This window comes from Pecten maximus, chromosome 3, assembly GCF_902652985.1.
Source record: "Pecten maximus chromosome 3, xPecMax1.1, whole genome shotgun sequence".
In the NCBI taxonomy this organism is placed as follows: Eukaryota; Metazoa; Mollusca; class Bivalvia; order Pectinida; family Pectinidae; genus Pecten; species Pecten maximus.
Window position 1 is genome coordinate 17883475 of NC_047017.1, and position 109187 is coordinate 17992661.

Sequence of the window (109187 nt, forward strand, 5' to 3'; positions counted from 1 at the left end):
TCTGGTGTCCGATACTACCAGTGCCTGTACATTGTATCCCCAGGGCTCGATCAGGTGAGTCTTTTCCTACACACCTTTCTGGGACAAACATGGGTGCTGCAAAGTGGTCCCTCTTGGTCCTGTGTCGAACACCATTTGAAGTAGCAAACCAAAAATGTCTAGTTTTGAAAAGCTGATCTTCAGTATATTATTTAGATTCCTCTTCTAGATATTTCTGTACATGTGATAGATTTTTCTGTACATAAAATCACAGAATCACAGCCTCAGTGTCGTTGAAGCTTGGTTTAAGCTTATTGATGACACTTATTCATCATTTCTTTAAGTAGTAATGGTGACATCTCCATGCATGATGACACACCGGTTACGCATTGGTTAATGAGTTTTTCCAATCATTATTTTGCAATAATAATTTTACACCTTCTGGCTGTGGCATATACATGTATATAAATGCTATATATATATATACATACACAAACAAATTGTTCTCTTTAGAATTATGAATAGTCCATAAATAAGTTTGTCCCATGACATAGTAGATAAAATTGTGGATAAAACCTGTTATATATCATCAGCTTTCTTAGCGAAAAGACATTCTTTAGTCAATGAAGAAGTGATGTTTTCAGATGGTCTTTCCAGAGCTTATTAAGTCAATACTTCTGTACATAATAAAAAAAAGTCAAACAACACATTACTTTAAATGATACTTCTTTTATATGCAGACTATTCTCAAATATTATATACAACGGTGAAACATGAAAAATGTCTCCAAACTGTTTCAAACAGCATAACATATATGTGCCTCATATACAAAACATTGTACACTTAATTACCTACAATTAGTTCATCAATAAATAACATTAGTCTCTTAATTATAAAATTAAACCAGGATTGGACATTTCCTTCACGAAGTTTGCCATAATATCAATTTTATGAATAGAAAATAAAAAATCTGGAAAAGTTGGCCATATAATGTACAATACTTCGTCAGCTGTACAAAATACATGTGGTTTTCAATTTCTTTTTATTTCCTTAAATAATACAGTATCAATTGTTGCTTGTCAACATAAATTTGTATATAATTACTCAATGTCTATTTATGGTGACATGTGATTATAAACATCTGAATATACACGTATATTTGATGTTTTAGAACAGTTGACAAAGAAACAAAAGTTTACAGTAAAACTGACAAAATATTAAACTCTTGGGTTCTGTAGTTACAGAATGGAAGATATTGCTTTTTTTCTTTAAGTTCACATCTAAAAGGTGATATTTTGTTGGAAATATAAATGCAAAAATGTAAGCCTTCTTCAAAAGCAGCACCATTTCACAGTTGGTTTGCAACTTAGATATGTATGAGAATATACACTTTGAATTTTAGTCGTTTGCAAATAGGACAGAATGTTGATATATATAGATCTATATATATATATGCAACAGGCTTGATAACAGTAATGAGATACAAAAATGAAATTTAAATTCTGCATGGCACAAATGTTTATTGTTCTTTTTAAAAATAACTTTGCAGAATGTGTACATTTACAGTGAGGTGACCTTGCCCTGTTCTAGAATGCCATAGCTAGCACTATGATTGTGCTGGCAAATTTCATATTGGAAATGCTGACAAAATACAATATTGATGAACTGGAATTGTGTCATCTGACCAACAAGAAATATTTTGATCACACAGAATGTTGGTTCAGATGTACTGATGAGTTTACATCATAGGGTAAATGTAGGTACAACACCTGACCTTGTAACTATAGTGAGGTCAGAGGTCAAGGTCATACAAAATATCAGTGACCTGATTTTAATACTGAGCACACCACATTTGAAATACCATCAGGTCAAAATTCCATGTATGTTTTTATCTTTCAAACAATTATGACCAGATTTATTTAATGCTGTTATTAGAAAAATACATTTCTTTAAAAAAACAGTCCAAGACATTTTGTTAATTTACATAAACAAACGGTAGGATAATTTTGAAATATCAAATAATTTTGTTGAAAAATCTGTTAGGCATACTGCATGAAGACAAAGCTATAGTGGTCATGATGATTTTCTAACTGATGTAATGAGATGCGTACATACCTAGAAATCCATCTACCAGTACTAATGATAATGGAGGATATAGAGCACCGACAGAGGGGCGCAATCTATCCAATGGTTAGGTGATTTGTACAATGAAGTAATGCCGACACTAATGCACAAGATTAATGCTAGAGTACTTCCATTCTAATTTGTCCTACAACGGATTCTCCGGGTCATTACAACAAACGTTTCACAACAACAGTACTTCCTTCAATCTTTGAAATCCAACTTGTGTCTCTTTGGTATAAACCTTTCCCCATCCTATTTACTGAAAAATCTTATCTCGATTCTATTTGAAATAACTATTAGTCTTTCTCTATATCATAGGACAAATATTCTAATTTCCTTCTTATCCTTGAAGTGTACATACATAACATAGGGGGATTCCATTTGTAAAATTGTTGCCCTTTATAGAAGCATATCATAACTATCTGTACCTATCACAGGTCAATTCCAACAGCTGAATTCAGTCCCAATGGATGTCTGCCTCAAAAAGGGGTACATGTCCATGTCCATGCTCCACATACAGGGAAATATGCTTGAAAGCTTTTCCTATTCTAACCATGCAAATCTTTCCACTTGTCTTCCTGAATTTACATACAGGGAAATCCAACCCAAGTGTCTTTCTGTCCTACATAGGAAATCGGATCTTCCCTGCACAACATACAGGGACATTTCACTTAATATTTTTTCTGTCCTAAAACAAGGACAATCTGAATGCAAGTGACTCTCAGTCACAATTTTATAAAGTTTCATAATTTATTTAATCTAGGATGACAACAGATAAGTATATCCTATACAGCATAACAATTAATGTTATAACAATGCATGTCCCTTTCTTATCATCAAAAACATACATCATATAACTACACATACAAAAGATGAAATGGACAGATTTCAAAAAACATGAGAATGTGATGGGATGTGGTATCTATACAGCCGGACCTAGAAATAATTTTCTTTGCAAAGGGCAGTCATAACAAAGGTCGAAGTTCAAGGATCATGGTACTAAGTGACAGGGTATGAGGTACAAAGTGACCGGTGTGAGATACTAAGTGTGAGTTAGGCCAAAATGGGGTCTGCAGGAATACTAATATAAAGCTGATACACATAAATTTAAAGCACAGAAAATATAAAACAGGACATGTGTTCCCAACTGTAGCTAAAAACAAACTATGGTGATAAAATGATGATGAAACCTAAAGCTGAAAAAGCTCTGCAAGGGAATGTCCTTAGTAATACGTAACTAACAGGCCCACCATCCTTGTATACAATGGTAGTGTTGTCATTAACACTGTGATAAAGATACTGACCCACATCAAGTCCCTTGGAAGTCAGTACCACAAGTAACTTCAATAAAGTCTGCTTCTGATGTCATCTAACGCCAAGTCCATCTATGACTGATGTTGTTTTGTCTGGTGTCACCTTATACCAAGTGTGTGTGATGTCACCAAATACCAAGTGTGTGTGGTGTCACCTAATACCAAGTGTGTGTGATGTCACCAAATACCAAATGTGTGTGGTGTCACCAAATACCAAGTGTGTGTGGTGTCACCAAATACCAAGTGTGTGTGGTGTCACCAAATAGCAAGTGTGTGGTGTCACCAAATAGCAAGTGTGTGTGGCGTCACCAAATACCAAGTGTGTGGTGTCACCAAATACCAAGTGTGTGTGGTGTCACCTAATACCAAGTGTGTGTGATGTCACCAAATACCAAGTGTGTGTGGTGTCACCAAATACCAAGTGTGTGTGGTGTCACCAAATACCAAGTGTATATGACGTCACCTAATACCAAGTGTGTGGTGTCACCAAATACCAAGTGTGTGTGATGTCACCTAATACCAAGTGTGTGTGGTGTCACCAAATACCAAGTGTGTATGGTGTCACCAAATACCAAGTGTGTGTGGTGTCACCAAATACCAAGTGTGTAGTGTCACCTTATACCAAGTGTGTGTGGTGTCACCAAATAGCAAGTGTGTGTGGTGTCACCAAATAGCAAGTGTGTGTGGTGTCACCAAATAGCAAGTGTGTGGTGTCACCAAATAGCAAGTGTGTGTGGCGTCACCAAATACCAAGTGTGTGGTGTCACCAAATACCAAGTGTGTGTGGTGTCACCTAATACCAAGTGTGTGTGATGTCACCAAATACCAAGTGTGTGTGGTGTCACCAAATACCAAGTGTGTGTGGTGTCACCAAATACCAAGTGTATATGACGTCACCTAATACCAAGTGTGTGGTGTCACCAAATACCAAGTGTGTGTGATGTCACCTAATACCAAGTGTGTGTGGTGTCACCAAATACCAAGTGTGTATGGTGTCACCAAATACCAAGTGTGTGTGGTGTCACCAAATACCAAGTGTGTAGTGTCACCTTATACCAAGTGTGTGTGGTGTCACCAAATAGCAAGTGTGTGTGATGTCACCTAAAGAAAAGTCAATGTAGTGTCACCTTATACCAAGTGTGTGTGATGTCACCTAAAGAAAAGTCAATGTAGTGTCACCTAATACCAAGTGTGTGATGTCACCAAATACCAAGTGTGTGGTGTCACCTAATACCAAGTCTATGTGGTGTCCCCTAATACCAAGTGTGTGGTGTCACATAATACCAAGTGTGTAGTGTCACCTTATACCAAGTGTGTGTGATGTCACCAAATACCAAGTGTGTGTAGTGTCACCTAATGCCAAGTCTTTGTGGTGTCCCCTAATACCAAGTGTGTGTGGTGTCACCTAATAACAAGTCTATGTGGTGTCCCCTAATACCAAATGTGTGTGTGTGGTGTCACCTAATACCAAGTGTGTGGTGTCACCTAATACCAAGTGTGTGTGATGTCCCCTAATACCAAGTATATGTGGTGTCACCTAATACCAAGTGTGTGGTGTCAACTTATACCAAGTGTGTGCGATGTCACCTAAAGAAAAGTCAATGTAGTGTCACCTTATACCAAGTGTGTGTGGTGTCACCTTATACCAAGTCTGAGTGATATGTCATCTTGTACCGTATAATTTTATATCAAGCCTGTGTGATATCATCCGATACCAATTAGTCTGTTTTTGTATGGTATCATCTAGTGGTGATGTAGTCCGAGTCTGATGTCATTAAACAATGAGTAGAACAAAGATATATTAGAGATGTGACCAGTTGTCCTGATATACATTTCATTGCTCAAACAAAAATAGATTTAATTTACAAAATGATTTTATCCAATATAAGTAATGGTTCTATACCAAAGGTTAACCCTAAGCTATAAAACACATGAACTAGTACACACATACAATGTAATAAAATGTCTGTAGCATTTTGCAAAACAAAATCATTACAGGGGGAGATAAGTCTTACAAAATGTAAATCACAGATCAATACTAGAGCTACTGCCACTGAAATGTCAGTTTTAACACCATAGCTTATGAGGAAACTATCACACCCTCAAATGTTAGGCTACATATGGCGGCCATAACAATCATCTATGAATAACCACACCTTATACTCACAAGTGTGACAAGTCGTCATGGAAACAAAAAGAGTAAAATATACTTTGTCATGATAACATAAAAGCATATTACAATACATTTCAGAATGACAAGGTAATGGTGATAATTTGCTGTATTACAGAAGATTTGCCCGCGGATGACAGTCCTCCCACAGGAACAGATGTGTCAGGATGTAAATGAGTGATTACATTGTTGGTGGTGCTGAGTGTAAGAATCCAGACTGGTAGCACCGGCTGATCTAGCATGTCATTATAGTTCACCAGAAGGTGGCCACTGGCTGAAGCAAAGTGACCGCTGGCTATCTATTATCAGGCCTAATCAGGGCCAGTTGATAAAGGTGGTCAGCCACTGTTGTAAAGATGGTCAGCCACTGTTATAGCTAGGGAGTCCCTACACTGACTATACTGTCTAGAGCTGTGAAGATCAATCAATGAAGGGATGTGGCTAAGCAAGAGTCCACTTTATAGTGGACACTAGTCATAATGGTCACTGGTCTCGGTCTTCTGCACTTATGTTATCCGAGCTGGCCACACGGCTGATCTCCTGAACCAACTCGGCATGTTCATCAAGCATCTTCTCCAGGTCCTTCTTACGCTGTTCTGCGTTCTCCTGCAACGATAATGAACATGTCCATATTATAACATAAATCTCCCAAAAATGGCAATACTGACATTATAACACCAATTCTCTTATAATGACAATACTGACATTATAACACCAATTCTCTTATAATGGCAATACTGACATTACAACACCAATTCTCTTACAAATGGCAATACTGACATTATAACACCATTCTCTTATAATGCCAATACTGACATTATAACACCATTTCTATAATGACATACTGACATTATAACACCAATTCTCTTACAATGGCAATACTGACATTATAACACCAATTCTCTTACAATGGCAATACTGACATTACAACACCAATTCTCTTATAATGGCAATACTGACATTACAACACCAATTCTCTTATAATGACAATACTGACATTATAACACCAATTCTCTTATAATGACAATACTGACATTATAACACAATTCTCTTACAATGGCAATACTGACATTATAACACCAATTCTCTTATAATGACAATACTGACATTATAACACCAATTCTCTTATAATGGCAATACTGACATTATAACACCAATTCTCTTATAATGAAAATACTGACATTATAACACCAATTCTCTTATAACGAAAATGACGACATAATATCACTAATCTTTATGGGACTGTATATATACATGTATAAAGACTATTTTTTACTATATGACTTCCCTCATTTCCACATTGCAAATCAACATATCAAAATTCATAATGTGATTTTTATGATTCTCTTAAAAGCTTTCAAATTCTGATGCATCTTAATTCAAGATATTGCTATATCCTTGTAAAAAATGTTACAAATGTCAATGATGAAATATGTAAACGAAACAAATATTGATAAATATGGATCTTTAAGAACCATTCATTATATTTTTTTCAGCTTTATCATGCTACATTAGCCATGAAATTTATAATTGAACCTGATACATTTGTATATACAGTACTTTGAAATACTGAAATTGCATGTCACCAATATGGAAACATCTAAGGCAATCTAGAGATAATTGTCCTGCTGAGAAAAGATTGACATCAGCATGCAATATACAGTTTTTCTGAATAACTAGTGGTAGTATCAACAGTATATCCTACAGCGACAAGACACGGCATATCATCACAATGTATACAGACACCAAACAGTCTATATCATGCAAGCATTGATTAAACCTCTACACAATTTATATATAGGCATGTAAGCTATGCTGGAAAAAAAACATGTATTACTGATGTACACTGTCATACAAGCAGCTTAGGTATACAGTATATGAATACTGAATAAATGGCATCGGTCAATCACATGACATTGGTCATTCATTGCTTTTAAAACCACCACCTCTAAGTATGCCATCTCCCTCCCTCACTCCCAAATCCTTATACATCCAGCCCCGTAACCTATTCTTATATTCCTAATCTCCTATTATCTTATGTTTTTATTTTCATTTTATCGTGTTGATTAACCAGTAGCCCCCATTTACAGATTTTGTATTTTTTATTTCTATATTAGCAGTTTTAAGCATACTGTTACTTGTGTTTTACACCTCATTTGTCACTGGTAAATTCATCAAGACAAACAGGGACCGGTAACACACCTGTGTCACACCTGTATTCCATGTGTACACACCCATATCACACCTGTGTCACACCTGTATTCCATGTGTATACACCCATATCAAACCTAACTGTGTCACACCCATATCACACCTGTGTCACACCTGTATTCCATGTGTACACACCTGTGTCAGACCTGTATTACATGTGTACACACCTGTGTCAGACTTGTTTTACATGTGTAAACACCTGTGTCACACCTGTATTACATGTGTACACACTCATATCACACCTGTATTACATGTGTACACACCCATATCACACCTGTGTCACACCTGTATTACATGTGTACACACCCATACAAAAAAATGTACCACACCTGTATTACATGTGTACACACCCATACCACACCTGTGTCACACCTGTATTACATGTGTTCACACCCATATCACACTTTTAATCTGTACAATGATTGTATCTAATTTTCCATCTTTAACTAATAAAGATATTGACTAAAAAAAAAACAATTCAAATTTTGATTGAACACAGATTCAAATGATCCTATGAAAACAAAAGATGCAGGGAAAAATCACAATTTCATGCATTGCAGATTTTCTTGATAAAACAAAAAAAAGAAAAAAAAAAGAAATGCTGTTTGAGTTTAGAAAAGACTTGTTATACACTATCCAGAGTATATCCTGTTTGTGTACACCTGCTTCTTACAACTGTTTGTTTGTACCTCTCTCTGACGTCTGTACAATGTATCTCAATTGTCGGCCATTAAACTCTTTATATTCTTCCCTTTTTACAGCACCAGAGACTATTAATAACAATTTGGTAAGATGCGGCTGCCTGTATTTGGTGCCTGCTAAGTTTCAGACAGCTGGTCAATACTGTGTGACGTCTAAGGTCACCCTACCGAAAATAACTTTTAATCTGTAAATATATATAGGTATAGATACCATTCCCATGTAAATGTCAATGTACACTACCAGCCTAAGGCTCCAATGTTCTCCCTCAACACACAAACATCCAGCAATTTTAATAATTCACAAAAACTTGATGAGTGCTATATATATATCTAACTATGTTAAAGTTGAAAGCCAGGTAAAAAGTCTCCAGTTTAATGAAGTAATGCCAGCTGAACCCAAATCTAAAAAGAAAAATTGAAAATACTGTACAATGAAGATATTTTCTTTGTACCGTATTTGTTTGATCTGATAATTACTCAGTTAAGGGTTTAGATATCAGAGGATGGCCACAGCCGAGTTTATCAAATTATTGTTTAGTAAGTGATGACGTAGGGTACAATGTTGGAATTCTGTTGTCTAAGGATTCTTCCCAGCAGGTACCTCTTCTCACTTATACATCTACGTAGGCAATGCTCACATCAAATGAAAGTGTTTTTCCAAATCGAATTGTTGGCCAGTGATAGATTACATAGGTCATGCTACAGGTGTAAATTCTGATGTACAACAAATAAAATCTATCACACCTGTGCCAAATATATACATTTTTGTATAAAGGGTACTAGCTCTCAAGTATGAGGTTTGGATGTGACTTCAGAATACTCAAAAACATCATCAAGACCAATTAGGGTTTGATCTTTCTGCTGAAATATCACAAAGTAAAGACATGATTGCTTTCTACAATAACTTTCTAAAACTGTCTTTTGCAGGGAAATATATAGTCACGCAGCCACACTATAAGATACAACGTTTCAGGGGACATGCATCAGTTAATTAAGTCTGTAATACATCTTGCCATGCTATACAGTACAATCCAGTAGCAGTATATATTGTACAGGTCTGTTCCAGGGACATAATAATATCTCCACAGAAGTTCAGCTTATCTCTACAGTACAACACACATGTATCTCATCTAGTGACATAGTCTAATATCTCTGTAGTACAATGCATCTCTCCCTGGGACATAGTCTAATATATCTGTAGTACAATGCATCTCTCCCAGGGACATAGTCTAATATATCTGTAGTACAATGCATCTCTCCCAGGGACATAATCTAATATATCTGTAGTACAATGCATCTCTCCCTGGGACATAGTCTAATATATCTGTAGTACAATGCATCTCTCCCAGGGACATAGTCTAATATATCTGTAGTACAATGCATCTCTCCCTGGGACATAGTCTAATATATCTGTAGTACAATGCATCTCTCCCAGGGACATAGTCTAATATCTCTGTAGTACAATGCATCTCTCCCAGGGACATAGTCTAATATATCTGTAGTACAATGCATCTCTCCCAGGGACATAGTCTAATATATCTGTAGTACAATGCATCTCTCCCTGGGACATAGTCTAATATATCTGCAGTGTAACATTGCATCTCTCCCAGGGACATAGTCTAATATCTCTGTAGTACAATGCATCTCTCCCTGGGACATAGTCTAATATCTCTATAGTACAACGCATCTCTCCCAGGGACATAGTCTAATATATCTGTAGTACAATGCATCTCTCCCAGGGACATAATCTAATATATCTGTAGTACAATGTATCTCTCCCAGGGACATAGTCTAATATATCTGTAGTACAATGCATCTCTCCCAGGAACATAGTCTAATATATCTGTAGTACAATGCATCTCTCCCTGGGACATAGTATGATATCTCTGTAGTACAATGCATCTCTCCCAGGGACATAGTATGATATCTCTGTAGTACAATGCATCTCTCCCTGGGACATAGTCTAATATCTCTGTAGTACAATGCATCTCTCCCAGGGACATAGTCTGATATCTCTGTAGTACAATGCATCTCTCCCTGGGACATAGTCTAATATAATTATCTTCAGTACAAAGCATCTCTCCCAGGGACATAGTCTAATATCTCTGCAGTGTAACAATGCATCTCTCCCAGGTACATAGTCTAATATCTCTGTAGTACAATGCATCTCTCCCAGGGACATAGTCTGATATCTCTGTAGTACAATGCATCTCTCCCAGGGACATAGTCTAATATCTCTGTAGTACAATGCATCTCTCCCAGGGACATAGTCTAATATATCTTCGGTACAATGCATCTCTCCCAGGGACATAATCTAATATATCTTTGGTACAATGCATCTCTCCCAGGGACATAGTCTAATATCTCTGTAGTACAATGCATCTCTCCTATGGAAATAGTCTAAGATGTCTACAAAACAGTCTAGTATTCTAGAATATCTGGGTACAACATCTTTTCTAAAGGCCATAATTCTACTAAGTTCTTGACTGTGTTATACACAGCTTATCTCAAAATTCCAAATCTAAATAAAGGGCACATATTTAGAAATATAAAATGTTGTGCACTATTCCACATCTATTTCCATTTAATAGGATCTGTTAAACTGACATGTTAATTAAGCATATATATATGTATGTAGAGATGTACGAGTTTCCTGTAAATTTTTGTTCTGCCTCTGAAAATGCACCAAGTACACCAGGCCATCACAGTACAGTATTTAAAAAAAAAAAAAAAAGTAAATTCATCAGTCTAACCAGACTTTAAACCCATGGCCTCCCTCCCATCTAGCCCCTCCCAGGTCTCCTACTGAGTTCAATAAAACCCCACTTACCAATTCCAACCTGGGGTCTGATAAGCATGTTATATTGTTTCAGGAGTGTGTAGTTAAACACTTGGATAGAGGCGATATGTTACAGTTCTAACACTTCAGTATGGAGATACAGCAGGTCGACTCTATAAAAAAATCTGTCCACCTTATCACTCCCCGTGTCCCTCAAATCTCTTTTTTGACGCTTTATGACTAAATATGATGTCAATCAGCAAATTTCTGACAGTTTTGTTAAGGTTGAATGACTCTTTTATGAGTTGAAGAAATATGGGGTCAGCTTTGTTAATGGTTAAATGGAAGTGATGGATTTCAGATGTTAATACGGGCAAAAATGCACTTGCAGCATACATCATATTGTACATATTTATGACTGCATATCAATCTTCTGCAAGACCAAGTATCCCTTGCAGTGCATAACATTTTTGTGTTGTTTAATTCTTGCTACACCCCTCTTTAAAGCATTAATCTGCCCTATCCATGTCCCCTTATACCAATGTATGATAGTTTTTTATGTCCAACCTAAGTTAATCTGTTTTAGGTCCAACAAAGTCAATTTACTTTAGGTCAAATTAAGTCAATTTGTAATAGATTTTATCCTTTTTATGTCAAGCTAAGCCCATGTACAACAATTTTTGTCCATTCTAGGTCCGGTTATTATATAACAGTTTTTGTCCATTCTAAGTCAAAATAAGCCAATGTATAACAGTTCTTGTCCATTCTAAATCAAAATAAGCCAATGTATAACAGTTTTTGTCCATTCTAAATCAAAATAAGCCCATGTTTAACAGTTTTTGTCCATTCTAAATCAAAATAAGCCAATGTATAACAGTTTTTGTCCATTCTTAGTCAAAATAAGTCCATGTTTAACAGTTTTTGTCCATGCTAGGTCCAGTTATCATATAACAGTTTTTGTCTAGCCATTTTAGATTATGAATATGTAAAACTATTTATTTCCATTATTGCAGATCAGAAAATGTCAGAGGACATTATAAGCAATCACTACCCATCAACCTATCGGACCAATCGCTGCAGGGAGACCAACCATTATAATCCAGCGACTACTGGTCGTGACATTTTCTTGCCCAGGAAGCATACCTTTACCAGGATGGGTGGGCTTAATTGGGCTTTAATCGGATGAGCTAGTTATTAGCTACAAATCTACTGAACCACTTCATCGGAAGATTTGGTATGCCATAACTCTATGGTATGTTGGTCGATTCAGCTTAGTGTTGGTAGGTCTGAGAAAAGTTTTTTCTCAGAAGGAAGTTTATAGATATATATTTTTCATGATATATGTGCTGTTGTATTGATCTGCACCTACTGTTTTGGAAAGGGATCAATCATACACATTATTTTATCAACATTATTTTTTTTTTCTATATCATCATTTTCAGCCTTAGTTTAAAACATAAATACTCGTTCATTCTAATATCTCTATATTTGAGAACAAATTGACTTCAGATACAGCAGTAGGATTTCGACAGATTCCTCAATAACTCTGCTTAAAAGTGCATCCTTTGAAAGATACGGAATAATGAAGCACACATTTTTTGAAAAAGGCTCCTAGCTAGAAGAAGGCAAAGGACTTCTAAACATTCCATAGTAACAAACTAATTGGTAGTGATTTATTTCCCCAAAATGCACAGGGACCTGACACCACATCCCTATCAATGGTCGATAAATATGTGCAGTATATGTATCAAAGTATATAGGGACATTGGGTGGGGATGAAGTGCCAATTCAAGTCCTTGTGCCTAAATGTTATAAGAAAATATCTTGATAGGGAAATACACTAAAAGAATTCTTAATGAACTGTTTGGCTTATATCTAACTTTCACTTCAATTTAGAATACATGTATTTCATTCTGCGGATTTTAGCACAAGGAAATTGGGTGACAAGAGTAGCCTATACCACCTCTTTGCTTCTAACTTTGCAACATAGCAATGCAAGTTATAATCAGATCACAATTATCTAACATCTATGCCCAAATTTTCTGTTTCATTTACTGAGAATGGAGGTAAAAATATAGGCCTTGCATATACTTATAGTGTATAATACTTACATACCTAAAATATTGTTATCTTTCATATTTTTAGTCTGAATTAGCAGATTTACATAACAGAGCTTCATCAGGTCCACTTAGAGTTCAATAGCTGAAGCTCCTGTTGAGCTTATTGAAAATGTGTTTAATTTGAAACCCTCAAATTTTAGTGCAAAACCTAATTAAAACAGATTAACATAATTAAAACAGATTAGCGGAATGATGAATTAGCACACCAACAATGATTGTCATAGAAACTAAAGTAGATAAACTACCATTAGTGCAATCTGAAAAATGCTAAAATAAGATAACTGCTGAAAGATATACGCTTATATAGTAACCGATACAGAAAAATAAGGCTTTCTGCCAGGTTATATCAAAGTCTATTTTTAGCATTAGTCTGTCATTAATAAAGCTACCACAGAAAAAAATCTCAGCACCTTGTACCTAAATAATCAATACCAGTCCAGCATGAAAAAATACATATTGTCTGTTGTCAATTTCATTGAATGATGGCTGAAGACCAATAGGTGCTTGTTTGTGTTTCATATGCCTGATCAGACAAACTCATTGCTGCAAAGCCATGTAAGGTGTTGATATGACCAAAAAACACCAATGACCACACATGTCAAAGTTATATACTATCAGATTTAGAATACACATCTTGATTGTCATAGAATTATGGAGAACCTCCATTCAAGTGCTTTATAAGCCAAGTCTGGCCATGTACACGTATATTTGATTGATTCTTACCCTTATAAGGGCAGTCATGAGGACATGATTGACAGGTACAGGAAACCCTATTTTCACACTGATTGACAATGATTGTTACATTAGACCCCCGCTGACCAGGACTATAATCTAATGGTGACTTGCTCCACCAACCCGACACATACAATCTGCTTCACTGGCTCTTTTTAAGATATTATTGATAAACGAATAAGCAAATCTGTAAAATTTCACCACAATCTTGTCAATTATTCATGCTTAATGTGAATTGTGTCACTGCAATTAGCTTAACTGCCTTATATACAACCAAGATTTTAATACCACAGCTTTCTTTTTGGAGACCAAATTCATGATGAAAATGGACAACAAAAATCACTACATGGGCTCTGATTATCGTAAATCCATTTATCGTACCAGATCTTGTCACTTGCCTTATATTGCCATGGTTACCATGACAGTCAATGGCAATTTGGATGGTTCAGGAATATGTACTAGTTAAAAATAGCCATTCCAGATCTGGGAAACTTTTCTGGGGAAAGACCACTGAATTCTGATCTGAGTGGTCAATGCTGGTATTAGGTATTAACTGACCAGTACCTAAACTGATGGACACGATAATTTACCACTCTGACCAACAGACTGATAGATATAACCCAAAATTTTAGAAAAGTACTTAGTAGATGTAAATATTTTATTGCCCCATCACTTGCTTGAATGATCAGTTCACCATTAAGGATTTATTAACCGTAGAATTACACTACACAAGTACAAAATGGTGATGTATTTTACATAACTTGAAATTTGACCAGTTATCGCAGACCTTCTGGCCATGCCTGACCATAGTAACCTCCCTTTTTCACAGTATATACATGAAGTGGTAGCCCTGTTCTGCTTTCAGGAGCCTTGACCTTAAGAACTTTGACCCTTACAGCATTATGGATCTAAATATAACATCTTATCATCATGTGATACACCAAAAATTAGACTTCCTTGATATCCTTTATGTTCACATGGGAATACTGTGTTCTAAAAGAAAAGTTGACAGATGACAAACAGACAACAGACAGACAGATATAAAGGAGCTATATCTTATGAAACATGGAGACATGCATATAACATCATTGATGAAAGGAAAACGTCACAATCTTTTCCTTATGCATCATGATAATGACATTGCAAATTACAGTGCACATGCAAACCTGCTTACAGGTAAGTAATTAAAACATGCTGTAAAAGCATGTTACCGAGTTAATAGGGTATTGTTGTTCAGGCTAATTACCTCGGAGAAACTGATGGTTTAATCTTCGTCTATACTTAAGTTAGCAGACCCATGGGAAGATGATCACTCACTTTCTCATTCAATCCTGCACAATATTTTTTTATTGCGACTGAATGTTGCTGAGAATTAAAACTAGCTTTGTTTACCAGCGACCTTGATGTATGCTCATCACAGCCATTGTCTTTTTATCCAAAATATTTTATCTTGTGATTGGTTCATGATTAATAGCATGCTCATGTAGATATAAAAAAAACAGTCCTTTGTCTGCGATACATAAAATGTCTGTTACAATTTCATACAAAAATGTTGATTGGACTTCATTAAAAAATAATGAGAATCTGTAGGAGAATTTTCATGCTCACACCAGAATTATGTCATACTGATTCATTTTAACCAAAGTTAAGTCATTTCTGAATGATGTGAAATCCGGATGATTTATGCAAAAAGTATTTCACATTTTAGAAGTAATTGAATTTTTTACTGGCTTATTTCTATTTGTTTTCAAAATTTACCATTGATTTATTGGTAAAAAAAGATAAGGAGATATTATAACTGGTCTGTATGACAGGAAAGATACATATATATCATAATAATTGATAACAAAACATATCTACATTATAACATATAACCAGACATATATACATATACATTTACGATAATCAATGATATCAAATTGCTTGTTGGAGAGTTTTTTTTACATTATTAGATTTTACTGTATTAGTTTTTAACAACAATGTTAATTTAACGTGTTAGTGATTATAAATATATGATGTATATATATATATATATAAATCTAAGAAAGAGTTAGTTAAAGCAGAAATTTTAGTCTTCAAATTAGTGGGGAATCATAGCATGTTTAAAACACAGCCACTTATCTATATGAACTGTTATACAACATCAAACACAATATTGTGTAAGAAATCACACGGAAAATTAATACAAGTACCTACAAAGGTTTTTAATCTCCTAAAATCTATTTAAGAATGATGTAGATTTTCTATGAATGATGATATGATCAATGCAGTAATGCTTTATTAAAGACTCAATTCTGTGTGAAATGTTCCTCAGATGCCGCGCGAGAGTGAACTGCAACGTTTCAAAATTGAAATTTTTGTAGCATCAACAACAAAGCTATAAGAACTGATATAAACTGAAAGATGAAAAACACACATATGACAGAAATAGATTGCTGGGTCTAAAATAGAAATGGAAATTATTCTGTGAGGCCATTTGTATCGGATCACTAGAAGGAATGTTCTGGCAACGTCAGAGGATTACTTGTATGGTGTACGAAGAACTACCTCAGATAACATCTGTACACTAGCTTATAACTGGACTATCTTATCAAAAATACAAATTCATGACCATGCGCATTGGTTTTCTATTCATCTGTATTTCACATAATGATCCTCAAGGAAATTCAAGAAAAAACATTCATTACGAGAAGACAAACAGGTGTCTTCAATGAAAATCCAAAATTTTACTTGTTGTTGTGCTTATGCAGTTCCAAAATATATGAACTTCAACATTTAACTAAATACTGCTGAAGAATTTGAGATATAAAAGTACAAATATATTTCCACCTGGTGGATGAAATGTACAACACATATAAATATAAAGTTTGTGTCCATGCTTTGTTAGATAGGGGAGGTTGTTAGACAACAAAAATGGCGGGAAACGATGGGATGTGCAGACGGCGACTACACCATAACATGCTACAGAAGATAGTGTCGGTGACTTTCGGTTTACCTTTATACTCTCTATGTAGGCCTGAGATACTCGGGACTTCTCTACCTTTTCACTAATGGAAGCTTTACGAACATTTCCTTTTAGAGCAGCTACAAATAAAATGTCAAATCATGTTGTAAATTTGTTAAAATGTTAATGTCATAAACACATCATACAAACACAATTATAGTTACGATATGTCAAAAAACAAGTCCTGTTATTTTCCTTGGGTAATCCACTGGTTATTTGTCTGCAAATACAAGTACAATGCCACTATATGGCACACTATTCATGCATTAGATTTCTTTCCAACTAAGAGTTATCTGTGTTTAAAAGAAGATCTTTAGTTATATCAGAACACACATCAACTTTGATCAGTGGTGTTATTATTCCATCACACCTGCATGTTTTGCAGTTTAAAACAAAAGGCTTAAAGAGCCTGTATAAGTATCACAGCAAATTATTTTCCATCAGCAGTAATATTGCAAATATTTTCCCTATTAAATAAAGCTGAAAGCATCAATGATAAGGAAACTCCCATGCTTATGTATCATATTTATTTATGAAACCCTGGTTCCTGAATAACGCTTCATAATTATCACGCCATGTCAAAAAATGATCAACGATTATGGACAAATTTCTCTTTGCTTCAAACTCTTTTGGGCATAAGCTCTCAGAAAAGCTTTTTCTAAATAATTTCTTTACACAATCGATCTCCTGATCCAAAAAATGATTTATAGCAAGTGTTGTTGAAATATGATTAATTGTTCTGAAGGAATATGCTTATTAATCATTACATATTAACCAATTTGATATCTTTTTGGCAAAGCCCTCAGAAAAGCTCTCTTTAAATTCTTTCTTTATACACACCAATTAATTCCCATGTCCATTAGGACTAAGGGTGCTTAGTGAAATCTATATATTTACTGTGTGATATGTGTGTTATATGGTATGGATATCAATAGTTTCCATGTTATGATCTATACGCTCCAGATCTAATCCTCATAAATAGTGTGACTGTGTGTGGAATTCCTCCACTTATGATTTGCAAATACATAAATGTTTGCAGAGTTGGAATCTGAACCTTTCCAAATTGATGACCCATACACTATATGTTCCCTTAGGCTGATAGAACCGCAGAGGCAATCATGGTAGCATGATTGTGCATATATTTATACCCATCAATTGGACATAATACATATGATTATTGGGTTGGATTCAGGATTACATCAAGGTACTCATTCAAGATGAATCAATTCTGTAAGGTACCAGCAGGCCAAATATTACAACTCTGGAATTCAATAGCCAGTGTTAAATGCAGCTGTCCTGTTACATACTTGGTGTCCGACACTGGCCAAATTTGACCTTTTGACCTTAAAAACAGGTCAATGTATTAAGATAAATTCATTAGACTTACAACTTTTGAAGACTTAATCCTGGTTACTTATTCACCAAAATGTCATGACCCTGGGTCTTTTGAAGAAGTTGTTCAAAGGAATATGATATCGGAGTGGTTTATCACTTAAAGCATGACAATCTGGGCGAGATACAAAATGTGATCTGATTTGTATGACTTCACATCACGTTACTGAGCTCTGCCACATAGAAACAGGATTGTGTGATTTCAAAATACAATAAATTTGTAAAAATAAGACCTGTCAGTAAGTAGATCTGATGATACCCTTGTTGGGGCTAAAATGTTACCACACTGATTAAGATGACAATGTGTAATATGATGACAAACAAAAAACTGAGTATACTCTCGAACCAAAGCTATTTTTGAGGGACTGCAGTGATCTTACTTCTGTCTGTTAATGATTTAGAAGGCAGATTAAGGGAAACATTGGTTTGCACAAAGAATCTCCATCAGTTAGACTAGCAAAAAAAAATCCAGTATATGTATATTTAAACTCTTATCTTTAAGAAAAATATTCCCCAACAAGTCTGATCTGAAAATGTTCCATCTCACGATTTGTTTAAGTTTTTCATGTACATGTAACATTGGTCCCTTAATTCTTCACAAAGAGTCTAAGCCTGTATGAGAGACAGCATAATTGAACAGTTAAATATTGTAGAAAGCAGCTTTTAACTTTCCACACATTTAGCATTTCGTTTGAAATCCACTGTTCCTTCCAATTTAAATGCATATAGCACTAGTCTAGGCATCCAGCTGTGAAAATGCTGATTTCACTTCTGAAAGCAACAAATAATCAAATATATTCCAGCCAGAAATTTCAATTACAAAACAAATGCTTCTGCTAAATACAATTTTCCTTTTGAGATGTAAATAATTTGTCTTGTTGTATTGATGACCTAATGGATGCCCAAAGATAAAAGCCAGTCTGCAGATTTTTACAAAGCTGACACATCAATGCTGTAAAACTGAGCACACTAGCTCTGCATGCTATTCTATCATTTTGTAATGACAAATGAAAAATCTGTCTGGTTTATAAATATCCTAACAACAGAGTTCAGCACACAATGAATTCATCACATCTGCAGATCAGCTCTCTGCTCCGCTAAGGTTTCCATCAACCCTTGTAATGCAGGCAAATGTCTTTAACACAAAAATGTTGATGGTTGTCAATGGATTAAATACTTTTTAAACACACCAAAGGTGTGATGGAATTTTACTTGTACTGGGTCAATCGGGAATGGTTTCGGATGCTGTGTGGAATGATAAATGGTTCTGTAACCTTCAAACAACCTCAGCTTCCAGGTGTTTTTTCTAAATTCAGAGAAGAAGCAAAAATATGATGAAGATAGAATGATATCTAGAAGATCTCTGCATTAATATTAAGGCTTCCTTCCTTAGATATAGCTATTTAGAATATTTGCAGTAATCTTAGAATAAGATACACTGGCATAATGCTATACCTTTCTTTGTTGTAGTTAAGATACTTTGGCAATAAACCTGGCTATCTTTTGCAGTTTATTTTATCAATTTAGCATGGCTATCTTTTGTGGTTTATTCTGGCAAAAGAAAATGGCTATCTTTTGTAGCTTACTCAGGCAATAGAACTTGAATATATTTTATATTTTACTCTGGCAATAGAACATGGCTATCTATTGTAGTTTACTCTGGCAATAGAACATGGCTATTGTTTGTATTTTACTAGTTTAGTCTGACAATTGAACATTGCTTTCTTTTGTAGTTTATTCTGCAACAGAATATGACTTTCTTTTGTACTTTACCCTGGCAACAGAACTTGGCTATATTATATAGTTTACTCAGGGAATAGAACTTGACTTTCTTTTGTACTTTACTCTGGCAATATAATATGGCTAGCTATTGTACTTTATTCTGGTAATAGAACATTATTACCCTTTGTATTGACATGACCAGAGAAACTGGCTATTTGTAGTAAAGGTACCTTAGTAACAGAGAACATGGTTCCTTGTAGTTAAAGATATTCTAAGTGAACTGATTGAGATTAATGGTAAAGTTCCAGGAAATCCATGACCCTGTCAGAACACATTAAATTTATTTTAAGCCATTGGGTCCTGAGATAAACATGTGTAGTCATCCAAACCTAATTTTATGACAGGTGAATTGGAAAACTAATCAAGAACAAATAAAGTGGATTGGGAATCGATGAAAGCCAATGATTATACATGTACATCTCTAACTGACATACAGGAGAGTAAAGATACAGTTTTGAGTATATGGAGTGAGTACCAAGCTGAGTGTCACACTGAGTAGACCAGAGCTCAGTACGGATCTGAGTACGGAGCTTGAGTACAGAAGATTGGAGTACGTAGTTTGAGTACATATCTAAGTACAGAGCCTGATTACAGATCTGAGTACGGAGCTTGAGTACAGATCTGAGTACAGAGCCAGATTACAGATCTGAGTACGGAGCCAGATTACAGATCTGAGTACAGATTTGAGTACGGAGCTTGAGTAAAGATCTAAGTACAGCGTTTTATTACAGATCTGAATACGGACTTGAGTACAGATCCAAGTACAGCGCTTGATTACAGATCTGAATACGGAACTTGAGTACAGAAGATTGGAGTACGGAGCTTGAGTAAAGATCTGAGTACGGAGCTTGAGTACAGATCCGAGTACAGCGCTAGATTACAGATCTGAGTACGGAACTTGAGTACAAGTCTGAGTATATTGCAGTATAACTGGAACAGAAAACTGGACTAATACAGCAAATCCAAAGTACAACTCCGAAACTTTCAAGTTACTGTATTATACAGGATATCTATATAGAGTACTCAAGGTAAATATTAAAACAATTCTGGTATTAAGTAGGTTTAGTGTGCTATAGGTATGCATGGCTAAATATCGAGGAATGACTTAACAGAGAAATCAATTGATGAGTCAATTTCTCGAAGAGTTGTACCAGATAAGATAGCTATAGAGTCACATTAAAGTGGGAGTCGAGATACTTATAGATAGCACATCACCAAAATGGCTGGTGCTGATTGGAGTGTAATGCTGTCTTATTGATTCCAGTGAGAGAAGGACTGACGACATCTAACAATCCACAGTCTGATGTATGATGTTCATTGGAATGATAAGGATCAAGCTAAGACCTTCTCCTCCTCTGAACCTAATCAAGGAACAGACGCCAACACACTAAAGCGTATCCTGAGCCGTTTTTGTGTATTTAACTTTAAATTTAGGAAAATTGATTACCTTAATCCCATGTATAGTACCCATTCACTTGATGCAGGAGAGGCATTTTAATTTAGTGTATGTGATCCTTAAAAGTACACCTAACTCTCGAAACAAACGTACGAAGACATCGCAAAGATAATACTGTTCAACACCATAATATAACCACTAGGAAACACTGGTCAAAGTGGCCCCACTTACTGTACAGGAAACACTGGTCAAAGTGGCCCCACTAACTGTACAGGAAACACTGGTCAAATTGTCCCCACTAACTGTACAGGAAACACTGGTCAAAGTGACCCCACTAACTGTACAGGAAACACTGGTCAAAGTGGCCCACTTACTGTACAAGAAACACTGGTCAAAGTATCCCCACTAACTGTACAGGAAACACTGGTCAAAGTGACCCCACTAATTGTACAGGAAACACTGGTCAAGGTGACCCCACTAACTGTACAGGAAACACTGGTCAAAGTGTCCCCACTAACTGTACAGGAAACACTGGTCAAATTGTCCCCACTAACTGTACAGGAAACACTGGTCAAAGTGACCCCACTAACTGTACAGGAAACACTGGTCAAAGTGGCCCCACTTACTGTACAAGAAACACTGGTCAAAGTGTCCCCACTAACTGTACAGGAAACACTGGTCAAAGTGACCCCACTAATTGTACAGGAAACACTGGTAAAGGTGACCCCACTAACTGTACAGGAAACACTGGTCAAAGTGGCCCCACTTACTGTACAGGAAACACTGGTCACAGTGTCCTCACTAACTGTACAGGAAACACTGGTCAAAGTGTCCCACTAACTGTACAAGAAACACTGGTCAAAGTGTCCCCACTAACTGTACAGGAAACACTGGTCAAAGTGGCCTCACTAACTGTACAGGAAACACTGGTCAAAGTGGCCCCACTAATTGTACAGGAAACATTGGTCAAATTATCCCACTAACTGTACAGGAAACACTGGTCACAGTGTCCCACTAACTGTACAGGAAACACTGGTCAAAGTGGCCCCACTTACTGTACAAGAAACACTGGTCAAAGTGTCCCCACTAATTGTACAGGAAACACTGGTCAAAGTGACCCCACTAATTGTACAGGAAACACTGGTCAAGGTGACCCCACTAACTGTACAGGAAACACTGGTCAAAGTGTCCCCACTAACTGTACAGGAAACATTGGTCAAATTATCCCACTAACTGTACAGGAAACACTGGTCAAAGTGTCCCCACTAACTGTACAGGAACCACTGGTCAAAGTGGCCCCACTAACTGTACAGGAAACATTGGTCAAATTATCCCACTAACTGTACAGGAAACACTGGTCAAAGTGTCCCACTAACTGTACAAGAAACACTGGTCAAAGTGTCCCCACTAACTGTACAGGAAACACTGGTCAAAGTGGCCTCACTAACTGTACAGGAAACACTGGTCAAAGTGGCCCCACTAACTGTACAGGAAACATTGGTCAAATTATCCCACTAACTGTACAGGAAACACTGGTCAAAGTGGCCCAACTAACTGTACAGGAAACACTGGTCAAAGTGTCCCACAAACTGTACAGGAAACACTGGTTAAAATGACCCCACAAACTGTACAGGAAACACTGGTCAAAGTGACCCCACTAACTGTACATGACACTGGTCAAAGTGACCCCACCTACCGTACAGGAAACACTGGTCAAGGTGACCCCACTAACTGTACAGGAAACACTGGTCAAATTGTCCCACAAACTGTACAGGAAACACTGGTTAAAATGACCCCACAAACTGTACAGGAAACACTGGTCAAAGTGACCCCACTAACTGTTCATGACACTGGTCAAAGTGACCCCACTAACTGTACAGGAAACACTGGTCAAAGTGTCCCACAACCTGTACAGGAAACACTGGTCAAAGTGTCCCACTAACTGTACAGGAAACACTGGTCCCAGTGACCCCACTAACTGTACATGACACTGGTCAAAGTGACCCCACTAACTGTACAGGAAACACTGGTCAAAAGTGTCCCACTAACTGTACAGGAAACACTGGTCCCAGTGACCCCACTAACTGTACATGACACTGGTCAAAGTGACCCCACCTACCGTACAGGAAACACTTGTCAAAGTGTCCCACAAACTGTACAGGAAACACTGGTCAAAGTGTCCCACAAACTGTACAGGAAACACTGGTCAAAGTGTCCCACAAACTGTACAGGAAACACTGGTCAAAGTGACCCCACTAACTGTACATGACACTGGTCAAAGTGACCCCACCTACCGTACAGGAAACACTGGTCAAAGTGACCCACAAACTGTACAGGAAACACTGGTTAAAATGACCCCACAAACTGTACAGGAAACACTGGTCAAAGTGACCCCACTAACTGTTCATGACACTGGTCAAAGTGACCCCACTAACTGTACAGGAAACACTGGTCAAAGTGACCCCACTAACTGTACAGGAAACACTGGTCAAAGTGTCCCACAACCTGTACAGGAAACACTGGTCAAAGTGTCCCACTAACTGTACAGGAAACACTGGTCCCAGTGACCCCACTAACTGTACATGACACTGGTCAAAGTGACCCCACTAACTGTACAGGAAACACTGGTCAAAGTGTCCCACTAACTGTACAGGAAACACTGGTCCCAGTGACCCCACTAACTGTACATGACACTGGTCAAAGTGACCCCACCTACCGTACAGGAAACACTGGTCAAAGTGTCCCACAAACTGTACAGGAAACACTGGTCAAAGTGTCCAACTAACTGTACAGGAAACACTGGTCCCAGTGACCCCACTAACTGTACATGACACTGGTCAAAGTGACCCCACCTACCGTACAGGAAACACTGGTCAAAGTGTCCCCACTAACTGTACAGGAAACACTGGTCAAAGTGGCCCCACTAATTGTACAGGAAACACTGGTCCCAGTGACCCCACTAACTGTACAGGAAACACTGGTCAAAGTGTCCCACAACCTGTACAGGAAACACTGGTCAGAGTGACTGCATTAGTTCCTTTATACAAATATACCTTGATAGAATTATTTATTTTTGCATTCATTCTGTTGATATTCCTTAAGAGAATTCATGAGACATGTTTGATAATAATTTAAAATTTGAGTACAATGTTACCTTGTTCAGCATCCTCCTGGTCCGCTGTATCTATTTCCACTTCTCCCTGTTTACCATGCTCGTCTGCTACTCCAAACACAAACTCATCTCCCTTTCTGTTGGCAGCCTTCTGCTCTGCAGACAAATTTGAATTGTCAATTGTGTCCATGTTTGCTACGTTTTCTGAGGTAGTATTTATCTCCCCTTGTTGTGTGCCGTCAGCACCACTTGAGGGCTCTGTTGAGTCCCTTTCTGTTGTTCGTATAGATGCAGAAATTATTTCCTGCTTATTCTCCTCGCTGTCCTCAGGTAAGTGAGAAGAAACTTCCTCTTTAGTGGTTTCTGGTTTTTCTGATCCTTCACCTTTGGTATCCTTGACCTCTGCACTTTGACCTTCGGGTATGATTGGTTGCTCGGCAGAGTTAACAGTCATGGACCTTTGAACCTGGCGTCCTGATAAATAGGTATCTGGAAACAAAAAAAAGAATGAATTTAAACAAAATATAAGAAGAAAAAAAATCCTATTGGATATCAATAATTTCCAAAATCTGAAAACTAAATCCTTTCTTTTTTGTTTTTGTTTTTTGTTTTGTGTGTAAAGTCCAAGAAATTGACCCGAGCTATGACAATATCCTGCAGATCCAGTACCTTGGCAGTAACAGATGGACTTCAGGTGACTTCCTGTAAAGAAACACTGGAGTTATATGCTTTAAAGCCCCACTTTGTTTATGGATAGTATCCAATGAAATCAATGTGTGTGTTTGCTTTGCGTGGCTACAGAGTATTTATAGAGGAAGTTCTCTGTATTTCAATAGCTTAATCTTTATGTGGTTCTATGTTTATGACACCAGCTCTCTCCAAAAGTAGGTAGAACAGTGACTTAAATGGCCATATACACCACTAGCTCAATGTCACATCTTGTTCCCAGTCTCCATTGATTTTTAGCCCTGCGTTTCCTTATTGTACACTCCTCTGATGTGCCAATGTTAAACCTAGGGTGCTGGGCTAAAATCGTCCAGAAAACAACATCCAAATCACCCATTCCACAAATTTAAAGGTAAACACAAAAAAAAATCCATTGCAGGTCCTTCAAACCAAATTGCTATTATGTGAATTCAACAAACAGCAGACTTGTGACTGGAAACGGGCAATGTCTAAATACATACTTCCCTCCACCTGCTGGGCCTGCCCAGATTACACATAGCCACTCTATATACTGTTGTCAGACTGGCATCAAGTCAATCTCAAATTCAATGAGATTCAAATTGCTATTCTATCATAGATTAAAGATAACGAAATTTACACCCTTAATAAAGTCAATGAGGGAGTAAGTATTGTTAAACACCCGACATATAGAGGTAAGTATATGTACATGTTGTTAGCCAAAGGCGAGTGTGATGGGCTTTACATATATACTCACTGATAATCAAATGGTTATTGGCAGCTGTAAAGATATCAAGGACTATATATACGATTAAACAGAGGAGACAAATTGCCTATTTAAGACCCCATACAGGTCATTAATGAGTCCTTATTGCTTGAATACACAAATAAAATCCTAATTATACATCTCTGGGGTCCTATATGCTAAATGTGAATTCCAAATTGTTGCCTACATTAAAAATTTAAAAAACAGTTTGATTAAGAATGATTGCAACAGTGATGCTGTGAAATTGAAATAGAATTTTAATTAAAGAACACCTGTACATACGTTGACAAATATCCAAGACACAGGTGTGCATTGTGTGTGACAACTCTATTATACTGTAAGTACAATCGGATTCTACAGGGTGTGTCCACATCATACTTATACCGAGTCTGATGTATCACACAACAGGCTTACATTCCAATACTCTACCAGACATATATCACTGGTACTTTTGAGGATAATTTTATGCTTATTGATCTACATGACAAGATATTTTTTTTAATTTTCGAAGGCTGTAGTTGTTCACTACATGTAAAATGGTATCCTGTGTGCATTGGAAATTGTAATGCTACATGCTAAAAACATGCAGTGCCTCTTAGATAACATTTCAGGAACAAAAGGTCAAATGGGCCTGGGTTTTACAAGATATGATTCACTGAATTCAGTTATCATAATATATACTCATTCAGACTTACTGTTTATAGAGTGAAACTGATATATTCCAGGTAAACGAATATCACTTATTTCAAAGAGATTAGCATTTATCACAGAATACATCTTGACTTATAACTACATATAATATTTCTATACAGTTTTATTTATTCATTTATTTACTTATTTTTAACCCTTTTCTATTTTTTATTCTATTTGTTAAAAAAATATAATATATTTTTCAGTTTATTAATTTTGGGTTCTTTAAAAAAAAAGTTCAATTTTTATCAGTGTTATTTGTATTTTCAATAAAACATCAGTGACTACAAAAGCTGAAAACAGATGTCATTGACAGGTATCATACAGTGCAGTTTTTACATCTCTATGATACTGTAAAAGCAGGTCCTGTTGATTTGTTCTTCAACAGAAAAAAAAAGTATTGACCATGTGAAACCAAAGCTCCACTCTCTACATTGTAGGGTATGGGTGTTTTACGTGCCAGACTTAAATACAGACAGGCTAATGCTGTAGGTCAATAAAGTCGACATTGGAGAAGTTTGGTGTGGAAACACAGAAACCATTCTCACCGAAACCATCAAACAGAGTTGTACTTGTTCTATGCAGTTCAAATATTTTTCAATTATAAAAACAAATTTGCCCGCTTTTTGTATAGTGTAATGCCTCTATGAGAACTATTAATAGTGTAAGATTCAAGATCGGTTTGGTCTATGACCACACTCCAGAGTTATCTTTAGACTGACTGGAAGGTGGAGTGGCAGCGGGCTTTACACAGGCTGCTTGTGTCTAAAAGTAGAACATAATTGATTATGTGATGTGTATTAAGATAATTTGTCATTTATTACAGCTATTTCAAGTATGAGGATGAAAACAGATTTTACTCCATCATAGGAAGCAGCACTTTGTGTTATTCCATCAATTTCTATTTGTTTTCCTCTCCATTTTAACAATTTTGATAATCCACTAATCAGATCTTATAAATCAAACAATGGTTTTCCTCTTGTTTGTATGAATATTAACAGATGTTGGTACATGTTTGTGGTAAAATTTCTTTACAGTAATGCTAGGTACAAGTGATATATCTCCGTATAGTTAACCTTTCTAGAAATAAATGTTCTATACCTTATTTACTTCAAACTTTGCCATACCTGTGTAAAGTGGATGCCTGTTTAAAGTGAACACCTATCTTAAGTGGCATATGTCTACAGTAAGCATGTCTACAATGCCTATCCCCTATCTACTTTACATCTTGCAATAATATTTATATCTGTGTAAAGTGAACACCTATCTAAAGGGAACATCTGTCTATAGTAAACCTATCTACAATGAGTCTCCCCCATATACATTTCACACTTTGCCATACCTGTGTAAAGTGGATACCTGTGTAAAGTGAACACCTATCTAAAGTGGACATCTGTCTATAGTAAACCTATCTACAATGAGTCTCCCCCATATACATTTCACACTTTGCCATACCTGTGTAAAGTGGATACCTGTGTAAAGTGAACACCTATCTTAAGTGGACATATGTCTATAATAAACATAACATCTTGTAATACCTGTGTAAAGTGAACACCTATCTAAAGTGGACATCTGTCTATAGTAAGCATATCTACAATGGTTCTCCCCCATATCTACTTTACATCTTGCAATACCTGTGTAAAGTGAACACCTATCTAAAGTGGACATCTGTCTATAGTAAGCATATCTACAATGGTTCTCCCCCATATCTACTTTACATCTTGCAATACCTGTGTAAAGTGAACACCTATCTAAAGTGGACATCTGTCTATAGTAAGCATATCTACAATGGTTCTCCACCCCCTATCTACTTTACATCTTGCAATACCTGTGTAAAGTGAACACCTATGTTAAGTAATCACCTGTCTATTGTAAACATATCTTAAAAGTTTTATATAAACCATATTCACCTTGAACTGTATCAGATTAGAATCACCTTACCACAGATATACACACAAATACCACCATGGATGTGAACACATGTTTAGTGAATGGTGAATTTCTGTATATAGTGAACACCTCTGTATAGTGAACTCTGCATAATGACCACCTCGATCCTCCATGTAGTAAATTTCTCTTTATAGGGAGCATGTCTACTTAGTGAATAAATCCTTATAATGCATACCTTTGTATAATTAATTCCTTATAACAGTTAATATCTTTGTATAGTGATTTCCTCAGTATTGTGAATACCTCTGTATAGTGAATTCCTCAGTATTGTGAATATCTCTGTATAGTGAATTCCTCAGTATTGTGAATATCTCTGTATAGTGAATTCCTCAGTATTGTGAATATCTCTGTATAGTGAATTCCTCAGTATTGTGAATATCTCTGTAAAGTGAATTCCTCAGTATTGTGAATACCTCTGTATAGTGACTACTTAATTTCAAAGCATACCTCTGTATAGTGAATTATAACCTCTGTAATGAAAATAATAACATTTGTAAAATGAATAACCTTTGTAACCTGACTATCTTTGTATAGTGAATTATAACCTCTGTAAAGAGAACTATAACATTTGTAAAATGAATAACCTCTGTAATCTGAATACCTTTGTATAGTGAATACCTCCATACAACGAACAACTTGACCACAATCCTGATCCAGAAGGGTAACAGGGACAGCGTTCTCGTTCATCCAAGGTTAACTGTTGTCTGTCTCAGACCACTTATTACAATACAGTGTCATAAAAGGAAACCAAATGGTATAAACCCAATCATGAGGAAACACTGATGTACACAGGCTGGGCACACACAACCAGACTAATCTCTTGTTTTTATGCAGATAGCTTGACTTTTCTGACTCCCTGTGGCATAAGATCTGGCCAGAGAGCCGACAATTTGTTTGCCACATACAGCAATGTATTTATTGGACAGATTGACAGGCGATACTGGGGGCGAGACCCTGGCCCCTGGATACAGTAGAAGTGACAGTGGTGTCATGTCACATGTATACTGATGAGCCAATAAGTTCACAAAGGTCAGCTTTAATGGTCAGCTTATATATCCCATCACTGACTGAGACAATAGTTTATTATAATGCAGCACAAGACAATGCCTGGGAAACGGTTTCTTTTTGTCACTTCCTAGATCTCTCATCATAGAGAAGCATGTGCTGTCTCCACCAATGACTTATGCTTTGTAGATCTATCTCAGACAGAAGTATTACACAACTGTTAGGTCTATCTAGATTCAATCATAAAGTTATACACAGTAAAACTTGTCTATAATGAATCCCATGGGACCATGAGGAGAAAGTTTACATCTGAAATTCCTTATATGGCTTTAAAAAATCTAAGGTTGATCCAAATTCAGGATTTTGATTTTTTTCATAATAAGCAGAAATATTTTTTTGTCTCAAGCCTGTTCATCTTAGTGTTTTACCACATATACATTTCAGAAATAGAAACGTACCTCAATCCTTCAACAACTTTCCATCTTGTACAACATTTTATATACAAAATTATTTTTTTTAAATTCCAAAACATTTTGAGCTCTATTTTGAATAAAGATTTGAAAAATCAACTTATTATCTTAGTTCAGCCCTAGTATCTAATGCACTGGAATATCGTAGGCATATTTAAAGATATATTTCATTCTGTTGCTAGTAACAACATGTATTCAAATTGTCATAGTGATGCAGAATCTAAAGCTACTGCATCTGAAAGCTGTCCAACACAGAATGGTTGATTTATACTTTTGATTGATGTTGTAAGCTCGTCAGATCGACATTTACTGCAGACACAATATCAAGTTTGATATATGAGTCGTTTTCAACCATTAAGGCTGATGATGCCGAATTGACAGGGCAATTAATCTGTTGAGTTTATAGATAAAAGAACAGAACATTTTCTTATCTAAAAAAGCTGAAACAAATACAAAATTCTTGATAAATCTCAAGATTTTTTGGGGGAATTTTTCAACTCATAGACTGGAAAGGTTAATAAGGTCATCTTCACACCTTAAAATCTCTGATTAGATAAACTGAGCTGCTTTTCACCTTGAAAAGATGACAAATCAATGTTCAAAGACATTCAAGGTCATTGATATCTAAAGTAACAAAGATTATCAAGAAAGAAATATTTCCTTTTAGATATGCTCAAGGACATCCAAGGTCAACCACATATGCCTAAATCAGCATTTCCTTAATAAATAAGAAATCAACCAATCATGTGTATATATTTGTTTTCCCCCATTAAACCTTCTCAGAGGCTATCAGAATGTTGAAGGGCAGCAAAGATTTTATTTGTAGTTTAAATTCTATATATAAATTTCCCCTTCAGCTATAGGAAATCATGACTTGGTAACAAGAGACAGTGTTACCTGCATAAGGGCTAAATGCATATAGCATTTATCAGACACTGACAGTAAAAACTATTTGATAAACAAAACTGAACTATTAATTTCAAATGATATGAGATCAGATCAAGAAGCACAAAGCACTATTTGTTGTTACCAGATGAATCATGTTTGTTTACTTGGCTCTGAGCCGACTGGTCAGTTCCCATGTAAATCATGGCCTTCTGGCATTTGAAAATTCTTGGTCTGCAACATTTTTTCAGGTACATGTACCTCTCCCTATTAACAAGATTTATCTCCCTTAGGATATGCCCTTATATATATACTGTCTTTATGCTTATATCTATTGCATGGTTAAAAAAAAAATATCTCTAAAAAATTCCAAAACAAGTGAAAATTTAGAAAACAAATGAATCAACTAAATACCCCAATTATATATCAAAGTGACCATTTTTTTAAAATGTTGTACAAAATTTCAGGTTTTATATGTTTTTGTCTGAAAATTGAATCACAGTAATCTGGATCTCTTTTTTGTCATTTTTTTTGTTCATCCTCTATTTTGCACCTACACATATATTAACCTTTGGTTTCAATAAGTACTTAAATATAATACTTTCAGATGACACTTGGCTAAAAGTAATTTCAACGTTGGCGTGGATGCCAACACCTAAGCCAATGCTGATGGAAAGGTAAAGGTCTTGCTTCCGTTTTCATCATGGGAGACAATTATACCAAAGGAATTGACAGTTCATTCACGGATCTCATTTTATGCCAGTTTTACACAGTTGCCCTAGACATAGTAAAACCATAAAAATTGATAACCATAGTTATATTTTTTTGCTATAAAACCGAGAATATTTAAAATACACTTATATCAATTGGACTTGGCATAGGTTTATTACTTGGATATATATTTCCTCCTCCAGATTCAATCAAAGCTGCTGATCACGATGATGTTAACTGTTATAACATACTTTGAATCTGATGGCCAACAAATAAAACAGACAGCACAGGGAATTGGCTATAAGTCTGAAAGCTTTTGTCTGGACGGCTCTTTATTTTTGTTTCCACTATTAACAAGTCTTCGGTCAATTGTTGACTGACAAGGGCAATCACTTTTGTTTACTTGGCTCTGGGCCGACTGGTCAGTTCCCAAGCCGGCTGACCAGGATGTTCTAGGCCTAGCTGTAATGATTTTTCAGGTGTATTTTGATCTCCTAATCAATTTATCAAATAATATAACAGATCCATTCTCTAATGTCTGCAGGCTGTTGACCGGAAATCTATAAATATGTCAGACTAAACACCAAAACGATCTACTTCTGATACCACAGACCAATATCAACCTACTAGAGCATGTGTATGTTTTACATCAAGGTGTTAAACATGGAAAATTGGAATCGGTGGTGTTTCATGGAGGTTGGTACTAGTAGGGACTCATGAAAGAGTTTACCACAAATTGAGTACTGCAGGGCAGAACTCTTGTACCAAATGCATAAAATATGGGGAAAAAGTAAGAACAATATCTTTGAATAAAATTTCTGCTGAAGAAGCTACAACTACAGTTAATGTGAACAAATTCTACCAAGTTTCATTGAAAAAAAAAATGTATAAATGACCAGCAAAGTGTAAAATTGGAGAGTGCATGCTTTCTATTCAGTCCCTATAATAAGAGGCCAAAGAGGTGCACAAGCCCCTGAGCAGCAGGGAAATTTTTCATTAGTCTTTTCAAGTGTACTTAACTTTTCAACTTCCTCTCCAAGAGTATTTTTCACTGTCATTCCTTTTGAATTTTTCTATTATTCTTTCCATGGGAATTTTTCATTAATCTTTTCTATGATATTGTAGATTTTCATTACATAAACTACATGATGCATGCCATTATTATTCAAAATTTAGTAAAATTCTGTTAAATGAGAGAAAGTGATCTGAACTGCATAAAGAACATTAGTCTTTTTAGATCTTTCATGTTGTTACAGCATAATTTTGTCCGTTTTTTTCAATGTCAACCTAACCAAATTGTCCAGCGATTCAGTATTGGACAGAAAATAGTAATACACAGACAGGAAGGAGAGCAGACAGCTCACTGGCCATAGGCATATCACATATATATGTAACACAGCAAGTCCCCTGTTAAAACGTATACAGTAGTTAACACCAACGAAGACTCACAAAACCATCTCCCCCTGTATTGCTGCGGTATATACCACAACTATGTGCACACTTCAAACTAAACAATGATTAAAAATCTGTTACTTCACAAACAAAAACAACAAACATGTCAACAGAAGTGGATTTTGAGAACCACCACCTGGTGCAATGAGCCATTAATTTATCATCATGACAACAAAACCCGAAAAATCTCCCAAGAATACTACAGAAAGTGTGCTCAATGTGTCACCAGTCACCCGTGTCAGTATATACCATACGGCTGGGTAGTTGTCTCCCCTAAATCTGCGCCAGGATTTGCTCTGGGACTGGAGGTGAGACTCGGCACTGACCGCAACTGCTGCAGACTCAGGCGCAACTCTTGAAAATAAAGTCACTATGCACGATATAATTAACATAGACTCATATATACACATATCTATAGAAACCCTTAATATGATGAACAGACAGTAACATCTCACAGCAGAGTATACGTATTTTATTTGACCAAGATGAAGGAAAGAGATAACAAGACGAAATAGTCAAATATAAATGGACATGAAATGACATACTTCCATGGAGGAAGAATAAGACTACAGATATCTCTAACACAAGACAAGGTTAAGACTACAGATATCCCTAACACCAGACAAGGTTAAGATTACAGATATCTCTAACACAAGACAAGGTTAAGACTACAGATATCCCCCAACACCAGACCAGAGTAAGACTACAGATATCCCCAACACCAGACCAGAGTAAGACTACAGATATCCCCAACACCAGACCAGAGTAAAACTACAGATATCCCACAACACCAGACAAGATGAAGACTACAGATATCCCTAATACAAGACAAAGTTAAGACTACAGTTATCCCACACAAAAGACCTGAATAAGACTACAGATATTCCACAACACCAGACCAGAGTAAGACTACAGATATCCCACAACACCAGACCAGAGTAAGACTACAGATATCCACAACACCAGACCAGAGTAAGACTACAGATATCCCCCAATACCAGACCAGAGTAAGACTACATATATCCCCAACACCAGACCAAAGTAAGGCTACAGATATCCCCAACATCAATCCAATATAAGACTACAGATATACCTCAACACCAGACATGTATAAGACTACAGATATCCCGAACACCAGACCAGAGTAAGACTACAGATATCCCCCAACACCAGACCACAGTAAGGCTAGATATCCCTCAACACCAGACCAGAGTAGGACTACAGATATCCCCCAACACCAGACCAGAGTAAGACTACAGATATCCCCAACACCAGACCAGAATGAGACTACAGATATCTCCCAACACCAGACCAGAGTAAGACTACAGATATCCCCCAACATCAGACCAGAGTAAGACTAGATATCCCCCAGCACCAGACCAGAGTAAGACTACAGATATCCCAAACACCAGACCAGAGTAAGACTACAGATATACCCCAACACCAGACATAAATAGGACTACAGATATCCCCCAACACCAGACATAAATAAGACTACAGATATCCCTCAACACCAGACCAGAGTAAGACTAAAGATATCCCCAACACCAGACCAGAGTAAAACTACAGATATCTCTAACACCAGACCAGAGTAAGACTACAGATATCCTCAACATCAGACCTGAGTAAGACTACAGATATCCCCCAACATCAGACATGTGTAAGACTGATATCCCCCAACACCAGACCAGAGTTAGACTACAGATATCCCCAACACCAGACCAGAGTAAGACTGCAGATAACCTCCAACACCAGACCAGAGTAAGACTTCATATATCCCTCAACATCTGACAGTGTGTAAGACTACAGATATCCCCCAATACCAGACCAGAGTAAGACTACAGATATTTCCAACACCAGACCAGAGTAAGACTACAGATATCCCCAACATCAGACCAGAGTAAGACTACAGATATCCCCAACACCAGACCAGAGTAAGACTACAGATATCCACAACACCAGACCAAACCAGAGTAAGACTACAGATATCCCAAACACCAGACCAGAGTAAGACTACAGATATCCACAACACCAGACCAGAGTAAGACTACAGATATCCCCTAACACCAGACCAGAGTAAGACTACAGATATCCCCTAACACCAGACCAAACTAAGACTACAGATATCCCTAACACAAGACCTAAATAAGACTACAGATATCCCCAACACCAGACCAGAGTAAGACTACAGATATCCCCCAATACCAGACCAGAGTAAGACTACAGATATCCCTCAACACCAGACCAGAGTAAGACAACAGATATCCCTAACACAAGACCTGAGAAAACTACAGATATCCCCAACACCAGACCAGAGTAAGACTACAGATATCCCCAACACAAGACCTGAGAAAACTACAGATATCCCCAACACCAGAACAAAATAAGACCACAGGTATCCCCAACACCAGACCAGAGTAAAACTACAGATATCCCCCCAACACCAGACCAAAGTAAGGCTACAGATATCCCTCAACACCAGAGCAGAGTAAGACTACAGATATCCCTCAACACCAGAGCAGAGTAAGACTACAGATATCCCTCAACACCAGACCAGAGTAAGACTACAGATATCCCTCAACACCAGACCAGAGTAAGACTACAGATATCCCTAACACAAGACCTGAGAAAACTACAGATATCCTCCAACATCAGACCAAACTAAGACTACAGATATCCCCAACACCAGACCAGAGTAAGACTACAGATACCCCTCAACACCAGACCTGAGAAAACTACAGATATCCTCCAACATCAGACCAAACTAAGACTACACATACCCCCTTAACCAGGCCAGACAGTGTACAGCTATCCACTCAGTACAACATGTATACAGGTGACTATCAGTAATTGCCTAACATCTAATCATCTGCCATAAGTGATTACATCCTCCTCTATTATTAATCACCATTTGAGGCTATCAGGTCTGGAGTGTAATCTCTATCATAGGTTGAACCAAGTCAATGAAGTACCTTACTTTCTGTACAGTAAAATTCATACAATTGCTAATTTTGGAGAAGAAAAAAGTACCAGAATATGGAGCAAGGCAACGCTAAGAGCGACCTAGATATAGACAGATGTATTGATTAAAAAGCTTCTTCTGAGAAAACAAACTGGTGGGTCCACAGTGACGTAATCACTCCCCATGCTGTAATACCTATCATGGAGCTGTAATGCCGATACATAACACTGATGTACAGACCAATAATCGTAGTGAACTTTCCCATTCGATCACAATGTATTTTCAGCATAAAGGCCTGTAGGTTACATGTCTGTGTATATATATCCGACCCTGGTGATATGTCTCCATACTGAGAATCACAACATGTACAGTTCCATTTATTTCTAATGTAAAAACCCCACGTACAATGGTCAAAGCACACATTAATATGGCAAACATGTTTACAAACCTCCACACATTGATCCATACACAAAGATAGACAATATATCCATAAACAATGTCTGAAAAAAACCCCAAAATGTTCTTAACCCTTAATGTTTTTTATTTGTAGGTTAAGCTGATAGGAAATATTAATTTAGAAATGACGGAAAATGTAGTATTTTAATCTTACAAGACCAATTTTCAGAATTTCTTAAAAAAGTTAGTTTTTACCAAAATCCAATTATCTAGTCTTTGTCTTCATTAGCTGTAGAAGCTAGAACAAATGTGATAAATCTTCAAAGTGGAAAAGGAAATCGAATATGGCAGAAATATATATTCCATGTATTCACTTTCCAGAAAATGAAAAAAAGATATGTAAATTATGTCAAAAACATCAATTCTGATAAAAAAAATAATAACATTTTTCAACTGAAACATATGATACTAAAGAAAATGTACTATAAATCTGAGAATCCATATTTTTTCATCAGAGTTTAGATAGTAAATCAGGTCCTACATATCAAACACAGACAGTGTGTCATATATATCAGGATTTTTTCATTTGTTGGGGATATTGGGCCTATTTCATTTCATTTTGGGAAGGAAATTGGTGAATTGGAAATAAAATCTTAAAGATTAAACTACAAATTTGAGGAATTTCGCTTCAATATATGAAATTATTTCAATTGTGAATAGGGGTTTTTTTTGTGAATAGTTTCGGTCTGAGAAAGCCATCAGAAAAAGCCCTGTAAAAAATTGCTATCTTTTTCATAATTTCAGAGAATTGATTTTGTGATACATGTACCTAGAGAAGGAAAGAACACCTTTCTTCATTCTACAAATTCCAAATAGAAGAGGAAGAGAGAAGTTTAAATGATATCAGATTTTTACACCTATGATAGTGTATGGAAATGCAGTGAAGAGACTCCCATCCAAGAAACCTTGTAGCTATCCTAGACCTGAGAAATTCTCCTGGAGTGACAACTACCTATATTAGTGGAATCATACACACCATTCTCATACCAGGGCTCTATGTCTGAAAGAGAAGCGATTGGTTTTAACTCCAGCTGGCTTTACAAGGAGCCAGGCCTGTAGTGAAGGGGCCACATGGCCACCATGTGGCTACATATTCTACCCAAACCATACTCTCAAATGAAACCGACAGAATCTTAATAATCAATTGTTTTGTGTTCGTTCTGAAAATTTAGGACCATAATGAGAAATCTTGTGCATTACATGCATTAAACATACAATAGAGATATTCCTTTTACTAGCTGGCACGTCCAACATATACGTACAGATTGCTGTTTGAGGCTCGATCTAGATACTCATTATGCAGAGCAATACATGTAATATCGTTATCTGGATAAATTCATTACTTAACTGTACAAAACCACGGTCATATTACTAATGTATAACAAAATATCGAGGAGTAGAATACAGTGTATTATCTGAGATATATTCATTAGCACTATAGTGATGCCGTCTTTCAGTGGTGAATGAACTACCCTGATAAAATAGCAATACATAACAACATGCTCGTACAATAAATTCAGCATCTGATCAGGGTCAGTTTTCTGATACGTACCTGTTTGTTACCCATGAAGACAGAAGCCAGTGACAGAATCCACGACTAATTCCACAAAAAACATTATCAGTATTGCTATATATAAGGCCGAGCAGACAATAAAGCGGTGTTTTGTAGCTGTTTGTTAGTGCTACTGTCGAGAGAACGTATCTGAGTGGTAATTAATTGTTATGCGGTGGACAGAGAAAGCCCTCCAGCTCTCTAATCCAAGTGTGACGCAATGCTTCTTTTTACATGGCCACCAGCAAATCTATACAACTCCACCTCATGTGGAAATGTTTTACATCAGTTTTAAATTACAAATTTCTTCAGGGTATTCCTGTTTCTTTCATTTTCACTGATTTCAACATTTAAAGATTTATAAGTGTCCTCAACACTTACATTTTTAATCACCTTAAACATTAAAAAGAATTTATCTACTGGTAACCATAACAGTATACCAATGAGTAAGATATATCCAGGGGCTATATGATAAGTATATAGACATTGAGATATTTTTGGGAGTCATTTTTTATCCTGTAAAAAGGGCAGGGGGAAACAAATAAGCTTTGAATCAAAGCAGTAAACATCAGCTTATTGCAGCTGATTTAAATAGCTTTTGTTAGGCTTATTACTGAGCTGTAACATAAAATAGGATGGGCTTATTACCAAGTACTGGCTTATTGTCTGAAACATATAGTATATATCAAGTAAATTGTAGAATTCTTCTTACATTGGTATATAGTACTTATATCAAGCTATAATATTTTCATTAAGGAGAGACAATTATATACTACAGTAGCTATTACTTATATTCCCTTACAGATCATGACTCAAATTATCTATAACCATACGTCATTTCGCCTGAGGGACAGGCAATTCATGTCTAGTTGGGACTATATTTAAGGTGAGATGCTAAACATAGTATTTCTGTTCGCCAAATGATTAAATTATATCCATATATATAATATATACTAACATTATCAATTGGATGCACAGCCCACTGCTCCCAGTGGTAAACCTGTTACATGTATTTCAAAATATGAAAACACAGTTTTTCTTTATAAAACCTTCTGATTATTCAAACCAACGCAGAAAAACACACTCAAATTAAATCTAATACTCGATTAAATAGGATGTTAAGATAAAAAAAATAATGAAATCTAAACAAAATATGAAAATTCAAAGAAACTTTATTTCAAAATCAGTATGAATCGTGCCCAGAGATAAAATCCTCGTTATACCGCTGGGTAGGTTAATAAAGTGTTCAGTGTGTATCAGCTATTTATTAACAAGCATCCTCCTAACAAAATAGGTCATCCATCTGCAAGCTATATTTGAATCTAGAAATATATGTTTTTTATTTATTTTTAAATAAAAACAATACAATCCTGAACTAGATTTCTGGCATCTTTTGATATACTCAATTAATCACGGGAGACAAAATCTCAATTTACACAAATTGGAGTATCTGTGTTTTTGTTTCAATGCCTGCAGGGAGAGGATAAAACATCTGTACCCGATAGCTTTAAGGCATCTGTGATTTTGATATAAGGATCTAAGGAAAACTTAGACTGGCTACAAGCCCCTAGTTTTTGTAAAGAATTGACCAGCTTAGTTCTTATCTCCCCTTGTTTGAATCTTAGGATCTAGTTTGGTTTATTTTAACGTCCTATTAACAGCCAGGGTCATTTAAAGATGTGCCAAATATTGGAGGTGGAGGAAAGCCGAATACCAGGAGATAAACCACAGGCCTACGGTCAATACCAGGCAACTGCCCCGCACGGGTTTCAAACTCGCAACCCAGAGGTGGAGGGCTAGTGATAAAGTGTCATGACACCTTAACCACTTGGCTTAGATCAAAATATATCTAAGACACTAAAACTACAAGGCTTAATAATCTATATATTCTGGAGGCAATTAATAAAGTTGCTTCTTTTTCTTTGAATTATTTTTTTTTTAAATAAGCATTTGTTAAAATTGGCTTGGTGCAAAAATGTCTTTGACACCAATCATAGACTGAGATGGCCATTTTGGATTTCAAATCACCTTCAGAAATAGGAACGTGTCATATATGATGACAATTTGCTCAAATTTTGATTACATGTGCTAGGCCTAAATAGAATCAGAGAAGTAACTTGTTTAGTTTTGTTTATCCATAGTATATAACATGCAGAGCCATTCCTATTATAATCTTATAATGGAATATACAACATTTAAGTTCCTTTTATCATTTCATTCTAAATATGGTTCAAAATTACTCCTCCTGAACTCAGAAATTAATGTAACGTCCTCTCCACCCACCTTTGTCCAACTCTATTCCTCATTGGGCCCCAACACCCCTCTGATTTGTGGAGGCCATGGATTTACTTTCATATGAAAGACATTGATATTATTTGGTCCAGAGATGCACCATGATAAATGAGGTTGAAATCTCTTCTCCAGAAGGGACTCTAAATTGACTGTAAATTAAAAACAAATTCAGACTAGTTTAACTGACTATGGTGAAGTTAGGACTGTTTCACTTTCACACAAGAGACTAACATAGCGATGTCAGCTCGTAGATTCCTATAAATCTGGCAACACTGATTATCTAACAAAACAATTAAGGAAAACAAGAAATCTAATTAAGTTGGAGTGTTTGATCACAGGAAGGCAATATGTCACTAGTGTAATAGCTATATGGAAACACTTGAAATCAGCCGTAAACATATAGAGATAAACGAACGTACCTGTGAGTGTGGGTCGAGGGATGTCAGGTGTAAGGTATACACTTACCCAGACAATAAAATTGTAAGCACCAGGATGTGCATATTGCTTAACAGTTCACATTAACCTGCTTCAAAATATTTATGTTTCATACAAAAGCCTGCATGTAATAAAACACATAGTTAAGAAGCAGCAGGAAGTGAAATGCCCCGTCAGCTATAGACTATAGTCATTACACACCGAACGAGTCATTTCTGCGGAATTCCCAGTAATTAGAACTCTTATTTTTAATTATTCATTTTGAAAAAAAAAATATCGTGAAATTGAAATCATAATTTAAGCTACTATGAGCATTTTTTCAGTTGCAACAAAGAAAATATTTGTAACAGATATCATAATTATAATTTACTTTAGAAACATAAACATATCATGGTTCTTTCAGTGGTATACGTGCTGTGACAGCTCAGTTGATGAGAGTGCCGCCTTGTAAGATCTGAGGTGAATGGTTCAACTCGAACTACCCAACACAGTTTGTGTTTCTCGGAAAGCTGAGAAACCAGCCGGTCTGTGCTGTCTTGATTGTGTCCTTGGGCAAGATACTTTAAACATAGCTGTTCTGGATGGTATGTGACAGGCCTCCCGTATATTGTTCAGTAAGGTAGTCACCAACTACTATAAGGAAACTCGCCTCAAAATGACCCTTTTAAAAACATTGTTTCAGAAGCACACGCTAAACTTTGTTTATTTTACAAGTAACAATTGGGAAACAAATCATACAAACTGATCTTAATGACTCTTGTTGAATTGGCCCGGGTGGAAGCACATGAGGAGTCTTTCTTACAGTGGGACAAAACCAGAGTACAGTACCCTGAGAAAACCCAAGTGGTCAGGCAGACCTTTTCATGTCTGATTAGTTGACCATAATGGAACAGGTGAAAGACGAGTGTGTTACCACTGTGCCACCTAAAGGTGAAAGACGAGTGTGTTACCACTGTGCTACCTAAAGGTGAAAGACGAGTGTGTTACCACTGTGCCACCTAAAGGTGAAAGACGAGTGTGTTTACCACTGTGCCACCTAAAGGTGAAAGACGAGTGTGTTAGGTACCACTGTGCCACCTAAAGGTGAAAGACGAGTGTGTTACCACTGTGCCACCTAAAGGTGAAAGACGAGTGTGTGTTACCACTGTGCCACCTAAAGGTGAAAGACGAGTTTGTTAGGTACCACTGTGCCACCTAAAGGTGAAAGACGAGTGTGTTACCACTGTGCCACCTAAAGGTGAAAGACGAGTTTGTTAGGTACCACTGTGCCACCTAAAGGTGAAAGACGAGTGTGTTACCACTGTGCCACCTAAAGGTGAAAGACGAGTGTGTGTTACCACTGTGCCACCTAAAGGTGAAAGACGAGTGTGTTACCACTGTGCCACCTAAAGGTGAAAGACGAGTGTGTTACCACTGTGCCACCTAAAGGTGAAAGACGAGTGTGTTACCACTTTGCCACCTAAAGGTGAAAGACGAGTGTGTTACCACTGTGCCACCTAAAGGTGAAAGACGAGTGTGTTTACCACTGTGCCACCTAAAGGTGAAAGACGAGTGTGTTAGGTACCACTGTGCCACCTAAAGGTGAAAGACGAGTGTGTTACCACTGTGCCACCTAAAGGTGAAAGACGAGTGTGTTTACCACTGTGCCATCTAACCACAAGGACAAGTTTAACACTTAATGACATACAAGACTATTGATGGCTTGATGTTATAACTTAGACGTGGGGGACTTTTTTAATTGGTCACCAAGAAAGTGTCAGACAATTACTACTTCCTCTAGGTACACACAGAAGCCTATTTTCCAAAACTCAAAGACATCGTTAAAAAAAAAAAAAAAAGTACTTTGCTTACCAAATGTGACAGGAATAAAACCGAAGTGTTTTTATTGCAAAAACTTCAAAAGAAGAAAATAAAATAGGGAGAAGACTAATATCCCTTTCTAGATAGACTCAGGAATATCCTACAGGAAATAGGAAATAAAGCACCAAAAACACCACTATAACAATACACAACAGGCTATAAATTTGTAATTATGTACAGCAGAGGAGAATTTCAAGCATCCATCAACGATACGAATGCTTGATGTTCCAGGGCTATTTGCACCATGGTGCAGGGTAGACAGGAACATTGAATGCTGGGCAGATATTCAAATTAGATCTATAATTTGTAAAACCTGACCACCACAAGCAGTTATGTTTACAACAAACCCTGCATTAACTGTCTGGAACCTGTAGGTAGATTTGTCCAGACTGACATTATGTGGAACTTACTTACATGGAAATTGCCAGACTCTGAACAGAGTGGGTTATTCATGAACTTTTAGGGATTTTCAGGACTTTTGTGTATCAGACGGCATTAGGGGCTTTGTGCAATCTTCCTAGATGAAGGACATGTGTGGATCTTGATGGATCTAATAATGTTGATATCAGTTTGATGCTAGTATCTACAAAATGCTTCTCAATGACCCTGGTGACCCACGTTTTTGTATTGATATACAAATGTAGAAGAGAAAAAAAAACAAAAACAAAACATTTTTATTCCTTTTTTCTTCTTCTGCATTCTCCTGCCTATCTGTATATCCAAATTATTCATTCATATATGCAGCCCTTTGCTATTACTAGTACTGTTTGTACCTCGCTTGAAGCTATCGTCCAACTAATTTAGTTCCATTGAAACTATATATCATACATATTAATATTTGAATATTGGATTACCAATGACCTGAGCTCTTTGGAATGAAGCTATTATCTAGCTGTTGTCTACTTTATTAAAGCTATGATCATGCTGATGTACCCTCAGTTCAACCTCTGATGCTATGGACATACAACCTGTCAAATTCTTTGATTATATTAGCTATGAAGGTATACACTAATCAGACACATTGATGTAGAGTAGATATACAATCTGGTGATAAACCACTACCTCTGCTGTGATAGATATCTCCTTCAGGCTTATCACTGGTGTATCTTTGTGTGAGGCTCACATCTTCTCTATGAATCCAAGACAATGCTTGGAGAACATGCCTGGCAACACTGGCAGATGGATGATACCAGTACCTAGAGTGTTACTCTACGAAAGATAGTATTGAAACCCAAGGAGACAGTTGTTCTGGTCAACAAATGATACCTAACGATACACCTGTAGTTACAATACCTAATGATACACCTGTAGTTACAATACCTAATGATACACCTGTAGTTACAATACCTAATGATACACCTGTAGTTACAATACCTAATGATACACCTGTAGTTACAATACCTAACGGTACACCTGTAGTTACAATACCTAATGATACACCTGTAGTTACAATACCTATTAATACACCTGTAGTTACAATAACTAATGATACACCTGTAGGTACAATACCTAATGATACACCTGTAGGTACAATACCTAATGATACACCTGTAGGTACAATACCTAATGATACACCTGTAGATCACAATACCTAATGGTACACCTGTAGATCACAATACCTAATGGTACACCTGTAGATCACAATACCTAATGGTACACCTGTAGTTACAATACCTAATGGTACACCTGTAGATCACAATACCTAATGGTACACCTGTAGATCACAATACTTAATTGTACACCTGTAGATCACAATACCTAATGGTACACCTGTAGATCTCAATACCTAATGGTACACCTGTAGTTACAATACCTAATGGTACACCTGTAGATCACAATACCTAATGGTACACCTGTAGATCACAATACTTAATTGTACACCTGCAGATCACAATACCTAATGCCATCATGCACAAGGTATAGGTGGTATAATATGTAGTTTATCCTTACAAACAGGGACCTACACAGGTATATACCTGTAGACAGGTACAGACACGACTTCTAAGCCATGCAAGGCTACTTTTTTAATGAGTATATATATAGATGACATTGGACATCATAGATATATATATGTGTAAATAAAAAAATGACCTCTTAAGTCAAAAGTGTTAAACTTTACCTTAAGAGAGTGTGTAGATCATATACTGCATACAAATGTCGACATTTATAGTTAAATAACAAGCATTTCATTTTAGTGAAAATGGATTTATTAATCAAGCATGATTGATGTGCTCAATTAAAAAGACATAAAATTATCATTAACTGCCATCTTTAAGTAAATCAGCATGGAAATGTTTCTTTGTGCGCAGTACTATACTTAATAGTTCATAGATATTCTACTGAATATGCAAATATTTTAGTACTCAAAAAACATTACTAGTATCACATGTACATAGTTAAACACCATCACAATGACATGTACACATCTCAGTCAAACAACATCACAGTGACATGTACATATCTCAAACAAACAACATCACAATGACATGTACATATCTCAGTCAAACAACATCACAATGACATGTACATATCTCAAACAAACAACATTACAATGACATGTACATATCTCAAACAACATCACAATGACATGTACATATCTCAAACAAACAACATCACAATGACATGTACATATCTCAAACAACATCACAGTGACATGTACATATCTTTGTCAAACAACATCACAATGACATGTACATATCTCAGTCAAACAACATCACAGTGACATGTACATATCTCAGACAAACAACATCACAATGACATGTACATATCTCAAACAACATCACAATGACATGTACATATCTCAAACAACATCACAATGACATATACATATCTCAGTTAAATAACATCACAGTGACATGTACATATCTCAAACAAACAACATCACTGTGACATGTACATATCTTAGACAAACAACATCACAGTGACATGTACATATCTCAAACAACATCACAATGACATGTACATATCTCAGACAAACAACATCACAGTGACATGTACATATCTCAGTCAAACAACATCGCAGTGATATATAAATACCTCAGTAAAACAACATCACAATGACATGTACATATCTCTGTAAAACAACATCACAATGACATGTACATATCTCAGTCAAACAACATCACAATGACATGTACATATCTCAGTCAAACAACATCACGATGACATGTACATATCTCAGTCAAACAACATCACAGTGACATGTACATATCTCAGTCAAACAACATCACAATGACATGTACATATCTCAAACAACATCACAATGACATGTACATATCTCAGTCAAACAAGATCGCAGTGACATGTACATATCTCAAACAAACAACATCACAATGACATGTACATATCTCGGTCAAACAACATCACAATGACATGTACATATCTCGGTCAAACAACATCACAATGACATGTACATATCTCAAACAACATCACAATGACATGTACATATCTCAAACAACATCACAGTGACATGTACATATCTCAAACAACATCGCAGTGACATGTACATATCTCAGTCAAACAACATCACAATGACATGTACATATCTCAGTCAAACAACATCACTGTGACATGTACATATCTCAGTCAAACAACATCACAATGACATGTACATATCTCAGTCAAACAACATCACAGTGACATGTACATATCTCAAACAACATCACAATGACATATACATATCTCAGTCAAACAACATCGCAGTGACATGTACATATCTCAAACAAACAACATCACAATGACATGTACATATCTCGGTCAAACAACATCACAATGACATGTACATATCTCGGTCAAACAACATCACAATGACATGTACATATCTCAAACAACATCACAATGACATGTACATATCTCAAACAACATCACAGTGACATGTACATATCTCAAACAACATCGCAGTGACATGTACATATCTCGGTCAAACAACATCACAATGTCATGTACATATCTCGGTCAAACAACATCACAATGACATGTACATATCTCAGTCAAACAACATCACAGTGACATGTACATATCTCAGACAAACAACATCACAGTGACATGTACATATCTCAAACAAACAACATCACAGTGACATGTACATACATTTTGTATCTCAGGAAAACAACATTTAAATACATACCTATTTCAGAACTCACACCACTCTGATGTCCTTATTTTAATCTGGAGTCTCTTAATTTCACAAACACACACTAATCTGAGGACCCAACATAAGTGACAGAACCACCATCCTCCTCTCAGTGTACATAAATCATAGCATCATTATGAAGACAAGCATGTCTTCAGTGATAAAACTGCTTACTCTATGTATATAAGCTCCTGGGAGGACAGACATAGGGTGGAACTGACGCCAATGGCTACAAAGGAGACAGAGAATTTTGTCCCCGAGTTGAGAGACAATATGATTCTGTAACATTCTAGTTTTGGTACCTACCTTGTAACTAGTATGACATCCCTCGCTGTCTCACTACCTGTACTAGGCAGTTATCAGATAAGCCGATATAGCCCCTGATTTGCCAGTACCATCTTCACCGAGTGCAACAAATATGGGGAATCACAGCTACATCGATTTGTAGTCTTTATATATAGGTGTATATATAGGTGTATATCTATTCTGACAGAACAGATTGGCTTGATGTGTATCATCACCATTACTAATTAAATTCCAATACTTATTTTTACTGATGGGCACACATACACACACTCACATTACACACATTTTACATTTACACTGTAGTCCTCAATCAGAAAACCCAGTGAAAATCTACACATTTATATATCTCTATTTACCAGCTTCTCTAATGAAAGACGACACTGTCAATAATGAACGGCAGACATAAAAATAACCTACCATGATATCGCTCACCATTGACAGTCCTCGGCAGGCACAGTACTGTTCAGTCTCTGAAGGAATGACTTAATGTCCAGTCCACACGTCACTTATTACAGGTATATTAGGACAAAACAATTAATTCCCAAAACTTTACACTGCCAACATAAGGTGGTGTGGAGCCGATTTAGCAGGCCTCAGAAGTGGTTCAATCTATGTATAACCTATGGTTTTTACACATTAGCACTGGGGTTTCTTGTTAATGCATTGACGTCATAAGCAGAAGATTTCATTGTCGGCAGTGGTTACTTTAGGCCAGGCTGGCTGGCTGTGGTAAGCGACAGACCAATAGTTAAAGCTGATATCACCTCCTGTGCACTAAAGAGAATCCCTAGGGGACTAGATAAGGGGCTGGCCGTGTAGAGTACCACCTAAAGAAGGCAGTAGAATTGTAAGGGACTCCCTTATATGAAGGGATAAAAAGGTTGAAATGTAAGGGACTCCTTAATATATGAACCAGATAAAAAAGGTCTCCATGTACCACAGACATTTTCTATAGGAATATTCAAGGGATCAAATATAGGGACAGGCTAATTTTACTATGAGAAAAGGATCACGGATAACTACCTTTTTTTTAATTTTCCAAGGGAATTGTGGGATGCTAAAAAAATAAGGGGTAAGATAATGGGTACAGGTATCTCACCCAAAAGGGCCTCAACAGAACCCCTAAAAAGATCTGAATTATCAGGGGTGAAACCGAGGTGATCATACTTTAAATGCCAGAGGTCATACTTATGGACTGCTTTATATGCTACTGTCGGCCATATGTTGTATGTATACACTCAAATAAGACTGGAGAGTAAAGAGATGTAGCCAAATATACATATATATATATACATATAGGTTTGATATCTACTGTATTAATCATATGCCAAATCATGAGCTTAGAGCCCCAGTTTAATTAACCCAAAACTCTTTAAGAGCTTAGCAGTTTAATAGTAGGTAATCGGTGTTTATAATAACCATTTAACTCTCCATTCAAATATCATTTTCTGAAAGGCCTTGGAGGAGAGGGGAACTGAAGGGGTGACATGAGGAGAGGGAAAGGGAGAAAAAGGGGTAGGGAAAAAGGAGGGAAGAAGGGGAGGGGAAAGGATAGGGAAAGGAGAAGACCGGGAGGGGAGGGGAGGGGAGGGGGGGGGGGGGGGGGAAGGACGGGGAAGGGATTGGATATGATCAGAGAGTTACATTGTATATCGCACACATGTAGATATCAGTACACCTGATAGCTTACCATAGCCGAAATCAGAGGGAAACATGATAAAAGACTTCATTTTAAACAAAAGATCGTATCTACATCCAAGTTACCATAGACCACAATACATTTGAGTCCTGTAATTACAAACATATGATTTAAACTGAATCACCAGTATCTGGATAGTTATATTGACAGTTCAGTGTTGGCAAACAGATAAGTAGTGACCAATGAATGGGGAAATAGATCTGTGGGAAGGACGGGGAAGGGATTGGATATGATCAGAGAGTTACATTGTATATCGCACACATGTAGATATCAGTACACCTGATAGCTTACCATAGCCGAAATCAGAGGGAAACATGATAAAAGACTTCATTTTAAACAAAAGATCGTATCTACATCCAAGTTACCATAGACCACAATACATTTGAGTCCTGTAATTACAAACATATGATTTAAACTGAATCACCAGTATCTGGATAGTTATATTGACAGTTCAGTGTTGGCAAACAGATAAGTAGTGACCAATGAATGGGGAAATAGATCTGTGGTGGCTAATTAATGGCACAAAGAGATTAGAGGTGGTCAATTAATGATACAAAGACAAGTGGTGGCCATTAATGGGGCACAGATAAATGGTGGTCTTTAATGGGGCACAGATAAGTGGTGGTCAATTAATTGGGCACAGATTAGTGGTGGGCAATTAATGGGGCACAGATTAATGGTGGTCAATTAATGGGGCACAGATTAGTGGTGGTCAATTAATTGGGCACAGATTAGTGGTGGTCAATTAATGGGGCACAGATTAATGGTGGTCAATTAATGGGGCACAGATAAGTGGTGGTCAATTAATTGGGCACAGATTAGTGGTGGTCAATTAATGGGGCACAGATTAATGGTGGTCAATTAATGGGGCACATATTAGTGGTGGTCAATTTATGGGGCACAGATTAATGGTGGCCAATTACTGGGACACAGATTAGTGGATGCCAATTACTGGGACACAAATTAGTGGATGCCAATTACTGGGACACAGATTAGTGATGGCCAATTACTGGGACACAGATTAGTGGATGCCAATTACTGGGACACACATTAGTGATGGCTAATTACTGGGACACACATTAGTGGATGCCAATTACTGGGACACAGATTAGTGGATGCCAATTACTGGGACACAGATTAGTGATGGCCAATTACTGGGACACACATTAGTGATGGCCAATTACTGGGACACACATTAGTGGATGCCAATTACTGGGACACAAATAAGTGGTGGCCAATTACTGGGACACATTTTAGTGATGGCCAATTACTGGGACACAGATTAGTGGTGGCCAATTACTGGTACACATATTAGTGGTAGCTGGATAATGGGGTAAACAGATTTGTGTAGTGGAACTAGAAAATGAGGTAGGTCGGAAGAAGGATATCTTATCAAGCATGGCTGGATTGTGGAACTTTTACCATTCATGCAATATGGATGCAAATTAGAAACATCAATCATGAAACTTTAGTGGTGCTTCATATTAATTAAATAAGGATATTAAGGATTTATGTTCATATGGTATGAATGTTCCAATTCCTCTCTTCAATGTGTGTGGCTTATAAAGTGCACAAACTTAAACATTATACATTTTTCCTTGGACAAATTTTACCATAATGCTCTTATTTGTGTCTGTCACATGAAAACTAAAACAGCTAACACATGTACTTAATTAAAACAGTGCATTAGAAACCTCAAAAACTAGTTCCCAGAGAAATAAAATACATTTTACTCTAAAAAAAAATTTTAAAAAGGAAGAAAGAAAGAGAATACAACAACATCAAATGGCAAATGTTGGTGTAACAAATCACACGGATTACAAATTAGTTTGTAAAACTAATTAATATTTTGATAGAATAGATGATAATCCCTTTGTCAGCAGAAATTAGATATCAGCCCTAGTTGGTTAGAAAAAGTAATTACAGGCTAGTGATATAATTTGTGGACTGCCTCACCATAGCCTCTACTTGTTACAATTATTTTCAGTTTAAATATGAATGCAGTTCTCAAATTAAAACACAGCTTTTCAATGAGCTTGTTAATATGCTATCAAAAAGGCTGAAAAAAATAATTTAATAAGCTAAATCAGTAATTTAAAAAGGAAAAAAAAAAAAATACTGAACGAATCAAAAGACTTGCCACAAATAGCTCTTATAATTACAATTCTGTGAGGTAAATTTTTTTTTTTTTAAACCTTGAAATTATTCACACTTTTAGAAACATACAGTAAATATATTCATAAATTAACAGCTATATGTAAATAAAAGCACAGCTTGAAAAAAAAAAGTTTGATAGAAATTAACTAAACAAGAGTTAATTAAAAAATGAAATCTATGAAAAAGTGTGGAAAAAAAAGAAGATTTCTGTTTGTGCATTTTTTGGGGGTTGCATTTCAAAATATTTTGTTAATGCACGTTTAATTATTTCAAGGTGCTAATGTTGATTCTACTTTCATATGATATGCAGCAAGATTAATATCAACTTCAGCAGGATCTATCAAATCATATTACAAAACATTTTTCTATATACATGTAGCTTCATTAGACAGCTTCCTAATAGAGAGATATCAATAAGTTCATCAGGAAATATTACACGAATGTTTTCCTGGTGACTATGTTGACCATATTGTATGTAATTCTTTCATTCCACACAAGAAAAAGAAGTTTCAACAGTGATGGTAATATAAAGTTTCCCATCAATTTTTTCTCTTTTCTAATATGTCACCAGCTCTGTTTTGATAGACAGCGGTAAAAGGGGCAAAGTTTTATTTTCTAAAATTAGAATTTAATACGAAATGAAAATGTTCATTACAGAACTGATTTCCACTCATATACGCATTAAGAAAGCCACAAGGTTTCCTGTCAGTTGGGTTGATTTGAAGACAACTTAACAATAGACATTGTTATTCGTATGACGTACATGGGCGTGTGGAGCCGTATTCAGGTTTCCCGTACCTGTATGCCTCCTTAGAGCAATGGTGTAAAATGTCTGGTGATGTCTCTGACCTCTTCATACAAATAAGAGGCAGTGTTTATTTTTTACCCATAAAATAAACCGTATCTTGATCTCCCAAGCTCTATGACTTGGCTCCTTGCTTTTCATGCTTTTCACTTACAATTTCAATTAACATGTTATCTACGAATTATTTATTATCATACGCAAATAAAACGTAATTGAATGCAAAAAAATCAAACCTAACCTTATTCATCTCATTTAGTAAGTTTAAATCTTATGCCTATTTAATTTCAAAGTGATTTGTTAATGAGCTTGGTTTTGACAGCAACAGGATAACATAACAACACTTTGAATAGGTTACTCCGGTAACATACTCCCATCCCCTACTGTAGGGTAGATTACCAAGGTAACATATCTCACCCCTACTGTAGGGTATATTACCAAGGTAACATATCTCACCCCTACTGTAGGGTATATTACCAAGGTAACACATCTCAACCCCTACTGTAGGATAGTTTACCAGGCTAACATATCTCACCCCTACTGTAAGGTAGATTACCAGGGTAACATATCTCACCCCTACTGTAGGGTAGATTACCAAGGTAACATATCTCACCCCTACTGTATGGTAGATTACCAAGGTAACATATCTCACCCCTACTGTAGGGTAGATTACCAGGCTAACATATCTCACCCCTACTGTAGGGTAGATTACCAAGGTAACATATCTCACCCCTACTGTAGGGTAGATTACCAGGGTAACATTTCTCACCCCCTACTGTAGGGTAGATTACCAAGGTAACATATCTCAACCCCTACTGTAGGGTAGATTACCAGGGTAACATTTCTCACCCCCTACTGTAGGGTAGATTACCAGGGTAACATATCTCACCCCCTACTGTAGGGTAGATTACCAGGGTAACATATCTCACCCCTATTGTAGGGTAGATTACCAAGGTAACATATCTCAACCCCTACTGTAGGGTAGATTACCAGGGTAACATATCTCAACCCCTACTGTAGGGTAGATTACCAGGGTAACATTTCTCACCCCCTACTGTAGGGTAGATTACCAGGGTAACATATCTCACCCCCTACTGTAGGGTAGATTAACAGGGTAACATATCTCACCCCTATTGTAGGGTAGATTACCAAGGTAACATATCTCAACCCCTACTGTAGGGTAGATTACCAGGGTAACATATCTCACCCCTATTGTAGGGTAGATTACCAAGGTAACATATCTCACCCCCTACTGTAGGGTAGATTACCAGGGTAACATATCTCACCCCTATTGTAGGGTAGATTACCGAGGTAACATATCTCACCCCTACTGTAGGGTAGATTACCAGGGTAACATATCTCACCCCCTACTGTAGGGTAGATTACCAGGGTAACATATCTCACCCCTATTGTAGGGTAGATTACCAGGGTAACATATCTCACCCCTACTGTAGGGTAGATTACCAGGGTAACATATCTCACCCCTACTGTAGGGTAGATTACCAAGGTAACATATCTCACCCCTACTGTAGTGTAGATTACCAAGGTGACACATCTCACCCCTACTGTAGGGTAGATTACCAAGGTAACATATCTCACCCCTACTGTAGGGTAGATTACCAAGGTAACATATCTCACCCCTACTGTAGGGTAGATTACCAGGGTAACATATCTCACCCCTACTGTAGGGTAGATTACCAGGGTAACATACCTCAACCCCTACTGTAGGGTAGATTACCAGGGTAACATATCTCACCCCTACTGTATGGTAGATTACCAGGGTAACATATCTCACCCCTACTGTAGGGTAGATTACCAGGGTAACATATCTCACCCCTACTGTATGGTAGATTACCAGGGTAACATATCTCACCCCTACTGTAGGGTAGATTACCAGGGTAACATATCTCACCCCCTACTGTAGGGTAGATTACCAGGGTAACATATCTCACCCCCTACTGTAGGGTAGATTACCAGGGTAACATATCTCACCCCTATTGTAGGGTAGATTACCAAGGTAACATATCTCACCCCTACTGTAGGGTAGATTACCAGGGTAACATATCTCACCCCTATTGTAGGGTAGATTACCAAGGTAACATATCTCACCCCCTACTGTAGGGTAGATTACCAGGGTAACATATCTCACCCCTACTGTAGGGTAGATTACCAGGGTAACATATCTCACCCCTACTGTAGGGTAGATTACCAGGGTAACATATCTCACCCCTACTGTAGGGTAGATTACCAGGGTAACATATCTCACCCCTATTGTAGGGTAGATTACCAGGGTAACATATCTCACCCCTACTGTAGGGTAGATTACCAGGGTAACATATCTCACCCCTACTGTAGGGTAGATTACCAAGGGTAACATATCTCACCCCTACTGTAGGGTAGATTACCAGGGTAACATATCTCACCCCTACTGTAGGGTAGATTACCAAGGTAACATATCTCACCCCTACTGTAGGGTAGATTACCAAGGTAACATATCTCACCCCTACTGTAGGGTAGATTACCAGGGTAACATATCTCACCCCTACTGTAGGGTAGATTACCAGGGTAACATACCTCAACCCCTACTGTAGGGTAGATTACCAGGGTAACATATCTCACCCCTACTGTAGGGTAGATTACCAGGGTAACATATCTCACCCCTACTGTAGGGTAGATTACCAGGGTAACATATCTCACCCCTACTGTATGGTAGATTACCAGGGTAACATATCTCACCCCTACTGTAGGGTAGATTACCAGGGTAACATATCTCACCCCCTACTGTAGGGTAGATTACCAGGGTAACATATCTCACCCCTTCTGTAGGGTAGATTACCAGGGTAACATATCTCACCCCTACTGTAGGGTAGTTTACCAGGGTAACATATCTCACCCCTACTGTAGGGTAGATGACCAGGGTAACATATCTCACCCCTACTGTAGGGTAGTTTACCAGGGTAACATATCTCAACCCCGACTGTACGTTAGATTACCACGGTAACATATTCTTAACCCTACTGCATGACATTCATCAGAACTGTGAACACTCTAAAGACAGTGTACATGACATTCATCAGAACTGTGAACACTCTGAAGACATTGTACATGACATTCATCTGAGCCATAAACACTCTGAAGACAATGTACATGACATTCATCTGTTCTGTGAACACTCTGAAGACAGTGTACATGACATTTATCAGAACTGTGAACACTCTTAAGACAGTGTACATGACATTCATCAGAACTGTGAACACTCTGAAGACAGTGTACATGACATTCATCTGAACTGTGAACACTCTGAAGACATTGTACATGACATTCATCTGAGCCATAAACACTCTGAAGACAATGTACATGACATTCATCTGAACTGTGAACACTCTGAAGACATTGTACATGACATTCATCTGAGCCATACACACTCTGAAGACATTGTACATGACATTCATCAGAACTGTGAATACTCTGAAGACAGTGTACATGACATTCATCAGAACTGTAAACACTCTGAAGACAATGTACATGACATTCATCAGAACTGTGAACACTCTGAAGACAGTGTACATGACATTCATCTGAACTGTGAACACTCTGAAGACAGTGTACATGACATTCATCTGAACAGTGAACAGTCCGAAGACATTGTACATGACATTCATCTGAGCCATAAACACTCTGAAGACAATGTACATGACATTCATCAGAACTGTGAACACTCTGAAGACAGTGTACATGACATTCATCTGTACTGTGAACACTCTTAAGACAGTGTACATGGCATTCATCTGTACTGTGAACACTCTGAAGACAGTGTACATGACATTCATCAGAACTGTGAACACTCTAAAGACAGTGTACATGGCAGTCATCTGTACTGTGAACACTCTAAAGACAGTGTACATGACATTCATCTGTTCTGTGAACACTCTAAAGACAGTGTACATGACATTCATCAGAACTGTGAACACTCTAAAGACAGTGTACATGACATTCATCAGAACTGTGAACACTCTAAAGACAGTGTACATGACATTCATCAGAACTGTGAACACTCTAAAGACAGTGTACATGACATTCATCAGAACTGTGAACACTCTAAAGACAGTGTACATGACATTCATCAGAACTGTGAACACTCTAAAGACAGTGTACATGACATTCATCAGAACTGTGAACACTCTAAAGACAGTGTACATGACATTCATCAGAACTGTGAACACTCTAAAGACAGTGTACATGACATTCATCAGAACTGTGAACACTCTAAAGACAGTGTACATGACATTCATCTGTTCTGTGAACACTCTAAAGACAGTGTACATGACATTCATCTGAACTTCAAACACTCTGAAGACAGTGTACATGACATTCATCAGAACTGTTAACACTCTGAAGACAGTGTACATGACATTCATCAGAACTGTGAACACTCTGAAGACAATGTACATGACATTCATCAGAACTGTGAACAGTCTGAAGACAGTGTACATGACATTCATCTGAACTGTGAACACTCTGAAGACAATGTACATGACATTCATCAGAACTGTGAACACTCTAAAGACAGTGTACATGACATTCATCTGAACTGTTAACACTCTGAAGACAGTGTACATGACATTCATCAGAACTGTGAACACTCTGAAGACAATGTACATGACATTCATCAGAACTGTGAACACTCTAAAAACAGTGTACATGACATTCATCTGTACTGTGAACACTCTGAAGACAGTGTACATGACATTCATCTGAACAGTGAACAGTCTGAAGACAGTGTACATGACATTCATTAGAACTGTAAACACTCTGAAGACAGTGTACATGACATTCATCTGTACTGTGAACACTCTAAAGACAGTGTACATGACATTCATCAGAACTGTGAACACTCTGAAGACAGTGTACATGACATTCATCAGAACTGTTAACACTCTAAAGACAGTGTACATGACATTCATCTGAACTTCAAACACTCTGAAGACAGTGTACATGACATTCATCAGAACTGTTAACACTCTGAAGACAGTGTACATGACATTCATCAGAACTGTGAACACTCTGAAGACAGTGTACATGACATTCATCAGAACTGTGAACACTCTGAAGACAATGTACATGACATTCATCTGAACTGTGAACACTCTAAAGACAGTGTACATGACATTCATCAGAACTGTGAACTCTGAAGACAGTGTACATGACATTCATCAGAACTGTGAACACTCTGAAGACAATGTACATGACATTCATCAGAACTGTGAACACTCTGAAGACAGTGTACATGGCATTCATCTGTACTGTGAACACTCTGAAGACAGTGTACATGACATTCATCTGAACAGTGAACAGTCTGAAGACAGTGTACATGACATTCATTAGAACTGTGAACACTCTGAAGACAGTGTACATGGCATTCATCTGTACTGTGAACGCTCTTAAGACAATGTACATGACATTCATCTGAACTTCAAACACTCTGAAGACAGTGTACATGACATTCATCTGAACTGTGAACACTCTAAAGACAGTGTACATGACATTCATTAGAACTGTGAACACTCTGAAGACAGTATATATGACATTTATCTGAACTTCAAATAGTCTGAAGACAGCAGTATACATGACATTCATCTGAACTGTACAACTACATATGACATTTATCTGCAATACAATATTGCAAGGCATCAAAAACATATACCCTATACGTATTCTTCCTGGCTATATATTGTTATAAAAGGCTTGTATATGCTTATTCAAGAAGGAAAAAGAAATACATGATAAAATGCAATAAATTCCTCCACAAGTTAGTTTTTCCTGACAAAGATGTTTATGACCTATCATCACAATATTGCTTGATGTGGATTTAAGGTAGCATTGATGAATCAAATTTTCCCAGTACATGACATTCATCTGATTGTCAACACTCTAAAGATGAATGTTCACAATTCAGATGAATGTCACTTTTACTTCCTATTTGTAGAATTATCTGGTATAGCTAATTGAGGGAGAGGTCAAAACATTTAAAACAAAGAAGAGGTTACAAAAAATGATTAACTTAATCTTTTTGTGTACTATATTTCATAATTGTAGAATACAATTTGGTGACAGTTTGCCTGAAAATTTATAAAGAAATACAATTGTGTTATTTCGTTGGGACTAGATTTTCAACTGAGAAGTCAACACAAAAGTAGCATGTGTACACACAAACCTACTATGTTTCTTAATGGTTAGAAACTTGACACAATTTAAAACATGTGAGTATTAATAACATTAAACATGAAATAATAATTAAGAATAAAAGAATTAAATACTGATGTATAAATCTAAAGGAAAATCAAAAAAATATTTTCAAATGGGTTATCAAAGTCTCAAATAGTCTTGAATTACAGGTGCTCAGAAAACTCCCAGCTGATGCAGAATTAACACAATAGATGTCAAAAGTTGTAAAACAATGTCAGTGTGAAAAGAAATCACTACTACACAACAATTGTATCAGTAGTATGATGTTATGATTTAAATAGTCCACAATATGAATTAATATAGCTCTCAAACTTGCTTTGTAGGATTATATACGTAGTAATGAATTTTTCTTGTACTACAGCTTCGTAAGGATGTGTTATTCTATAAACACTAAATAACCAAACCAGACTAACAAGGTTTTATCACAGTATATACACTGCATAACAAAGGAAGATTCTGACTTACCTCTGATGTCTGTATCATCGTCTATGTGTTCTGATGGGGTACCCTATAAACGAGAAAAATACACCTTATCATATACCAGTGATTAGTTGTGTGGGAACATATACCTCACAGTAATAACTATCTAAGTAGAGAAAATCAATATTGTACCTTATTTACAAAGGCTTACCAAATTGTCAACATACAGTTGTAAAAATAGATATTTTGATAACGGTTTATTTCTAATATTGTATACATGTTGTATATTTTGTTATTCTTGAGGGTAGATAATTGAAAGATGCCTTCGTGACCACAAAATATCAAATGATATCCATATGATATTGATATGGTAATCTTTAATTTGTACTAGTTTCTCCTCTCACCATGGTACATTATTATTAGGAGTGAAAAATGTGGCATTCTTTGTTATTCTGGTGACAAATGACAGGTCTGTACTTAATTACAAAGCTGTAGTGCACATGTTACCATGACAACCATACAAAACCATATTTAGTGCAATGCCATACGCAATTAGCTATATATAACCACATTGCAAGAGATCTGTTCCATTGTTCTTTTTACAATCCATCGATTTATGAGGAATCAAGATTCATACAGTGGACAAAGGGCATGACATCACAATTTACTGTTGAGGTAGTCTACCGCGTCTGTTTATAGATCCAAGAAATGAGGAAAAAAAATGACATAATGTGCCACAAGGTACATATCTGCTCTAAAAACTGTTGTGAAAAATTTGATAAAATCACAAAATAATCTTTGTTTTTGCTGATTACTTTTTATATATCTGAGATACATATCTCTACATTGTCAATGTTTATAAATAGCCACCACAATCTAGAAAGATTAAATTTGCATAAAAAGTCTGACTGTATCAATCATTTGCTTTGATTGAATCCAGTTAATTAATTTCAGAAGACACATAAGAGCCATATAGAAAACTCAGGACAAATATAGTAATTTTTGATGAAAATATAGAAAACACAAAGACATTGATAACACTTGACTACCAACTACACAAAGAAACGGTCTACTTAAAACACACTTTATAATGCATCATGTTTTAAATTGACCAAGCTTAATTCAAATTTTACAACTGTAGTTAATCGACAATTAGATTAATTTATATAAGACTCATTGTCGCTTCTGCCCTTAAAAAGCCCATCATACCGCCCCTATATAACACTGCAAGACATCCCTTTTAACAATATCTTACAGGTCTAAATGTTAATTTACTAATATCAAGCTGTAATAACTCAATCTATTTTCATACATTTTATGTTTTACTTACAAACTTAATGGCTTCTTACACAGTGAATACCAAAATATATTTGTCTCAATACCACAGAAAAGTATCAAGATTTTGAAATGGGTCTGATTAGTTTCTGGTATCGACACAGTAAAATGCTACTCTTATCTAAAAGTAATAACACCCAATCACTACTTCTTTAAATTTTGCAACGTGGGAACAGAACTGTTTCAAAATGTGGTATTTTGATGTTAGGTTATAAAGAGAAAAGCCATAATGAAATCATATTGAAGTTGCCATGGTGACTTCTTAAGATAGATAGGATTAGTCATAGCAACCTGCACACACCTGATACCTACAGAACTTATTAGAATGTATTTCCAATATCTGGCACGTACAGGTAAACATATACAATGTACCATGAATAATCAATGTCACGTAAATAATCAATTAACTTCCTTTTGGTAAATAATGATTATTGCAGTAGCAGGGATATAGTAAATTGTAAATATTATTTATTTTGTTGTTTGTTTTCGTTGAACAGTCCAGGAATATGTTAATGTTATTTCAGAGTATGACATACAGGAAGACACAGTGGTAGAGAAGACGAGAAAAATCTGAATTTTTACATGTTAAAAGAAACCAAAACCATTTACACAAAGTTATATCTAAATCTACCTTTTAATCTAGGTCAAACACCCAAGTTCCATTCATAAAAAATATACCAGTACCATATTGGAATGATAAAATTAAGTTTAAAACAGGGAAACATGTTTTTATTCTTTTATCTAAAAGAAAATCAAAATTTTTAAAATGTAGGATTAACTGATAGTCAGAAATCAATTTAAAAAGATAGACAACACACATCAACATTGTCTCCTATAATTCAGTAGAAACACAATTCTATTAGTTTTAGAAGTCAAAGATCATAATTCAGGAAAGCAAGCATTTATAAAACTTAATTGTCATGCAGAAACAAACTATATAAAAACAAAAGTATGTATACCGCAGGATGAGTCTGAAATCAGAATAAAATATCGTTTTGAATATCAAAGATTGGATACGCTCATCAGGAAAGCACAGAATCAAAATAAGAAGCTGTATCACTGAAGATATTAAGTTGAAATTTTAAGTTGTCATGAATCTGCCAAGTCAAAATGTGACAGATCCCAGAGATTAGGACACCCAAAATCATAAGAACTTTATTGGTTCTAAATTCCATGAGTTCTCTTCCCGAGCCTAAATTAACTGTGAAATGATGAATATTGACAAATATAATTTCTATTCTTGATATTTTTTTTTATCTTTCCCAAAATTTAACAAATACAATCAAACACAAAGAGGAACAAACAATGTAATGTGGGAACAATCCACGCAGTACTTTCTGATAATTATTGATAACAAGCTTTAACTATCCAAATCCAAGATGGCCACCTGTCAGCCATCTTGCTTTCTGAACTCTAGTTTCAAAAGTAAATATGCACAAATAAGGGAAACTACATGATTATGAAATCTGAGAAAGAATCATGCAGTTATTCCTAAGAAATGGTGATAAAAATCTTTATCTGTCAAAATCCAAGAAGGCTGCCTGATTGCCATTTCGTTTTTTTTAACCAGCCTAAAACTAAGCATTAACAAAATAGCGCCCACGGGAAACCTACACTCAAAATTTGAGAAAGACCCTTTTTGAAGTAGCCACAAGGCATCAGAGACAATACTAATCCCTTCATGACAGGAAATAATCAGGAATGAATTGATTTTATGTGTGAAGTTTCATGAGTATTAGATAGAAAATAAAGAGAAAAAATGTTGAAAAATTTCATCTTTGATAACAATATATAACCTCAATTTTGACCCCCAGACAGTAGATACATCAACTCATACAAGAGGTGATGGTTTTGAACAAGTGTGTGAAGTTTCATGGCGATTGATATTCAAAATGATGACGGTAGAGTAAGGCCATCAACATTCTATCTACCAGGTAATTAGTAATGTTGACCTCATTTTTATACACATCAAGTTGGTATACAAAATTGTAGAAGAGGTGATAGTTGTGTTCATTTAAAGAAGGCGAGGGAAGAGAACAAAGATAAGATAATTGTTTCAAAACAAGTGTTTCATGACATAATATGGCAACAATATTTCAATACTAACAACAGTTAACTTTATCTATTACAATCTTAAAAATTTTAAAGTATGAAATAATGACAAAGGCAATTTATTGCTTAGATCACATCCTTCACATGCTTTTTCTTCTTTAGACATTGCATCAAACTTTGACACCTTGATTTCTTGAACTTTTAAGAGGCCCAGAAGGCCTGTATTACTCAACTGGATATTGCAGTGAATATGTGGAAACACTACAATTTGCTATCTTTCCCCAATTGGGGCCACCCCTTCAGGCCCCTGGTGGGCTAGACCCAATGTTTATACAACATATGTTGCCCTTCACCTAAGGATGGCTGGTCAAAATCTGTTCAGTGGTTCATGACTAGTAGCAATATTTAGGAAAAGTTGAGAGATGCCAGACACTGCACCATATTGTTAACTCACCAGCCCTTTGACCAGGTGAGCCTAGCTAAAAACGTTTAGATAGACTGTGGTAATATTCATCAAACAGCAAATAATTTTTTTAAGGTCAATGAAAGAAATAATACCCTGAAAACTAAAACTTTTCAAAAACTGCCCTATTTTTGGAGACCATAGAAAATAGATCATCACCAGAAAACTGTGTCTAATTTTGGTCTAGAAAATACAGCCCTCAGAACATCTAGGCCTTCTCACCAATCAGTAAGCTTGTTACAAATGGCAAATATCCAATTAAGACTGTATATTAGATCTTACATGAAGTTTTGTGTGTAGCTTAAGATCACCCTCACTCCAGGCAGCAGATCTGGACTTGAGTGAACGCGACAGCAAACCAGCGCCGGGGGCAGCTATTATCTTGGAAGTTCCGTTCAGTGTGGAAAATTGGTCTGTGTAAAAAATATCATATATAGGGTTAACTTGACTGAATGTTCCACTGACAATAGCACTGGACTAGAAAATGAGATCATTGGACAGTTAGCTCCTAGAGTCAGTGTGGGTCTTATTCCTTTGTTAACTGGACCATCATATTTATAATGAAAGTGCGTCACATTGGGAATGGCAAATTAATAAATTCTATGGTCTACAAAAAAAAGATACAAAATATTCTCACAAAATCATATAATAAAGAATATGTCAATACATTTTATTAATATATTCATTACTAGGAAACATTGTCATTATAATACGGTATATACTTTGTACAACATATCATGGAGGTTTTAGCTATCTATGGTTGAAAATAAAACAACATCTCATTTCAAATATGTATATGCTATATACATGTAGATAGATATCAAAGTATTAGCAATGTTTGTTAGCAATTTCTTTCTTTCCTTTTCTCTGTGAATTGTGAAAGGCTGGAAACATAAAAGGGATTATCTTTCTGATAAAAACAGGACTAGTTCACAAGATTTGCATATTAAATACAAGGTACTGTAGATCAATATGTTACAAAATAGGCCAGTATAGGCGATTTCATCAGATAAAAGTTCATAAACACGGAATCTTGAAATAACTTATCTCATAAAGGCCTGGAAGTGTAAGCAACAACATAAAAGTAGCAAAATTTAATTAAGATTTTTTGCCCTGGCTGCTTGGTAAAAAATACCATATATATATATAATCAACTCAAAAATAAAGGAAGGCAGGAACAATATTTTGGCAATGATGAAGAATGATTAAAGACTCAACTTGTTTCAATATTAAAGCAGGAGTACCAAGGGACGGAACATAATATATACCAGTACAATGCCATATAGCGGTACATATTATTGTGAAAATCAATAAGATTGGCATCACATTTAGATTGGTCAGGTGGCATGCTATAACCCTCACCTTTCACTATATGTACAAAGTCAATGTTTAATTTCCTTACAGTTTAAGAAGTAATCACAGATAAGACTCCAACTCGTTCTCATTAAACACAAGTACATATTGTGATTACAAAGCCTAACAAGTTTCAAAGAAATTGGTAGAAAATTGTGCGAGGAAATCTCCAGACAAGATTCAAGTTCTAGAAATAAACAACACAACCATTTCACAAATTACTGTATGACGTTTCTCTGTGAATGTCACCTTCATCAGACAAATGACGTCTAAAGTGTATGTTTAGGAAAGTGTAAAGAAAAATATGTAACAACCAGCAAATTGACAAGATAACATTGTTTTTTTTGTTTTTTTTTTATATACCACTATGTACACTTAATCTAGAAGTTTTACCAAATTACTTTGAAATTTTTCTGCTACATTTTGATGGCAATTTTTTTTCCATTGCTCACGACCTAAGAGTGTATTCAGTTTTAATGTGTTTTTATCATAGACAGGAAGAAAAGACCTAATATTGATAATGATGTAGTCTGAGAAAAGGGGTGTGGTTTAACCTACTCTCAAACTGTGAGGCCGTGGAGGGCTTCTCTCTGTCTGCTTCCTTGCCCTTGTTGTAGGGGCCGTTGTAGTATTTGAAGAAGTACGGACTAGGCACCATTGGTCTGTTAGCAGGTACTGTGCGAGGTCTTCGGGACATGTTGTTGAAATCTGCCATGATCTCCGCTCGGTTGGGATTTCTGTAACTTCTGTCAAGGAAGTATAAAAAGCAATTATGTTCTGGCCATTTCCATTAATTAAATCTCTCTGGGACACATCATTATCCAGGACAGAGATTAGACAACAAAATGGTTGTACTTCAATGTAGAATTACCAACACTGATAGGAATTCTCAGGGGTCCAGTCAGTGTTATTACAGTGGGGGATTTATTACAGTAAATGTGTTTGTAGCAATTTATATATCTAAATATAAAAATGACTGGTTTTGATCAAAGCAGTATCATTGACATATCTGGTCGGGATCGGTACCACCCTGACACACAATTGGGATCAGCACCACCTTCACAAACAGCTGAGATATGTACCACCCTCACACACAGCATGGGTCAACACCACCCTCAAACCCAGCTGGGGTCAGCATCACCCTCACGCACAGCTGGGGTCAGCACCACCCTCACACACAGCTGGGGTCAGCACCACCCTCACACAGAGCTGGAGTCAGCACCACCCTCACACAGAGCTGGGGTCAACATCACCCTCACACACAGCCGGGGTCAGCACTACCCTCACACACAGCCGGGGTCAGCACCACCCTCACACAGCTGGGGTCAGCATCACCCTCACACACAGCATGGGTCAGCACCACACTCAAACCCACCTGGGGTCAGCACCATCCTCACACACAGCTGGGGTCAGCACCACCCTCACACACAGCTGGGGTCATCGTCACCACGTTCATACACAGCTAGGGTCATCATCACCACCCTCATACACAGCTGGGGTTAGCACTACCCTCACACACAGCATGGGTCAGCACCACCACCCTCAAACCCAGCTGGGGTCAGCATCACCCTCACACACAGCTGGGGTCAGCATCACCCTCACACACAGCTGGGGTCAGCACCACCCTCATACACAGCTGGGGCCAGCACTACCCTCACACACAGCATGGGTCAGCACCACCACCCTCACTCACAGCTGGGGTCAGCACCACCCTCACACACAGCTGGGATCAGCACCACCCTCATACACAGCTGGGGCCAGCACTACCCTCACACACAGCTGCCATCATCACCACCCTCATACACAGCTGGGGTCAGCACCACCCTCACACACAGCTGGGGTCAGCATCACCCTCATACACAGCTGGGGCCAGCACTACCCTCACACACAGCATGGGTCAGCACCACCACCCTCAAACCCAGCTGGGGTCAGCATCACCCTCACACACAGCATGGGTCAGCACCACCACCCTCACACACAGCTGGGGTCAGCATCACCCTCATACACAGCTGGGGTCAGCATCACCCTCACACGCAGCTGGGGTCAGCATCACCCTCACACACAGCTGGGGTCAGCACCACCCTCACACACAGCTGGGGTCATCATCACCCTCACACACAGCTGGGGTCAGCACCACCCTCACACACAGCTGGGGTCAGCATCACCACCCTCACACACAGCTGGGGTCAGCATCACCCTCACACACAGCTGTCAGTACCATCCTTACCCACAGCTGGGGTTAATATCACTGATGTGTACCCACCTGACTTGGAAGCCTGTGCTATACTGCTCCCTCTGGTTCTGTTTACGGTAAGGCAGTAAACTGTATATTGACTCAACATTACCCTGAAAACAAACAAATACAGACTTCAAACACTGACAGATAAAAAGAGTGCTAAATTCAACAACAATTATCTAAGCTCTTAATTGAAACATCCCACACACAGTAACTGGTTTATAACAAAGACTTTGTCAGCTGCCCATCCGGAGATTACCTACCTCAACGTGGTTCATGGCTAAGTCATTATAGTATTGAGGTCTAATTAACTTCCATTATATCTCTATAAATTGTCAATCATTGTGTGGTTACTTTCGATGCTGAGACTGCATACTTATACCCAGTTATAATTAAGATAAATATGAAGTTTAAAATAAAGATATACTGCAGTTAAGTCTGCGTATCTTTTTTTCATTGAGACTACTTTTATCATTAATATTGCAGATAAAAAGCTTACATGGTACTGGATTATCTACAGGGAGCATTAATACTACAAATAAAACGGTAGCTCGGTGGTAGGAATTAAGTTACCCAGACCCGACCCATCCGGGACAGATAAGTGTGAGTGATCTGGATAGTGGCATACTGTTTATTCTTACTGCCACCAAACCCAGACTGTACCCATCACTCTGAAGGTGTTACACTGTTCTTCTAAACCTCCAATTTATTGTAGCTACTTAATTACCGGAAATCTAGCAAGGTAGAGATCACTTTCCTTTGAAAGATTTTGTGGAATGAGGGAAAGGTTTGGGGAAACTGACAGATTTTCAGGTCATTTTAGTCTAAGAAAGAAATGCTTTTTGAAGAAATGTTTTTACTGCCATAAAAACTATCTGTTGTGACAGAAAAATGTCTAGTTGATATTTTGGATAACATATGGGATATATTTGTTATTTCTTAAGGTAAAAAGTGCCATTGCAAGACACCGAAGATGAGGAATCAAATCAGGAGTTTACCAGCAAATAAAGAGTTACTTCCCTTGTCAACATATTCATCTTTCATTTTGATGCTGTGCATTTATGATTCCTGAGTTATAGGCACCATTACTAAAATGTATGATTAACTGTTGATACATTTTAAGTTCAACCCTTGTACTTAAATTAATTTCTCTCTTTTTTTTTTTTTAATTTCTTAATCAAACGTACAGCATTTAAGAGAGAAGGAGAATGTATTATACAATGTCAATACGATGAAATCCACTTTTAATTGGTGGCATTTTCTTTATTAGATCTTCGTAATTAAGCATTTGAAATTCATTCTTATAATCCCAAATGTTTATAAATAATGAAAAAACTGTTATAAAGCAAAAGCTTTCTTTGTCTTAATCATTTGACAAAGATGAAGACTGTGAAATGTTGAAGCACTTTTTTCAATTAGTATAATACTTATATTGCTTAGTAATAAACCACGATAACCTTGAACAAATAATTTCAGTTAACAATTCATAGTCAATGTGAATACCAACCGAAAATGTCCAATTAAATTGAATGTCTGTAGCCATGTATTGATTGAGGGTTGATTACATACCTTGCACACTTTTTTAAAGCATTCCTCCAGTCCCGTGACATCTTCATCGTCCCTCGTAGAGATTCGGTGTACCTCATCTGCAAGCATTTCTGGCCATGCTACCTTTGTTTCATCTCCATTTACAGCAAAACTCATAAGACCTGACAAATTCTCGGACCGAGTCACACCATTATTGACCACTACTGTGTAGTTCCTGGGGTTTGTCCTGTGGAAAATGTTCATTAGGGATATTAGAATAAATATCTATAAAACATACAAATACATACATATCATGACTTAAAAAAAAAAACGCAAAAAAAAAAAAAAATGGCTTTTGTCACAATGCAAAAGGGAAAAAAACAAAAATTCTCACTCTCACAAGGACTGCCACTATAGTAACCAAAACAAGAATCAGGGTACACTTTGATAAGACTTGTAACAATTTTGAAAACATGCAATTAACAACTTGACCTTGATCATATGGCCTTTTAAAATATGTTATACAGCTGATGTATTTTGGAAATTGCCATTCTCTGGAGTTGGGAAAAGTAATATACCATTGGTGAAGCGCTAGCTGTTACATGATATTAATGTCTTACATAATCTTACCATCTTACCAGATCACAAGGTACAATGTTCTTTATTAGGTGGGGGTGGGGGTGGGGGGACAGATATATAATATGTTTTTCTAAGGATTGGTGCAGGAAACAAAAACCAATATTCTTACATTTCATCCAGCCATGTTTCCTGAACATAATTGTCTGTCCGCGAATTTTAACACTTATTAGACTGGCAATCCTTTCTCAACATTAAATCTCAAGATTTTTTTTTCTGGCTATCTGTAGGACTGAATTTCAGCCAAAAATAAAACAGCATGAAAATTCTTGTGAGTCTATCTGCATGTTGTTGTTTCCAGTGTTAAGTAAAAGCATACTGGGAGTTCTGAATGATGTGTGGTGTAATGTAGTCAGGTTTCAATTGGACCACTTAAGTACACTTGTATACCTCTCAGACCTACCAGCTGTTCCTTAACAGAAACATACACACATAACCTGACCATAGTCTAAACACCAATCTCACAAACATACATAACCTGGTCATAGTCTAAATACCAATCTCACAAACATACACATAACCTGGTCATAGTCTAAATACCAATCTCACAAACACACACATAACCTGGTCATAGTCTAAACACCAATCTCACAAACACACACATAACCTGGTCATAGTCTAAACACCAATCTCACAAACATACATACATAACCTGGTCATAGTCTAAACACCAATCTCACAAACATACACACATAACCTGGTCATAGTCTAAATACCAATCTCACAAACATACACATAACCTGGTCATAGTCTAAACACCAATCTCACAAACACATACACATAACCTGGTCATAGTCTAAATACCAATCTCACAAACATACACATAACCTGGTCATAGTCTAAACACCAATCTCACAAACATACACATAACCTGGTCATAGTCTAAATACCAATCTCACAAACATACACATAACCTGGTCATAGTCTAAACACCAATCTCACAAACATACACACATAACCTGGTCATAGTCTAAATACCAATCTCACAAACATACACATAACCTGGTCATAGTCTAAACACCAATCTCACAAACATACATAACCTGGTCATAGTCTAAATACCAATCTCACAAACATACACATAACCTGGTCATAGTCTAAACACCAATCTCACAAACATACACATAACCTGGTCATAGTCTAAACACCAATCTCACAAACATACATAACCTGACCATAGTCTAAACACCAATCTCACAAACATACACACATAACCTGGTCATAGTCTAGATACCAATCTCACAAACATACACACATAACCTGGTCATAGTCTAAATACCAATCCCACAAACATACACACATAACCTGACCATAGTGTAAACACCAATCTCACAAACACACACATAACCTGGTCATAGTCTAAATACCAATCTCACAAACATACACATAACCTGGTCATAGTCTAAACACCAATCTCACAAACACACATAACCTGACCATAGTCTAAATACCAATCTCACAAACATACACATAACCTGACCACAGTCTAAACACCAATCTCACAAACATACATAACCTGGTCATAGTCTAAACACCAATCTCACAAACACACACATAACCTGGTCATAGTCTAAACACCAATCTCAGAAACATACATACATAACCTGGTCATAGTCTAAACACCAATCTCACAAACATACATAACCTGGTCATAGTCTAAACACCAATCTCACAAACATACATACATAACCTGGTCATAGTCTAAACACCAATCTCACAAACATACACACATAACCTGGTCATAGTCTAAACACCAATCTCAGAAACATACATAACCTGGTCATAGTCTAAACACCAATCTCACAAACACATACATAACCTGGTCATAGTCTAAACACCAATCTCACAAACACATACATAACCTGGTCATAGTCTAAACACCAATCTCACAAACATACACATAACCTGGTCATAGTCTAAACACCAATCTCACATACATACATAACCTGGTCATAGTCTAAACACCAATCCCACAAACACACATAACCTGGTCATAGTCTAAACACCAATCCCACAAACATATACATAACCTGGTCATAGTCTAAACACCAATCTCACAAACATACACATAACCTGGTCATAGTCTAAACACAAATCTCACAAACATACATAACCTGGTCATAGTCTAGATACCAATCTCACAAACATACACATAACCTGGTCATAGTCTAAACACCAATCTCACAAACACACATAACCTGGTCATAGTCTAAACACCAATCTCACAAACATACACACATAACCTGGTCATAGTCTAAACACCAATCTCACAAACACACACATAACCTGGTCATAGTCTAAACACCAATCTCACAAACATACATAACCTGGTCATAGTCTCAACACCAATCTCACAAACATACACACATAACCTGGTCATAGTCTAAACACCAATCTCACAAACATACACACATAACCTGGTCATAGTCTAAACACCAATCTCACAAACATACACACATAACCTGACCATAGTCTAAACACCAATCTCACAAACACACATAACCTGGTCATAGTCTAAACACCAATCCCACAAACATACATAACCTGGTCATAGTCTCAACACCAATCTCACAAACATACACACATAACCTGGTCATAGTCTAAACACCAATCTCACAAACATACACATAACCTGGTCATAGTCTAAACACCAACCTCACAAACATACACACATAACCTGGTCATAGTCTAAACACCAATCTCAGAAACATACATAACCTGGTCATAGTCTCAACACCAATCTCACAAACATACACACATAACCTGGTCATAGTCTAAACACCAATCTCACAAACATACACACATAACCTGGTCATAGTCTAAACACCAATCTCACAAACATACATAACCTGGTCATAGTCTCAACACCAATCTCACAAACATACACACATAACCTGGTCATAGTCTAAATACCAATCTCACAAACATACATAACCTGGTCATAGTCTAAACACCAATCTCACAAACATACACACATAACCTGACCATAGTCTAAACACTAATCTCACAAACACACACATAACCTGGTCATAGTCTAGATACCAATCTCACAAACATACACACATAACCTGGTCATAGTCTAAATACCAATCTCACAAACACACACATAACCTGGTCATAGTCTAAATACCAATCCCACAAACACATATAACCTGGTCATAGTCTAAACACCAATCTCACAAACATACACATAACCTGGTCATAGTCTAAACACCAATCTCACAAACATACACACATAACCTGGTCATAGTCTAAATACCAATCTCACAAACACATACACATAACCTGGTCATAGTCTAAACACCAATCTCACAAACACACACATAACCTGGTCATAGTCTAAACACAAATCTCACAAACATACACATAACCTGGTCATAGTCTAAACACCAATCTCACAAACATACACACATAACCTGGTCATAGTCTAAATACCAATCTCACAACATACACATAACCTGGTCATAGTCTAAACACCAATCTCACAAACATACACATAACCTGGTCATAGTCTAAACACCAATCTCACAAACATACACATAACCTGGTCATAGTCTCAACACCAATCTCACAAACATACACATAACCTGGTCATAGTCTAAACACCAATCTCACAAACATACATAACCTGGTCATAGTCTAAACACTAATCTCACAAACACACACATAACCTGGTCATAGTCTAAACACCAATCTCACAAACATACATACATAACCTGGTCATAGTCTCAACACCAATCTCACAAACACACACATAACCTGGTCATAGTCTAAACACCAATCTCACAAACATACATAACCTGGTCATAGTCTAAACACCAATCTCACAAACATACACATAACCTGGTCATAGTCTAAACACCAATCTCACAAACATACATAACCTGGTCATAGTCTAAACACCAATCTCACAAACATACATAACCTGGTCATAGTCTAAACACCAATCTCACAAACACACATAACCTGGTCATAGTCTAAACACCAATCTCACAAACATACATAACCTGGTCATAGTCTAAACACCAATCTCACAAACATACACACATAACCTGGTCATAGCCTAAACACCAATCTCACAAACATACACACATCACCTGGTCATAGTCTAAACACAAATCTCACAAACATACACATAACCTGGTCATAGTCTAAACACCAATCTCACAAACATACACACATAACCTGGTCATAGTCTAAATACCAATCCCACAAACACATATAACCTGGTCATAGTCTAAACACCAATCTCACAAACATACACATAACCTGGTCATAGTCTAAACACCAATCTCACAAACATACACACATAACCTGGTCATAGTCTAAACACTAATCTCACAAACACACACATAACCTGGTCATAGTCTAAACACCAATCTCACAAACATACATACATAACCTGGTCATAGTCTCAACACCAATCTCACAAACATACATAACCTGGTCATAGTCTAAACACCAATCTCACAAACATACACACATAACCTGGTCATAGTCTAAACACCAATCTCACAAACATACATAACCTGGTCATAGTCTAAACACCAATCTCACAAACACACATAACCTGGTCATAGTCTAAACACCAATCTCACAAACATACACATAACCTGGTCATAGTCTAAACACCAATCTCACAAACATACACACATAACCTGGTCATAGTCTAAACACCAATCTCACAAACATACACACATAACCTGGTCATAGTCTCAACACCAATCTCACAAACATACACACATAACCTGGTCATAGTCTAAACACCAATCTCACAAACATACATAACCTGGTCATAGTCTAAATACCAATCCCACAAACATATACATAACCTGGTCATAGTCTAAACACCAATCTCACAAACATACACACATAACCTGGTCATAGTCTAGATACCAATCTCACAAACATACACATAACCTGGTCATAGTCTAAACACCAATCTCACAAACACACACATAACCTGGTCATAGTCTAAACACCAATCTCACAAACATACACACATAACCTGGTCATAGTCTCAACACCAATCTCACAAACATACACACATAACCTGGTCATAGTCTAAACACCAATCTCACAAACATACACACATAACCTGGTCATAGTCTAAACACCAATCTCACAAACATACACATAACCTGGTCATAGTCTAAACACCAATCTCACAAACATACATAACCTGGTCATAGTCTAAACACTAATCTCACAAACACACACATAACCTGGTCATAGTCTAAACACCAATCTCACAAACATACACATAACCTGGTCATAGTCTCAACACCAATCTCACAAACATACATAACCTGGTCATAGTCTAAACACCAATCTCACAAACATACATACATAACCTGGTCATAGTCTCAACACCAATCTCACAAACACATACATAACCTGGTCATAGTCTAAACACCAATCTCACAAACACACATAACCTGGTCATAGTCTAAACACCAATCTCACAAACATACATACATAACCTGGTCATAGTCTCAACACCAATCTCACAAACATACATAACCTGGTCATAGTCTAAACACCAATCTCACAAACATACACACATAACCTGGTCATAGTCTAAACACCAATCTCACAAACATACACACATAACCTGGTCATAGTCTAAACACCAATCTCACAAACACACACATAACCTGGTCATAGTCTAAACACCAATCTCACAAACATACACATAACCTGGTCATAGTCTAAACACCAATCTCACAAACATACATAACCTGGTCATAGTCTAAATACCAATCTCACAAACATACACATAACCTGGTCATAGTCTAAATACCAATCTCACAAACATACACATAACCTGGTCATAGCCTAAACACCAATCTCACAAACACACACATAACCTGGTCATAGTCTAAACACCAATCTCACAAACATACACACATAACCTGGTCATAGTCTAAACACCAATCTCACAAACACACACATAACCTGGTCATAGTCTAAACACCAATCTCACAAACATACACACATAACCTGGTCATAGTCTAAACACCAATCTCACAAACATACATAACCTGGTCATAGTCTAAACACCAATCTCACAAACACACACATAACCTGGTCATAGTCTAAACACCAATCTCACAAACACACATAACCTGGTCATAGTCTAAACACCAATCTCACAAACACATACATAACCTGGTCATAGTCTAAACACCAATCTCACAAACATACACACATCACCTGGTCATAGTCTAAACACCAATCTCACAAACATACACATAACCTGGTCATAGTCTAAATACCAATCCCACAAACAAACACACATAACCTGGTCATAGTCTAAACACCAATCTCACAAACATACACATAACCTGGTCATAGTCTAAACACAAATCTCACAAACATACACACATAACCTGGTCATAGTCTAAACACCAATCTCACAAACATACATAACCTGGTCATAGTCTAAACACCAATCTCACAAACATACACACATAACCTGGTCATAGTCTAAACACCAATCTCACAAACATACATAACCTGGTCATAGTCTAGATACCAATCTCACAAACATACACATAACCTGGTCATAGTCTAAACACCAATCTCACAAACATACACATAACCTGGTCATAGTCTAAACACCAATCTCACAAACATACACACATAACCTGGTCATAGTCTAAACACCAATCTCACAAACATACATACATAACCTGGTCATAGTCTCAACACCAATCTCACAAACATACACACATAACCTGGTCATAGTCTAAACACCAATCTCACAAACATACACACATAACCTGGTCATAGTCTAAACACCAATCTCACAAACATACATAACCTGGTCATAGTCTAGATACCAATCTCAGAAACATACATAACCTGGTCATAGTCTAGATACCAATCTCACAAACACATACATAACCTGGTCATAGCCTAAACACCAATCCCACAAACACACACATAACCTGGTCATAGTCTAAACACCAATCTCACAAACATACATAACCTGGTCATAGTCTAAACACCAATCTCACAAACATACACATAACCTGACCATAGTCTAAACACCAATCTCACAAACATACACATAACCTGACCATAGTCTAAACACCAATCTCACAAACATATACATAACCTGGTCATAGTCTAAATACCAATCTCACAAACACACACATAACCTGGTCATAGTCTAAACACCAATCTCACAAACATACACATAACCTGGTCATAGTCTAAACACCAATCTCACAAACATACACATAACCTGGTCATAGTCTAAATACCAATCTCACAAACACACACATAACCTGGTCATAGTCTAAACACCAATCTCAGAAACATACATAACCTGGTCATAGTCTAAATACCAATCTCACAAACACATACATAACCTGGTCATAGTCTAAATACCAATATCACAAACATACACATAACCTGGTCATAGCCTAAACACCAATCTCACAAACATACACACATAACCTGGTCATAGTCTAAATACCAATATCACAAACATACACATAACCTGGTCATAGTCTAAATACCAATATCACAAACATACACATAACCTGGTCATAGCCTAAACACCAATCTCACAAACACATACATAACCTGGTCATAGTCTAAATACCAATATCACAAACATACACATAACCTGGTCATAGTCTAAATACCAATATCACAAACATACACATAACCTGGTCATAGTCTAAACACCAATCTCACAAACATACACACATAACCTGGTCATAGTCTAAACACCAATCTCACAAACACACACATAACCTGGTCATAGCCTAAATACCAATCTCACAAACACACACATAACCTGGTCATAGTCTAAACACCAATCTCACAAACACATGCAAACAAAAGACAAATATTGCAAATCATTCATTATCCCCTTTCTTTGGTCATGCATTGTAGCATTAGAAACAATCAAAGGGCAACAACTCTATTTATAACTGGGCAATAGATGCAGTTACAGTATGATAAAGAAAATTTGGCAATTATAATTAACATTTCATAGAAGATTTGGCTCAAAGTGACACACATTCGTAACATCTAGGGGAGGCAATCCTTAAAAATCAACTTCCTCGAATGACAGTCACAACATCTTTAGGAAAATTTCCATCAATCCTGAGGCTCAACTCAACATGGAGTTTATTTCCATGGATTGCTGGGAATTTCTCCATTATTACAACTGAGTGACACAAAGTGAACAAAGACCTATAACTCCATATATTGGCATGATAGATTGAATTTTAGTATGCTATGATCAGATGTACCTACAGGCAAATTTTGGTAATTTTATTTGGTAGAATATACAAAACTTGCTCCTAACAATTAAAATTGCATGGTGAACAAAAGGCCATTACACAGTATAGTGGGTTATTGGAGATCAGAATTGAGAACTTGAAAATCTAAGAATTTAGTACTCAACAATCCGCCAGTACAACAGGTATTGACATGCAAAAATTAGGCACATGCTTAACACCATGAATACCTAATAATAATTAATATATATATGAGGACTGACTATGCCCCAGGCGAGGTAACAAACACACTGATGACTGGATAACAAAGTGACATGAAAGACTCGAGAACTGGCAGGCTGACAACGTGATGGGTTGATTATAAACTTACAAATAGAAAGTCTGGTAATATGGTAGGCTACTAATGACATAACCTTCACTCTCACAAACACTTCATGTCAACATTCAAAGTACTGATTCCCTGTCAGAAAATTTCATTCAAGTTGTTAAAAGACAAATATAGAAACTTTGATTAGATGATGTTCCTGTGTTAGAATGATACTGGATAGGTTTTGCCAGCTATGGACCAATTAGGAAGTTTTTAACACATCCTCTTTTGTCAAGTACCGTTCTTACATAACACAAAAGATACTTGATAAAAGCAGTTCTAAGTACAGAAAGGTAACAGAGGTGTCAAAAAATCCTTCGAGTGATGCACAATGTCGTATTTTAAGATTTCGTTTTAGTTGTTTGCCAGACGCAGAAAACCTACATCCTTTTCACTAAAGCTTACAGAATATACTAATCTAGAAATACATGTACATGCATTTGTATTATAAGAGATTAAATCTTAGAAAGAGCAACGTGAAAAAATTAAACCAATACCATAATTGAATCTCATAGAAAATCTCGGGCATATATTGATAATATCTTTAGTTTTGTTTTGAAATAAAAATCTTCGGATATCAAACAATTAAATAATTGGAGGTTTAGATTGAGTGGATGATACTGGGCAGGCAGGTGTAGACTTAACCAAAGAGGGAGCAGTCCATACCACAGAAAGGCTGCCCATGATGAGGTGAAGGTGAAGTTGTCTATTAGAGAACAGCTTATCAGAACATTTTAATAATGAACTTCAGCTGCAAGAGTTGATCTCATATATCCTGATAAAGGTTATCTGACGGACATCTCTCCCTGCCAGGGGTATCCAGGGCTGCTACATACACCACAGGAAAAGCATTGTTTTTTTTCTCCGATGTGGTGAAAATGACAAAATTTTGAAAAAATCTAAAGATGTGGTGAAAATGACAAAATTTTGAAAAAATTTAACAACAGGGCTTAATCATTTAGCATTAAAATGTGATTTTTTGAAATAAATGAAATTTGTTTTTAAAGTTTGAGAGAAAAAGAGAAAAAAATCATACACATATGGTTTTTAATTCAGTTGAAACATGCAAAATACAATGTAAAGTGCTCGTTACTGTTGAGAATCTTCATGGTTACAGTGATTGTCAAACTGCAGATTTTGATACCAGATTGACCAACTTAAATCTATACACACCACATTTTTCAATAAGTAAGACACCCTGATATTCTACCATACACACCAGATATCTACACACAAGGTATTTCTACTAGACACTAAAGGAATACAACAATCACAACAAACTATACTTAGGGACTGGTCCTGACGAACCCAAATGTTCAGGCAAAGGGCAAAATTGATAGACCAAACCAGGTCAAGAAAACCAGTCCCTAGTTTGTCGCGAATGATGTACAAAAATGTACTCCTTAAAATTTTCCCTTACTCTCTGATCGTCCTGCATACCTTATATATTAGTTTACTCAAACTAAGGACACCAAGACTAACCCATCCCCACTAGTCATCCCAGCATTGGCTCTATACCCTAGGACTATACCAAGACACCGGTACATGCACATTTTATTTTATTTTTCTCCATGAACCACAAAAAGTGTAAAATTACACACTGAGGAATATTGAAAATAGCCAACGTCAAAATTGTTCACAAGGAGTACTGGATCATAAATACCTAATAAGGTCAAAGAACTCTGTTCGGTCAGCATGCTTGGCTGGCCCCCATTGCTTGGCGCGTGGTGAGGTCAAAGATTGCGTCTGTGAAGGCTGTTGGTGGAAAGGTTCTGGGAAGTCCGGACTTATAACAGTGTTCTTGCGCTAAAAAAAAAAAATCTATTTAATTTGGTGAAATGATCATTACACACCGGAAAAGTAATACAGAAAGTAAATTTCATTAGCTGAAATGGTAGTATTTTTTTATGGATTTTTTGGAAATACATGTACAATACTATTTTTATCATTATTTGGTGAAACTAAGTGTGAACACTAAAATTGTATACAGTAAGACATCCACAGTTAAAAAGAGGTTTTATTGCACCCGACAATCTAGCATGGGAAATAAAAGAAACTAGTGTAATATCAATGGAGGCAATTTTTGAAAAAGCTTTTTTTTTTAAGAATTGGTATGTTTAGAGATTAACATGTAATGCCCTGACAATATATTTAATATGTATTTCAATCATGCAATTTGCCAAAATATGTCATAATATTCTACCTGAGAAATTTCACCAATTAATTCTTAGCTGTATTTAAGAAATGATAAATTTGTTCATATCTATCTTTCTTGATAAATTCATATTCATCAAAATTTATTTATATCTTTTATCTAAAAAAGAAAAAAAAAAAGTAATCCACAGGGAAGGAAAAAATTGCCCTCCTTTTTTAAAAATAAAAGACGTTCATAATAACTGCTCCAGTATTGAAACACTTTTTTAAACACAAAAAAATGAATTGACGTCATCCATACTGATGGATGGATGAAACGAAAGTTATCCTGAAAGTAATCTTAGCTATGTAGCTCTATTGAAACACAGAAGTCCACTTAGGCTCCTGTGTTACAAAAACATCATGATGATATCTATAACCCTCTTCAACCCTCCCCATTACTAGTAGGATTTAAAAGGTGTAACCCTACCAGAAGGATTCCTTTTTTATATTGTTATAAAATCTATCATAAGCATCATCAGAATTTAATTCTAACTAAAAAAAAAAAAAAAAAAAATCTCACACATTGCACTTGTGCGTCATGGTACATGTATATGACAGATTTATCTCCCTTAGAAAGCTTGTGTTTAGCATTCTCAGATCAAATGATCACGAGACCTTATTTTGCTCAAAAAACATGACATAATTGAATCTGTGACCAATTTTTTTGACTATATATCAGATTCAATTTAATACGGTTCTCAGATATATGACAGAGTGAAACTCTTTAGGAAAAGAGACACACTGATAATTATTGAAGGTTGCATACAGCCTTAAGTAAAAACTGTATATGATGATTTTAACAGAATATCAAATGATTCAATGGAAATAATGAGTGATGTAACTTGTATCATGGTAATTAACTGTACAAATAAAGGGAGGTAACTATGGTATTACATGGGTTAATGTAATTCAGCTGCCGAGGCACATGTACCTGCATAATGAAAAGAATTTCTAGAATTTGAAAACAAAATGGAAAATCAAACATAGCTGGGTGTGCCAATCTCTATGAGAAATTGTCGTTCATTTCACTCACTGATGTAAAACACCTCTGCCAATGGACTTACAGATCATCACTCTCCTTTCTACCTCCCTTAAATTCACACCTGTCACTCCAAACTATATCCCTTTCCCCATTTTCCTATCTTTTCTCATCCACTAAATGGCTGAAAGGCAATAACAGCAGATACTAAACCCCTTAATTATTATAATAGATGCCAATTAGGCAAGTGATTTAATGCTAAAACTATCAATTTATTGAGCATTTTGTTCATATGATAAATCAAATAAAGAAATTCTTATTTCTCCCAAACATATCACTGTAAGACAATTTTCAATATAACCAAGGATAATTAAAGATTTGTGAGCGTCCTATGAAATGTATCAATGGTATCTTGTAAGCATTATAAGTAAAACAACATTGTTAGCATACCTTCAGTTCGAATGCTAATTAAAGAATGCTATAACACCAGGGGTGATGTATTGAGGTCAATAATAATTAAATTAATACCAGCTCATCTTGCCCACATTCAGTTTGGTGACACAAAGCTTATAATCACTTTTTAGCATGTGGACTATTTTTAGCCAAAGACAGAGGTGTTTGTGGCGAGGTGAGTACGAATTTATCTAAAAATCTACCAGCATAAGGGAGACAACCGTAATAAAAAAATTATACCAATTTAGGCTTTTGGTATTCTAGATTTGTGATATGCTGTCCATGCAGAACATTAAAATTTCTGAGAATACATTATAGAATATATGTATATATATATATGTCTATAATATGTAACCATTTCACAAGATGTATTTTGTTTTACCTAAGATGCATGTAAAAAATTCTTGATAATTTAAAATAAAATCTCTCAATGCATAATAACACATGTATGTTTTGTGAATGGGTAAGATTTGTTCTATTCATAATATTAGATTTTAATAATAATTCAGATTTGGTTAATTCCCAATTTACAGAAATTTTGTTCACACAATTGTGGGAATTTAAAATTCTCTCTCATGCATCGGCTGATAGTTATTGATTACAATTACATTAAAAACAAGACTTATAAATCATTCCATGCAGAAAATAACACATAACAAAAACACACTGTTGTAAACATGCTGAATTTGAACTCAGTGTAAAATGGTGTAGTTCATGAGAACCTTAAACTGACATGTGTGAGCATATAATTTGGTTCTTTTGATATATGATTTCAATATATTCCCTGAGTAGAAAAAAAATTTAGAATTGTTACAGACTACAAAATTATATTTGCTAATCTTTTTAGATTAAAAAAAATTAGAGAGAAAATTTTTTTTTTATTTAATAAACAAAAATTGATTACAAATATATAAAAATAAAGCATGTCTTTGCTTTGATACTTTGTATATGGTTACCACATATATATACAAATGTAGTTATTAAATGGAATTTGCAGATTATATTTTTTTCCAAAGAACATTATATACCATAACATTATCCCCCACTGGAAGAGAATTGCAGAAAAAAAAAAATTAAAAAAAACACAGACTGATTTATGATTGATATTATAACATCGCTGGTACATACAGGTACATGACCAATGACTGATCACCTGCCCAAAACTGATAACATGCAGTGCATGATCATGAAAAGAATTAAATGGAGGTGACTGGATAGAAAATATACTCTGATCAATTGTGATTTCTTGAGAAATGAGGCATGCGAAAATTTAAATAACATCAAATATAACAATGGAAGTATGAGTGAATTTGGCATGGTTGAAACAATGAAAAGGTAGATGGACATTCTCTGTTGATTGTGAGAAAGATTGATGAAGATGAAATGGTATACCTACTAGCTTAAAACCTGAAATGATGAAATACACAAATATATCTGACAATGATTTTCAGATCTTGTCTTTATCAATGTGAGGAAGCTGAAAATCTATAATGTTTTGTGTTACCATGGTTATCAGGCCAGACATGAATGAGACGGGAACTCCACAATTTCTTGTGTTAATCAAATTAATATCTAAGTTTTTTACAACAATTATGAAATGAGTTACGAACTTATATCAATCACTCTAGTTGGCCTGGATCAAAATATCGAGGGGGAATATCTTGAGAAAAGGAACTAAGATACATGGAGAAGATCAATTCAACTATCCCGAGAAAAATGACTCAAATACCAGGAGAAGAGAAACTCCAATATCTGTAAAATACAGAGCCCAGATGCTGGAGTAAATAAAGAAAACAACTTATTTTCACTGCCCTATCTGAATATATTTCCACAATTATGAATCATAATATAACTATATAAATCACATGTAGGAAGGGATGGAAGTGTATATTGGGGCTTTGATTATGTTGGAAGAAACCAGAGTACTCTGAAAAACCACATGGACACCACAGACATCAGGTGACCCCTCGTATTTCCACACAAGTTTCACTTTACTGATCACTCATTATTCTACACATTAGAATTATTGAAGTATGGCTCTAATCAGTTCTACATCAGGTTACAGCCCAAACAATGAATGTTAATGGAATCCATATAACCCCTCTCATCACAAAACAATTTAGGCCAATGATTTCCAATACACAACAATAATTCCATTATTGAGTACACAGTCCTAATTACCACTCTGACCAGTGAATGGTACAGGTACTGATTATTATAAAAGCACGAACAATAACGTAAGTAATATTCAATAAACAGGTAATTAATTTACTTGTCTGCAGACCCAGGTCAGCATAACCATAAGCTGTAGACCGAAGTTATCTTGCGGACTGCTTATCCCTACTAGAGCTCTAGTTATCTCAGCAAGGGTCCATAGTAGACCATGGAAAGTGTCTTACCTACCTTAGGCCCACAAGGTGGCATCTTAACCTACATTGGGCCCACAGGGTGGCATCTTAACCTATATCAGGCCCAAAGGACAGTATCTTAACCTACAATGGGCCAACATGATGGTGTTTTAATTACTACAGTGGGCCAATAGGGCAGTGTCTTAATGAACATTGGGTCCACAGGGTGGTGTCTGAATCAACATTGGGTTCACAGGGCAGTGTCTAAATGAACATTGGGTTCACAGGGAAGTGTCTTAATCAACATTGGGTTCACAGGGCAGTGTCTAAATGAACATTGGGTTCACAGGGAAGTGTCTTAATCAACATTGGGTCCACAGGGAAGTGTCTTAATCAACATTGGGTCCACAGGGCAGTGTCTTAATCATAATCGGGTTCACAGGGAAGTGTCTTCATCAACATTTGGTCCACAGGGAAGAGTCTTAATCAACATTAGGTCCACAGGGCAGTGTCTTAATCAACATTGGGTCCACAGGGAAGTGTCTTAATCAACATTGGGTCCACAGGGAAGTGTCTTAATCAACATTGGGTCCACAGGGAAGTGTCTTAATCAACATTGGGTCCACAGGGAAGTGTCTTAATCAAAATGGGTCCACAGGGAAGTGGCTTAATCAACATTGGGTTCACAGGGAAGTGTCTTAATCAACATTTGGTCCACAGGGAAGAGTCTTAATCAACATTTGGTCCACAGGGAAGTGTCTTAATCAACATTGGGTCCACAGGGAAGTGTCTAAATGAACATTGGGTCCACAGGGAAGTGTCTTAATCAACATTTGGTCCACAGGGAAGTGTCTTAATCAACACTGGGTCCACAGGGAAGTGTCTTAGTTGATACTGCATGGGTCTACAGGATGGTGTTTGAATTGACACTGCATGACTCTAAAGGGTGGTATCTTGATATATATAACCTTATTGAAGATTCAGAACATGTAACGAGTTAATTATGAAAATGATGAAAACATTGTCGTCTGTTGATACACTTTCTAAGCAAACACTTTGTAATCAGAAAAACAAAATTCACATGATAACATTTTATGATTGGACAACAATATGGAATTATGTTGAAAAGGTTGTGTAACCCTGTGTCAATAACAGATATCTGAAATGTAAATGTAAGTGATTCAAGGGATTTTTAGTTCAGACAGACTTACTATGTTGTATCTAACTAAACAAACACACAAGTTATGGACAAACTATAAAATAAAGACAAAATATATAATATGTCACTATCAAACAGCTGTACTATCAAAGAAAGTAAAAAATTATGATAGCTGGTCACTATCAAATAAAGACAAACGATTACATATTGGTACTATCAAATAAAAACAAAACTGTTATAAATGGTATATCAAAAAAGACAAAACTGTTACATTTGTAAAAAGAAATTGACTAAGATATGTACTATTGAACAAAAACAAAACATCAAACGAACACCAATTTGTGTGACAATACCTCAACATCTTTTGCGCTGCCTAGCCGTTCAGACATTGCTGAAACGGCTGAGCCAGTTCGTTTGCCACTCTACAAAAATCAACAATCTGATAGTCAGTGTATCTTCCACTTTTGGTATCATTTTGACCAAATATAAATTGTAATGGTGTATATTTTGTGAGTTCAGTGGGTACTCCAGATTTAAAATTTGATCATCTTTTGACTAATAATATAGCAGAATGGTGTTTACTATGTAAAAATTCTTCTGGCAAGTTTACAACCAAATCTTTGATAACATTACAGGAAATTCAGTGATTCTGAGCAATATAATATAGTGAAAGTGGGATTCAGCACCAGGGGAGATAATCCAGTCTAGATCCCATTTTCTGTGTATAGAAACTGCCTTGGGTGATTATAGATTAATAATTTAACACTAAACATCATATAATATTATTTTACAATTAAATTATGATTAATCAAGCATGTAAATACCTAACAACCTGAAGGAAATCAAGGTGGCTGTAAATAGAACACTAATTCTATATATAAATATGTACCGACAATTATACCGTATATGAATGACATGAATCGTGTAATGTACATGTTGACATTAAAGTTTTATAATATATCAATAATATGTATCATGTGTCAACCTGGATCTATCAGAGAGGCATTTTATGGCTTTGATCAAGTCAAGTAAGTCAAATCTCAGTTACATGTAACAAATGGAGACAATTCACAAATTGGTGTGAGATACACAGTGAAACTATTCATGTCACAAGTAACAAAAGTCAAAATGCTAAGTGATGATATTCTCATAAAATTCTAAAGGAGTTATCTGTCTTGGGTAGAAATTTATTTTTAAATCTGATTAATATTACATGGAAATATTAAATTAACATGATACACAATCAAAGTTCCATAAAGATAAACATTTACAGGTATCTTGGATGAATCATAGCAGACATTGTCATTCATGCGTAAAGATGATATCATTTACGTAGGATTATACATACCAGGAGTATTTAAACGTATACTATAATTACTCGAGGTCAGAGGTCGGAGTTTTCTATTACAATGGTCGACAGAATAAAATCGGCTCTGATCTCCAGATTGTGAAATATAATCCTCTTAACAGAAGGAAGGACCAATTAACATCTAAATATATATGGAAATGAAGTGCACTGAAAGCAATTAGTCGGATCAAAATTGATTATGTAATATACTTAAATACAGATTAATACTTAATTACCAAGCACACGTCAGCTAGTGTGAGCTGGCTTTACAGGTGTTTCCCTGGCTTCCTTTAGTATTTTTTTGGAGATCAAATCACTCCTAAGTATATATATAGCTGAGTGTAACATGACCAGTTTTTACATTTGTAAGTTCCCCTGAGTGTAACATGACCAGTTTTCACACTCGTAAGTTCCCCTGAGTGTAACATGACCAGTTTTTACATTCGTAAGTTCCCCTGAGTGTAACATGGAAAGTTGTTATGCTTGTAAGTTCCCCTGAGTGTAATATGACCAGTTTTTACACTCGTAAGTTCTCCTGAGTGTAACATGACCAGTTTTTACACTCGTAAGTTCCCCTGAGTGTAACATGACTAGTATTTACACTTGTAAGTTCCCCTGAGTGTACCATGACCAGTTTTTACACTTGAAGTTCCCCTGAGTGTAACATGACCAGTTTTTACAATTGTAAGTTCCCCTGAGTGTAACATGACTAGTATTTACACTTGTAAGTTCCCCTGAGTGTACCATGACCAGTTTTTACACTTGAAGTTCCCCTGAGTGTAACATGACCAGTTTTTACACTCGTAAGTTCCCCTGAGTGTAACATGACCAGTTTTTACACTTGTAAGTTCCCTTGAGTGTAAACATGACCAGTTGTTACACTTGTAAGTTTCCCTGAGTGTAACATGACAAGTTTCAATTTCTGCACTTGTAAGTTCATCTCAATGTATCTTTATGATGACTTGTTACACTCCAATTAGTTCATCTGAATGTACCTTTTGATTCACATTTATTTATATATATATAAACAAGTGTTAGTGCTATTGTTAACATATCTTGCAGTGGTGCAAATTAAGTGCAACATTAATTGCGAGTGACACAGGAGTAGATGTTTAATGATAAAATGATTCATCAAATCAATAAAAAAAGTTCAATTTAGATATAACTTTCAACAACACCCTATATTTAACTTATCTGAACAGCAGGTGCCTGCTCAATATTTTATTCAGAACTAATCAATCTTTTCTAAAATCCTGGATCTAATTCCTCAAGCTTCCACTTTTGGATGATTGATAATGTAATAACCTGAGCCTGTTTAGGTATGTAATCCCCCAGGTCAGGTAAACAGCTTTAAGTATTGAACAACATGTGGAAGATTAGTGTTTGGCTATACATGTATCGTATCCCCAATAAATAAAGTTTATTATTATTACTAAAACACTTCCCAGGGATGGATCTACTGCCTGGTTTGGTGACTTAACAAATACAACGCATATACCTGACTGACTTTGGTATACGTACCTAACAGTACAGGTAAAAGGTGCTTACCTGACTGACTTTGGTACTTTACAGTAAAGGTACAGGGCATTTACCTGACTGACTTTGGTACCTAACAGTACAGGTACAGGGCGCTTACCTGACTGACTTTGGTACCTAACAGTACAGGTACAGGGCACTTACCTGACTGACTTTGGTATACGTACCTAACAGTACAGGTAAAAGGTGCTTACCTGACTGACTTTGGTACTTTACAGTAAAGGTACAGGGCATTTACCTGACTGACTTTGGTACCTAACAGTACAGGTACAAGGTGCTTACCTGACAGACTTTGGTACCTAACAGTACAGGTACAAGGTGCTTACCTGACAGACTTTGGTACCTAACAGTACAGGTACAAGGCGCTTACCTGACAGACTTTGGTACCTAACAGTACAGGTACAAGGCACTTACCTGACTTACTTTGGTACCTAACAGTACAGGTACAGGGCACTATAATACCTGGCTGACTTTGGTACCTAATGGTACAGGTACAGAGTACATACTTAATGACTTTGGTACCTAACAGTACAGGTACAGGGTACATACCTGGCTGACTTTGGTACCTTACAGTAAAGGTACAGGGCGTTTACCTGATTGACTTTGGTACCTAACAGTACAGGTACAAGGAACATATCTAAATAACTTTGGTACCTAATGGTACAGGTACAGGGTACATACCTTAATGACTTAGTTATGTCAGCCCAATACTTCATTGTCATATATTGTAATAATATTACTTGTAGATACCTGGTCTGGCCAGGTGTTTAAACATCAAACCTCCTGGCAAGTTGTCCTTAGTCAATTTTTATCTCTAAACGCTTTGAATCACTGTCTTATCCATTTTTACCTCCTGCCATCAAATTATATATGTGTGGGGATACTTGAGACTTTAATGAAAACTGCCAACGCTGTGCAATCATGTATTGTCCAACTCATATAAATTCACAATAAGATATAAGAGCAGAAAATCAATAGGCATATCAGTGTTATTGGTTCTGATCGACATTCCTTTGTAACGATTGTGCATCATTACACTCAACAGGCACTCAATCTGTTTATTTATCACCCACTATAAGGTTAATACCGAGTATCAACTCTAACTCTTCAGTAGTGACATTTGTGTTGTATTGATATATCAGACCATGATACATTCTACATAGTTCCAACTGAGTTCCACTGGCAATGCTGTATGATACAGGTTACACACAGAATGATCAACTTTGTAAAGTCCTGCTTCTTAAACAGTATTATCAGGGCCCAGTTTCATCAACATTCCCCGAAAATTTCATAGGAAATTTAAAGGGGCATTCCTTTGTTTGAATAAAGTTTAGGTCGTCAAAATTAAACTTACTGGAACATATGTATTTTTTCCAGGTGGTAAAAGTTAACATTTAAAAAGCAGTTTTACTCTCATGATAGACTAAATTTCTTTGAACATTAATTCCTGAAAATTCTTAATTTAACCCAGAGATCACTAATTACCACAAAAACATGCAGTATTTGTATACGATACGCCTTTTTCCTACACATTTTGGCTTTAATTTCATTAATTGTAGGCACAAACACTCGTATAATCATCGTTCTGATATAGATTTCATCAAGAGAATTTGTGCGTGTTTCTGATGTGAGAACGAAGGAATGTTCCTTCGAAGCATTAGAAATTTTAAGGAAAGTTATAAATCCTTGACTAAGATTTCCCTTGAAATCCAACAATGCTTTCCTATGAAAACTTTCACGTTAAGGACTTTCCTAAAGTTAAGGAATGTTGATGAAACTGGGAGCTGATGCTAAATGTTCCACTAAACAGATTCTTATTACTTTTGACATTCAAATTCATCATATCATGATAATTAGGAAGAATTTTTCTTAAATGCACACAGATAATTGTTGGCAAACACTAACTTGATACATGTATTAAACCAGTTGCACATATTCCAGCCAGGTCTGGACAGAAATTATTGAAATTTTAACTGTTGGTTTACTGATTGATAAATACAAAAATATAGTGTCTTGTACACAATGTGACTATGGTAAAAAATTGTAAGTTTGTTCTATAAGAGTGACTATGGTATACAAATATTATGTACCTTCAAAGGTTGCCCTACAAATCCTCTCTTCTCCTCCTTAATCCTTAACTGCTCAACTTTTCTCTGTAGGTTGAAGAAAAAAAATACCCATTAAAATCAGCAGCCATTGAATTATACTCAGAACATCCAAAGATAGTGCTATCAGTCATGCTATGATATGCATTTATCTGTAAAATGTTACCCAAGCGAAGGGTACCTTAGTGCATGTATTGATTAACAGTAAAACTCTGAATCATTCTTTGCAATATATGCTTTTTACCAGAAGAAATTTAATCTTTATTTTTTTTTTTTTTTTTTTCGAAGCCCACTATCGCTCCAGGAGCTACATGTATAGGTGCAGCATCCACAAAGATTCGAATGACACTTACAGATACAATAACTCATAAGGTAAACCAGACGTTGATGTAAATGTCATTGTACTCACACTATTGTAAAATAAAATAATAATTATTAATGTAACACAGTGACAATAATGACAACTATACATGTACTGAAATCAATAAAAACATCTTCAATTCATAATTAAATACCGTATTCAACTTAATAAGACCACCTGCCCCTGTAAGCACCCCCCCTCCCCCCCCCCCCCCCCCCCCCCCAAAAAAAAGGAATTTCCAAGGAAAGAGAATGGTTATGCTTATTAAAACAAAAACAAAAATTCCTCATCTCACTGATCTGCCAATATAGTCTTTTTTTATTTTTCTAACTAAATTTCACACGAAAATTGTTCTCTGTACATAGTTTTAATAAGCACACCCCATATTTTTTCAGTGTACAGTGCGCTTATTAGGTTGAATACTGTAGTTTAATTTGCAAAGTTATTCTTTATAGTTGGGGCATATCAATAATTATGACCCTCAAGGTTCCTGTCACTTACGTATCTGCGATGTTCTGTAGGGGTTCGTATCCTAGTCATTCCTCGCCCACGGGCAAGCGGTGGGATCACACCACTAAACTTCTGTTGTGGGGGTTTAATATTTCCTTCCTGGTAAAGAAAATAAATGTTTATAACAAAACCAATCTTACAAAATTATTATTTGTAAGATTTTAAAAGAGTATAATTATACATATCTCTTACAATTATGGCATGAAATAAAAACAAACATTAAATCCTGCTCTGAAAAACCACTCAAAAGAGAGAATACATATGTTTGTTATATAAATAGACCACTCTAATGAGAGAATACCTATGTTATATAAATAGACCACTCTAATGAGAGACTACCTGTTATATAAATAGACCACTCTAATGAGAGACTACCTGTTATATAAATAGACCACTCTAATGAGAGAATACCTGTTATATAAATAGACCACTCTAATGAGAGACTACCTGTTATATAAATAGACCACTCTAATGAGAGACTACCTGTTATATAAATAGACCACTCTAATGAGAGACTACCTGTTATATAAATAGACCACTCTAATGAGAGACTACCTATGTTATATAAATAGACCACTCTAATGAGAGACTACGTATGTTATATAAATAGACCACTCTAATGAGAGACTACGTATGTTATATAAATAGACCACTCTAATGAGAGACTACCTATGTTATATAAATAGACCAATCTAATGGGAGACTATATTTGTTTGTTAATAAAAAAACACTCCAATGAAATATCACCTTTGCTTGTTGTTAGAAAAATCACTCCAAAATGAGACCACCTTTGTTTGTTATTAGACTGATTTCACATTATACGTACTAGGGCTGAGAAATTTTTGGAAAATATCTATAGAAGTACTTGTTTAGAAAGATCAGTTTCTATTGGCAATAGGTGCAACCTCTTGAGGAGTGTTGTGTATAAATTGTAACAAGAACAGAAGTAAGAGTGTCAACCCATGGGAGATGGTGTACATTAAATGTAAGGATCAGTTTTTATTGATTGTCTCCTGGGAGGTGTCGTATACTAAATGAGAAATACAGTAAGTTTTTATTGGTAAAAGGTAAATATGTCTTGTAGAGTGTTGTACAAATAAACCATGGACATCATTTCCTGCTTGTAAAAGGAATTGAAGAGTGCTTGGGAAGTGTTATACACCAAATTACAAACAAGTTTTCATTTGTAAAATTGGTTTATTTTGTTTAACGTCCTATTAACAAGCAGGATCATTTAAGGAAGTGCCAGGTTTGGAGGTAGAGGAAAGCCTGAGTACCCCGAGAAAAACCACCAGCCTACGGTCAGTACAAGGCAATTAACTCCCCCACATGTGTTTCAAACTCGCAACCCAGAGGTGGAGGGCTATAGCGATAAAGTGTCAGGACACCTTAACCACTTGGCCACCGTGGCCCTTATTCGAAAAGGATTTATCCTTGAGGAGTTATGTATAATTAAAGGTAGACACGTTTTTTAAAACTAAAAATGTCTGCAAGTCATAAATGCCACTGCTCCGATACTACAGTGTAAATATGAACCAAATCTGTTAAGGGGGTCTCAAGGCATGACTTTGATTCAGAGCGGGACAGGCTACATTGTGATCCATTCACAAGGGGTCAAAGGTGACCTTTGACCTTTAACACTTGACCAATGACCACCAGAATGTGATGAGGTGTAGAACTTGATGTAATCTGGTCATGATTCTCAAGAAATGTCATTGATTCAGAATTGACGGAATGTGACAGGAAAGATGGACATGGGCCACACAGTAACTAGGCCCCACCCCCACCACATAAACTGCAGGTGGGACATAAAAAATGAATGATTTCTTATTGGTGTACAGTAAATGTCATATGTAATTATACATACCAGTCCTAGGTATATGCCAGTCATATTACGAGGCTGGTGACGAGTTGGCACGCTCTTTGACGAGAATGGCATGTTCCTCGTCAGTGGCAGCTCCGTAGAGTTAGAATGCATTCCACGCATCATTATGAGTAACTATGCAAAACTCTCCAATGGTAATATCACTGCACTATTAACAAACCATCCAAAGTCTACATGTCTTTGTGAAAATTTAACACATTGTTCAATCTACTGTTGATGATGTTCTATTCCTCGGTAAGAAAATATAATGAGTTTCACAGAATTTTTATCACAGTAATTGTTGAGAAGATAAATGTGATACTGTTATCACAGGTAAATCACAGATGACTATCACAGAAGGTTGTCCATACTGGAGGTAGATACAGGCATACAACTGACCAACAGACTGGTCACCAACAGCTAGAGTCCACTCGTCCTCTCATCTGCTCCATACTAGAGATCACTTACAGGCCCTTGAGAAAAATAAAAAATAACCCATCAATACACATACACTTACTGAAACAAACATGGACAGAAATTTTAGTGTATATAATGTAGACACAGGGCTGGAATATAGTGATTTGGCTCCATATAACACTTATATTACATTGTTCCATGGACAAACCAAACATTTACACAGGCAGTATATATATAGATATTTAAGTACTTTGTTATCAATATTAATTAGTACTGGAAATGAATTTCTCATGATGCACTTTGTGTTCCATCATGACCTCTATACATTATTCATATCGTCACCACAACTGTTTAACCTAAGAGGCCCAATGGACCTGTTTCCTTTACCTGGCCTCAGTTTCATTGACACTCCTTAGTTTCATGAATTCCCTTAAATACTCCATAGGAAAGCATTACTGAATTTAAGCCAAAAATAACATAACTTAGGGACCTTTCTTAAATTCTGTAATCGAATTAAGGAATTTCCTTAAAACTGGCCTTCTACTACTAAAGAAACTTTTAAGTTGATCTAGGTCATTTAAGTGGAAGCTAGGTTGGTAATTTCTTTATTCATACAAGTTTATTTATTTCTTTTTCATTTTTAGCCGTTCATCCCAATATGATACTGGCCCAATATCATGACCCTAGCTCTCTTGCTCATTCAGAAAAAATATGAAATACATTTGACACTGATGACCTTGAAAGTAAGTCACAATCTAATTAAAATCTAGATGGTCATTCTCACTACGTTACATGAACATCTAACAACATCCCATAAGGGGTCACGTCAGGGTGACCTCTGAGGTGTGTATTTCACTTTCAGGGCGAATTGGTATTTTGTCACTATCATCGAAGCAAAACATTTCGTCACAGCATGCATCTGAAGCAAACCATTTCGGCAAAGTATAAAGCTATATGCGTTATGAGACGAAATGACTTGAAGCAAATTGACAGATTATACAAGCTTTGCACTCTAGTCATGCTAATTCGGACATAAAAAATTCACTTCCAAGATTCTGGAAGTAGTCATTTGATTGGCTAAACCAAAAGGTCGCCCTGACGTGACCCCTTATGGGATGTTAATTTTGTTAGATGTTCATGTAACGTAGTGAGAATGACCATCTAGATTTTAATTAGATTGAGTAAGTCAAGGTCTATTTTTTTTAACATTTCTAGAAGTCCTTTCTCCCAGTATGCTATTGGCCAAATATCATAACTCTGGACTACATGGTTATTGAGAGATCATTTAAAGACTTAAATTCCAGTAACCCTGAAAGTAGGTCAAACAACCTTGGAAGTCCTCTATTCCAGTATACTGGTGGCCCAATATCATGACCCCAGGCCTCTTGGTTATTGAGAAGAAGTTGTTCCAATGGAAAAGTTAACAGACAATTGAGAAGAAGTTGTTCCAATGGAAAAGGACACCCGATGGACAGACAGATGGCTGACATCCGCTGTACCACAGCCCTTTGGCCAGGTGAAATAACAACCCGAGTACAATATTTTCACATCCTAAAAATTTCAGGCAGTTGATTTCATAAAGGATCTGTCACAAAGAAAAGTATCTAAGTGAAAACATAACCCTTGGATTTCAAGATGAATATTTTCAATACTGTAGGGTCTTGTTATGTCTTGCAATACTTGTAATCTGTCTCAAACAATTTCATTTTTATTTATTGTATGACCTTCTACACATTGTTTTATCTGCAAATTGTATAGTTAAAATTAATTTTCACCTTTCTTTATAGCCCCAGCTATTTTCACCGACATACACTGGCTGAAAATGGTGATATATGCACCAAAATTGTACGTATAGTATAGCAAGAACTGGGTAAAAGCTGTGTACATAACACAGGTATAGTTTTCAATAGGTCAATACAGTTTATAAATTCACCACATGATTTATTTATGTCACTGTGCTTGAAACCGAATGTTCAGTGAACCATTTTCTTTGAAGAATGATAACATGTGACAACACTTCCCTTTGTGAACATCCAGTCGTGTTGAAGAGTACTTCAGACTATCAGAACCGTTCTGAACTACAGGTAAATATGTGTAGCTATATAGATCACATGACATTCAAATCCAGTGCTAATTCATTTCATTTAAATGACCTTCCATGTGGTAATATATACATTTAATCAATCAACCAAATATTTCCTGAAGTAACACTCGAGCAATTAACTTTCAGATTTGCTTTACCACCAAATGTAGATGCCCTGGAGAGATAGTTTAAAATCCCATAATGTGTTCATTGGTAATTACTTCAGGGAACGAAAACTATGTAGACTATCTAAATGTATATCTAAAATCCAAAACACTTCAATTTCAAAGTGTTTAATTTCTGCTGTTTTAACTTAACTCAACAAAATTTACAGTCAATTATATTTCTTAATGATTCACAAGGTCAACATCCAGAAAGTTTAATAAATTTTTTGCATTTTTTTCAGGTTGAGGTTGGAGAATATCCAAGCAACACCACAACAAAAAGAAAAATATGATCTAACTTTGTACCATATATATTTTATTTCATGTCAACCTTTATTGAAAAATCTAAAGGATAGGACAAAATGTTTTTGTCAATATTAGTCATGTTTATGAAAATGTTGATACATAATATATATTACATATTAATTTACTAGTATTCAATATTATAGATATTAGATGCCAAATAATAGCTGTATGAATTGCTACAGTGACAATGAGGCAAGCTGGGCAATACATTTTTATTGGGATATTCCAGTCATACAAGACACCTGAGCAATTCCCTCTCGGCCTGAAAAATTAAGTGTGCATGTGCAGCTGCAATCCATCAGTCTTCCAGCAGTCATTGAATAGGCTTGAAGCTACCACATCAGTCACAAGTTTATCCAGGTTAGTTTGTGAGGTTATATACAAGATTGATTGTTTTCACAATATCTTAACCAAATTGCAATTCAACTTGAGATGTGACATTTTTGCATGGAGGATACCAACTGCCCTGATTCCCTCTGAACTTTCAATAGCAATGGCATAATAAGAATGTCATAACTTTTCATGAGTTTTCAATTGGTATGGAGTAAAAGAAGAGCATTTAACCACAAATATTTGATTAGTCATTGGTGTATTCATGGACTGTTATATGCTGTCCATTATATTTTTCTATTACAATGATTAATATTCACAGATTGTCACTCGGCAGATGCACCTCATTATCAAATTTACATCTTACAAAAAATATATTATATTTTCATCGATACAATGTACATAGGTTGTCCACAAGGGGAAGTACTATAACCTTGTTTCTTTTAAACATGCTTCCACAAACTGTATATGACATAAACAAAACTTTTAGAAAATAAAACCTCCAAAGAACATTTGTTGGACACTAAAGGAAGCGTAAATCAGAAGCAGGTAAAAGGAAACATTTCCACAAGGGGCCATCCAAATATATCAATCATTTATATACACAAACTGAAACCATACCATGTGTATTGACAATTTGACATCAGAGTTGAAGTAACACCTTCTAGCAAACAATAGATCTAGATATTATTACTGAATTTCAATAGTCTGCAGAGAATTACTGGTAATGTCATCTATCCAGAGTTTGAAGTCTTACACCCGTCAGTTCAAACTGACATTAAGTGTGCCACAATGCCGCATTTTATCAATATGATCTGCCGTTGTACTACGGAATTCAAGTGGAAAAATGGACAAATACCAACCTATTGTAACATAGACCCACCAACATTACTGCATGGCATTCATACCCAGCATGTTGATATATATCACTACACTGTGTTTATTAGGTCGTATGTACACACTCGGTAAGTTTCTCAATACAAGGTACCCTGGCAAAATGGACCTGACGATCGTCAATAGGAGAGTTGGGAGGGCCACCCAAATCCTCTATTTAGTATACAGTAGTATTTCTTGAAATAATTTTTAAATATCCAGAGTTAGGATTGAATTGGGATTACAGACCTTCAAGGTTGCAATACATTGATCAGAATAATAGGCCAAAGCCCCAACTGGCCGAGTGCCAGTCTAGCAAGACAACATACCAATGTACTTAAGAGTTACACTTAGATTTTTATAATGAGGCAAACAAACAAAAGACATCAATAAGCATTATGTATTTAAATTCCCATCAAATATATCTGATATGTTTTTTTGTGTACAATAATGGGCTCGCTAGTTGTAGCATGGTGAACAAATCTATAACACTCCGACAACATCAGGGGACAATAATAAATATATCTGTACAACTAATGACTCCACAGATATAAAATATGCACTATTGTTAGATGTCACCATATCATTCTATAGCTTGATGAGAACCAACTAGCAATTCCACCTGCCATCACTATATATAGCTGATGATGTGTTGATTGCTAGTTGATTGACCTATCAATACATGTCTTTTAAGGACAGTACATTACATCCATATACCTGGTATATTGCAATCTCTCCCAGAATGCATTGCGGTTCCCTTCATTACACATTACATCAATGAAGGGAACCGCAATGCATTCTGGGAGAGATTGGGTTATATATTGATATACAAAATGTATTGCGATTTAACTAAAATTTCATATCACAAGCAAATTGGCATTGTATCTCTATGTTTCACTATGCGCATCCTTTTCATTGATGGGGGAGTACTTGAAACCATATTTTCAATGGATTAATGTATTATGGCATGGTCTGGGTACAGAGCCCATAGCCTTCCTCATATGGGCAAACAGACACAAATGACAGATCAAATGTGAGGTATTGACGAGGGAGATATTTAACGACAAAAATAGTTTTTTTTTCATAAATGGGATCAATTTAAAGACCCAAAATTAATTTGCCTCTTACATCAAATTACACAATGGGAAAAGCAGTACCTGCTTTTCCCATTGTGTAATTTGATGTAAGAGGCAAATATGATTCTAAGTATGAAAATGATTCTGGGTATTTTTTTAAAATGATTCTAAGTATCAAAAATGAACCTACAAGGTACATGGGATGAGATCAACATGACTTAGGAAACATTATGAAGTGTTGTTGATATGGTCTATATAATTGGTGAGAAGGCTGAAGAATAAAACTCAAATGTTAAAGAATGCTGCCAATTCATGCTTATTTTTCTGACAAAAGACAATTGAATACATTTACAGGGGGCAGAGACATAAGAAAGTGAAATATCTGGTGTGGTACGGTATGAAGGAGTAGGCTCTGCCTTATCGTCTGTGAGGAAAGGTCTTAGACCAAAGCATTAACAACCGCTGCACAAATAGAACTGGCAAGACTGATGGAAATGTAAGAACTACAGCTCAATTAAGATCAAATCTAATGCTTTTGTGTGCATATGTTATAGAACCTATCTTTTTCTTGTAAGCATGAGATTCATTGACAACAGAGCTTACATGTAAGAGAAGGATCTAAGCCAATATAAAGCAAGATACATTTCAGATGATTCCTTGGCATCTGTTAATTACCAGGACAACTTACATGCACATGGTAACATTATAGAATGCAGACAAACATTAGTTACACTGAAAACATTGAGATATATGGTACGATCAGTTGCATGATTCTTAGGCCTCTATGAGTCATCTGAACAACACAGAGGAGATTGACATCTAGGCAAACAGTAAAAAGAGTGAGGAATGAACAGAAGAACTCTTTTGGAAACCCTTGGTGATGTGTGCAGTTCAATACCTCCACAATCGTCATATGTCAAGTTCAATAAATTGGATTAATCAACATATGATAGGTCAACCTGATATTGTTCTATGGCCAAAATGAATGATCATCTTCTCAGTTTACAGATGAGAGCATGGGGACTCTTTTGATAAATTACTGTAGATTCCACCTTATAGTCATAATGAGCATTCATTGTCCTAACAACATATTTCAGTGTATCATTATGGCCATAACCCTAATTAATCAGGAGAATATATATGTGATTAAAGGTCTATATATGTATGCATTCCTTACATTAGTCCAATACACAAGGTTATCCAAGAGATCTAATATGTCCTGATCAAATCCTCTGATAGTGACCTTGATTCGAGTTCAAATCTCTGGTCACATGTCTGTAACAAGTATATCAAATGTCTTAATAAATCAAAGTCCCAATCTGATTGATCCAATTTTACTGTTAATGCAAATTAGTCTAAATATCATCATAGCCCAAGATAATGGAATATCAATAATTTATCCTAGTCAGGTGACACTAATGGCATGTGGTACCATAAATTTATCAAAATCTGACATTAACATGTTCTTGGGTTAAGATACACCATTAAATTACTGTATCACAGTCAAACATCATCAACATGGCCTAGGACACCATTGATTTATAAATCATAGCCTAACATCATAAACATGGCCTAGAACAATGATAGCCTGACATCATAAACATGGCCAAGAACAACGAGTCTGACATCATCAACATGGTCTAAAACAACGATAGTCTGACATCATAAACATGGACTAGAATAACGAGTCAGACATCATACACATGGCCTAGAACAGCATTGATTTTTAAAATCATAGCATGCCATCTTTAAGCATGGCCAAGGACACCAATCATTCATAAATAATAGTCAGACATCATTAACATGGCCTGGAACACCATTAATTTATAAATCATAGTCTGACATCATAAACATGGCCTGGAACACCATTAATTTATAAATCATAGTCGGACATCATAAACATGGCCTGGAACACCATTAATTTATAAATCATAGTCTGACATCATAAACATGGCCTGGAACACCATTGATTTATAAATCATAGTCTGACATCATAAACATGGCCTGGAACACCATTAATTTATAAATCATAGTCGGACATCATAAACATGGCCTGGAACACCATTAATTTATAAATCATAGTCTGACATCATAAACATGGCCTGGAACACCATTAATTTATAAATCATAGTCTGACATCATAAACATGGCCTGGAACACCATTAATTTATAAATCATAGTCAGACATCATAAACATGGCCTGGAACACCATTAATTTATAAATCATAGTCTGACATCATTAACATGGCCTGGAACACCATTGATTTATAAATCATAGTCTGACATCATTAACAAGGCATTGCAAGGACACCATTAATTTATCATAGTCCGACACTAGGACATCATTAATTAATTTATAAATCATAGTCTGATGTGTTATTAACATGATTTTGGACACCATTAATTCATCGTACATGTAGTCTAACATCTTTAACCTGACCATGCTGGTACATCATTAATCTATAAATCATAGTGAGACAGCATTGACATGGCCAAGGACACTATATTAATTTATTAACCATAGTCATATATTATTAACATGGCCTAGGACACCATTGTAGTTCAAAGATTCCAAGTCATCTTTACTCTATCGGTCAAGTGAGGGAAATTATGTGCGTAAAGCGAAAGAAGCAAGCGAGTTGTGACCATATACTATTATGTACATGACAAAACTCTCAGTACATTACATATGCATAGGGTTTCTTTGATATCACAAGTTTCCGAGTCTCAGTTAGGTCTACATGTTAACAGCTAGGTACATGCACATTGTATCCCGTTTGTCCAGAACAGTCTGTACAATGTCTCGTGGGGTATACATACAATTAAAAGGCTAGGAGGTTTGACAAGCCATGAAGACATGCATCAGAAGACTCAAGAATTATGCCAATTCCATAAAACACATCTTGTTTTCAACTGGGTGTATGTTTGTACCTGACGCAGAAAATCTAACAAATATATACATATGTATATAAATTATATACAATACATACATGTACATGTATACTCTACGTGAACACATGTACATGTATCACAATAAGTAAATAACAGTAACGCTGCAATAACAGCTAGCTAGGACCTAACCGATTACCACTGAATCCCTAAGTGAAGAATAACCAACGGATGGTATACAAGGGGCAGACGGTTACTATAATGTAGGAAATGCAGCTTACCTGGGAGGCTGTGTATATCCCTACTGTCCGAGCAATGAACGGACCCGTGAACTGACAATAGTAGGTCTTAACTCGTGACGTCAGCTAGCAACATGATGCCACCGATTTAATGAAGTTGTCAGGTAAACATCCGAGACCTCCCGAAACATGTTCTCGGATTTTTACATAGACGCTATATTAAAGAAAACACGTACCCCTATTAATGTCAATAATAAGGAAACATATATGGGGAAACTGAGAAAACAATATGTAGCAGCATTGTTTTACCCATATATAAACATAAATACTCAAGTTAAACGAAATCAATGAGAAATATCGATATTGCTATAGAAGATACCGGTACAACCATACCGGTTACTGAAAGTTGACAAATATTGAAAGAGTTATCTCTCTTGGTATGTAGAGTTTAAACATTGCGTATTTTTCCAACTTTCAACACTTTCATAAATTTTCAACAAAAACACGTATGAATATGTATAAATAATATTGAATGAATACTTCTGATGTGGAATAGTTACTTTATTGAAATCAATATAAGAAATCTAGATTGAGTTTCATTTTCAATCTGCGAGTGTTATGATTCTCAATTCATGCACTTTTTAGAAAAATATCCAATGGTACCAAATTATGATATCTTGGTATTTTAATCAATTTAAAGAAGGCTTATACTGTGTCCTTTTTCATAAATCACAAATTAAACCAAATGTATACTGCAACCAGCACTTGATATATATCGATTTGCTTACAAACAACACATAGACTCCTAAATCTTATTTATTTTTCTTGCAAGTCAATTGTCTCAGTAGTCAAATCAACTCATTAAATAAGCTTTGAAAATTTTACATTTGAGAGAATGCAATAAAATGTATTGCAAGACTGAATAATTTTCTCACAATAGGCAACTCTCATTCTTTGGAAAATTTTACCATTGTGCTGCCATGTGATTTCTTTTGGTCGAAGATAACATGCAAGACTGTGTTACATTCAGCTTGTATGACCAGTAAGGTGTCATGTACATGTGAGCTTTCAATTTTTGGAAGATTTTTCCATTCAAGTTTTTCGTGTATTTTGTCTACAGAGAAGATATATATATTGAGACAGAAACTCATGGATTTCAATGGAATAGAGCCAAAAAAAAAATGGGTTTCTCCAATATCTCCGGAAAACTGGCAATGACAATTATACATCATTTAGAGCAAAATATTTTATTAACAAATAGCAAACGGAATTCTATAGGCACTATCACATTTGTAATATAATTCCTGAATGCAAAACAAAACAATTTCTAGACAAATTCACATTAGCTATGACTTCAGTTAATTCCAGCACATTTCATTTCTAGCTGTGGCAGCTGTTAATAGTGTTAGTTGTATCAATATAATAGTATCAATATATTCACACACAACATTCATATTTTAATATGTTTTTAGGTGATTGCACAAACATTATAATAATCTTTCAATAAATATTTGGTTGTCATGTTTAATTAACATAGCACACCTAATGCTCCCTTTCAATTTGCATCATATTAAATCATGCAAGAAATGGAATGATATATTGTTTATCAAATATCAGGTTATCATTGTTTGAAGTAATTATTTGTGAAAACAATATTTTTTCTAGACAATCTGGCATCTGAATTTTCAAGCATTTTCACTTAATGCAAATAATTTAAGCAGTAAAACAGGTTATCAGAAACAAATCCATTCGAATGAGAGAATCTTATTTAGCAAATACCTTTGAAGTTTAATATACAACAGTATATAGCTATATTTGAATAACAATATGATTGCACTGAAAATGAGCGTATTACAATTGCAATAGTTATTTAATACGTAACAGAGGTATCTTATGTACACATACCCGTCACAAAAGGGCTTCACAAATACAGAACCAGTTCACAAATACAGAACAGGGTTTCTCTTGTAAAGCTCAAATAACATTTACAGGGCATTCATGTCAAAAGATATACCTGACAGAGGTGTAAAAGAATACCAAATTAAGAATTATTCACAACATTTAAAAGGCAAATGCAAAGATCTTTTCAGGAAAATAAATGATAATTCTACTACATTCTTACAAATATATATAAAGTCAAATTAGGCAACAAACATCGCATCTCAATTAAATTCAGCCAAATAAATCACAGAATCTTGATGTTGATATGATTTTAAAATGTTGGTACAGTATTAAAATTCATTGCATCATCACATTTTTATCACATTTCATACTCTACCTCTCGTGCTTCAAAGTACATACAAACTACAATAATAAGAAAATCAATTGCGTATCAAATATCAAGGAAGTAGAAGTAATAACAAATCTTCCCTGAGTAAACCAATCACATAATGAATTTCTCTTACTCTATACTATTTAAGCATATATATGCACTGCTGTTAAATAGGGTTTTCAATGAAGCCGATATTTGGGAATAAGTCAAATTCAGATAACATTCCTATTTTAATCACTTCTGAGAACTTAAGATAGGGCTGGATGTTGATATACATCTATTAAAGTGACATATAAGATATAATTGAGATGTTGCTTTTCTCTGGATTCATCAATGGTCTGGCTTCTCTCAGAGTGATCATGAGCTGGCATCCTTCCTTATCAATCACCACTATACTGTGATAATAATAAATTATGAAAGGCTAGAAAAAAAAAATAAACTCATCCTGCAGTCCCAACTCTAGCTGTCACAATAGCTCCCTCCTTGCACAAATAATGATATATGAGCCTCTTGGGGCATATGGAGGATATACAATTATTGGTGCGATGGTCCTTATAAGACTTAGAAATGACAAAGCTATTTAGGGGGAATTTTTTAACACAAAATGCTTTTTTTATCTTATCCTAAATATTTGTAGGATCCTGTCAGTGACAATACACAGAATATTGGTTTTAAAAAATATTCTATTTATTTCAAGTTTTTGGATATCCAGCTCTAGCTAAAGGATTTTATGCCTTGTATATAGATGCCTATTAGATGGCTCATAATCTCTCTGAATTCAGACTTTCTAGCAATCCTCAGAAACTGAAGTCTAATCAAAACAAAACATTTCACATGTAAACAGTAGCTGCCAGAAAAGGTTATGAATGTTGTTTCTTCAGGACATCAGCTCAAGGAGGTTGGCTGTCACAATGCCACCAGAGAACATGCACATCACTGCTGCCATTGATGCTAATGTTCAGAAGTCCCACTCCTGAAAGTCCATGACCACTGAAAGTATGTAAGATACAAATACATATTACTAGCCTTTGCTGTTTTTAGTAGCCATCAGAGATTTTTGTCTCCGTTTATATAATATGTGACATTTAATTTGGTTGAAACCCCACATAATCATGCTTCAAATAATCCTTTAGTTGACATTTGTTATACATGTATTGCTCTCTTGATCATGAAACAAGCTTAAGTCTAAAAACTGTCTAAAATTTTGACTTAGTTTCCAATCACAGATAAGGTCATGAAAAGAGATGTCATATGTAATTGGCTAAATAGAAGTCTAAAACAATTTCCTGATTCCTGAGCATAGAATTCCTTTATCATTTAATGCAGAAAAATAACATGTACTTTTAAGTGTTTATTACAACAGGAAGGCAGAATATTGAATGTTGTACTCACCTTGTACAGCCCCCAGCCATCCGGGCTCCGAAGATAATCATGACACCCCCAAGGAATGCTACTCCAGGAGAAACACCATCCACGTTACCATACTGGCCTGAAGCTGTAGCAGAGATATAGGATCCTAGGGCAGATCCTCCAATGAATATTACCTAGGGAAGATAATGACATCACAAACCCATTAACTTACAATAATACATATACAAAATGGCACATTCCGACTCTTCTCCTTGGGATAATGTAGTTGGTTATGGTAGATTTTTTTGCATTTATTGTATGTTTCTCCGACATTACATTTTTAAATGAACTTCTTTGGTAAAAAAAATTCAGTTGCATTTAATTCCTGTATGTTAAAACCATCTTTCAGCGAGGCAGCCGCACCATTAAATTCTTTTTGTAATTTCAATGGGTTCCATATTAGTACCAACCTGCCACCAGTTGGCAAATCCTTTTTTGAACTTGGCAAGGTAAGGCGATAATTTCTTCATGGAGTTGTTGACAATGCCTTGTGACACCACAGTACAGTAGCATCTACTTCCTCCTGTATCAACACACAGGTCATGTTTCGTAAAATTTACAGAAAACTTCAACACAATACACATGTATATTGCATAGAAATGTAGAGAAAAAAACTTTAATACAACCAAACATGTACAAAATAACTATGGCATGAATGTTTTTTTTGAATGGATCAACTTGAACACAATTTGGTAACGAACATCCATCAACCTGCATAGCTGTACCAGTCAAGGGACTTGAACATGATTATTTAAATATTCTTCAGTAATAGCCCTACTTTAACATTCTTTAACTTGTAATTACTGTTCTTAGTACATTCACCTACATTATCTAATGCATGTGTGACCTAGGCTTCAGTGTTCTATGAGATACAAACCTAATGTAGTATTGAGGAACAGCACAAGTGGCACTTGGAGACACCCAATCAAAGTTCCACAGATGTAGGGGTGCCAGCAGGGCATTGCTAGCATAGGCTTGCCAACCATGTCTGAGGCTTGTACCTATTTAAATATATATGTACAAATATATGCATATATCCAAATTATATTATTATTCATTGTTACTTTTGTACCACCAATCAATTTTTTTTGAGGCATTGATACTTTGTACTTGAAAATCACCATTGCAGTAATGATAAATATTGTAAATATTTTACTTTTAAAATATTATTCTAGCATGATTTATTGGGCTTCTTTGATCTTCAGATTTTTTAACATAATCATTGATATGATTTAGGACTTGAAGGAGATAGTTCTCTCCCAAATTCACAGGTACAGGAGAATACTTACTGCGACTTCATACTGCCATGGGTACATCATCTCGAGGGAGAAAACTACAATTCCCAGCATGGAGAACACGGGGAAGGAAATGATGAATGGAGGGGAGCCCATCAATTGGTACAAACTACAAAACATACACAAATAATCAAATGTCAATATTGTAATGTAAATATACATTATGATCCAGGTGTTCACATAATTTATCCTCCGAGAGTATTCAGCACTTTATTACTACAACATGGAAACACCCTTTTTACAGGGATGTCATTGTGACACCTGGGCCCAGTTGTTCAAAATGTGATAAGCTTAATCACTTGATTAGTGAAAATCTCCTTTCTCCATTACGTCAAAATCTATGTATGTATATTCCTTGAAATAGGCAGGTAGGAAGAAACTAACGAGTGTTGTAGTTTTATGAAATTTTGTCATGTCAGTTTTACCAGAAATGATTTTATCAGGATTTTAAAATTGTTGTTAAACCGTGATTAGCCTAATCACATTTTGAACAACTGGGCCCAGTTGATTTGGTGAATTAAGCTCTGACTCTGACTCTGACATTCAATGAGTCATAGATTGTTATAACCTTTTTTTATTAACATTTATAATATACTTACAAGTGGTACTTGATAGGTGTGGTAGGATCTGTAAGACTGGTCACAATTGGCTCTGTCACACCATACAGTACAGTTCCTGTTAAAACTCCAGCTAGTGCAAACACTACAAATTAAGTGTATACTTCAAGTCACACATAAAAGAAACCTACAGCCATATTACCAACACAGTAGATAAATATATGCAAAAAAGAAATATTTTTAACACTTTTAATTATCTTAACAGGAATTCAGTTCATTCATATATCAGAGTTATCTCAAACTACATGCATGCATGCATCTGCACACAGGGGAGGAATCCTTAATTTATGTTAGCTGTTGATAGGGCCTTTTCTTTCTATCTCCCTATTTGATCCTCTCTCTCGATACCTCTATGTCCCCTCTCTTTCCCTTCTATCTCATATCTCTATCTCTTGACAGAATATCTCATAACTATGTAGCTATGTTAAAAAGTCTCCATAATATTCATTGTAGTGGAATGAGGAATTTGATTTTAATTAGACTGACTTTGTTTAAACCTGCATTTTATTGTTTCCATGAATATTGAATAATTTATTTCCTTAATGCAGTTTTAGCACTACCAATAAACAATGATCAAACGTGTTCTTTTACCCTGAGTTGTGAACACCACCTCCCATTTGTATTCCAACAAGTCCAGGGCACTATAAAACAAATAGAAAGTCACCAATGTTATTGTCTTCTCAACATGACAGTAATAAGACAGAACAGCTACAACAGGTTTGTATTGGTCTGAAGTCTAACCTCTGACCTTCCAGAGGATATCTGTTCAGAATCCTTGGAACTGTTCATAAGACCAAGTGCCATTTCACAACATCAATCTCTGTTAACCAAGAGTTTGATACATTATAACAGTTAAAATTCATGGTCAAATACATGTATGTGCATTCTGAAGAAGTGATAAAATAGCAATATGGCTATTTTAAATATATTATGATCGATCAAACAGGGTTTTTTATCAGGGAGGTATATTGGAAAGAATACATGTTACAGTAACGGGTATGATTTTGAAAGTCAGATTTTGAAAAAGCATTCAACACTGTGTCTAGAAATTACATAAAAAAAGCTTAGAGTTTTTTGGGCTTTGGCAATGATATTTCAAGATGATTTACTAATACATGACACAATTCTACATCAACAATTAATCAAATCTATTATTGTAATTAATTTTTATGATAATATATTTCAGAGTTTTCACATTTAGGTTTAAGATGGATAATGTTACGCTAATAAAATGTGATATGTTAATGTTTTCAAATGATATCTTTACCGTTCCAACAACAGCCATTCCTGAGCCAAGGATAAAACCTCCAACAGAGATACCAAAGTAACCCTTCTGGTTGAGGCCTCCAATGAAAGCTGCCCTCGACAAAAGGTACTTCTTTCTTGTAAGTGGCAAGATGGACAGTACCGACAGGAAAAACATACCTGTTTTAAATATAGTTGCAGTAATTACATGTTCTTATTTATAGTTGTTTCTAATACAGGGCTTTTTGTTGAGGCCTTTTGGGGTCAAAAATTGTCCCCATTCCCAATTAAACTTATTTCCTTCCATTGCACCAATTTTTCTTCCATATTTATGAAGTGGAAAAAAACCCTGCAATGTCTACAACTGCACTTTAGCAAGTTTAGGCCTATATGTGTCAGACCTTAATTGGGAAATAAACATAATCATTGCAATTTTCTATTACTGTGTAGACATGCATGTACCTGTAAAATGACATTAAGGAAGATTATAGCAGTTAAAAGATTGAATAATGTGCACAACGTCATCAAAAAATTCTTGACTATATTAATTATTATTTGATAGATCTACGTTAAATCAAACCAAACCAAAAACTGTTTTTTCCCAAAGGAAAATATTCTTCAACCTTTTTAGAGATTTTTTTTGTAGGCCTAACGGGAATGTTGTGAAGTTACAAATTAATTACCCACTGTGAGCGATGTCAAAAACACCTTCATCATTATGAACTTGCGGAATAGCATCTGGTTTGTAACAACTGCAGGCTCAAATACTGTAACAGAAGAATTAATGCACCTTAATTAGAGCGAGTGTTAGATCTAGCAGAGGTCTCTGGATCTAGATAACATTTTGTAATTAAATAATTAATTTCTAGCTTATTTTCTACTATTAAACAGTCTAACGTAGAATTTGTTCAAACGTTTTAATAGGTAAGATATAATTTGATTTTGTCTCCTTAGGTATTTTTAATATGATGAGTAAAATAATGAATTATAATGCAATAAGCCATCAGTGGTCTACATTGCCATAGATCTAATATTTCTAAAACCGCTGACTGCACGAAGGGCGACAACTCCGTAACATTGCAAAGCAGTTGATGTCACGATCGCGATATTTCAGGGACAGAAAGGTATTGTTTTGTCATTTTACGGTATGCATAAAAGAAATTTTACAATTACCCCTTGATTTTTCAACAGCGATTCCAAACACTAATCCACATAGTGCCGAAACACTGCCTTTGAATGCGACCATCACTGATGGCATCAGTCCATTTTCTTTGGAAGCCGACGACCTTGCTTCTAACCGTGGAAAGCTGATTCCCACGTTGCCGTTTGTCTGGGACCGTGTTCTAGGTCGTGTCGACGCCATTTCGAGTCTTTGGGATTTAATGCACCTAGTCAGAACATCTGGAAATGTGCTAGACTCATTCCTCGTCTTTTGTTTACACCGCGGATGACTGGCAGAAACAGATACCGACTCATGCGTGACGTAAATCAATTCGAAAGCGCGCGAAAATTCGAAATACTTTTTGGTGATGCATAGCCATAGGGTACTCCGATAACATAAGAGGCCGCTGGTCGGCTCTTTTTCTATCGGATATTATTTTGCCGACTGCGAAAAGTATCTCGCCGTGTAAAACCTCTAACATTGTTGGAGTAAGCCACAGGGTTGTAACACAGGCACTTGCATAGGAAAATAATTTAAACAAGAAATATCTTTAACAAAGATTAACGGCATAGATCTACTTTAGATGCTGCCTGGTGTTTATAATATAAAACTGCTGGTGAAATTAATGAACGAACTAATGTGTTTCAGCACAGATATAGCAAAATGATATCAGTTTGAATCATTTTCACGGTGATAATAGTACCATGCGCGTAGCCAAGTTATTTTGTATGTGTATGCATAGAGATGAAATGAGGGGTGAATGAGTACCGTATTATGATATACAGTTAAGTGTTTGGACAATTTAAGTCCGTCATTTCAGAGACTTGTATATCGGGTATATACGTCTCTGGTCATTTAACGATGTCGGAATAGAACTTTACGTTGTCCTGTTTTCTTGAAACAACGAGCCTTGTACATATTATGGCGCGGGAAGGATGTCATAATTAAATAATTTTGTTTCGATTATTGCCTA

At 36.1% G+C, this 109187-nt stretch overlaps 2 protein-coding genes across 4 annotated transcripts; both read right to left on the reverse strand.

The window, feature by feature from the left end:
- Window positions 1-4815: 4815 nt before the first annotated feature.
- LOC117323419 lies at window positions 4816-100367 on the reverse strand. Of its 3 annotated transcripts, XM_033878632.1 has the most exons (14): window positions 100256-100365; window positions 91840-92309; window positions 89964-90071; window positions 89087-89149; window positions 78641-78783; window positions 67756-67960; window positions 66214-66296; window positions 64509-64696; window positions 62880-63010; window positions 61042-61053; window positions 58793-58835; window positions 24858-25304; window positions 17125-17213; window positions 4816-6192 (listed from the first exon to the last, which is right to left on the reverse strand). In XM_033878632.1, the coding sequence occupies exons 2-14, from the start codon at window positions 91960-91962 to the stop codon at window positions 6070-6072; spliced, it is 1758 nt and encodes a 585-aa protein (XP_033734523.1). In that variant the 5' UTR covers window positions 91963-92309; window positions 100256-100365; the 3' UTR covers window positions 4816-6069. The 3 variants fall into 3 exon arrangements, with proteins under 3 accessions (XP_033734523.1, XP_033734526.1, XP_033734524.1); XM_033878635.1 differs by lacking the exon at window positions 17125-17213 and having other exon boundaries at window positions 100256-100367; XM_033878633.1 differs by lacking the exon at window positions 61042-61053.
- A 1077-nt stretch (window positions 100368-101444) lies between these two features.
- Window positions 101445-108532, reverse strand: LOC117323420 (UPF0394 inner membrane protein YeeE-like). The gene is given in 11 exon segments (XM_033878636.1): window positions 101445-103440; window positions 103442-103475; window positions 103878-104029; window positions 104306-104418; window positions 104773-104896; window positions 105185-105299; window positions 105790-105892; window positions 106400-106448; window positions 107075-107232; window positions 107736-107819; window positions 108226-108532. Coding segments are annotated over 11 exon segments (1200 nt in total). The 5' UTR covers window positions 108416-108532; the 3' UTR covers window positions 101445-103362.
- Between the last annotated feature and the right edge of the window lie 655 nt (window positions 108533-109187).

Excerpts from the sequence above, each read along its gene's own strand:
- LOC117323419 (XM_033878632.1), bottom strand. The coding sequence starts at position 91,962 with ATGATGCGTGGAATGCATTCTAACTCTACGGAGCTGCCACTGACGAGG. Across the intron at positions 63,011-64,508 it reads CACGGCCTCACAGTTTGAGA|ACCAATTTTCCACACTGAAC; the intron begins GTAGGTTAAACC and ends TTTTTTACACAG. Across the intron at positions 17,214-24,857 it reads CCAGGAGGATGCTGAACAAG|CTGCTCTAAAAGGAAATGTT; the intron begins GTAACATTGTAC and ends TTTTATTTGTAG.